The 131482-nt window shown below is 55.1% G+C and overlaps 50 protein-coding genes across 50 annotated transcripts in view; 24 read left to right on the plus strand and 26 right to left on the minus strand.

Annotated features, from left to right (window-relative positions):
- Window positions 1-3901: 3901 nt before the first annotated feature.
- Window positions 3902-5094, plus strand: HMPREF1541_02385 (uncharacterized protein; the record flags this gene model as incomplete). The annotated part of the gene is made up of 2 exons (XM_008716740.1): window positions 3902-4533; window positions 4614-5094. 2 exons carry the CDS (start codon window positions 3902-3904, stop codon window positions 5092-5094), a joined length of 1113 nt encoding a protein of 370 aa, XP_008714962.1.
- Window positions 5095-6058: 964 nt separating this feature from the next.
- HMPREF1541_02386 (uncharacterized protein) lies at window positions 6059-7646 on the plus strand (the record flags this gene model as incomplete). The annotated part of the gene is made up of 2 exons (XM_008716741.1): window positions 6059-6064; window positions 6114-7646. 2 exons carry the CDS (start codon window positions 6059-6061, stop codon window positions 7644-7646), a joined length of 1539 nt encoding a protein of 512 aa, XP_008714963.1.
- A 1002-nt stretch (window positions 7647-8648) lies between these two features.
- Window positions 8649-9194, minus strand: HMPREF1541_02387 (uncharacterized protein; the record flags this gene model as incomplete). Its single annotated transcript, XM_008716742.1, has 1 exon — window positions 8649-9194. The coding sequence occupies one exon, from the start codon at window positions 9192-9194 to the stop codon at window positions 8649-8651; it is 546 nt and encodes a 181-aa protein (XP_008714964.1).
- Window positions 9195-10683: 1489 nt separating this feature from the next.
- Window positions 10684-11512, plus strand: HMPREF1541_02388 (uncharacterized protein; the record flags this gene model as incomplete). Its single annotated transcript, XM_008716743.1, has 2 exons — window positions 10684-10824; window positions 10898-11512. 2 exons carry the CDS (start codon window positions 10684-10686, stop codon window positions 11510-11512), a joined length of 756 nt encoding a protein of 251 aa, XP_008714965.1.
- Window positions 11513-12886: 1374 nt separating this feature from the next.
- HMPREF1541_02389 (uncharacterized protein) lies at window positions 12887-13585 on the plus strand (the record flags this gene model as incomplete). Its single annotated transcript, XM_008716744.1, has 1 exon — window positions 12887-13585. One exon carries the CDS (start codon window positions 12887-12889, stop codon window positions 13583-13585), a length of 699 nt encoding a protein of 232 aa, XP_008714966.1.
- Window positions 13586-13990: 405 nt separating this feature from the next.
- On the plus strand, window positions 13991-15055 carry HMPREF1541_02390 (uncharacterized protein; the record flags this gene model as incomplete). Its single annotated transcript, XM_008716745.1, has 1 exon — window positions 13991-15055. One exon carries the CDS (start codon window positions 13991-13993, stop codon window positions 15053-15055), a length of 1065 nt encoding a protein of 354 aa, XP_008714967.1.
- Window positions 15056-16222: 1167 nt separating this feature from the next.
- HMPREF1541_02391 (uncharacterized protein) lies at window positions 16223-16891 on the plus strand (the record flags this gene model as incomplete). The annotated part of the gene is made up of 1 exon (XM_008716746.1): window positions 16223-16891. One exon carries the CDS (start codon window positions 16223-16225, stop codon window positions 16889-16891), a length of 669 nt encoding a protein of 222 aa, XP_008714968.1.
- Window positions 16892-17382: 491 nt separating this feature from the next.
- Window positions 17383-18556, minus strand: HMPREF1541_02392 (uncharacterized protein; the record flags this gene model as incomplete). The annotated part of the gene is made up of 3 exons (XM_008716747.1): window positions 17383-18198; window positions 18308-18348; window positions 18403-18556. 3 exons carry the CDS (start codon window positions 18554-18556, stop codon window positions 17383-17385), a joined length of 1011 nt encoding a protein of 336 aa, XP_008714969.1.
- A 1371-nt stretch (window positions 18557-19927) lies between these two features.
- HMPREF1541_02393 (uncharacterized protein) lies at window positions 19928-21670 on the minus strand (the record flags this gene model as incomplete). The annotated part of the gene is made up of 1 exon (XM_008716748.1): window positions 19928-21670. One exon carries the CDS (start codon window positions 21668-21670, stop codon window positions 19928-19930), a length of 1743 nt encoding a protein of 580 aa, XP_008714970.1.
- Window positions 21671-22839: 1169 nt separating this feature from the next.
- Window positions 22840-24690, plus strand: HMPREF1541_02394 (uncharacterized protein; the record flags this gene model as incomplete). The annotated part of the gene is made up of 6 exons (XM_008716749.1): window positions 22840-23088; window positions 23133-23419; window positions 23469-23500; window positions 23627-24217; window positions 24277-24399; window positions 24455-24690. 6 exons carry the CDS (start codon window positions 22840-22842, stop codon window positions 24688-24690), a joined length of 1518 nt encoding a protein of 505 aa, XP_008714971.1.
- Window positions 24691-25853: 1163 nt separating this feature from the next.
- HMPREF1541_02395 (uncharacterized protein) lies at window positions 25854-27122 on the plus strand (the record flags this gene model as incomplete). Its single annotated transcript, XM_008716750.1, has 3 exons — window positions 25854-26130; window positions 26274-26657; window positions 26773-27122. The coding sequence occupies 3 exons, from the start codon at window positions 25854-25856 to the stop codon at window positions 27120-27122; spliced, it is 1011 nt and encodes a 336-aa protein (XP_008714972.1).
- Window positions 27123-27606: 484 nt separating this feature from the next.
- HMPREF1541_02396 (uncharacterized protein) lies at window positions 27607-29594 on the plus strand (the record flags this gene model as incomplete). The annotated part of the gene is made up of 7 exons (XM_008716751.1): window positions 27607-27982; window positions 28030-28134; window positions 28195-28431; window positions 28481-28627; window positions 28677-28918; window positions 28979-29200; window positions 29328-29594. The coding sequence occupies 7 exons, from the start codon at window positions 27607-27609 to the stop codon at window positions 29592-29594; spliced, it is 1596 nt and encodes a 531-aa protein (XP_008714973.1).
- Window positions 29595-30148: 554 nt separating this feature from the next.
- HMPREF1541_02397 (uncharacterized protein) lies at window positions 30149-31374 on the minus strand (the record flags this gene model as incomplete). Its single annotated transcript, XM_008716752.1, has 2 exons — window positions 30149-30828; window positions 30879-31374. 2 exons carry the CDS (start codon window positions 31372-31374, stop codon window positions 30149-30151), a joined length of 1176 nt encoding a protein of 391 aa, XP_008714974.1.
- Window positions 31375-32518: 1144 nt separating this feature from the next.
- HMPREF1541_02398 (uncharacterized protein) lies at window positions 32519-33659 on the plus strand (the record flags this gene model as incomplete). Its single annotated transcript, XM_008716753.1, has 2 exons — window positions 32519-33246; window positions 33308-33659. The coding sequence occupies 2 exons, from the start codon at window positions 32519-32521 to the stop codon at window positions 33657-33659; spliced, it is 1080 nt and encodes a 359-aa protein (XP_008714975.1).
- A 163-nt stretch (window positions 33660-33822) lies between these two features.
- On the minus strand, window positions 33823-35652 carry HMPREF1541_02399 (uncharacterized protein; the record flags this gene model as incomplete). Its single annotated transcript, XM_008716754.1, has 1 exon — window positions 33823-35652. The coding sequence occupies one exon, from the start codon at window positions 35650-35652 to the stop codon at window positions 33823-33825; it is 1830 nt and encodes a 609-aa protein (XP_008714976.1).
- Window positions 35653-37315: 1663 nt separating this feature from the next.
- Window positions 37316-39168, minus strand: HMPREF1541_02400 (uncharacterized protein; the record flags this gene model as incomplete). Its single annotated transcript, XM_008716755.1, has 2 exons — window positions 37316-37712; window positions 37853-39168. The coding sequence occupies 2 exons, from the start codon at window positions 39166-39168 to the stop codon at window positions 37316-37318; spliced, it is 1713 nt and encodes a 570-aa protein (XP_008714977.1).
- Window positions 39169-40250: 1082 nt separating this feature from the next.
- On the minus strand, window positions 40251-42459 carry HMPREF1541_02401 (uncharacterized protein; the record flags this gene model as incomplete). Its single annotated transcript, XM_008716756.1, has 2 exons — window positions 40251-41307; window positions 41354-42459. 2 exons carry the CDS (start codon window positions 42457-42459, stop codon window positions 40251-40253), a joined length of 2163 nt encoding a protein of 720 aa, XP_008714978.1.
- Window positions 42460-43051: 592 nt separating this feature from the next.
- Window positions 43052-45556, minus strand: HMPREF1541_02402 (uncharacterized protein; the record flags this gene model as incomplete). Its single annotated transcript, XM_008716757.1, has 1 exon — window positions 43052-45556. The coding sequence occupies one exon, from the start codon at window positions 45554-45556 to the stop codon at window positions 43052-43054; it is 2505 nt and encodes an 834-aa protein (XP_008714979.1).
- Window positions 45557-45990: 434 nt separating this feature from the next.
- On the minus strand, window positions 45991-48753 carry HMPREF1541_02403 (uncharacterized protein; the record flags this gene model as incomplete). Its single annotated transcript, XM_008716758.1, has 1 exon — window positions 45991-48753. One exon carries the CDS (start codon window positions 48751-48753, stop codon window positions 45991-45993), a length of 2763 nt encoding a protein of 920 aa, XP_008714980.1.
- A 1264-nt stretch (window positions 48754-50017) lies between these two features.
- HMPREF1541_02404 (uncharacterized protein) lies at window positions 50018-52945 on the minus strand (the record flags this gene model as incomplete). The annotated part of the gene is made up of 1 exon (XM_008716759.1): window positions 50018-52945. The coding sequence occupies one exon, from the start codon at window positions 52943-52945 to the stop codon at window positions 50018-50020; it is 2928 nt and encodes a 975-aa protein (XP_008714981.1).
- Window positions 52946-53525: 580 nt separating this feature from the next.
- Window positions 53526-55811, minus strand: HMPREF1541_02405 (uncharacterized protein; the record flags this gene model as incomplete). The annotated part of the gene is made up of 1 exon (XM_008716760.1): window positions 53526-55811. The coding sequence occupies one exon, from the start codon at window positions 55809-55811 to the stop codon at window positions 53526-53528; it is 2286 nt and encodes a 761-aa protein (XP_008714982.1).
- A 555-nt stretch (window positions 55812-56366) lies between these two features.
- Window positions 56367-57818, minus strand: HMPREF1541_02406 (uncharacterized protein; the record flags this gene model as incomplete). The annotated part of the gene is made up of 1 exon (XM_008716761.1): window positions 56367-57818. The coding sequence occupies one exon, from the start codon at window positions 57816-57818 to the stop codon at window positions 56367-56369; it is 1452 nt and encodes a 483-aa protein (XP_008714983.1).
- Window positions 57819-59171: 1353 nt separating this feature from the next.
- On the minus strand, window positions 59172-60122 carry HMPREF1541_02407 (uncharacterized protein; the record flags this gene model as incomplete). Its single annotated transcript, XM_008716762.1, has 1 exon — window positions 59172-60122. The coding sequence occupies one exon, from the start codon at window positions 60120-60122 to the stop codon at window positions 59172-59174; it is 951 nt and encodes a 316-aa protein (XP_008714984.1).
- A 281-nt stretch (window positions 60123-60403) lies between these two features.
- Window positions 60404-61369, plus strand: HMPREF1541_02408 (uncharacterized protein; the record flags this gene model as incomplete). The annotated part of the gene is made up of 3 exons (XM_008716763.1): window positions 60404-60561; window positions 60610-61150; window positions 61196-61369. The coding sequence occupies 3 exons, from the start codon at window positions 60404-60406 to the stop codon at window positions 61367-61369; spliced, it is 873 nt and encodes a 290-aa protein (XP_008714985.1).
- A 26-nt stretch (window positions 61370-61395) lies between these two features.
- On the minus strand, window positions 61396-62257 carry HMPREF1541_02409 (uncharacterized protein; the record flags this gene model as incomplete). The annotated part of the gene is made up of 3 exons (XM_008716764.1): window positions 61396-61453; window positions 61510-62090; window positions 62141-62257. 3 exons carry the CDS (start codon window positions 62255-62257, stop codon window positions 61396-61398), a joined length of 756 nt encoding a protein of 251 aa, XP_008714986.1.
- A 1254-nt stretch (window positions 62258-63511) lies between these two features.
- On the plus strand, window positions 63512-65687 carry HMPREF1541_02410 (uncharacterized protein; the record flags this gene model as incomplete). Its single annotated transcript, XM_008716765.1, has 4 exons — window positions 63512-63964; window positions 64015-64177; window positions 64235-64644; window positions 64731-65687. The coding sequence occupies 4 exons, from the start codon at window positions 63512-63514 to the stop codon at window positions 65685-65687; spliced, it is 1983 nt and encodes a 660-aa protein (XP_008714987.1).
- A 755-nt stretch (window positions 65688-66442) lies between these two features.
- On the minus strand, window positions 66443-67825 carry HMPREF1541_02411 (uncharacterized protein; the record flags this gene model as incomplete). Its single annotated transcript, XM_008716766.1, has 1 exon — window positions 66443-67825. One exon carries the CDS (start codon window positions 67823-67825, stop codon window positions 66443-66445), a length of 1383 nt encoding a protein of 460 aa, XP_008714988.1.
- A 1825-nt stretch (window positions 67826-69650) lies between these two features.
- HMPREF1541_02412 (uncharacterized protein) lies at window positions 69651-71425 on the minus strand (the record flags this gene model as incomplete). The annotated part of the gene is made up of 3 exons (XM_008716767.1): window positions 69651-70385; window positions 70436-71177; window positions 71235-71425. 3 exons carry the CDS (start codon window positions 71423-71425, stop codon window positions 69651-69653), a joined length of 1668 nt encoding a protein of 555 aa, XP_008714989.1.
- A 2044-nt stretch (window positions 71426-73469) lies between these two features.
- HMPREF1541_02413 (uncharacterized protein) lies at window positions 73470-74132 on the plus strand (the record flags this gene model as incomplete). Its single annotated transcript, XM_008716768.1, has 2 exons — window positions 73470-73775; window positions 73935-74132. The coding sequence occupies 2 exons, from the start codon at window positions 73470-73472 to the stop codon at window positions 74130-74132; spliced, it is 504 nt and encodes a 167-aa protein (XP_008714990.1).
- A 633-nt stretch (window positions 74133-74765) lies between these two features.
- HMPREF1541_02414 (uncharacterized protein) lies at window positions 74766-76133 on the minus strand (the record flags this gene model as incomplete). The annotated part of the gene is made up of 2 exons (XM_008716769.1): window positions 74766-75577; window positions 75626-76133. 2 exons carry the CDS (start codon window positions 76131-76133, stop codon window positions 74766-74768), a joined length of 1320 nt encoding a protein of 439 aa, XP_008714991.1.
- Window positions 76134-76594: 461 nt separating this feature from the next.
- On the minus strand, window positions 76595-78205 carry HMPREF1541_02415 (uncharacterized protein; the record flags this gene model as incomplete). Its single annotated transcript, XM_008716770.1, has 1 exon — window positions 76595-78205. The coding sequence occupies one exon, from the start codon at window positions 78203-78205 to the stop codon at window positions 76595-76597; it is 1611 nt and encodes a 536-aa protein (XP_008714992.1).
- A 746-nt stretch (window positions 78206-78951) lies between these two features.
- HMPREF1541_02416 (uncharacterized protein) lies at window positions 78952-80717 on the minus strand (the record flags this gene model as incomplete). Its single annotated transcript, XM_008716771.1, has 3 exons — window positions 78952-79160; window positions 79217-79994; window positions 80046-80717. The coding sequence occupies 3 exons, from the start codon at window positions 80715-80717 to the stop codon at window positions 78952-78954; spliced, it is 1659 nt and encodes a 552-aa protein (XP_008714993.1).
- A 1229-nt stretch (window positions 80718-81946) lies between these two features.
- HMPREF1541_02417 (uncharacterized protein) lies at window positions 81947-84445 on the plus strand (the record flags this gene model as incomplete). Its single annotated transcript, XM_008716772.1, has 1 exon — window positions 81947-84445. The coding sequence occupies one exon, from the start codon at window positions 81947-81949 to the stop codon at window positions 84443-84445; it is 2499 nt and encodes an 832-aa protein (XP_008714994.1).
- A 454-nt stretch (window positions 84446-84899) lies between these two features.
- Window positions 84900-85526, plus strand: HMPREF1541_02418 (uncharacterized protein; the record flags this gene model as incomplete). Its single annotated transcript, XM_008716773.1, has 1 exon — window positions 84900-85526. The coding sequence occupies one exon, from the start codon at window positions 84900-84902 to the stop codon at window positions 85524-85526; it is 627 nt and encodes a 208-aa protein (XP_008714995.1).
- A 497-nt stretch (window positions 85527-86023) lies between these two features.
- Window positions 86024-87082, minus strand: HMPREF1541_02419 (uncharacterized protein; the record flags this gene model as incomplete). Its single annotated transcript, XM_008716774.1, has 1 exon — window positions 86024-87082. The coding sequence occupies one exon, from the start codon at window positions 87080-87082 to the stop codon at window positions 86024-86026; it is 1059 nt and encodes a 352-aa protein (XP_008714996.1).
- Window positions 87083-87611: 529 nt separating this feature from the next.
- On the minus strand, window positions 87612-88781 carry HMPREF1541_02420 (uncharacterized protein; the record flags this gene model as incomplete). Its single annotated transcript, XM_008716775.1, has 1 exon — window positions 87612-88781. The coding sequence occupies one exon, from the start codon at window positions 88779-88781 to the stop codon at window positions 87612-87614; it is 1170 nt and encodes a 389-aa protein (XP_008714997.1).
- Window positions 88782-89348: 567 nt separating this feature from the next.
- On the minus strand, window positions 89349-94013 carry HMPREF1541_02421 (uncharacterized protein; the record flags this gene model as incomplete). Its single annotated transcript, XM_008716776.1, has 1 exon — window positions 89349-94013. One exon carries the CDS (start codon window positions 94011-94013, stop codon window positions 89349-89351), a length of 4665 nt encoding a protein of 1554 aa, XP_008714998.1.
- Window positions 94014-94519: 506 nt separating this feature from the next.
- Window positions 94520-96606, plus strand: HMPREF1541_02422 (uncharacterized protein; the record flags this gene model as incomplete). Its single annotated transcript, XM_008716777.1, has 2 exons — window positions 94520-95824; window positions 95878-96606. The coding sequence occupies 2 exons, from the start codon at window positions 94520-94522 to the stop codon at window positions 96604-96606; spliced, it is 2034 nt and encodes a 677-aa protein (XP_008714999.1).
- A 529-nt stretch (window positions 96607-97135) lies between these two features.
- Window positions 97136-100645, minus strand: HMPREF1541_02423 (uncharacterized protein; the record flags this gene model as incomplete). Its single annotated transcript, XM_008716778.1, has 1 exon — window positions 97136-100645. The coding sequence occupies one exon, from the start codon at window positions 100643-100645 to the stop codon at window positions 97136-97138; it is 3510 nt and encodes a 1169-aa protein (XP_008715000.1).
- Window positions 100646-101407: 762 nt separating this feature from the next.
- HMPREF1541_02424 (uncharacterized protein) lies at window positions 101408-103231 on the plus strand (the record flags this gene model as incomplete). The annotated part of the gene is made up of 1 exon (XM_008716779.1): window positions 101408-103231. The coding sequence occupies one exon, from the start codon at window positions 101408-101410 to the stop codon at window positions 103229-103231; it is 1824 nt and encodes a 607-aa protein (XP_008715001.1).
- Window positions 103232-104201: 970 nt separating this feature from the next.
- HMPREF1541_02425 (copper-translocating P-type ATPase) lies at window positions 104202-107401 on the plus strand (the record flags this gene model as incomplete). The annotated part of the gene is made up of 2 exons (XM_008716780.1): window positions 104202-104355; window positions 104409-107401. 2 exons carry the CDS (start codon window positions 104202-104204, stop codon window positions 107399-107401), a joined length of 3147 nt encoding a protein of 1048 aa, XP_008715002.1.
- Window positions 107402-108008: 607 nt separating this feature from the next.
- On the plus strand, window positions 108009-108462 carry HMPREF1541_02426 (uncharacterized protein; the record flags this gene model as incomplete). The annotated part of the gene is made up of 2 exons (XM_008716781.1): window positions 108009-108083; window positions 108148-108462. 2 exons carry the CDS (start codon window positions 108009-108011, stop codon window positions 108460-108462), a joined length of 390 nt encoding a protein of 129 aa, XP_008715003.1.
- A 1132-nt stretch (window positions 108463-109594) lies between these two features.
- On the plus strand, window positions 109595-110170 carry HMPREF1541_02427 (uncharacterized protein; the record flags this gene model as incomplete). The annotated part of the gene is made up of 1 exon (XM_008716782.1): window positions 109595-110170. One exon carries the CDS (start codon window positions 109595-109597, stop codon window positions 110168-110170), a length of 576 nt encoding a protein of 191 aa, XP_008715004.1.
- An 883-nt stretch (window positions 110171-111053) lies between these two features.
- Window positions 111054-113792, minus strand: HMPREF1541_02428 (uncharacterized protein; the record flags this gene model as incomplete). The annotated part of the gene is made up of 1 exon (XM_008716783.1): window positions 111054-113792. One exon carries the CDS (start codon window positions 113790-113792, stop codon window positions 111054-111056), a length of 2739 nt encoding a protein of 912 aa, XP_008715005.1.
- Window positions 113793-114262: 470 nt separating this feature from the next.
- On the plus strand, window positions 114263-116341 carry HMPREF1541_02429 (hsp7-like protein; the record flags this gene model as incomplete). The annotated part of the gene is made up of 2 exons (XM_008716784.1): window positions 114263-114289; window positions 114347-116341. The coding sequence occupies 2 exons, from the start codon at window positions 114263-114265 to the stop codon at window positions 116339-116341; spliced, it is 2022 nt and encodes a 673-aa protein (XP_008715006.1).
- A 2722-nt stretch (window positions 116342-119063) lies between these two features.
- HMPREF1541_02430 (uncharacterized protein) lies at window positions 119064-121997 on the plus strand (the record flags this gene model as incomplete). The annotated part of the gene is made up of 1 exon (XM_008716785.1): window positions 119064-121997. One exon carries the CDS (start codon window positions 119064-119066, stop codon window positions 121995-121997), a length of 2934 nt encoding a protein of 977 aa, XP_008715007.1.
- Window positions 121998-122513: 516 nt separating this feature from the next.
- HMPREF1541_02431 (ribosome biogenesis protein nsa2) lies at window positions 122514-123299 on the plus strand (the record flags this gene model as incomplete). Its single annotated transcript, XM_008716786.1, has 1 exon — window positions 122514-123299. One exon carries the CDS (start codon window positions 122514-122516, stop codon window positions 123297-123299), a length of 786 nt encoding a protein of 261 aa, XP_008715008.1.
- A 100-nt stretch (window positions 123300-123399) lies between these two features.
- Window positions 123400-124587, minus strand: HMPREF1541_02432 (uncharacterized protein; the record flags this gene model as incomplete). The annotated part of the gene is made up of 4 exons (XM_008716787.1): window positions 123400-123937; window positions 123996-124147; window positions 124228-124359; window positions 124453-124587. 4 exons carry the CDS (start codon window positions 124585-124587, stop codon window positions 123400-123402), a joined length of 957 nt encoding a protein of 318 aa, XP_008715009.1.
- Window positions 124588-125942: 1355 nt separating this feature from the next.
- HMPREF1541_02433 (uncharacterized protein) lies at window positions 125943-129956 on the minus strand (the record flags this gene model as incomplete). The annotated part of the gene is made up of 3 exons (XM_008716788.1): window positions 125943-126632; window positions 126755-126976; window positions 127083-129956. The coding sequence occupies 3 exons, from the start codon at window positions 129954-129956 to the stop codon at window positions 125943-125945; spliced, it is 3786 nt and encodes a 1261-aa protein (XP_008715010.1).
- A 459-nt stretch (window positions 129957-130415) lies between these two features.
- The window catches only part of HMPREF1541_02434 (uncharacterized protein), a gene marked incomplete at both ends in the record, with an annotated part of 1857 nt that continues 790 nt past the window's right edge, over window positions 130416-131482 (plus strand). The window contains one exon of the mRNA XM_008716789.1: window positions 130416-131482. This exon is cut by the window's right edge and continues 790 nt beyond it. Within this exon, the coding sequence (XP_008715011.1) occupies window positions 130416-131482 (1067 nt within the window).

A 131482-nucleotide genomic window follows, 5' to 3' on the forward strand; every position in this document is an offset into this window, starting at 1 on the left:
TGATTGAGAGGAACCAATACATTTTGAGTATCGCCGTGTGGTTCATAGTTTCGGTGCAGTATATGGGCTTGACCAGCGGATGGTAGTTTAGGGCTCGCCGAAAAACGCTGATCGAGGACCATCGGATCAGATGGGAAGGCAGCCTCGGAAGACAGTGGTCTATACACACTGCACTGCCCAGTCGTTTGAGTTTGGTGGATGTTAGAGCCGAGTCTGATGCTGCAGTCCTGGTCTCGTAGACCCGAGTCATAGGAGGGGCTTTTGCCCAAGGCAAGGGCTTGTACTTTCTTTTCATGTCGAACTGGCCGGCAATCTATGGCTCGATTGCGGTGAGAGTTTGTCTTTGATACTCGCCTCCTCCCAATAATGTTTTGCATATCCGACGCCGACTGGAAGGTCATCTGAAGCGGTCGAGCCGTCGATAGGCCTGTCCAGTCTGTAGTATTGAGTAGCCGGCGCTTGACACGGTCTAGAGGGTCTGAAGATGGTGCAACTGGATTACCTCTGCCTTTCTGGGAGGTCGAATGAGCCACGAGCCTGCTCGGCTTATCTTCCCTTTCGTCAGAGAGGTGATGGGAGTGGGGTACGTCGAGGCGAGGGGACGGTAAAGGTTCATTCGAGACTGTGTTCTGGTAATGAGCGAGAGAAGGAGGTGATAACCGGACGGTTCCCGACGAAGGACGTTGGCGAGCCCTTGCAAAGTACCGCTTCTGGGCTTTCTTTTGTGCGTCAGGCCTAGCCTTCGCATGGCGTTGAAGTTTCCCACCATTCCAATTCATCCTCGAGTTGGGCCAAGTTCAGAGCACCACACCGGTCATATGCAGACAGGCTGCGGAAGGTAGCATGATGGCATGGTCGGCAGTGTAACGATAAGGCAACGATGGATTCAATTTGCGCCGGTCAAAGGCGTTGAGCTTGAGAACACGACTTACTTGACTGGGTTCTGTGGTTGGCAGCTGCACGTGTCCTAGAGAAGAGGAAGGTCCAAAACCGCTGTGTAACCCGGCAGACAGGCATAGCCTGCCGCCCTGCTTCGAACGAGACCTCCTACTACATTTGCTAAGATGTGCGCCATTGAGATGCACTGGCTGAGAGATGTTGCAAATGCACCTAGCTCACCGACAGTCTTGTCATGTCGGATTGCCCATCGGTCGGGGTCGAAGGCTCGCGGCCACTGCCAACAGTCCTATCGGCGGTCTCCCACATGCCCGGTGAGCGAGCGACACCACTATCAAGGTAAATGTCGGCCTCGATACTCTCTAATGCAATGTTCAGCAAACATAGCAACGCCCGAATCTGACTGTGAGTTGGAATGAACAGGCGCCAAGACTCGGCATGGCATACCTACCGGAGTCTGTTGCCAAAATAAAATTTGAGCCCATCAAATCATCGAGCTTCACCTTTCTACAGCACACCTTGCACCTTGCACCTTGCAAACAAAATAGGCGTCGATTCGCCCTGAATCGTATCATCTACCTCTCTTGTCGGTGCTGAGTACGATGCATAGTAAGTCAGCCTCGGATACGCCCTGTTTTTATCCTCTTCGCCCTGCTTCATGATGAACAACCCATTCCAAGCATAGTTCACCTGAGACTCAGCGTCCTTGAACGACAACAATACCCATCATCAACCTATCTGATAAGCAGCGAACGAGACCTTGCATACACCCCTCAGTCCACTGTCCACGCTTTCGATCGAGCCTGCAACGCTGACTTGGTCTTTACAGAAAACTGTGGCTAGTCCCCTGATTGGCCGGACGAGCTTGGATGATGCCCAACTCGTTTACATCTCTCTTCCCAAACAGGGACCACCCTGTCTCCCTCCAGATCAATCCTGTCCTCAGCCAAAGCTCTGACTGCAATTGTACTCTGTTCAAAGGACCGACGCTTGCTGATCAGCCCTTCTTGAGTAGTGATCAGTAGCGGAAGAATTGCAGTGTTGCTGCAACCGAGCTGTGGCCGGTCCTTCGGATCGCTACGAGAATAGTCTCGGATAGCCCCAATGCTTCACTTACCGCTGACCACCAGGCAGAAGCGGCAAAGAGTCACCAAAGGCCAGCTGGCATCGTGATCGAGTGGTTGCTATCCGTCCCGTGAGCACCACAAGGCAAACCTCGACCACGCCTTCGAGCGCTCACAGTCGGCCACGTCAACTCTGCAGCACCAAACACCCCACGAGTCAGCGTAACTTGATGCAGTCGCACACGTTTCGTCACTGGCTCGTCACGCCGATAGACGAATTGCAGCGCCCCTGCTGATCACCCGGGCTGGTCAGCATCTCACCATTCGGCCTTTGGTCGCGGGCGGAGACCCCTTAGCGGCATGAAGCTAGTTGGCGACTGGCCTTCCGGGGGCCACATCCTGCATCTCGGCGGGTCACCATGCCCAGAAGCTGCTTCCAACTTTCCCACTCTCCCTCACCGCTCACCCGACACCTGCCCCGTCCCCTCGCTCCTTTAAATTCTTCTTCCCCTTAAGCCTGATAGGTTTTTACTCTCTTCCTCTTGTAGTTCGCCTTTACTGACTTTGACGACACCCTCACCTCCATCATATCTGCTTATGACTCTGTGAACAACTCGCCAAATCTTCCACCGGAACAATCAACATTCAGGCCATACAATTCCAGCCCAAGGATTTGAATCCCAGGATTGCCCAGGACATTCCACAGGATTTTATTGCTATTATCACTCCCAAGGATAATCAACCCCAAGGATTGCTTTTGCTTCAGCAACAACCTCAACCTCAACAATCTAACAGGTATATTAATTTTTCTGCTCTTCCCTCTCCCCACTCCTCATTGCTCCCTCCAACTCGATATCCGACTTTCGGCCACAAATTGGATCGCCTATCCGGATGGACAGCCTGGCTTTGTGCCTCAGCTCTTCTGAGCCCGTATCGACGGCTTCGGCCTCGGTCGTTCTATCATAATGATGTGTGCTTCGGCACTTCCTCGACACCAAAATTTATTCCCCGAAGGATTCCATATGGAGATGCCGTGGACATGCCCTTGGAATGGATGCCGTGGATTCGCTGAATTAGCCTGGATTTCTTGAAAGTCGCTGCCTGAGTAGCTCAACGAGCCGACATTATCGCCACCAACACCACCTCTGAAATATCAAGCAGTCGATGTTCTCTGAAGAGTGTTGCCGGGATCTACAGGTACATGGACGTCGCACCATCGTCTGGAATCAACGCCCGGGCTTTTCAATTTCCACCACCACACCCAGAGACGCCAATCTATTCTCTCGACTTGACTGGAGTGCTATTCTGCATAGACTTAGGACTAGGATCATCGTCTGTGGATATTTTCCCTGTGACTGCACCAGCGAGTGTTGAACCCATCCCGGCTGGATATACACTCCATTTCGCTCATGTTTGTCTTTGAACAACCTCTACCCGTCCCGGATTCGACTCGCTTGTACATCTTTCCCGACGAACACTGGCCGCCTTGATACCCCAGTAACCGCTCCTCCGGCCCGGCAAGGACTTGGCCCAGATGACTGGCCGACTGCTCCCTGATTGTGGACGACATGAATACGAATACTATCTCGCCGGTCTTGCACATGCCCTTTCAACCATTTATGCCACTTCATGCTTCATGCTCACGTACTAACTTATCGTGTCACTTCGCAGACCTTTAATCTCTGGTCTGGATCACACACATAATGATGTCTCAAAGACAAAGAAGCTCGCCCGTATCAGGCCCTTCTTCCACATTCAGGAGCTCTATTCCCCGGACAGCGGACATGCCATTGGACTTTGATGCTTCATACTCATCCCAAATCACTCAACCAGGGATGCAGCACTTTTCTTTGAGTTCTTCTCAGCCTCGCCCACAATTTTTCTCGGACTACCTAGCTGGTGATCACGACTATTCCTTCGGCTTCGACGATTCCATGGCAATGCCCGTCTCTGGTGCCTTGATGGTCAACACCTCAGCCACAGTAGGCAACCCCTCTCCGCCTGAATCCCTATACGACATCACCGAAGGGTCCATCCGCGGATCTTATGGCAGGCCCAGTCCCGTATACAGCGGCGCCGAGTTGTCCGCTGGGGGCGTGTACCCCACTGAATCTGACTACGCCTTCAACAATTTCGACACAAGCTCTCTGGACTGGTCTACAAACCCACCACTGTCACCACCCCCGGAGCCATTTGTCAAGGATATGTTTGAAGTTCCGGACGAGGCTTATAGATCATCGGGAGAAACCGTCTGCGAATATGTTGGCGTTTCCAAGATCCAAGCGTACAGGTTAGGACCACATTTCAGAACGAGGGACCCAGATACTAACCCAGTCAGCAAGTCTGGCCGCTCCCAACCCAGGCCTATTCGACCCTCCAATGAACGCACCAGTTCCCAGGACAGTACCGAGGACGCATCCAGTCCAGGATCCAAGGACGATGGCGACAAAGTCAAGGCCCGTAGCGACCCCCTGTACGACATGAAGCCCGACAAGGACGGGCTCTACCACTGCCCCAAGAAGAACGAATTGAACTGCACCCACAAACCCACCAAGCAAAAGTGCATCTTTGCGTAGGTAATAGACTCCCCTTCCCCAAGCACTAGCTAACCACTCTCCCCTACAATAGCAAATATTTGGATTCACATCTCAGGCCCTACACTTGCCGGTTCGCTAGCTCCAAGCAGGACTGCGAGGATCTCCGCTTCTCATCCAATGCCTGCTTGTTCCGACACGAGCGTGAGGCGCACGGCATGCACAACCATGGGCACAACCCTTACCTATGCAACTTCGCGGACTGTGACCGAGCCAAGCCTGGCAATGGATTCCCAAGGAGATGGAACCAGCGTGATCATATGAAACGTGTACACGGCTTTGACGACAATCAGTCCGCTGCCGATCGCCGACGGCGCAACGGACCCTCCTCGGTGCCCATGAGGCGATCTGGCTCCGGTGGCCGGCCACGTGGGCCTCAGCCGTACTCGAAGGAAGGTCGCCCTGCTGTGACACCTCGCCATGCCCAGATGCTGTATGCTCCTGTGCCGGACTACGCTTTGCCCGTGACCAACGCTGCTCTGGATCAGTTCCAGTATGCACCCAGTCCTCATACTCTGTACTACCACCCGGTGTACTGAACGTTGAGACCTAACATGATGTTTTGAACTCGCCATGGCCATTGCCTGGACTACAGACCAGCCTCTCTGCCGGGTACAGAGACTTTACACGGGCGATCACCCCGCTTTCAAAGTGGACGCAGTCACTTTGTCCTGGACTTTTCCTTTCAAGGCACACCTTCGATCAGAAGAACACCTTGCCCTATGGATCCTGCAAGTCTTGCACAACCCAGTTCAAGGATTATGCCACTCAAGGAACATTCCACAAGGATAACCTGTTCACTGGATTACCCAAGCCGGGGATCAGGAGGCTCAGCTCCAAGCTGAAGAGGAAGACCAGCTCCATGCTGGAGAGGACGAACAGCTCCAAGCTGTAGGAGGAATTCCAGCGTCGGGGCAGATATGGATTGATCAGAGTCAATGTTGTCTCCATAGCATGTATCGGAAGGGATTAGCAGCATGAGAAGGATTCAATGTACTGAGGTGTGTATCGACCAAACTTGTATCATGGAGGAGAAGTATACAAGTCTCGTCCCCGCGGACCATTTTGGAAGTCCTAGCTCGATGGCAGGACAGATGTACCCTGGACTCAAAAGCAACCTGGCCGGCTGTCTCAACTACACTGGATTATTTAGCTAGTTGCTACTGACATTGTGCAAATATCCGTAAAGAACTTGAACCTGTGATTTGGTTCTCGAGGCAGATGTTGCGTCCCGGTACTGAGACACATGTGTGTATCGAGTGTGACAAAGATCTGGAGATATCAAGCGGGAGTTCGTAGATGACGAAAAGCCGTGTGACTCGAAACCATCTCGCTGATACTTGACAGGCCTTCGGAGGTAACCTGAAAGGCCGCGCAACCTGTACTAATAGGCCGTGCAGTCGTGTAGATGCCCCACACCCCACCTATACTTTTTTTTCTGTGCATAGTGAACAATTTCTATTCCCCGGGTTTGACTACACGCTGCTTCAACGTCTTCAATCGATGCCGGTAAGTCTACCTAGACGTCTCGGGCGACCTCACTGACTGACGACCAGAGCTTATCATCATCACCGGCCTTCCAAGCTCTGGCAAGACATATCGTGCACAGCAGATAGCGAATTACGTCTCCCAGCGTATCCACGATGATGCGGCGTCGAAGCGCACCGTCCAAGTCGTAGACTCCCATCATGCCCGGAATGACACATCTTGTGACCCTTCCAACGTCGAAGCCAACCGCCGCCGGGACGAAGTTTTCAACTCTGCCGCTCGAGAAAAGACAGCACGCGCTGAAGAGTTCTCTGCTATTAAACGCGGAGTGTCGCGAGACACAGTTGTGATCGCGGATTGCCCAAACTACATCAAGGGCTACCGGTATCAGCTATGGTGCGAAGCCAAGGCGGCGGGTACGCGCTGTTGTGTTGTACACGTTGCAGCGCAAGAAGATGAGTGCCGGCAGTGGAACGAGGCCCGGTTGCGCTCTTGGGGCAGAGGAGACGAGATTGGGCAGGAGTCTCATACCGAGAAAGGAGACATGACGCAGCACGGCAAAGATGTGATGGGAAATCTACAGCCTGAAGGCCACACGGCCGTTTATGGCGATCGTGTTCTACACCAGATACCGCACAGCCGCAGCTCCTCCACGGACGGGGCCAGCAACGACCATGACCGTCCGCAGCTGCAAGACGATACCATGACCCTCAAGTCCCTCTATATAACATCGCCAAAAGCCCCTCTCAACGCCCCCTCGAACGCTGCCGCCATTCCGCCGTCGAATACTACTACAGTCGTCGCCTCCGACACGAAGGCTTATCTCCCATCAATACCGATCCCTCGACCAGAAGCCACGCCGCCCTATTCTCCCCCCACCCACCTCTCCCTGAGCATGCGCTACGAGCCGCCCTCCCCCTTCTCCCGCTGGGATACCCCCCTCTTCACCGTTCCCACATCGGACACGCACCCCCCCTACCCCGCCATCTGGGACGCCGTCTTCCCCCCTCCCTCCAAACCCACCTCGAGGAAAGCCCTGTCCCAACTCAGCGCTTCTTCCCGCGATGTTGTGAGCAGCACCAATAACAGCACCGGAACTGGCATCGATCCCTCCTCCTTCTCCTCCTCAACCACCAAGCAAGACCACAACAGCGCAGCCGCCGACGACGACACCGTGAAACCCCACGCCGCAACTATCCTCCCACAAGCCACCGCCGCCTCCGCGCTGCAGACCCTCGAAGCCACCACGCTCCAGGTCGTGCGCGCGCTGCTGGCCGCGGCGCGGACGCAGGGTGCCGCGGACGGAGACGGCGGCTCCGTCACCTTCTCCGTCGAGTTTGGGCCGCCAGCGCCAGCGTCAACGTCCCCTGCTCAGGTCTCCCTTTCCACTGTTTCTGCCTCTGAAGAGATGTCAGTCACAATCCCGCCGGGCACGGTGCTGAGCCAGCCGCTCCTGCAGCGGCTGCGGCGGAAGTACACGCAGCTGCAGCGGGGGCGGATCGCGCACGGGCAGGGGTATGTGGGGCAGAGGGGCGGGAGGGCGGAGGTGGTAGATGGGTTTGTGCGGTTTTTGGGTGCAGAGTTTGTAGATGGTGAGGAATGAGTACTCGGGTGAATAGGCGGATGCAGGGATGGATGGATGGATGATGGGGGAACTGTGCATTGGGGAACGGGGGCTAGGGCTGAGGCACTAGTTTGGAAGGTTGAGGATAATGCAGGGAGGAGCTGGCGAAGCTGGCGACAAGACGGCGGCAGAGCCAGAGGAAACCGCACGGGGGGCTCGTGCCTGGTCATACGGCTTGCTGGTAATTGAGAGCGGAGGGAAGTACGAGAAGTTGAATGACCAGACGGGTCTGGTCAACCTGTCTGCATTGTATTCAATCATCTGCTCGTCTACGAACCCGAATGCTATGCTGTCTGCTCAAGTTTCCATGAACTCCTCTCCACACTGGTCTTGACTATAAAAATCAACGCTCTTCAAGCAGAGTCAGGCTCTCGCCATGCAATCTCTAGAGATCTAGCCAATCTCAAAGTGCCTGTAATGCCATCTCCCTTCGTTTGTGCTGCTGTAAACCCAAAATATTAAATATGCCATCAGCGTCGCAAGCATTGATCCAGAGTTGCCACCCTCCCTCCGGTCTTTGTTCGCCGGACGAATGGCCACCAAAACGCCGTTATTGATCAGAGCTGTGGGTGAGTGGATATCGAAAATTCAAAGAATCATCGCTGTCATCAGAATAGGTGTGCGTGTGTGAGTGAGGAATAGCCAGAGAACAGCCGCCGAAATAATCGGCATATTTTCTGGTGCTGTGCCGTCGAAAGATGCCTTTCTGCGATGAAGGCGAGCAACATCATGTCTTCGTCACTGGTTTCTAGGCCATAGCTGCCACCTGCCTGCCTAGCAGGCCGAGAAGGCGAGTGTTGAAGTTGCTGGAGGGCCGTGGGGCAGAAAATAAGGTTTGAGGGCCTCTGGGGTAGCACATGTTAGGCTCCAGTGGACGCCTAGACATCCTCGGCATGTCGCCAAAGGTTGCCTACCGATGTCGCTGATAGTGCGTGCACTGTGGCAAAAGGAAGAGTTGATTGCGAAAATACTCGTTGCCGGTCACAGAGAGACATCGCCCATGTCACGCATCAGACAGGCAATTTGCGCTCGCTTGGCTGCCTCAGCAAGGAAATCTGCTGGCATCTGTGGAGTCATGCTGTTGATTGCTGGCCGAGCTTGAGACATTGAGTTGGAGTGAGGGTGAAATTGTGAGGACTGCTCTTGATTCTGCCCGTAGGCCTGCTGCTCGAAAGGCGACGCAGTCTGGACGGATTGCTGCGAGGTAAATGAGGTGGGCTGGGAATTCGCGTTCGAGCGGCCGAAGAAGGGACTCATGTCGCTAGCGGATGGCGACGGCAAGGGGGCGTTGAAGGCTTGCTGCTGGGACATAGCGTAGTTATTTTGCAGCTGGTGTCGCAGATTTGGTTGTTGAGGCGTGGACGGAGGCGGAGGAGGGTTGAGAGCGTCGTTCGTCGGGCTAGGATGCGCGGTAGAAGACAGACTCGACGATTGAGAGTATGTAAAAGAAGGAGTCGATTGAGATGTAAGCGAGCGTGCTTGATCTTGAGCAAGGCGGGCACTTCGTCTAGGAGAGAAGGCACTCATTGTTGGGCAGGCGGCTAGAGGAGTGTATGTGTGGAAAGAGGAAGGCGAATGCGTTTCGAAAAAAGCGTTTGACCGCTTTGAGTTCGAGAAAGGCCGAAAGCAGGCGGGTAGAGGGATGAGGCGCCGGCTGGCGGAATGTGCTGAAAGAAAGAAGACGTAAAGTTGGCGAAGATCAGCTTTGATGAGCGAATCGGTAGACGAATAGTAGCGTCACAAAACTCGGAACAGAAGACCTGGCTGCTATGACCGAGCCTCGATCAACGATGACACGAGGGCACAAGAACAATACTCCGTAATGTTGTACCGGCTCTTGATGCAAGGTGCCAAACTCGGTGGGGGGTGATGGCTGCCCTTTTCCTGGGGCTCTTTCTGGGGGGGCGTCGGGGGGAACACAGCAGGTGGTCAAGGTTCGAAATCGCTGGGGTTTGGGTGATTCGATGGGGAAAGGGAGGCCGTATGGTTGGAGAAGGATCCGGAGAGGATTGGAGGTCCCCGCGTCAGAGGTCGATCGGTTTCGTGAGGGAACACAGGCCAGTCGCGCCGCAAACGCAAAGGCTGTCGTTGTGATCTAGATCTCAAGAACGGCAAAAGAGCAGGATACGAAGAGTGCGCCAGCGAGGTACAAAGAAAGATCAGAGAAGTGACCTTGATTCTTTTTCGTGTACCATAATTTCGATGGAAAGAATCGGGGACAGACGCGGGTGCAGCGGACGGCAAGTCGAGGCTGAAGATGGTCCACTTCGATCACCCACCGGAGCAAAGCCCGATTACTCTGCCAGCCATCACGCACCTTGATGAGGCGACTGTAACGCTTACGAAAGAACTGCTATCTGGACTGCTGTACACTGTGCTACTGTAGAAGTCACTCGATGGTTGCGTTAGCTTATGGTCATACCACAGCCACATGTTGCTTATGCCACCACCCCAATCTCGTGAGAGTCTGTGTGGAGAAGGCCATAGATGTCTCTGTTGTGGTACGAGATCTTCCCTAGATCGAATGACAACGCCGAGGTAAGGTGTCTAGAATCGTCATTCGATTCTACTCGAGTACCTCTGTACCTGCGCCGTAGTTCCGCGCTTGAACGGGTTATGCCACGCCTAGGCAATCTGCAGGTCCCCAACATGCGCTGCAGATGCGTGCCCCCACGCCATAAGCGAGGCGATGCCGACTCCAAGAATCTGATCCAGCCTAAGATCCTGATCCTGATGCTCTACTGTGCGGACTCTCTGGCATCCTTTGCCCCGTCTGGAGAGTTGGCCAAAGACTCGACTGTCAGCAAACGGATGTGCCAGATTAGGCTACCGGCTGACGCCCCAGGGCCTGGTCGGGATCCCTCGGCCACCAAGACCGAGGCTAGCTCGCCAAGTCTGCCGCAAAAGCCGCGAAATTTCCTACCAAGGTACTCCATTCTTTCCTTCGGACCGATGCCACAAGATTTCCTCTTGTTGAACAGACTCGAATGCGTCTGACGGCATCGACACTGAAAGCATGCCCGACACGCCTGGTGATGGAGGCGACAATGATGCTGTAGACCTCTTTCAAGAACCAGAGGGGTACTATCAACCCGACAAAGCACCCACCTTTACTCAATACACCCTCAAGAATGGCCAGTCTCTCTCGCTGCGTCTCGTAGGCCATAGTCCGCTCTGGGTGCGCATCAGGTTGATCGAAAACAGGTGAGTGCGATGCTGACCTGGCCCAGGGACATCTGCTGTGGAATGCTGCTCAGGTCATAACTTCGTTTCTCGAGGACCACGCCGAGAAGTACATCACAAACAAGGTAGTGCTGGAGCTGGGCGCTGGTGCCGGCCTTCCCAGTCTGGCATGTGCCGCTCGAGGGGCCAGCACCGTGGTCGTGACAGACTATCCTGACCCAGACCTTGTTGCTAATTTGCAGTACAATGTTGACCACTGCGGCCTGGCGTTCAGCAACACACGAGTTGTGATTCATGGTTATTTGTGGGGATCTCCTACCGATGAGATCAAGTCGGCACTGCCTACTGGAGCAAGCGACTTCGATGTCCTGATTCTGGCGGACATCTTGTTCAACCACTCGGAGCATGAGAAGCTGATCAAGACGCTGTCAGAGTGCTTGAGCAAAAAGCCAGAATCAGCCGCCCTCGTCTTCTTCACGCCCTACCGCCCCTGGCTGTTGCAGAAAGACCTGGCCTTCTTTGATCTGGCCCGCGCCAATGGCTTCACCGTTACCAAAATGCTTGAGCATACCATGGACAAGGTCATGTTCGATGAGGATCCCGGAGATGAACTCTTGCGCCGCACTGTCTTTGGGTATGAAGTTACGTGGAGCTCCTCCTGAGCTTGAGCTAGAGTGCTAAGTACTGGATTGTGTACTTGCGGACCTCGTGCCAGTGGAACGGCAAATCAGGCTGTTATAGTACTCTCAGCCTGGATGAAAGGAAAGGGAGAATACCCGCAGTACTCCCGTACCGCAATCACCAGCTGCACGACGAAATCAGACCGGGGAGGTTTCACCAATGCATGCAGGATGCCGTCATTTACGTGTGGAGCTTGGTTATGACCGGCAGCTGCAGTCTGGGCAGAAGCTGGAGTAAGACCAACGTGCACTCTGGGGAAGCTGGTGTTGGCCAGGTGCACAAATCCTTCCCTCTCGCACGTTTGAACTCAAACGGTTACCTCGAGAATGTACGGAGCAAAAGGGAGAAGGCCAGAAGCACCTGTACCCTGTCGGCCACGAGGACTGGTGAACTCAGCTGGCGAGATTTATGCAAGTGCCGAGTTCGGGGCTTTTGAGACCTCGTGGGTGGCCTCCCTGTCTCGACACGAGGGCATTGCAGCTGCTATCTTGCTAGAGAGCCATGTCAGGTTGGGGAAAGCACATTGCAGCAAAAGGAATCTTGTCTTGCCCCACACGCTGCTTATCCGTGCAGCCATCTCCAATTATGTAAAGCGTCCACAGTCGCCTCCTGGTAGAACCGTATTTTCGGGTAGATCTTCGATTGCTGTTGTTGCCGGTGATACATTACTCACTCTGGGGAAGAGTCGCCCGGAGATGCCAGCCTCCGTGTGTGGAGAGACGCACAAAGCTGAGACGAGGTGCAATGTGGAAGAAATGGCAGGGTGACAATCATTAATGGGGCTCAGGCTCGCCGGTTGGCCACCCGTCTAAGATGCGCGAATTTTTACTTTGGGCCTGTCGCCGGACAGCGACAACCTTGACGGTCGGCTCCTATCGTTCTCACGGACCAGGCGGACAGACACGGGACGGTGCAAACTGGCTTTCACACCACGCAAGGTGATTCTCACCCCCGGCCAGCATATGTACGCGTACTTTGCTTTTTCGATCGCGGTACTGTGACATCTCCCGGCTAATTGAGTACCTCCTCGTCTGCACTCTTCGCCTACCTCATCAACCCCTCCACGCACGCGTCCTGGGAATCGTTCTGCCCAGCCTTCACTTCACTTCGCCCTAGCCCTGATCCGTTGACCCGTCACTCATGGCACGAGCGCGACAAGCAATGGGCGGCTCCGTACAACGCGCATTTTAGTCACCAGCGCTACCACGACGACACTTTTGCATCACTGCCAAACTACCTGTCAAACAGTCATGGCCCACGCCTGAATACGCCACTGAGGTTAGCCATTTGAATCTCCACTCGCCAGAATGTGCCTTGCCTACATCCTACGCTTCTGCTGTGGCCACGGCCTCATCATGAGCATCGAGACCTGCAAGCTTGGCCCATGTCCCGTCATCAAGACCAGCGGCACCAAACTACCTCAACAACCCTTCAGATGCTTCAAGTGCCAACAAAGACGCACTTCGGCTACAGCAGCACGACCAGTATCCCGACTATCCTCATGCACATCATCAGTCAGTAGCACAGAGTCTGGATTGAGCAGATCGAGTACCGGATCTGTCGAGCCTCCCACGAGTCCTTTGTTCCGCACAGCTACAGCTCCGTTGCCAGGTGTCGCTCTGCAGCCTGCTGGTACCGTTCAGTATTGCCAGAACATCGTCCGACCACGGTCACAGCCCTCCAAGTCCTTCTCGTTCACCTGCTCGTCCAACACACACGGTGCGCCCGACTTCTATGGCAGTCTACCAGGATTTCTTCCACATCAAGATCATCCATGCCCACCCTGCCAGCTGGAGAATTTGAGAATGGTAGGAGACACCGAAGCGATCACTCTGGCCAAGTCTGAATTTCCTCGCCTCCGAGGTGAAATGTTAGTGCGCAATGGCCGGGTACGAGAAAATTGGGAGAGCAACCTGACATTGGCCAAATATATCGCAGAGAAACGTACAGATGAGAAGCAAATGTGGCACTGGGTCATACGTAAATGGACTCAGGATCTGAAAAAGGTCAAGATATTGATCGCCGAGGAAGACGGACTGGGCTTGTTGGCTTGAGGTAGCAGTTGACGGTGCACTGTTTGAGTACGATCACGATACCCATCATACGGAGCGAAGGCGTACAAAAGGGGACGGACGGCCTATTGATCAAGGCTACTTCGCTTCGAATTTGGGCCTACGAGCTTTAGCGACAGTTTTTCATAATGGTCTGTGACCAAATAATGAAGCAATTTTTCTGACACCACGAGTATCAACGTTCACTGCCTGTGGCGCATATAGCCCAGGGATCGATTGGGCCGCCAAGACCGAACCCCAGCCCCTCGCCAGAGTGCTTACGCTTGGATTGCCATCAGCGATTCAGGCACCACTCTTTCTCTTCGTGTTCCACCATTTGTACTATATCCAGCGCTGCGCGCAGGCCCCGGCCATTCTTGACAAGTCGTTAGAATCACTACCTCCACCATGTATACCAGTACCATCGTGACCGCCGCCCTCCTGGCTCCAGCCCTGTCCTTCGTTATCCTTCCCGATGCCCACGTCTTCTCTCATTTGCCCGAACGCATACCAAGTCCGATTCGTGTCAGCGAGCCTGCCGGGCACGACTCGCGCGTAGGCGACGACAGTGACGATACCCCTCTGCCTGTGGTCATCTGGCATGGCCTCGGCGACTCCGCGGATGCAGACGGGATCAAAGACGTGGCGGCTCTACTGGACGAGATACATCCTGGTACCTACGTTCAAGCTATTTCCTTAGGCAAGTCGACGGGGTCGGCCGATCGCTCTGCATCCTTCTTCGGCAATGTGACAGAGCAGATCGAGCAGGTGTGTGAACAATTGGCTAAAGACAATATCCTCCGCACTGCGCCGGCCATCGATGCTGTAGGTTTCAGTCAAGGTGGGCAATTCCTCCGAGGCTACATTGAGCGCTGCGGGCATTGGGCGCCCAGAGTGCGAAGCCTGGTCACATTCGGCAGCCAGCACAATGGCATTTCCGAGTTCCAGGACTGCAAGCTGAGCGATTGGGTGTGTCACAGCGCCAACGCCCTGCTGAAGAGCAGCACCGTGTGGAGCAACTTCATCCAGTCGCGCCTCGTCCCTGCGCAGTACTACAGAAACATCGACGACTTCGAAAACTATCTGGAGCACTCCAACTTCCTCGCCGACATCAACAACGAGCGCCCGCACAAGAATGCCACGTACAAGAAGAATCTTGCCGAGCTGGAGAACTTCGTCATGGTGCTCTTCAAGGATGACCAGACCGTTGTGCCCAAGGAGTCCGGCTGGTTTGCTGAGGTCAACCGTACCGAGACTGACGAGGCTAAGCGTGTCACCAAGCTACGGGACCGCACCATCTACGAGGAAGACTGGATTGGTCTGAAGCAATTGGACCAGAAGGGGGCTCTTGTTTTCGAGCAAGTCAAAGGCGAGCACATGCAGCTGGACGACAAGGATCTGCGCCGCATCTTTGGCAAGTACTTTGGGCCTGCCAAAGCGAGCAAGAGCGATGAGTGGAGGTTCGAGCTGTAGACAGCTAGCCATGCCTGTCGATTGATTCATGGTAGTTTCAACCACTCTCTTCAAGATCCTGGGCACTCACGTCCACCTTCCTGTCTTTTGCAGAGGTACTGCTTTCGCCTTCCTCGCCATCAGGCTGCTGGGCGCTTTGCACGTCCCACGTTGCCCTGACGAGCCTGCCTCGTCCACTGCTCGTACACAAACAAAGTCGACCCTTCGTATACTTGGAATTCTCCCTCGGCGACACTTGATCCAAGAAAGTTATTATGGCGACTCTCGGAACAAGTCCTGGTCAATCTGAGCGAAAACCAGCGCGCGGCAACCATCTCAAAACCGCTAAAGAATGGCGGTATGCGCTCGACTCGCGCCCTCGTTGTATGAGCGCATCCTCCGGGGCTTTGCAGTTGCAGTCCGGCCTTAAGATGAAGACTTGTCCCAGCTCCTGGTCTTTGTCAAAGACTTGTTGACGCCTGTCGGGTCAACTGCGAGGCTCTCTTCTGCGTATGGTGCATTCGAGAGTCCCGTAGTGAACAAAACGTTGACCAACGAGGGGTATCCACGAAAGGCCGAAATCCCAGCGAAAGAGAGCAAACTTTGACAGCTCATTTGGGAGAAATCGGTTTCGGGTACAGCACAGTTGGATTGTAGACTGTGGATATGAAGGCTCTCGCAATATCCTGATACGACGCATATAGGATGGACCTTCAATTACATGTCTCCTCGTCAGCTTGCCTTTAGTATACTTTGCAGAATATAACACCACTGCACTACTATGTCTGATTCAACCTTCACGTGTTTCGACCGTATCCAACAACTCATGAGACTGTGTTTGCGCCTTGGGTCACATTCCTGCAGAGTCTGAGACGAGTATAGCACCATTGTAGACAACCAGAATTATTAGACATGGTCAGCTCTCTCTGGCTTGTGACTTACGATCATCACCGACGCTCATCTCCGAGATTCCGAAGAGCCTGCTAACGTCAATGAAGATCACTGAGCATGCCCCCATAAGTGAGACAGCGCAAAAAGTGGAATTTGAGTCATCTTATAGATTCAGAAGGCTCACACGCCGCCAATCGCCAATTGCCCGCAATCGTTGTGTCCTCGACGCTCAAACCTGCCGAACCTCATCCCCACGACAGCAGCCTCCCTCGTCAACAGCAGCCTGGCCCCCAAATCATGCTTCCACCCAGCGGCAGCCACCGAACCTGGACCCGCGACGGCTTCCTCATCTCCACCGACACGTCTCTCATCCCACTCGCCGCCGTCAACGCCGCCTTCGCCTCCGACGCCCTCTACTGGGCAAAAGCGCTCCCGGAGCCAGCCCTGCGCGCCGCCCTTGACGCTTCCCTCTGCTTCGGCCTCTACTCGCCCACCGGCGAAACTTTACCGCCGCCGCCTGAATCTGATGTGACTGCGGAGGCAGTTGCTCAGGGCCCGGCGGATGTCGTGCATGAGATCGCGACGCACGTCGAAGGCGCAAAGGGCGGCGGCACGTCGGCCGCGTCCACGGAAAGCAAGCACGGAGTGGCTGCTCAGGAGTCTACCGGGGGCGGGGCGCCGCTCATCGGCTTCGCGCGCGTGATCACGGATGGCGTGACGTTTGCGTACCTGACGGATGTGTACGTGCTGGAGGAGTGGCGGGGCAGGAAACTGGGCGAGTGGTTGGTCGGATGTGTGAATGAGGTGATGGATGAGATGCCGCATTTGAGGCGTATCATGGGTATTTTGGGGGATAAGGGCATGGCGACGTTCTATCAGCGGGTCATGGGACTGGAGATCATGAAGGGGGACGAGGGGCCGGCTTGGGTGGTGCAGCGGAGGGGTGGGGGAAGTAACTTTGCTTGATGTGGATGTTGGAGGGCTGGAGACGCATGATATGGAAGCGACGATGAGAGGGGTATACATCATAGTATCCGATAGCCTCGGGGGGAGATGTACTTCGGAGAGCCCCTGAGACGGCCTTGCAGGCTTCCAAGGTGGGTCTGGGTGCCTGAAAAAGGCTGCCCACCCTTGGTTGAGCTCAATCACTCTGTGCTCACCAGGCAGGGGTCGACAAAACTGACGGGAGGGCTCCTGAAACTCACAACAGACTACCAGCTCAAAGCTCCTGTTATGGGTTCGGGGAGGGCCCCAGTCAATTTCTATCGACTAGCAGAAGCGATCTGCTATAAGTCCCAGGAGCCCGCTCGTAGATTTGGCTGACCCTCCATTGTGTGAGCGAATTCTCGGGGCGGTTTGGCATAGCACGAAAGCACAACCACGGCAAGTCAAGCAGCTTCGATCATTAGATCAATCGCTTATTCACATTCACCGCCCTCTACTTGTCCTTTTTAATTTCAGATTCCCAACCGCTCACTCAACGTCCCAAACCCGTCCACGACCTCGAGTTCCTCGCGATCATGTTCTGACAGCGGCGCGTTCCCCTCTCGCTCCACCACCACGCTCTTCATGGCCGCCTCGAGCGCCGCGCGCACCTCCTGCACATTGTCGCTCAGGAACAGTATCTCCTGAGGCTGGCGTTTCAGGTCGGTCGCGATCTTGCTGTAGCTGGCGGGCGAGTGCTTGGGGCCGGCGTTGCTTATGTCGTACCAGGCGGTTATGAGGGGCCGTTTATCGAGGATTGTGGGGTTGGGTGTGTTGGTCGTGGAGGAAGTGGAGGTGGAGGGGTCCCGGATGTGCTCGAACAGCAGTTTCTGTGCGAAGATGGAGCCGGACGAGTAGATGGCGACTTGCCGTTGCCGAGTTTGCTCTGTGGCTTGGGCTTGGTCAGTGGGGGTGGTAGTGTCCGGCGACGGCTGCTCGAGGGACGCGTTCGCTCCATTCGTGTCTGCAGCGGCAGAGAAGGTGGCAGGGGTAGGGACTGGCGGCGGTGGTGATGGCGATGTTGGCCACCGATCTAGGAAGTCCAGCACGTCCGCGTACATGGGCGTGGAGTACGCGTGCGACTTGTAGCCGTCTTCCCACAGGTAGCCCTGCAGGTTCTTGAGGTAGGCGGCTTTCACGTCGCGGGCGGTGAGGTCGGCGACGTGGGCGGAGAAGGCGTCCGGGTTGGCGCGCGCTTCGGCGGGGAAGGCGTCGCGGTAGGGGGCAAAAGTGGGAGAAGTCCAGGAGGTGGCAAGGACTTTGGGGAGGGCAGAGAGGGCGTATGGGAACTGTGGGGCAGGTTGGAGGGGTTAGTGAATATGATGTTGAGGGGAAAGGTTTGGATAGGGAACTGAGCGAGGGGGTTTGATTGGCAGCTGGCGAGACGCGTAGCCGTACCAGTGTATCTTTGACAAATGTTATGGGGCAGATGGTGCCCTCTGTAGCGGATTAGTCGTTGAGCCGGTCACGGTCAGAGCTGGGTCTTGGCGTACCTATGTCCAGCAGGACGAGTTGCACGCCTTCAAAAGATTGCTTCGGAACGGGCGCCGACTTTTTCACTACCTTTGGGCTCTTAGTCGGGCGCTCCACTTCCACGGTCGCCGGCGGGCTTCGCGAGCGCCTTTTGGTGGACCGGGTGGAAACCATTGCAACAGTTCCGAGCCACGGAGCGGAAGGTGAGCTTAGGATGTGTTTCTTCCTGAGCACGAAGATTGCGAGACAAGACCAAACGTGCGGGTACCTGGCAGTGGTATAGCCAAAGGATTATTGTTGACCTCTATGTCCCCTCCACGGCAAACTTGAAAAAGCAAAGCTCATCATGGTCACCAACGTCGTCGTGATGGTCGGAGGTGGGGAAACTTGTCGCCGACAGGTCCACCTTCGGTGTCGACGCTCCATGCATTCCATCTTCTCAATCTGCATTTGCCTCTGCTGTGGAAGGAAAGGGCAGTCAGTCGTCTTGATGTCGGAATTGTTTTACAAGACTAGTCATCGAGCGCGCGTCGCGTTCAACGAAGCTGAAGTGAACACCTCTTTCTGAGGGTAGCCAACACTCTTGGACAACGCTAGCAGTTCACGGAATGTGATTCTAGATCTTGCCTGATTGTATTGAGTTATACTGTGTCTAGAGCGGCGATATATTCGTCCCCTACTGATCAGCTGCTATACCGCCATGTGATCCCAAAGCTGGACTGATGATCTGTGATCTGTCGTGGTACCCGCAAGGCTGTGTCGACAAGGCTGAGTGTTGCAGGGGTCGACTGCCCACAACACGGGTTTGTGATCATTGAATGAGAAGATTGCTCACGGTGGTGATGGCTCCCTGTTCTCTTTGTCCTGCTGTCTTTATCATCAGCCAACAACCAGGCCCGGCTACTTCAGCCACTACCGATGATTGTGTCAGTTGCTTCTTTGTTTGTCGAGCTCGTTCATGAGCTGAATTTAGGACTGCGCAGTCTCTCAGGTCGTCCGACCTCAGCCCAGAGTTTACACAACGCAGCCTTGACACACGCTCCTGCCATCCGACAACATGTTTCCTCTGACTCTGAGGGTAGTCCTTGCCTCACTTTTCCTCTTCTTCGCCAGCGTCAGCGCAGCAGCGACCCCGACGCATCCGATGGTTCCCACCCGCAGAGATGGTATAGATCCTGGGAACACGGGCTACACTTTCTGTACGCGTCCGAACTATACAGGCGTATGTACATGGTTTTCGCGATTCGATCCGGAATACGGCAAGCCCATCACGGTCAATACACCCGATTTTAGCATCCTGGTATACCCCGGAGCACGGTGCACTTTCTCGGAATCAGTGTACACTCCTGGTGTGTGGGTATCTCATTGGAGGATAACGGGGGCTCCACAGTCTGTGGCAGTGCCAGATATGTCGAAGGTGAAACTGCCGGACGGGAGTCGGAATTATAAGTTCTTATATTTTTGGTGCGAGGTGGTTTCGCTATAGGACTGCAGTCTGAATTTGACGGACAGTCCTCGCGAGGACGGTAAATGGGCCTTGAGATGTTAAGTAACGCCCCATACTCCAAGTACTTCCGATCTGGCACCGCCAGAATGATTATCAAGATGTTGGATTCTCTTGACCAAAGCACCGACCAGAAGAGGCCCAATGAAAGTGCAGAGCATGATCGCCCATGTGACGACCAGAAAGATGGGACCGTTGGGCTCGTCGCCGTAAATTCCGTTGCTTTCTGCAATCGCCGAAATAAGGAAGCCGATCTCGCCACGGGCGACCATAGCACATCCAAGTACACATCCGGGATAGAGTGATAGTGGTTTCACCGGAGATGCCTGGAGAGTTTTCTGCTTCTCATTAAGAACCTTGTTATCCTGCGACTTGGACGTGGGGCTGGCGTCGTTTTGTTGTGGGGACACGCCTTCCTTGGAGGCATCGTTTGGGTCAGGTACCGATTCAGACGTCTCAGCCGGCCCCGGTGGAGAAGCTTCATTGCGATTCGGCGCTGCAGACGAGACTGCGGCAGTACTGTGGGACAGAGGAGATCCTAGATATTTGGGCCGAGGCATTCGCAACGTGCCAGCCAGCCCAGAGAAGCGAACCAGCCAGAGTCCGCATACCAATTTCCCAACGAACATTAGCGTTGTGTATACTATACCTTTCCACACAGTATCTGCTGCAAACATCCGCGAGACGGGGATAGAGAAGCCGATCGATGCAAAGAAGAATGGGCTTAGGATTCTCCGCAACGGCTGGGCCAAGACTTGTTCGAAAACATCTGCGCCCGTGGATCTTGTCTTTTGTTGGCCTTGGATGGCACTTTGTGATGTGGCCATGGTGCCAGAAGACTCGTGAGCATGACCAGAGCCTCGTCCAGAAGACAGGATCTCGGCCGGGGGTGCGCTGACGACGGGCGGACATAGTGGATGCGGTACATGATCGTCCCACCAGGTGATTGTAGCACCGGCGAGGTATGCAGCAAATAGCCCTGACGTGCCGGCATAGATTGCAGCTGTCAGAGCCCCGATCAAAACGGCGATATGGACACCCAGAGGTAGTACCCTTGAACTAAGCAGGCGGCCTAGCTTTCCTTCAGGCTGGCTGGTCCGCAATTCATTGAACCAGATCGTGACTGGCATAGCAACAAAACGAGCTGCAAGTAGCATAACCAGTACCAAGCCTAGGGACACAAGGATAGGTCTTAGCACAGTCACAACGCTGAAATGACTCGTTGCGATCCCCAAGTTCGATATGACCTGAACCATGACGAGTCCTACGACATCATCCATCATTGCCGCAGAAGTCAGAACCACGCCCATTCGTGTAGTCGATAGACCACTGGCAGACAGAACCGAGAATGTTGTGCCAAGGCTGGTAGAGCATAAGGCTGCTCCTGCGGCGAAAGCCTGCAAGGCAGTTGCGCCAACGAGGGAAAGTAAAGCATAGCTGAGTGCTATTGGTACGCATATACCAGTAGTAGCGACTCCGATAGAAAGGAGTAAATTGTCCTTCAAGGCCTTGAAAGACGTGAGCAAGCCTCCTTCGTATACGATTAGGATGAGTCCAAGGTAGCCGAGGTCGACGATGGCTTGCTCAAGATCGTGGCCAAGCCATTTACCTCCTGGCGTGCCCCATGCAATTCCTAGTAAAATCTGGGCTAGAAGTCCGCAGTACAGGACATGGTTGACGAGGTGATTGACGAAATTGAGTAGAAGAACGAAAGAGACTAGAACGAGGATTGTGATGATGTCCGGCTCGTGATAGGGCAGCGCGGCCTCAGTAGAAGCTGGCATCGACTCCGTCCGTCTGCTGGAGACTGCCGCAAGATTGTCCGACGCGAGAGGGACTAACAAGCAGGAATTGCTGAAGGGAGGATACTGTGGTAAGATGATTCATTTGATATGGGTGGGGGTCCCGAGCAGACAAGCCTCACTGCCACTGCCAAGCCTCGGCGTCAGCCTCAGCTTCAATCTTTACTTCAACATCGCTCGTGCTTGAAGAGAGCAACTTGAGATGGTGTCAAGGTCATCATCTAAGGGTGCTGTTCATCATTGCTGAACATGATGCAAGCACATATGGTAGGTCCACGTGGCAAAATGTCAACGCCAATCCTAGGCCTCCGTTTTCTTCGATTACCATGACTCTAGCCGAGGCACCAAAGCACTCGATTACTATACTGTGAGTTAATAAGATCGCTATATAGAGCTCCAAAACTCGTCATTCCACGACAGCTCTCACGGTTGCAGAGGTTGACCTTTGCTTACCTTCGCCGACTGTCGACGCCATTGTGGACACGCTACCAACATGTTGCCACACTCATCCAGCCAGCCCCGAAACACCTAAGGGCCCGTTGTTGACAACACTTCATGAGAGCTACGCCGTGCCGTTGCTTGCTGCGTTCATATTCACCCGAGGTCAAAGAACCGTACGGGGCTGCGAGCGATCTGGCTGAGGAGCAAAGGCATGGCTGCAGCCATGCTGGTCGGCACAGAGTGACACGATGATAACCGAACTCCATGAGGAGCCTGAGAGGTCGACGTCAATCAGTTTTGTTGCACTCAGATTCATACAGCCCCTAAGAGTGACGAGCAGCAGAGCCCGGAAAGCCCGGCCTTGGCCATCCCTCCAGAGCCCCCAGATCCCCGCATTCTACTCCACGTTGTCCTCGCGTGCCGCCGTTGACACCAATTACACCCAGTGTTACCCCGGCTCCCTCCCTTGGCATCGCTTATCGATCTCCTCACCACTGAAATGGTCATTGATTCATACAGCCGGTTGGGCTCCCTAGCCGAGGCTTGTTTGCGCCGAGATGTCTCTCCGCAGTCGCTGCCGGCGGCTGTCTGGTATAAAGGGCGAACAAGACCGAACAAGCTCATGCTTAGCCGCCTTGCTTCTCTTGTACATACAGCTTTCGTCAACTGTGTTCACGTACGCTAGCATCCCAGACGAAAAGGTCGACACAATGCCGGAGCCGGAGATCCAAGCTGAGAAGCACTCTGAAGACAATGTTGAGAATCTTCAGAAAACGGCGACCATCGATACTCTCCACAATGATGAGGCTATGAAGGTGCTGGCCACCTACGACGGTGACCAGGAGTGGACCGAGAAGGAAGAGAAGAAGTTGGTCAGGAAAATCGACCGCCGACTGCTCAGCATCTTGTGTGCCACTTATGGCCTGCAGTACTATGACAAAGCTATGCTGTCACAAGCTGTACTATCGGTCCCCCTCTGTCTGTCCCTGACTAACCCACACAGGCTCTCTTCGGACTTCGAGAAGATTTGGACCTGAATGTCGGGATCCGCTACTCGATGTCGGCCTCAATATTCTACCTGGGCTTCATTGTGGGGGCATACCCAGCCATCCTACTTGCTCAGAGGTATCCCATCGAACGCGTCGTCTTTGGCATTGTCTTTCTGTGGGGAGCCTGCCTGATGTGCACGGCCGCTTGTTCAACCTGGCAAGGGCTGTATGCTCAGCGATTCTTCCTTGGTGCTCTTGAGTCAGGGGTGTCGCCGGGATGGATGCTCGTGGTTGGCGGATGGTAAGTCCATGTGTGTCTTGTCTGAGCTGAGCTGACTAAGTCGGTGAAGGTATAAGAAGCAGGAGCAGGCTCTCAGAATGGGTAAGTTGCTCAACGAATCAATGGCAGTCCTGCTTGAAGCACATTTCGTCCTAGGCTAGATGCACTCCAAGCATCGTTGATCTCCCTCCCAGTTTGAGCCAAGCGACTGATCTAGACGGTCTACAGGTGCATGGTATTCCATGACCGGCTACGTCTCGGTTGTCTCCCCCCTCATCAACTATGGACTAGGCCACATCAAGGGATCTCTATCTCCATGGCGTTACATGTACCTTGTAGCCGGAGCTATCACGATCGTTTGGTCTTTCCTCATTCTGTTCCTGATGCCGCCGGACCCTATCCGCGCAAAGCGGTTCTCCGACCGGGAGCGGTACATCGCCGTAGCGCGCCTACGAGAAAACAACTCTGGAGTCAGGAACACGCATTTCAAAATAGCGCAAGTGTGGGAGTTGCTCCTGGATGTAAAGTTCTGGATGGTGTTTGTCATGGCGTTCACCATGCTTGTGGCCAACGGACCAGTGTCGACCTTCACGCCAATCATCATCCACGATCTTGGCTTCAGCGGCCTCAATTCGCTGTTGCTGGTCATGCCGGCTGGAGCTATCATTGGCACGATCGAGCTGACGGCGCCATACATCGCCTACAAGTACAAAGGCTGGCGTGCATATCTGGTCGCGATCACCGTCTGTGGAACCATCACTGCCTCATTCATCCTCTGGCTTCTGCCGCAGGACAGGACTGGACCAAGACTCTTTGGCGGTACGTTAATGCACTATTCATATATTCATGCCGGGAAATGCTGACACTGTTGCTTGCAGTCTACATTCTGGCTTCGTACGGTGGTGGCTATGCTGTGCTCATGTCGATGCAGATCGCCAACACGGCAGGATACACAAAGCGCTCTGTGAGCTCATCGGGCATGTTTGTGGGCTATTGCCTCGGTACGTGTTCCACCCCCTGGCCCTACTAGCATAACAACTGAGACCCATGAATCAGGCAACTTCCTCGGACCATTGGTCTTCAAGACCGAAGAAGCCCCCAAGTACAACACTGGCTGGATCACCACGATCGTGACGTCTATCGTCTGCGTTCTGACAGCGCTCGCGTACCGCTTCTACTGCGCCTGGGAAAACAAGCGGCGTGACCGTGCCGGCGTCATGGAAGCTTACGAGCATGCTTATGAAGATGACTTGACCGACTTGAAGAATCCGCAGTTCAGGTACACGCTTTGATAGACGTTGGTAGTCAAACCGAAGGCTTCCTCCGAGAGGCCAAGCTGGATAGCCAGCTTGATTTCGATGGATCGTCCCGTTCGCAGAGAAAACAAGACGAGTTGAACATATGCTATGGTCCGCATCTTCTTTCTTTAGCTATTCTCGTTGCAATCGAAGACATGCGTCCGTATAGGCCACTTTCAGCGAAGCAGCTATCGTGATGGCAGTTACTTCAAGTGTTCTCGACTGCGCATTATTGTGAAGCGGTTCGGAATTATGAACGAGCCTTGGTACGTACCCGGTCGTCAATCTCTACAGATACACGTAAGCGAGATACCAGTATCTCAAAGAATGCGACCTGACCGAGTAATAAAGAGGCGACACTAGGCCTACTCAATCTTGTCGATTCTTTCATTGTGACCTTCTACTGAAGCTTGACGAGCTTGACTTTACCATTGCCAGTGGGCCGCTCCGCTCGCACTGGCGTTTCCGATTGGTTTCGTTCTTCGTATCACTTCACGACTCACGACCCGAAAGCAAAAAGTCACCGGCGACCAGCTCTGCTTCTTCAGCTGCGTATTCGATTGCGGCCGGCAGGGTCTCGCCTACTCTTTGCTTCCAGAAATGGCATACTCCCAGCCATGGAAGCGCGTGTCAGTGGCTTTCTCAAGCTGCACGATCGCCCCCAAGATCCGTCACGGTTTTGCTTGATTCCCAGCCGACCATGCGAGCAACCTGTCTCTAACCTGCTAACTACGGAGCCACGAATAGCCAGCATGCCGTCCTTGAATCAATCTCTGGTACGTCCTCGTACGCTGCATACGCTCCGCCTCGGTCTCTAACTTTCACCAAGTGGACCAGTCCACACGCGGGATTCCACACCCTCCATTTGGGGGGCGGGATCGCTCTATCAAAGTCTGTCTCCTTTTTCTCAGTATGTGCTCATCAGCATGATGTAGCTTCGGGCGCAGCACGTACCACTTGAATGGATCTGAGGCCTTATCTCGACGATTGTGGTTGGTGGGCGCTAAACCAGCGACTCCTTACTCACGTCCTCCAGCATTCAACCAGGCCACTGATGAACATATAAGGCCCAGCTGCATTTCTACGTGCCCCTTCTATTGTTTGACAGCTTCTACCCACCCTGATTCAACCGTCGTCCGATCCCACAACTCCCAACTATGGTCAACGACACCACAACTAAGCCCCCCAACTGTGCCGAGATACAGCAATGCATCGAGGCCTACGGCTATGTGAACTATCTGCCCATCATCTCTGTCAATGCTTTCTTCCTTGCCGTCTTCTCCGTGGGCTTCATCGCCCAGTTCCTCCTCGGCTTCCGCCATCGCACGTGGGGATACACCGCGGCCATGATGGTCGGAGCTCTCATCGAGGCCATCGGCTACGGCGGCCGTATTGGCATGCACTTTGACGTCTTCATTGATACCTGGTTCATCAGTATGTGTTGACCATCCTTGCCCAATACCAAAACCAAGTATCCCATCAGAGGAAGCCCACCGGCGCATTCCTCCCCCCGCCTCCCGATTGACCCTCTTTCGAGGACGATTGCCCTCTACCAGAACTGACCTCCAACCCACCAGTCTACCTCTGCTGCCTCACCATCGCTCCCGCATTCTTCTCCTGCGCCGTCTATCTCTCCCTCTCACGCATCCTCTCGCTCTACAACCCTCACCTCTCCCTCCTAAAACCCCGCGTCATCACTACCATCTTCATCTCCTGCGACCTCCTCTCCCTGGTCCTGCAGGCCGTCGGCGGCGCCCTCGCCTCCGTCGCCACCACGAATCACAGTCAGGATATCGGCGTCGACGTCATGGTCGCCGGGCTGAGTAGCCAGGTCGCCGCCACCACGGCTTTCGGAGTGCTGTGCTTGCATCTCATGTGGGCTGTGCGGAAGCATCGGGCGCGCGTGTATAAACATACTGAAGTGTTGAGACGTAATGGGAGGGTGCGGTTGTTCCTCTGGGGTGCGTTCTTCTATCCTTCTACCCCTAGAACCCCTTTCCCACCCCGCCTACCATCACATTTCATATTCCCCCCTTGTATTCTCTTCGACACAGCCCTAACATTATTAAACCACAGCAATCGCACTCGCGACCCTAACAATCCTAATCCGCTGCGCTTTCCGCGTCGCCGAGCTATCCGAGGGTTTCAAAGGCTCGCTCGCCAACAACGAAGTTCTTTTTCTCGTCTTTGACGCCGCCATGATGACGGTGTGTATCGGGGCGCTGACTGTGGCGCACCCGGCATGGACTCTGGGGGATGAGATGTGGGTTGCGGGGGGCTTTCGAAAGGGGGAAGCTGGGTCTGCAGGGAGTGGTGTTGGTGAAGAGGGGATGGTTATGGGGAGGAAGGAGAGGAGCGAAAATGCGAGTGCGAGTGCGAGTGGGCATGTCACGCCTGAGAATAGGGAGGGTGGTGGGAGCATGTAGAAGTTGTGGAGGAGGAGAAGGCAGCTGGCCGAGGTGGTGAGGCGGCGACGAGGCACGGGCTGGTGAACGGGTTCATCCGTTACTGCATAGGTCGCCATCGGAAAGCCATGAACTGCTGGCGGAATATAGTAAACATTGAAGCAAGTGAGGTGGTGACAAGGATCTCGCTTCTTCTACAGCGACACAGCGAGCAGCTTTTGCGTGATGCGTTGAACCCACCTTCTGATCCAGGTAAGCAAAAGGTCTACAAGGATCGTTCAAGGAAAGGCAACATCTGCCAGCTGCGGGAAGCGGAGATACGTCTCTCCGGTACTGGTCAGTGGCTCGATACAGTAATTTTACAATGCCGATACTCCATGCCTCGGCTCAATGTCGACCACTCACTGCCCCCTCCCAGACTGTCGACGCGTCTGAGGGTGATACTACAGAGCTTTCTGGTTCCAGCATGGCTCCCTGATCTTCGAATCATCGTTCGCAAACGGATATGGCTTCAGCAGTTCCAGTCATCATTGGCGTGGCCGATGTGGTCAATCGATCCACCAAGGTCGAAGATGCCCGAGAGCCGGTAGACCTGATGCACCAGGCTATCATTGATGCGATCAATGACACCGGTCTCATAGCACAGGCCACTACCCTCCAGTCAGCTATCGATAGCATTGACATCGTCAATACCTGGACTTGGCCGTATCCTGACCTCCCTGGCCTTCTGTCTAAAAAGCTGGGCGTTGATGCCAAACATCGGCTTCTCAGCCCTCATGGCGGCAATCAGCCTGGCTTGCTCTTCGATGAAGCTGCCAAACGAATTACACTCGGACAGACCAAGGTGGCCGTCGTTACTGGCGGCGAGGCCCTGGCTTCCTGTATGGTACCCAGTCCCGGCATGTCTCGTGAGTGTTGACAGTCTTAGTGACGGCCTGTGCTGCGGCCAAGAAGATCCCACCCCCTGGCTGGTCCCAGCCCAGTCAGGCAGTCTCCAGCGTCTTCTCGCCTACCACACGAGAACTCAAGGATAGTACGTCCTTCTCCGATGACGTGGTCAAAGGCATGCGCAGCAAAGTAACCAGGCCGGCAGATCTCGGCTCAATTCATGATATAGGAGCGCCCATTCATGTGTATCCGCTGTTCGAGAACGGCTTTCGAGCACACCGCAAGCAGTCCATCCGTGCAAACAACCATGAATCCGCCAAGCTGTATGGCCGGTTCGCCAAAATCGCGGAGAGCAATCCCTATGCCTGGAACTATGGCAAGGAGGTGACTGAGGAAACCATTGCCACAGTCAGCAAGAAGAACCGCATGATTTGCTTTCCTTGTCAGTCCAAAGAAGCCACCCCGGGCTCTTGCTGGCTAACATTTGTCAGATCCATTGCTAATGAATGCTTTTAACACTGTCAATCTTGCCGGAGCTGTCGTTCTGACATCCACGGATTTCGCAAAACAACTCGGCGTCGACCAAAGCCGGTGGATCTACCCCTTGGGTGCGGCAGGAACACAGGACAGTGGCGACTGTAAGCAGTCGACTCTCCCTCTCACTTATGCATTACTGACGATGGCAAGTCTGGCTTCGACCAAACTTCCATTCTAGCCCTAGCATATCACGCTCCATCGACGCCGCCCTGCAAGTCAGCAACCTCCAGAATTCCGACATCGATCTGCACGACATCTACAGCTGCTTCCCCATCGTGCCCAAATTCGCCGCAGACCATCTCGGCCTCTCCACAGATGGCTCACAAAAATCACTCACCCTTCTGGGCGGCCTCACCTCCTTCGGCGGCGCCGGCAACAACTACTCCATGCACGTAAGCGGACCGTCCTTGCGCTTCGCGCCAAATTTCGTAAATGCTGATCCTTTTTCACAGGCAATCACCGAAATGACACGTCAACTCCGCACCAATAAGGGCCGCAACGGCCTCATCCTCGCCAACGGCGGCGTCGCGACCTACCAGCACGTGCTCTGCCTCTCGAGCCAGCCACGGCCCACGGGCTCCCCATACCCCACCACCAACCCCCTACCAGACACCATCACCGACGTTCCCGTCCCATCCATCGCCGACATCGCCGAGGGCGAAGCCATCATCGAGGTAAATTACCTACCTTTCCGAATGTCACCCGTAGCCCTTCCTCCTCCCACCCCTTTCCTCCTTCCTCGTCCTTCCTCCCCCCATCCTCGCCCCATCCTCCCTCCAAGACTAACACTCCAAACACAAGACCTACACAGTCGAATTTACCCGCTCCGGCGCCCCCTCGCGCGGCCACGTCGTCGGCCGCCTAACCTCCAACGGCCACCGCTTCCTCGCCAACCACGCCGACGCCGCCACCCTGCAGCAGCTGTGCAGCACGGTGCGCGAGCCGATTGGGCGCGTGGGGCACGTCAGGCCGGATGGGGAGCGGAAGGGGAGGAATTTGTTTGCCTTTGCTGCGGCTGAGGAGGCGGAGGGGGGTGAGATGGAGAGGAAAGGGGTAAGTCGGCTTTGAGGTGAGTTGCTGTTCTTGGGGCGGGGGGTTGTGTTGAGTCGAGGCTGGCGGCTGAGGCCGGCGTGTACGAAAAGTTGGGTGGGAGGGGAGATGATTCCAAGAAAAGTGAGCTTATAGGTGGGCCAGTACGTGATTGAACGAGAGGGCTTCGATGGCGAGTATTGAGTGACGCTTTGCCCAACAACAAGCCAGCTGGGGCTATCCGCGGGTAACATCTTGTTATTACCTCTTAGCATACTTCGTTCAGCTGCGACTGATGTATATACTGTGTGCATCGCCCGCAGCTCACGACTCTGGAGCTAAAGTTCTGGCCCTTACTACATCATTGATGCCAGGTCTGCGGCGCTTCCTTGGTGATCATTTTATACATTACTTTGCTAAAGTCTTCGCAGGCTGCACAGACGGCCGCAGCCTAATTTATAACTCTCCCTTACAGTACGGCTGTATATGGCTGCAAAATGCATGTACTGGCCGAACGCTGTCCAGCTCTTAAGTTCCATCTGGCAGAGCGTGTTTGTTTGTGTATGTAGCCTAGACACGCGAGTGCTACTCATTCAATGATGCGCGAACAGCCTCTCCGGGCAGCAGCTTGCGTCGTGGCTGGAGCTGCCGCAGTGTAGGCAGCGACGGGGGTTGAAAAGCGAAGGCGATGGCGGTAATGGTGCAGTCCTGCTGCTGCGTGGCGGAAATCTGCGGTGGTGTGGAAGATCCAAGAGCGCGTCGAGCTCATCATCGTCAAGGCCCGGCCATGGAATAGAGGAAGTCGAGGCGCGCTTCTTGGTGGCTTGGTGGGGACGTGCTGGGGAGGAGGCGACGTCGACCTGTTGATCTTGATAACCATTGGTGTGCGCCAAGCTAGCTTTGATGCCCTGCTGAGCAAGTCGTGAGAGCAGCTGGTCCTTCTGTGACATTTCTGGAGGCTGATGGTATGATGGAGGATCGGTGGGAGGCGAAGCATGGGTCGCCAAGGTTTCCGCCTGCGTTTCGGTCCTTAGAGAGGACCGCACTATCTGAGTTGTGTCGGGTTCTTCGACGGCTATGGTTGTGCGATCTGACGCGTGAAGGACCCGTGGCGGACGCAACGCGATCTGCGCCATGGCAAAGTCGCCCCCAGCAGATTCAAGGAAAGCGCGGAATGGGATGATATAAGCAAGAGGCATCAGTTCCTGGCCAGCCACAACGTAGCCGATCACAGATTGCTCCCACACCACCCACGAGCCTGAGGTGCCGCGCGCTACGACGGTATTAGAATCTGACCACAGTTCGGAAAGTGTTTTGACTCACATAGCGGCTTCTGTAAGCATATCTGTGTTACGGACATTTCCAAGTCATGTAGGTGCAGCCGTATAAGACTCTGTCCAACTGTAGCCATTAAAGTGCCTTGCGAACCTGCTAGCACGTAGACTTCGGTGCCAGGTTCAGGCATGGTAGGTTGTATGTGTTCGATCATGACCAAGGATCCAGTTCGAGGATCAACATATCCATTCTGGAGTGCAGGGCTGGGAGTTGCTAGCTTCAGAAGGACCCAGTCGGCAAAACTTTGGTAAGGCATATCTCGCGTTGGAAAAGGACACGACACTTGACCACTAATGATTGAGCCCATCGGCAATGCTGTACCGGAATCGTCGCCGGGCTGTGTGTACCCTACAGGTAGGCGTCGCATAGGCGCGGAAGCAATCTGATCACTGAAGTCCCTGAACAAATCCTCCTCACCGGAATCTGATTCACTCCAGTCGGACTCAAGGGATAGCGAGGAGTTGAATTCTGGTGTCGACGCCATGGGAGCCCCCATCGCGGAGGCGATCTTATCCTGGTAAAAGGGGTGGGCCACGGTTATGGCAAATACCTCGTCGCCAACCCACAAAAGTCCACCCAGAGTACAGATCTGGACCCCCTGCAGTTTGATTGCAGCACCGGTCAGATCACTGCAGCCTTGCGGTCCTGATCTCGGTACAACGACGCAGTTGGCGGTCCAGCTTATAGGCCGTGTAGCTGCGAGACGATGTGTAAGCTCAGTCTTGCTAACAATCACCTTGCACGGAAAAGGACAGAGCTTCATAGATTCTTGATTTCGGAAACGTTTCTGTACTTGACGTCTGAGTCGTTCTTGATGCTGGTGGGTATCGCAGCGTGCGTCGTTCCAGCAGATGAGGACGAGGCACGGACGAGCCCGGGCAGCACCATCGTGTATCATCTGCAGAACTAAGCATCTTCTGTCGCAGTATTGTCTGATCCATGTCCAAAGCTCATGCTCGACACGCTCTTTGTGCGAATCTTCCCATAGGCGCAATTGCTCGAACGGGATCCGCATGGTAGGGACGACGAAGCAAGAAGTGGCAATTTTGAAGGCTGGGCAGCCTTCTACGTGATATTGGGTGTCATTGGTGGTGCTGGAGTCGAGAACAAGCGGGATGGATCGATCAGGAAGTTCTAGCTCATGCCCTGCCTTTGGAGTATGTACAGGGACCTGGAATGACTTCAACTGGAATATCCTGCTCAGCGGTGAGTGCTTGGTTTCGCGAGGCTGTGGCTGCTGCTGCTGCTGCGGCTGATCCGACAACGTGGTATCAGGGCGGGTCTGCTCCATCCCATATCCTTCGGAAGGGTCGCGGTCAACATAGAGATCCAGCGACGACAAAAGGTGGGTTGAGAGGAGCAACGCGGGAGTACATGTGCGTGACCAAATAAGGCGTGGCCAAGATTGATGCGTCGACACTGGCGGCTCGCCCACTTGGACGATCTCGTCACGCAGAGCACCAATGACGTTGTAGTACCTAGGCGAGGCGTACTTTGAGGCGGCCAGATGCCGACCATGGCGCAAGCTTAGGGCTGCGGCAGCATGCCTTGGCACCAGAAAGCCCTGGCCATATTAATGCGAACAGGGCTGGAGCGAGTTTACTGCTTGATTGTCTCGAAATCGCATTATGTCGACCAGTCTTCGCCTCTTGAGCGAGAAACCGTCAGACTATGATAAGGCTGAGCTGTTGCATCAGTGTCTTTTCAGTGCTGTTGCGCACAGTCCCCATTTATTGCCTGAAAAGTTCAACGGATACTTAGCGTACTACCAACGCGAGCTGGAGATCGCTCATCCTCACAAGTATGCCAGAGCTCTGCAGCATACGTGGGGGCCATCGGTTGGGCGCCATGCCGATCTTCTCGCGTGTCTCGTCCAAGTCCGGCGAGATCAGAACGCGACGCGAGAGGAGTTGGTCCGACGGTTGAAGATTCAATATGCGGCCACGGATGAGGACGAGCTGCAGCGCCTGCTCGAGCTGAGCATGCGAGTGGGCTTCTTCTTGAATGTCAGGCAGCACGATGGAGGAGGAGGAGGAATGCTCGACTCGCTCAAGAGCTTCCCAATCCAGTGGAGTCCAGACACGCCTCTCAAGGAGCTGATTGGTCGGCAGTTCCCGCGGTCCAAGTGGAGGCTCAACGCCAACGAAAGTCGACTTCATCCTCGCTTTACCGCTGCCTTCATGGTTCAGGTCTGCAGCCTGGTCATCGACTGGACCGACTCCCTGGCCGATCATCTCTATCTTGACCGGCAAAGCAACACTCTGTACCTTTTCCCGCACAAGTCATGCCTGGCAGCATTGCTGCACCATACAGATTGGACTGCGAGAAAGGCACGTCACCCATCTACACCTATTTCGTAAGCAAGCACATCACCGTTGTGTCGACCACTCCCTGGACAGGGAATTGACAATGAGTAGGGCGTCCCTTCCTAAAGCAGTGCTCCATGAGACCGTTCTCTCCCTCAATCTTCTTTTCCCGCACTGGGATCGTGCTTCCAACGAGCTGCTCAAGCAGCACAGGCAGGACTTCCACTGCCATCCACCCTACGAAGGACCTAGGACCTTGAACCTGATGGAGTTTGATATTTGGCGCGATCGTCTCCTTGAACTTAACGATGTTGTCTTTACTTCGCCTCCTGCCAGCATCAGGCAACTCTTCCTTGACCGTCGCAGCCCTCAGCAGTTCTGGACTTTTTGGATTGCTATTCTCATCCTTTTCCTCACCGTTGTCTCGACTGTGGCCTCAGTCTATCAGGCGGTGAGGTCGTGACGGGAACAGCGATTCGCGACATCGACAGCCCTGTTCCTAGACTGATGGGACAATGAAATGTTTCATTGCTATGGTTGAAGAGCTTGAACGCTAGGCCTCATAATCCGCCTTGAACCTATTGAAACCAAAATACGAGACGAACGAACAATATTTTGGCTCGAAACTATCTGGCCAGCCGTTTCATCGTCTCCGCTTGGCTCATCACCTCATCCGCGCTCTTGGGCTTCTTCAACCGTTTCTCACAGCTGTCACGCCACTCGCTTGCCAGAAACACACCGGCATCAGCATGTCGCCGCAGGTCCTTACGTGCCGAGTCCGACAATCCACCCAGACCCAGGCCCAACGTCGCATCATAGACATTCGACCACACATCCTTGGCCTCGAAAAAGCGATAGTGGCCCTTCTTCTCATCTCTCTGCTTCGTTAGCGCGCGGATCAGAGTGTCGGCGTGGTGCCATCTGAAGCCCGAGGAGACATTGTTGACGCCATGCTTGGTATAAAGCGCCCGAGAGTTCTTCTCAGCGCCGGCAATGTTGCCCAGGTTTAGTTGCGTGTATGCCAGCAGAGCCAGCACAGCGTCATCGCTTGGGTCTGATGTCGGAGACCCTGGCCTTCGTGGTGGGAACTCCATGATGAGATCGTGCACGTCGTTCCACCGACTCTGCTGTATGTGGATGATGGCCAGAGTCCACCCAATGGTGCGTTGGACAGACTCGTCAAGATTTCTTCGCTGCGACCAGGTTTGCTTGAGGAATGACGTGGCCTTCTCGTCGTTGCCGCCCTGGTTGTACAGCTCTACCCCCAGGCGTGCGGCCGTAGCAAGCGCGTTGCCGGACAGTGCGGCGACTCGATCCGGGTACACAACCTCAAAGGTTTTGGCTGCGGCTGCGGCTTCCCCTCGCTTTTCGAAAATACCGATGATGGTGAAAGCCTTGTCTTCCATGGTTTCTCGGAACGAGCGAGCCACCACGTGCCGCCACCGCCACGCATTGGACAGTTTACTGACCGCCAACCTGTTCCCTTTCTGCTCAGCGTAGAGCTGGGCCAAGGTCACGATGTTTGTGAGCGACCATTCCCGGTCAGCTTCGCTCATGGTATCCAACCCAACAAGCGGTTCGCTCCGAAGGTGCAGCCCCTCGGCCTCCCACATTTGGTCGTCTTTGCCGCTCTTCCTCAGAACCTCACAGAGAAACAACTGTGCCTCCCTGGTCTCTGCTTGCGTGACACCTTCGTCGACAAACAGCTCCTTCCTCCGTCGCAGCACATGCCTAAAACCGGCCTCTGCCTCCTTGTACTTCTCCTGGTTCAAGAGCGCCCTGCCCTTGGCCAACTCGAACTCGAGCTCTCTCGCCTCCGCTGCCCGGGCACCACTCCGATCATGCCAGCTTCGTCGCTGCTTGGCCTCTTGCTTCTGAAGGTCCTCTAGCTTGGCATACTGGTCCTCAGCGGCGCTGTTCTTTCCGACGGCAAGGTATTGCTCCGCGAGGCGTTGGCGCAGTGACTTGATGGTGCTGGTGTTGGTCGACAGCGTCGCCTCTTGCTCCTGGACGGTCTTGTTGCTCGCCGCGAGGGTGGCGCGCTGGGAAGCTACCTCGGACTGGGCGCTAGCCAGGAGCTTCTTGCACTGTGCAAGCTGGCGATTGACGTCGTCCAGCTTGACTTCGAGAGCATGGGCGGTGGCGGCGGCGGCGGCATCGACGGTGGGGGTGCGTGGCGGTGTGTACGGGGATGACGGGCGATAGGTGCCTGGGCTGAGGTGCGCATGGTGCGGGCGTGGTGACGTGGGCCGGTTCCAGGGTCTCAGTGGCCCCGAGATGCCACACTGCGACCTGAGGTACGCGTTGGCGCTGGACAGTTGATTGAGAGCGAGGCTGATCTGGTGCGAGGGTTCCCACTCTCGGAGGTTGTGAGCGAGATCGGAGTCGGAGAGGGCGTCGACACGCTTGCAGAAGTCGCTGAAGGGTGTCACGGGGACGCCCTGGTAGTGTGCCATGGTGATGGCGGAATGTTCAATGGATAGTGAGAATGTATGCAAACAGGGTGACAGCAGTCAATGAGGAACAAGGGAAAGAGAGAAGGCCTAAGGGGGGAGAAACAAGGCGGCGAGTCAGAAGCAGCAGTTATAGGGAGAAGGTGACTGAGGAAGGGAAGACAATCAGCACTGCCTAGCTGGTGAACGGATTGTTGTCAGACAAGACAAGGACGAGAGGCATCGGAACGAAAAGCAATCGGTGTTCGGCGTGGAAGTGCCACCTTTACTTTACAAGACAGAGTCCCGACGAAGTCATCGATCAAATGTGCGTTTTAGACTGTTTGTATGCTGTGGTCACGATGTCCATTCCAATCAGGGCCTGTTTGGGGGATTTTGGGGTATTACTGGGGGGGGCGGAGGGAAGAGGACGCAGTCAAACAGGCAGGCAGGCAGGCAGGCAGACATGGGGCCTAGCTGTAGCGGAAGCGGATATGGTAGGACAAGGCGTTTTAAGCCAATGCTATGAATCTGCCTGGCCTGGCCTGGGCCTACCTGGACGGGGATTGGTGTGTGGCAAGGGGGAGGTGGGGTGGTGCATGGCGCAAGGGGTGGGGTCGACCGGTGGGGTCGAACGGGCTGGCTGCCTGGCTGCCTGGCTGCCTTGTGTGCGAAAGTTCCCAACGACGGAAGAAACACTCTTGCCCCACACGTTCGCTGGGGCGGGGGAGGGGGTTTGGAAATGGATACATGGTTTGGATTTCTGTCTGTCTGTTTGTCTGTCTGCCATATCATATTGGAACTTATCTGTTGGCGGAGGCAAGCGGGCTTAGCCATGGCGGGACGGAGGTGGCCTGTTTACACTGTTTATACAAGTGTCTCGTTTCCAACAACGTAATTGAATGATGATCAAGAAGAGGAGGACCTTTGGTATTCGAGTCACCATCACACTGACTAAACAAGCAGCTCGAGTATGGAGTGGCAGGTGACTGGACTGCCAGGCGGAACTCGATCTTCCATTTAGGCCCCTGCAGGTAACCTGGCTTTGGGGCCCCCGGGAAGTAGGTAAAGAGCCAAGACTAGGCGGCCACCAAACACAGGCACTGCCGAGCCTAGCGCTCTGACCCCACGTAAGGCAGCCACCGCCGGACCTTGTGCTACGTGCCTAGTACTGTACTGTACTGTGTAAGCTAGCTGTCCACGACAACTGCCCAAGTCCACGGGGGATAATCCAGCTTTCTTATTCTTGTAGAATGTCTTTGAATGGGTAGTATCAGATGATGAATTCGCCTGACACAGCAACAGCAGTTCTTAGGTCTTTTTGCAACTGCCACCACTATCACCTCACCTTGGGCAGTGCTGTATGCAAGTACAGCTTGCTAGCCTGTCCCAGAGGCATGGCATGGTATGCCAAGAAGACCAGTCAGATATCATTCGGTCAAATTCTAGATCATGCCTTGATTCCGCCAAAGACTTGGGGGAACCCGGTCTCTTTGACTCAGGCAGTGACTCACCCCATACACCTCCTTCCTTGTCTCCCTCCCTGTCTCCCTCCCATTCCTCCTAGACTACCGAACGAAGGCCTTTGTCCAGCAGCCAGGCTTCTTCCGCTACGGACACGGTGTCGTTCCAACAAGCTGACCTCCCTCACAGATCGTCCGTTCCCCCTTCTGCAATACCTCACTACTCACCTCTTCCCCCCATCAAGCCCCCCAAACACCGTCCCGCTCACCCTCTCCGGCACCGCATACCACCACCTCCCCACCCACTCCGCCGCCCTCTCAAAGCACTCATATTTCCTCCTCCGACTCTCCTCGGTCTTGATCCACTGATCGGGAAACTGCGTCCAGCCATGCATCTCGCCCTTGACATGGACGACCTCCAAATCCTCCTCTCTGCCCGCGTCACGCACTTTCGACACCCACTGCTGACTCTGGTCGCTCAAGCTGTCGAGTTCGGGGAGAACCAGAAAGATCTTGGCCTGGGGGTGTAGGTGGTCTTTGATGGAGGCGAGCCCAGGGCTGGCGCGCACGTCGCCGCGGCGGGAGATGGGGAGGTATTTGGGCATGAGTTCGTCTTCAATCCTGAGGTAAAGGAGGAGCATATAATGTCAGTAAAGTTTGATCTCTCCCCCCTCTCATCTGCGCTCTCTCTGTCTCTCTCTGTGTGTGTATGGGGGTGGGTGGGGATGTGTGTGAAACAGCAAAAAAGGACAAGAACTTACTTCCACCTTGCAAAGAACCCCGTGGGCGGATCCAAGCCCTCCGGCCTCGGTCGCTCGTCGGGTAGCAGCCGCGCATCAAAACTCGGGTAGAACAACACGACCGGCAGCGGCCAGCGGAACCTACCACGCGGGAACACGGCGTCCCAATCCTTTCCGCCATGATTCGGGTCTTGCGGGCTGTCGACCACACAGTTGAGCGCCAGATTGCCGCCGGAGCTGAAGCCACTAACGGCGACGCGCGTGGTGTCGAGATCTAGCCACTCGGCGCCACCATTGGTGGTGATAGCAGGAGCAGCAACACTGGGACTCCTCCCCCGTTTCTCTTTGTCTTTTTCCTTGTCTTTGTCTTTTCGCTGCTTGCCGAAGCCCATGGCCGCGGCATGCTGGCGGATGTCCTCGCGCAGCACGCGACCCCCTGGGCTGTCGGCGTCCAGCACGGCACGCACTACGTCATCGGCATCCTCGTTGGCGGCTGGGAATGTTGCGTAGGGGCCTAGTCGGTAGTCGACGGATATGACGACGCAGCCGCGGCCGCGGTCGTTGATGGAGGTAGAGACCTGGCCATCTTTCGGGACAGGAGTCTCGCTGCCGTTGTTGCTGGAGGACGGGGCACTTGAGAGTGCCTGCGCCATGTACGCACAGAAGGGCGCTTGCTCGGATGGGGAGCCGAGGATGAAGGAGCCACCGTGAAAGTCGATCAGCACGGGCAGACTTAGAGTGGGTTTGCGATGGCGGCGCGAGGTTGGGTGTAGCTGGTTGGGTTTAGGTCCGGGCCGCGAGATGGAGCTGCTGGTGGTAGAGGGGGATGATAACGGTGTTGCCTCGAAACTGCGGCGGGCAGCGGCCGCGGCGGGAGAGAGTGTCGTTGACGACGTCGGTGTGTTCGCGCCGGTTGTGGTCGGGGTACCGTGTGAACTGCTGGGTCGAGGTTTCTCGATCTCATGGACGCTCCGTGCGCGGGCGGAGGTTGGCGTGGCAGTGCCTGAAATGCCTCCAGGTCGAGGGGAACTGCCCCCAGCGCTTCTGGCCCTGGAGGAAGAAGGCGTCGATTCCGGCGGCGTGTCCTCCGTAGGCGGCAATTGCAAGAAGATATGCACAGGAATGGAGTGGTCGTGCGGCGGACCAGAGGGCAGCTTCAGCACGAACGGCTTTGGCCCATCGTGGCCCATGTAGTGAGAGGTGACTGCCGACGGGACGATGCGCGGCAGGGACACGAGGGCTTTGCGCCACGTGGTAGAGAAGGAGTGAGAGAATACGGACGACTTCTCAGCGCGGTCCTGGCTGGAGCTGCGGGAGGTGGTCTCGTCGGTCGCCATGGTGTGCGTGTATGAGTAGGTTGCGGGACGGGCGCTGTTGGTGCTACTGCCGCTGCTCTCTATCAGGACCCCTTCCACCCAGCCCAGCTCCAGGGGAAGTTGCCGCGCCGCCCGTCGAAGACGCAAATCAAGATATACGTGCCCAGGGATGCGTATGGAGGCTTGCCCCAAATCCACTCCGATACAAATAAATGCACTTTTTAGGCCTTATCCGTCGTTGCTTCCCGAAAAAATCCTTTTTTTCGACCTGTCTATCAAGTCTCAAACGAGACACAGACACAGACACACACACACAAAGACACACGCCGCGCTGAAACCGTAAAGGAAGGGGGGACGAGGGCCACGACCAAGCTTTCAAAGCTTCTGACTAAATTTACCAATCATGCATTCGATCATTGCATTCCCACTCTTTTCTTCACATGTCCATCCCGACAGCAAAGACAGCAGCTTTTCTCCCAATTCCAAGATGAATCAAGGGGTCGAGACGGAGCACAGCAGTTTCTACACAACCGTGTCTCTCGCCCAGAAGCTGCGAATGCCCTGAGTAGGTACCGTCCGTGACGTTCCAACGCCCAGAGCGGGGTTGCCCGATACAGCTTAGCGGGGCGTTGGTTTTACTGCCTGATTCACGTACTGTAATGTGTAATTTCTGACGTCATTTTTCGAGAAAATGTGGCTCGTGAAGCAATTGTAACATATAACAAGTACAAGTAGCTGTGTGCTAAGTAGTAGGTAGGTAGGTAGGTAGGTGAATGTGACCAGGATGTCGATGTCGGTCTTGGTGCGGGTAATAATGCCCCCAGTGAAGACCGGGCCCAAGGTACATGGGGAAATGGTGCTCTAGACCTGGGCGGCTTGTCCGTGTAGAAACTGACAGTGGGTATACTATAGTCCAATGCAGGAGGAGGAGCCTTGAAGTCAGTCATTGGCCATTGTGAAGACGGCAACAGAGAGAAAAGCGAAGCAGATCTGTAGCTGATTAGGTAGGTAGGTCTTGAAACCAACCCCGCCTCACTTTGGAAGCAGAACAAACCTCCTCAACAGCATCGCTCCCGAGCGCTCGCCCATCACCATCATCCAGATCACCGCCCGCCTCCATTCCCATTCACCCGCCCACTCTTGGCGCCACCGCCGCCGCCATTACTCCCTCCCAGCCCAAGCGCCTTACACTCATCGCAATACCACTTGGCGCTCTTAGGCACGCTCTTCAAGCCGATACACTCGAGGTGAAACCACTCTCTGGGACACTGCTCATTGTCGCACGCCACCATCTCGCCGTAGCTGCCCGTCTGACAGTAGCAGTAGCGCTCCTCATCCGCGCCCTCCTCCTCGCCTTCTTCGCCTTCCTCCTCCCCACCCCCGACCTCCATCTCATCCGGCGTCGCCGACGTCGTCGTGCTCATCATCATCATCTGATTCTCCGCCTCCTCCTTCATCCGCGCCGCCATCTGCTGGCTGCTCTGCGGTGCCGCGATGCTGCCGCTCTTCTTGTGCATTCGTTTGGCTGGCAGACCTTTCGGGGACAACGAGTCGTGCAGTCCGTCGTACTGAGCCCGCGGCCGTACCAGCCGCTTGTTTTTGCTGTTGTGGTGGCTTGCTCCGTTCCCGTTGGCGCTGGATGAGTCGGCGTCGCCGAAGCTGCCCACCACTGGTGTCGACGTCTTGGATGCCCTGCCACGCCCAACGCGGTCCATATTCAGTGCCATCACACTCGGGCGAGGCGAGTTCGCACGGGTGGAAAGCTTGTCGAGATCCGGCTTGGTTTTGCTGGCACGCCGCTCCAACAGCGCCGACGCATCACCGTTGGATGCGGTTTCGTCTTCAAGTATGCGGTCCCGCCTGGCATTCGTGCTCTCCTTTGCGTTATTTTTCGCTTCACTGTTGCTCTTGCCCGGCGCCGCGGCCGTGCTCTTGACATCGGGCGCGCTCGAAGACGCGAGGCCGCTGGGAGCCCGCTGTGAGGACGAGGACGAGGGCGGCTTGGCTCGAGAGGTCTCAGCTTGTGACGAGTTCTGTCTGGCACGTGCCGATACAGGACGAACGGTGCCAAGGGCGGGGCTGCGCTTGTAGGCGTCCTTGCCAAAAGTGCCCGCAAGAGGGGACGAGGCAAGCTTCGGCGAGTCTTGTGCAGCATTTACTCTGCTTCGGGTCAGTGACAGCCTTCCTACTGGGGCAATAGACGTACCTTTTCCTCGCAACTGTCGCGCCACCCGCAGGCGCCTTTCGCTTCTTGGTGTTATCTTGCTGGCTCGGCTCGCGAGACATTGCTCGTCCGCCCAGCGCAGCGCTCATGCTCTTCTCCATAGCTCCGCCACCAACTGCTTTCGCTGCCTTCTTGCCCTTGGCAGTGATGCCGAGCCCGGCCACCTCACTGGCACTATCCAGATCCCTGCGCTGGGTCTCCTTGATCGCCTTTTTCTTTGTAGCTCTCACATCTTCGGAACCTTCCACAGCCTCGTTGCGGTGCAGTCGCTGCTTCGCCTTGGCCGCGACAGCCTCTCTACGGCTCTCGCTCCTCTGTGCGACCTCATTGTCGTGGATCAGAGCCAGACTCGCGGCCGCCTCTCGTCTCGTTGTGGGAGCCGTGGTCTTTTTGGTAGGGTTGATGTCGGTGTAAGCCCAGTGCTTGAGGCTACCGAGTCTGGCTTCCTCCGAAATTTCGTCCGCGATATGAGGCCAAACGGTATTCAAGCGGCGAACCTGTCGCGACAGCTCTTCGTTCGCGTTATTAATGACATGGTTCTTCTCGTCCATCGTGACCATGAGTTGTACCAGATTATGACGAAGCGCTGCAAACACCTGTCGCCGGTTGGGAGTCGTAGAGCTAGAGGACTGCTTCGACAATTGTGAAACGGCATCGGCCGGCACACCAGTGACACTGTTAGCAGCGCTTATATGTGGTTCGTCGGTCAGGTTGGTGGTCGAGGCGGCCGTGCTGGGTGGCATTATGGGCAGCGGCGCAGTAGGCTTGTCCGCCTTGCTGTGCTCGAGGAGTTTTTGCAAATTCTCTTCTGGCTGCCATGCTTTGGCGTCCACCTCTTTCAAAAGTGACGTGTGTCTTCTGTAGTCGCGTGGTAGGGCCGTGATCGCATCTGAGAAGTGCTGGATCGCCGGGTAGAAGCCGTGGGGTTCGCTACCACCCTGAACCGAGGGGGGTGGATTCGAGATGAGTGAGTTCTGGCGCAAGGTCGAGCCCTGCGTCTTGGACGTTCGAGTGGGATTGGTGCGGGTCGTGCGCGAGTTACCACGCAGGTTGGAGGTCCCGAGGACGGTGGTGTAGGTTGTCGCCATGGTGGCTGTGGGAGGGAGCTGTGTGCGATCGTCGACAGAGGCAGATCAGTCGTTGACGTGCCCTATATGGGCTGCTCAAAATTGACGAAACTCTGCCACAGCTTTGTCGCGGACAAGCACAGCACGGGCTCAAGTTTTGAAAGGTCAATGGCACCTGAATAGAGGAGACGAGTGGACGAAGTGGTGGTGCGCAGTCGAGACGCCTCTGCGCGAGCGATTCGGATGGAGAAATCGGCCACGGCGAAACATGGGGCCGACGCAACATTGCGCGCCGCTACGTCACCGCTCGGATAGGGGCACTAAGCCATGAATCTCAGGCAGTAAATTCGTTGCTGTTGTCAGCCACCAGCATAGCGTCTTCTTAGCAGAGACATCACAATGGAGGACAGACTACGTAGATCATAACTGTCATTGCATTCGGGGCACCAACAATGGCCCATCATAAGCTGTACTCAGTTCCCCAACGCCTATCAATACACACCCCATCCTCGCAAGCTTTCCACAAGGTTGATCAAGAACAGAATGTTCGTGAGTCGTGCGTCTTCATGACCCTCTCCAATACGCGTTGATAGCGGCACTACAAGCTCTGCCGTCACAACCACCCCTCGTCTCTCTTCGGCATGACATCGAAGCCGATCTTTGGAGCCGGCTCAGCGTTCTTGCTGGGACTTTTCTTCGGACTACTACTCTCGCGGGGCGGTCCAGCACGGACATCTTCCACCTCCCAACCATCTGCCTTTGCAGCAGCCACCCAAATCTTGAGACCATCATGCACACCGCCATAGAACTTCTCCTTGCAGGTTCGCAGACTACTGCCCATGGCCTTTTCCCATCCCGACTGCTTGAGATCGTTGCGCAACGAGTTGCGACTATCAGCATCATGCAGAGATGCAAGAATGCCATTGAGTAGGTCGAGGTGGATGGCAAGGTACTGGGTTGCCTCCCACTCGACACCGCCAACGTAAGGAGCCGCGGGGTGCGGCGGTCTCGGGGCTGGAAAGTGCTTCTGCATATAGCTCAATTCGGGATTGCTGTTCTCCAGAATCGGTACGACATTCAGATGGTGAAGGAAGATCCAAAAGACTTCTTTGGTCACATTGGTCACTTCCTTGCTCCACACGCGGTAAGGTCGGGACATGTGCATCTGCGAGACGAACTCGAGTGTCTGCTTGCCCTGCTCAGGAGCTGGATCTTGCAAAAGTCCCAAAATCTTTCTGGCACGAGCCTCGAGCTCATGTCCTGGTCGAGACTGCGCGGCGCATAGGTGAGCAAACAAAAGTGAAACGACCACTCCCCGAGTATTGTACTCGGACGGTCCTTTCCTCTCTGGGTCGAAAAGCATGGAGAGTAAGCAGGGAAAGAACTCGTCCTCAATCTGCGCAAATCTCTCCATGGCCAGCTCGGTCGTACACAGGGCTTTCAAGCAGAGCAGCGTCTCATGCAACAGATTATCCTCGTGCTCTTCCCGCCATTCGACCTTGGAGATCCGGTAGAAAAGTTGGACAAGTTCATTCATGCCGCCCTTGGTCACGAAAGTGTCGGTCCAGGTAACTGACTCGTTACGGAGTAGTATGCGAAGCTTGTGAAGCTTGCCGACTTCGACAAGCGATGGCTTCTGCACTTCACGCAGGTAGTGAATGAAGTCGCCGGGAGTGGTCGCACTGTCAGGTGCAGCAGCAAGCGAGGCTGCGGACCCCGACGAGCCTAGTGAGCGAGCAGAGCCTGGACGGCTAGAGCTCATGTCAACCGACTTTGGGCGCGTCTTGCTCCGCGAGCGCAAAGAACTGCCTTTCTTTTCTTTTTCAGCAGGCGACTCGGCCACATCGCGTTTGCTGAGGGTCAAGATTCGGCTTCGAGTACGGGAGCGCGACCGAGGTCGCTTGCCATCCTTACCATCACCGTCCTCACTCTTGGGCCGCTCGTCTTTCTTGGTGGGACTTCTGCTCGTTCTCGCCTCGGCAGGAGTGGAGGTACTTGAGGAATCACCGCTCCCACTGCGTTCGCCCCTCATCAATGCGGCCTTCAGCTCGGGCTTTAGATTCCGCATAGTGTTACGCATGTTGTGGGGGATGTTGCGTGCGTCGAGCACCTTTTCGAACTGGTCGTCTAACTCCTGCGGGCTCAGTGGCTGCTGTGTGACTGGTGTGGACGGTGCAGACTCCTTTGACCGCATGTTGAAGGTCGCAATTACGTCCAAGACCCTTGAGGAACGCTTGCTCTTCTCGGGGCTAGCCTTCTGCAGACTTGACTCCTTCTCCGGTACTGCAGGTGTCACTCTGGACGAGCTGGGCCGACTACTACTCTGATCGCGGCTCTTTGGTCGCTTCAGTTCCGGCACATCCTCATCCAAATGCTCGCTGAAGATTGAGCTCCGGCTCGATTTGTGCTCCAGGAAAGGTCTCTGTGGTGGTTTGTAGTCTACCGGGGAAGGCCCGTATCCATAAAAGTTCCTCTGCTCATGTGGCCGGAATTCAGAGTAGTCCCTGGGTGTGTACAGACTGATCTCCTCTTCAAGCGATCTACCCACGGCTTGCGGATACTGTATCGAACCATCGCTCTTCTCTTGCGGCTGGGTGGCGAATTGTCGCCAGATAGGAGTCGGCTCGGGAGCCGCCAATTTTGACGGCGAGACATTCTCTTGGTTGCGAGCTGGCTCTTTCAGATCCTTCCTGGACTTCTTCTTCAGCAAGCCTGCAAGGTTGGTCGATGACTTCTGCTTCTTCGGGCTCGAGGTTGCCGACCGATCAGCGCGGATGCCGTTGTCCTCGGCTTGCCGACCCATGATGAGGTCTCTCAGGGAGACAGAGCTGCTAGTCTTCTTATGCATGGGTGGACGGTTCCCATCCTCCTGTTTGGTCGGCACCTTGGTGGTGGATTGCGGAGGACTCAAGCTGTTGATGTGGCGTTCACCCAGCGGGGAAGGACTAGTGCAATCATTCTGAGGCGATCGTGAGGGCTTGGTTGGACTATTGTCCCGTCGTCGACCGCGTAGCACATCTCCAACCGAAGGTGCTCGGGTATGGTTCTTGCGTGGGGACGACGACAAGACATCGGGATCTTCGTAGATCTGGGCAGCTTGCAACACGCTGGTAGCCATGTTGACGAAAGAGATGCTGTGCTAAGATATGCTTGTACGCATTGCTGTCAATCGAGTCGAGAGCTAGCAGTGTGTCGCTGGGGAGAGTTAAGAGGTTCGTCAAGATGCAGGTCGTGGCGGGTCGCTGTTCCCGATCGAGTGACTCCCACGCGCCATCTGGTCGGCCCGGCAACCACCGTCCGCGACCCAAGCTCCTATAGCCTTGGCACGAACGAGGAATGCAAGATATCGCTTGGAAAGAAAAGAATGCGTTCATCACTCGATCTATTATCACATTGCTGCTGCTGCTAGGCTCTCATCGTAAATGCTTATCATCGCTACTCATTTACCATAGTATACAACATCAACCAACATGCTTTGCGCTTGCAAGACTTCCAGCCGCCCAGACACTAGACATCGAAAAACGTACAATGAGCATTTAGATGGTGTAAACCTCACATGATGCCCTGCCGCCATCTGTCGATGACAGCCCGCTGTTGCGAGTTCAGCGGAGGGCCCATCGGATCCGGCATCATCATCCCGTAAGCATTCCCAACCATCGGCGAAGCCATCTGCGGCATACCTCCGTACATCATCGGTTGTGAGCCATTCATACCCCGATTCATGTATGGCGAGTGATTGTAATATGGTAGGCTCGCCAGGTGCGCCGGCACTGAAGGCATAAAAGAACCTCGAGGTTGGGTAGTCGAAGGCCCAAAAGTACTCGTACGTGCCAGGTGCCCTGGTGGCCCGCCCTCTGTCGGCTGTCGCAAGCCAACAGGATTATGCTGCAGTAGATCGGCCATACTGTGACGCGGCTTCAGTTCCGGCCGGGCAATCTTCATGGCTTCTTCTTTGAGCCGTGCCCTTCGCTGGCCGAGCGTCTCCTCTATGTCGGGCGTCTTTGATGCAGGTATCTCCTTGACAGCAGCATCTAGGCCGAGATGGCTGGCAACGTCCGAGGCAAAGTTGCCGGCAGACACCTTCTCTTTCTCTTCTCTCATGCGCTGTCGTCTCTGTGCAAGGGTCTCCCCCTCCTGCTCCTCCACGTGCGCATCAGTCATGCCTGGCAAATCAAGCCTGAATTTCGACGCTTCATCGTCGTCAATGTTTGATCTCGGTGGCGTCATAGTTTGCGGAGGCTGATAAGGCTCTCCCCGTAGCCGCGCTCGTCTGTGGCTAAGAGGCTCGTTGTCCTCCATCTCCCTGCGTTCCATAAGACCGATCGGGCGATTAGCGTTGACATGCTGAGCTCTGTCCTTTTCGGGGAATAGCACGCCCAGAGGGACATCTTCGTCATCAAAGTTCTCTTTCTCAGCAGCATCAATATCCTCCCAGGCCAAGGTGACATGTTTCTGCTTCCGGGACTTCTGCTGCAACTGTGTCACAGCATCAAGCTCAAGTAGCGTGGAATGCATACCATTGGGAAACGCATCCGCTGCGGTGCGAGTCCGCTGTTTTTGCTGTGCCTTGCGCAGCTGCAGCTCGGCGAGTAGTGTCGTGGGGGCTCCGGAAAATCCAGGCTCATGGTCAGACTCGGAACCCTCACTCGGCCGATCTTCATCTCCCGGAACTTCTCGTGGGGTGGGAAGTTCATCCGCACCTGGAGCAATCGACCGCTCAGTGGCAGCCTCAAGTTCATCTCCACTTAATGCGCCATTGTGATCGAGAGGCGCCGACTCTCTCGAGGTGACGCGACCGTGCGAGAGCTTGTCGCTGGATTTCCGAGACTTCAAGATATTGCTCAGTGAGCTGCGTCTCTTCTTGGTAGTCTCGACGTCAATCTGAGTGCTTTTACGCGAAGTCTTCTCGCGTCCGTACACCTCTCTCCCCAGCTTGCCAACTATAGGATGATCTGTAAAAGCAGAGACAGGTGCATGGGCAGCTGCATCAAGGATGCTGTCTAGCGTTTGCACAGCAGAGCCATTTTTGAGCTGTAGGTTGGGCGAGGTGCTTTGTTGATCAAAGAAAGCGCTAGCCCTGAGCTGAGGCGGCAGCTTCAAGGTGGCGCGAGGGTCAGACGTTGGAGGCTCCTCGCCATCCAGCCACATCGCTGATTTCCTCATCTCATTGGGGATCAAGCTCATAGCTTGTTGCCGCCGCTGCTGTTGCTGTTGAAAATTGGTCTTGGACAGCTTGGCAGGCAGATTCAGCATTACTGGAACAGGCGCAGGGTAGTAGATCATAGATTCGCCAGGTTGCGCTTCCCGGAATGCTTTCGAATCTCTTGCTCGGGGCGGATGGCGCAGCGGTATCTGATGCCGCAACGAGTCATCCCGGTTCAAGGAGCCGTAATGCGTGCCATCGAAGTCAGCAAACGCGGCATCGGCTTGTTGGAACGTGTCGCCCGACGCGGCTGAAGCAGGCCGATCTTCGGGAATGCTGTCTGCAGGGACGGCGAGGTGGTCCGAGTACTCTCCGCTCGCGCGATGTGGCGAGAGTGGACTGGGCTCTAGAACCATATCTAGGGGTCTTCCCTCAAAATCTGGCTCGGGCAGCTGCTGTCCCAGTTTGCTGCTGCGGGACGTTTGACGTTCTACAACACGAGGACCAGAGCGAATGGAGCCTGTAGGAGATGTGATGTATGCTGAAGGAGAATAGCCACCTGAGCGGGCAGTATGGTTGACGCCGACGATAGAGTTCGAGAGGGATATTGTGGACATGACACGATTTCCGTTGCCATTGCGAGACGAGTTGCCGCTGGCCGCAGACGAACGGCGCTCTACCCGTCTCTGGTCCGATTTGACTCTTCGGATCTCATCGTCGAGACTTGAAGTCATGCTGAGACGCTCAGCGCTCTCTTCAAGCCGTTCCACATTCTTCAAGTATGCCCCTTGCAGAGACTGCAGGTCCGGGGTAGGGTGTTTGAGCGGCAGGTGCCGACTGACAGATGCAGTCCTTACAGGAGGCTGGTCCGACGCTAGGGGGTCGTCATGGTTTGTGCCAGACTTTTCTTTTCTAGGAGTTCGCGAGTAGTCTTCGTATTCATCGTCTTCGACCATTTCGTAAGAGGGCGCAGACGACGTGATTGACTTCAGGAGGCCACCCACGCCGGGGGCATCATTGGTTGCAGGACCGACGAGGGCCACTTCTCCAGACAACGACTCGAATTCCAGGGAGAGAGGACGGTTGTTGGATACTCTGGGGAGGGTCGGCGAGGGAGTATCCGCGAGTGCGGGCTGGTCGTGTTCAGTCTGGGCTACAGAAGCATACGCCATGATGTGAGCCGTGCTGATCGCAATCGGTAATCTATAAGTGCCACAAGAGATCGGGCAAGTAGCGCGTGCGGCACGCGCAGTACATGCTGCGACGATCAAACAAGGATGGCAATAATAACACGAGGGAAAACACACAGAAATCCTGGTTAACAACTGCACCAACTTTCCTGGCACACGAGAAGGAGTGGAAAGATCGGGGTGGTCGAAGTTGGGGTCGATCAATCATTTGATCAATCACGATGCCCGTTGCCCACCAGCGCAGCCTGGGCCGGTAGCCGTTGGGGGGCTCCCCGTTGTAGGACCGCATGAGAGACGCTAGCCCGCAGCTAAAATCCTTCTAAGGTGTGGCTGCCACCGCGGGAGCTATCGCCAGGAACTCCAATGGATTCTGCAGCCGGGCACTTTAGCAACTCGTTTAAGCATGGCCCGTGACACCTGGGCCCGTAAGGTCTCGGTCGGGTCCCATCACAATACCTTGAATCCGAAAATAACCCATCTACAATATTTTCCCATATTTTCCCTGCACCGTATATGCACGACTGTCTCTGATATAGGAGTTGGCAACGTAGCGATCACTACACCTGCCAGACTAAAGTAAGACAGGATGGCGACACCCTCCCCAAACTCTGTCGCCGTGCTACCCGTTTGAGGCGTTCGCAGCTGAAGCACTGACACTTTGCTTGGCTCTCAGCATAAGGCGAATGTAGCGCTTCCGCTGATATTCAGCCCTAAACTACTCCTACTCTGTACTTGTGCACACCTTTGCGCAACCACACCCTCGTCTTATCTTTGTGTAGCTCCGGGCTATCGGTCGGCAGTCGTTATCTCATTGTCATGCGCCAGCATCGGGCGCAATAGACGGTGGGCATAATCTCCTCAGCCGAAATTCGTGGCACCTTTCTCGATGCAGCTCGCCAACGAAAGCGTAGGTCGTGAGCCTGATACCTTATCCATAACCCGGTCGGATTAAGCCCACCAGGAGCTTGGCGCACGGGGTAGAGCTATAGTGCGCAATCCAGGGCCATTTACTATCGCTGACGCGGAAGATCGTGAGGCACGGGCAATCTCTGTTATCTCACAGCGCAAACTAGCACAAACTGGTGGTTTCAAGCCAAGAAAAAAGAAGATGTAAACGCTGTTGATTCAAGGTCATGACTGGTCTGCTGTACAAGGGTCTGATACTGTGCTATCATTTTCATGTCTGATACACGATATCAACACTGGTGGCAATCGCTGTGTGCGAATGTTGATCTTTGGCCCCCCTTCAGGGCCCGACAAAGAAACGGGAGCTCTCCATGATCTCCGGGTCGCCATTAGCAAAGTCCCAGCCGATGATTTTGCTGTCCTGGCTACAGCACACGAGTCGGCGGGCATCAAATTGCAGCTTGAAAACACGAGAGACTGATGCGTTATTCGCTTGGCCGTTCGCTGGAGGTGGTGGGATTGGCTGATTCGGCCCACCAGCCTGCGCTGCCGCCACTGGGGGAGGTGCAGCCGGCTGTGCTTGCTGTTGAGCCTGTGGCCCAGCAGCAGCCGCAGCAGCCGCAGCAGGACCGGGAGGTTGGGGAGCGGTCATGGGCTGTTGTGTCGATTGGGACGCTGGTGTCTGTGGACCGAGATTGATCGTGTGTTGGCCACTAAGGTTGCGAAGTTGTTGCCCGTTGTGACTGATAGCCATGTTGTAGGATGTTGTTAGTGACCCGCTGGGTCGATTGGCGTTCCTGGGACTGTTACTGCTCTCAGCTGAAGCGCTTGCCGAGCTAGAGCCCGCGCCACTGCTTGATCGCGGTGGTACACTCAATGACTGCCGATTCAAGTTGCGAGCGATCCCCATGACGTTAGACAGCCCTGCTCCCAATGACGAAAAGGAGCTATTGACCACCTGGCCCATGATGCTAGACGGATTTATCGCCCCTGGGCCATTCGTAGTTGAAGGCGGGAACAGTGCCTGTCCAGCCTGAACGTTAAAGGGGGGCGCTTGGGCTGGACCTGGTGCTGGAAGAGCAGGTGTCGGCGCAGGAGCAGGCGGCACTGGAGCAGGTGGAGCCTGTGCTGCCGGAGGCACTTGTCCCGCAATTTGTTGAGGATGATTTCTTCGGGCTGGCCGTTGTGAAGTCTCTTGTCGTAGAGTCTGCCCGATAACCCAATCGCCTTGAGGATTCTTCCTCCAGATTATAATGGATTCATCATAGGACCCAGACACAATCTTGGCCCATTTGCTTCCACCACCACCAGGAGGCAGCTTGGAACCAAACGACACTCGTGAGCTGCCGAATTCTCCGGCTCGTAGTCGCCGACTGTAGCCACGATCGTCAATCACACGCCCAGATTCAACATCACGTTGGAACTTGACCTCTGCTTCTCGCGCCTGGGCGGCATAATCCGTCTCGCAACCTGGCAAATCAACGAAGCCGGCTTGCACGGTTCTGACGAGGTTGGAGTGACCCTTGAGCTCGGCGACTTCGGTCCCAGCTTCAAGGTCAAAGATGCGCACAGTGTTGTCACTACTCCCACTGACAATTCGCTTGCTGTCGAACTGTACACAGGCAATGCCCTTGAGATGTCCAGGAATAGACTTCACCATTTTGCCGTTGAGCACATTCCAGACCTTGATCATCCGATCGCCTGACGCTGATACTATCAAATCGCCGCTGATCTGTATAGCATTGACGGCAGCTCCATGGCCAACAAACGTCAGCATGTGCGACCATGCCTTGATGGGCTTTATGGAGCCATTAGCAAGCCGGGCCTCGAGCAAAGACGGCTCCATGCTCGCCAGGTCAATCATGTGAGTTGGCGCCCGGACAGTCTCTGTGCCCGGCGCAATTCGAGGGAAATCGGGCTCGTTGGGTGCAAGATTATGTCGATTCCAAACTTTGATCTTCTTATCCTTGGAGCATGTGACAAGGAACCGCTTGTCGAAGCGGAGATTGAGAACAGATTCGTCGTGGGCGGATGGGATCTCATGGAGCTTCTGACCCGTGGAAAACTTCCAGATAATGACGCTAGAATCGCTGCTTCCAGAGACAATGATATCTTCACCCTCGGACGGATCAAACTGGAGGCATAGCACGGACTGCGAGTGCCCGATCAGGGGCCTGCCACGAAGACGGCGCGTTTCCAGATCCCAGATTCGTAAACTTTTATCTCGACTTCCACTGACGAGCCACTTCCCGAAAAATTGGATGCAGTACACGCACTCCGTGTGTGCTTCCATGGGATAGGCAGGATCCGGCAGCTGAAACGTGGAATATCTCCCTTGCAGCCAGTTGTTTTCGAGGCGGTGTCTCTGTTTGTAAAGATACGCCCAGTTCAGGCGTTCTTCGCCCTTCTCATCGGCGACAGTGAGGCGCGATCTCGAGCGCGAATCGCTGTCGTTCCGACCAGTTCCAAGCTGAGCCAACGTTGAGTTGCTTGGTGCTGGATAATACTCCATTTCGTCGCTGGAATCGTGGCTGTGTCGCTTATTGCGACGTTGAGGGGACGCCTGCACGCTGGTCGGGGCATCCACCATTTCCTGGTCGCTGAAATCCTGCTGAACATCGCTGTCGATCTCAATGGCGCCGTGTTGCTCGCCCCAATTGGGAAGGTCCACAGGCGGCTGTCGGCGGTTCGTCTCAAGGAGATCAGATGTAGCTCGCTTCTTAAGTTGAGGCTGCTCGGCCGTGTCACCCGAGACCACTCTGCTCTTTCCTCTCCGGTTTCTGCTTTTCTCGCGGGTTATTGAATCCTCAAACGACTTCAGCTCCTTAGGCTCGACAAGCCAGCCTTGACTTTCAAACTGCTGTTGCCAGAGACGGGTGTCCTGAATCCTGTCTTGCCAATTGTGCGAGGCCAATGAAGCAGTCAACAAGTCAGAAGCACCCAGATATGCAAAGATCTCGCTCGTGATCTCAGGTGGTAACTTTTCAAGCGGGTCCATATGTAGATGCGGCGTCAATCGATCCACCACGGCTGCTATGTTTGAGGTTCGCAGTGTTCGCAAGATCTCGTATGCTATATCCATGCGGTTTTCCTCCGATTGGGACATGATCCATTCTTGTAATCTGTCCAACGCAATTCGGTTGTTTTCATCTTGGCTTGGGGTATCCTCTGAGAAGCCCTCATCAAGGCGGAAGGAGGCAGCAGAGGCCGAGGAGGGAAAGTGCGCTCGGGATGGGTCATCGTAGGGCATCAACGGGTCAGGCTCCATGCTGACTGATGGTGGGTTTCGCACTTGATAGCGTAATCGTGTGATAGCGGACGCTCCAGCTCGGATGCTGTGTTTGGTATAAGAAGACAGGTCTCAATGCCCCCTTGTATTATTTCTGCAGAATGCTCGAGAAGAGGAGGCAAAACAGAAGGTCGTCAATCCGATCGCGAGGAGTCGGCCTCAATGAACGAGCGCTTGGGCGTGGTACGGAATGATCGATGTCGTACCACAGATTCACACCCTCCAACCCGGAAGGTACAAGCAATGGCCTTCGAAGTAGATACTAGATATGACGGTGTACATGATATGCGTGGATGGCGGCGGAAGTCTGGAGTGGCAGACCAGGCGCAAGCGAGAGTTGTTGTTGCCCGAAAGGCTTGGCAGCGACAACTCCAGTTCCCCAGTTCCTCCCGCAGCCAATGACGCAATGGCCCGCGGTCGCTGCCTGCTTTTGTATAGCCCGATCACGAGAACTTGATTGCTAAACCACACCACGTTGAATTGGGTATCTTAGTCTAGTACTGCTTGCAACGCTCAAAACACGAATCGCATGCTGCAACGTCATACTCCGATCCCTTCTTCACCTATCTTTCTTTGGTTCTTCGCTATCCTCCGTTTTGGGTGTCACTGCACCGTCGGGATCCGAGACATTGTCCCAGCTACCCTCTGTTCCAGCGTTACTTTCCCTCTTCTTACCACGCTCACGCATGGCACCCCTTATACGCTGGCTCAGGTCTTGCGAGTCGAGGCTGCTGAATGGTTTCAATCCTTGGCCAAGACCTGCACCAGTGGAGCTGCTCCGACTTCTGCTCTTCGGGGTATGTGGTCTGGATGAGAAGAATCCGAAACTGCCAATATTCATAAAGGTTTCGTTGCTGGGAAGTAGATTGAGAGATCTTCCAAACAATGTATCGTCTTGCTCCGTAGCAGTAGGTGTCTCTGGTTCCGAAGCGCCCTCCAGTCTCGTTTCCGGGATCTGGCGATACTGAGATTGATATGCACCTTCTCTGAACGGATCTGCCACGATGCGGTTGGCGTCAAAGTCGGGAAAAACTTCGGGTCCTAGAGTGTTGATGACATCCGTAACCTTGGCAGAGAGCTCCTTTCTGTGTTTTTGCAACCTGGCCAGCGTGCTTGAAGAGCGAGGGTTCAAAGCAGCAAAGAGTGGCGGAAGTGACTTCACAACATCCATGCCGATCTCACCGATCCTGAGTGCCGCAAAGGTGATGGATACACATAACACCAGGAAAGCAATGGCAAATAGCCAGATAGGTACCCAGTCAGGAACATAGGTTCGTGCCACCATCCACCAGGGGACACGGTAGGTATAGACGCCCTCCCGACGGTTGTAAACGAGCCAGACCGACACAATGATGGTGTAGTACGCGTACAGTGCCGGTGCCGCCGCTATCGCAACCAGCAGCTTCCACGTTGTGATGACATCTCGGCCCTTAATCTTGACGGTCGACGCGGCAAGCGCCTCCCGGGACTTTTTCATGGAGATCAGCTTTGTGACGACGAAGAGCGGCCAGAACATGGCCAGTCCAGGCAAAGTCCCCACGGCAAGCACCACGATTTCACCAAGCCGGTAGATCAAAGTCCCAAGTACAAGCCACCATGGGCGTTTGATAGTGTTTCCCCATTCGACTTGGTGATCCCGGATACCGAGTGCGTGAATTTCTCGGTTGTAGTTAAGCACATCTCGTCGGAGAGCGACCACGCGCGGGTCATCTTTGTAAACCGTATAGCCTTTGACAAGTCTTCGATTGAGCTCGACAACAAGTGATAGCGGAAGCTTCTTTCCTGCGGGATTGTAGAGGCGTCTGGCGGCCTGGGCCAACATGAGTGTCTCGTAGTCCGGACTAGACTGAGTCACTGCTGTGAGGCCATCTTGGACAGTTGCCATCAGGGATCCGACGGCATTTCGGCGATCACCAGCTTTGTAGGCCTCGACCTGGTCTGGATGAACTTCAATGGCGTGGCCGAACTCGATGACTGCTCGCGAGCGAAACTTGTGCGCGTGGAAGTAATTCATTCCGATGGGGATGATCTTAAGTCCACAGTCGGGATTCCGCGCTAGAGCCTCCAGAGCCATGATGGCGACACCTGCCTTGAGCGGCAGGAGATCAGTACGATCATGACTACCACCTTCAGGAAAGATTCCAATGACACCTCCGGCTTCGAGTTCGTCGGACACCGCACTGTAGACTTTACCTTGATCAACGAAGGGAGCGACCTTGAAAGAACAGCCTCCTTCGGCGCCCAGCGAGTCAAGGGCTGCTTGCGAGTTGAATGGTTTCTTCAGCCTGAGTTGGGTGGGGGAGATGATCTGGGCAATTTCGCTGCTAGGAGTCTGGTTACCAGACTTTGGTAGAACTATCAGGCCACCGACTTCGAATTGACCGTTTTCAAAATTGGTACCGCGCCCTTCAATCAGCTCAGGTTTGTTTTCGCGATCCGGCAGATATATCTTGCCCTCGGCAGGCTTCACTTTGTCGAGAGCTCTTCCGACCGAGATAGAACCCACCGCAGACGACATAGCTCCAATGAAGCGTCGTTTGGTGGATTTCTCTGCGATCAACCAAGATATTCTGCGTTTTGCTTCCGTCTTAAAGATGCGCATAAGGATGACAGAGTCGACGAACTGGTTGGCGTGCGGGGCGGCGACGAAGATGACCGGGCCTACTCGAGGAATCTTCCATGCGCCTCTCGGGTGCACCTCGCGGAAGTACAGTTCAATCAGGACACTAAGACTCCAGACGACAAGGTCATACACCCATGGTATGAGCCGACGTGACTTTTGCGTGCCATGTGGACCACGTGCGTTGCGACGTCCAGATCGCTGGACATTGCTCTGATTTGGCATCTTTGAGGTTGTTGATAGACACACGACAGGCCTATGCTATCGTCGACCGTGGCATTTGATCTGAGCAGCTGTCTAATCCCTTGGTATGTCAGGCAGCAGGGCGCAGATATCGGTGGGGTGCAGCGAGCTTGCGGAAGGTGGGGTGGTTTGACGGGTTGCAAGTTGGTTATCAAAGCAGTGGAACCTGGCTAAGGGAAGGTCATATAGCAGCAACAGGGCAGAAGGCAAGTGAGATTAATTGTCGAAAGGAGGAAAAGAATGCAGAAGATGAATACAGAGTTGTTGGGCAGTTAAGCCAGGGTGGGTTGTTGGATGGGTGGAACAAGATGAATTGAGGAGCATCTCCAAGCACGAGCAATTTTGGTGGGGTTTGGCCACTGGCGTTCAAGTTTCTGGGGAAAGAGAACCCGGCACCGTTCTTGACACCTCGCTTTGCTTCTGCCAGCGCGCATCGCTGCTGCGCCAATGGTAAGGCTTCTCTTCTGTATTCGTCAAGCTACTTGTCATCTTCGCATTATTACATCCACAGGTATGTGAGCTGAGGCCTGCCTCAGGTCAGGATACGTGGTCTTCATCCTGGTCAGCCTCATCCAACGGGCGCCTTCGCTCAGCAAGGAGTCTCTCGATCGACTTTTGGGACTCCTCCTCAATGCGCCTCATCCGCTCCCGGAGATGCATCACCTGATCTGCCCAGCGAGTCTCCCACAGATCCTCCACCGAGTTCCTCGCTTTCTCGATGCGGGTCTCGGTCTGTTCCTCCACGCTTTGTAACCGTACTCTTAAGTCATCAATGATAAAGTCTCTGGCCCGCAGCTCCTGTCTGTATACTGTATCCATTTCAACCAACCGTTGTCTTAGGTGGGTCACTTCTCGCTCTTTGAAGAGCATTTCTCTGCGATGATCTTGGTCCAGCCTCCTCATCATGCCAGCATAGTGAAGCGATATGTCGTTTTCATTGTCCATCGGTAGAGGCTTTGGACTCTCGTGCATCTCGCCCTGCTCAGCATTCTCCGCTGCCCGTGTGACAACTGTCAGCTCCCGCGTTCGCGGGAACCGTGGAAAAATGCCTGCGGCACCCGAGCCAATGAAATCGGGCGAACCAGGGTCGTTGTTTTCGTGTGATTCGTAAAGAACAGGTCCTGCAGACTGGCTTTTGCCTTTGGACACAGCACCGCCCGGGTTTCTAGAGGGTCCTGGCCCGGCAGATTGTTGCAATTGAGTGTCCAGTGAAGGTAGGCGCACTCCATTCCTCCTGCGTAGGGGCAATGGCATCCGTAGGGCTTGCGTGCTGTCGTAGGACGCGACTTGGGACTCTGTCGAACGCAACTTCCTCAGGTCGTGGGCTACCGAAAGAATCTCAGGCCCTTGCTTGTAGGACAGGTTCCGGACAGGCGCGTCACCATCATCGACTGCCAGCGCCGTGGTTGGCCTTGAATGATCTGTATCCACTGGCGACGGCATATCGAGCTGAGCAGGATCAAGTATGTCCGCTCGGAGCGTGGTGCTGGGTGTTCGGATTGGAGATGGCTGTCGTGGGGTCATGGTCCCTTCCTCCGCCGTCTCATCCTCGTCGTCGTTGGAGGAAATGTAGTATCGCGCATTGTGTAGTCTGCGAGGTGTCGAGACTGTTTGATCAGAAAATTCGCTGATGCTTGGGGAGACCTCTCTGAAAGTTGGTGAGAGCACACTGCCACTTTCGGCGTCAAGGTAGCCTTCATACGGAGGCGGAGCTGTATCGGTGATCCGTGATCCGTCTCTAGCAATGCGGAAGTATTGACCACCCACCATCAGATCTATACTTCGAGCGTCATCCCCAAAGGTGTTGGTTGAGAGTTTTGTTGCGGTCGACACCACACTGGACGCTCTAGAGTGCCTATTCACACGCGACGCAGCCAGTTCGCGCATATAACTAGGTATCGCAGAAGACGACGGCTCGTCCTGTTGTTGATCATCCACATAGCCGCTCATTCTGTGACCAACCTCGACCGACCTGGAGCGGTCGGGCATCGCTGATCTGTAGAACTGCATCATCCTTGGCGTATCATCGTCGCTTCCACACTGGGGCCTGCGGAACCCTTAGGAGTCGACGTCGCGGGGTAGCGAGCAGCGAGCGTGCTGTTAGCTATAGGGAGGACAAGTCTCAGGCATCAGAATTTCTCCCGCTCCAAAAAGGCGAGCGGAAAGATGAAACCAGTGAGGCTGTGAGAGGGGGTGCTGGAACAAGGAAGGGCCTGGTCTCAGGCCCCGACATTAACCAGGTCCCTTAGCTACCGAGCCCCGGCAATGGCATTGGGTGGGCCTCAAAGGCACCTTTGCGCGATCATGATTTATACGAGTATGCTGTTGTTACACAAGGTGTAGAGACTTGCCTTGACGTACTCGTCATTATGTTCAAGACACAACAAATCTTAGGGTCAACCTCCGAGAAGATCAGGTAAGGCACAACAGGGTGTAGCTCTGGCACCAACGGCGCGCTGACTTCACCCAAAACCCCCCCAACTTTCTTGGCAGTTGTGTGCGATCACAAGGCTTTCGGCTAGACCTCCTTCGTATCGACAGATCATGCCCAATGTTCTGACAGCATCGCCAGTCATTTCCCGTATACATCTGCAACGCCTAACTGAGGCTGCTTATGCTACTGCTTCGACGTGATCTGACGGCAGCAGCCAGCCATCGCCATTGGCGTCCCATGCTTTACGCGACCTCGCTCAGAAGACCTGTTACTACCGCGAGGTGGTTTGGCCTGCTCCTAGTATAGATCTGCCCGGGGTATAAAAGACAAGTTGAGAGCTTGAAAGTTTGAAGCCAGAGTCCGTCGTTTGGAACCTTGCCTTTGGTGTGGGAGTCTGCCTCGTGTACGTTGCCAGCGTAGAGATACCGATCGAGTAGATTGAATATTACTTGGTCATTCTCTTTGAGATGGATGTGAAAGTCGCCCGACCTTCCGAACCCGCCGTGCAGAGCTTTCGAGAAGTGGTCCGAGGCTTTTGACAACGATTCATGGGTGTGGAAGTCCTTTGCCTGGTCCGATCGGCTGACGGTGACTATTGCCATCTCAGCTCCATACAAGCCGGTAGGTAGAGGGAAGACCTCGTCAGCGGTCTTGCTAGCTGGTCTCATGGCTCGTGTATACCCGGCCGACGGCTCTATGGACTGTGGCCACAAGATCGATGTAAAATGGAGATGCAAGCACCCTGCCTCCATGAAACAGAAGAGCAGCTCTGCCCTGTGCATATTTCCAATTCCGATGCTGATGATATACTGTCACGGTACCAGCTCGTCGCCGATGGGGATTATAGGGCCCGGGCAACTCTGATGCTTCTCACGGATACGGGACGGCGCGATAACGGGTTGTCATAGTTAAGACGCCGATTCTCGACCCCCTCCAATGGCCCTGGGAAGCATGAGGTCAACGAGCCACGGGTTATGAGACGGCCGATAGAGCAGGTCCATGATACTCGCGTTGATAAAGAGCGACTCACTCCCATGTTTGAGGTCGGTCGCATCGTAGTATGCACTCATCCGATCGACAACTTCTTGGTGACCAGGAGATTCTATAATCTTCTCACCGTTGTTTGACACGAACCAGTGCTTTCTCATAGCTCCAGCGGCTTCATGGATGTGACCGAAGACATGCAGCCGCGGCTTGCAGCGCTCTACGGCCCGCCTCAGATGCACACAACCGACATCCTCACCAGAGTACGTCTTGTCCAGAATGTGAGCTGGCGGCCCATGAGTGATCAGGATGTCGACGCCAGCATCGGGAACAGGGTTCTCGGCATTCGTGAGGGTGACAGTATCTTCCAAAGTCTTGTTGAAGCGATCTTGCTCCCGGGAATATCCAAAGGCCCAGTTGCAAAATTCTGGCTGATACGCTGAGGCGTAGACCGTAAATCTGGCACCACTCCGAAGAGTAAATATGCGGACCCCTTCAACCATGTACACAATGCCGGCCTCCTGAGCAGTCTCTCCAGTGTACATGGCCTCGAACTCATTCAGTGTCTCGTCTGAGTAATTCTCGCCACGGCAGTGAAGACTACCAAATTCATGATAGTATGGCTTATCGAGAGTCAGATCATGATTGCCGGGAATAACTATTTTGAGCTCCGCGTCACAGCCCTTGATGAGTTCTAGGGCTCGCTGGTGCTGATCACCCTTCCCATTCATGGTGAGGTCGCCCGCGTGTAAGAGGACATCGGCCTTGGGCAGAGGCCATCGAAACACCTCCCTGCTGTGCGCAGCTCCTGGCAAAGCGCAGTGAGTATCTGAGAGTATCAACACCCGTGTCTTGACGCCCGCCTCGTCTGTCATTGTGGAGTTGTTTTCTTGGAACGCAGACTGCACGCGTCGCCGCGGTGTATGTAGATAGAGTCCAGGAGGTTGCCTGGACGCCCAGGACAAGCTAATGCAAGGCTACAATGACCTCGACAATGCGGAGAAGAGCGAATGTGCATATCGCGATGCAGTGGCGGAGTTGGCCCTCCGAGTGTTGGCAGTTTCGTCCGAGGTTTTGAGAAAGGCGAGAAAGCATCTACCTCACGAGGCACGACGCTCTTTCATCGCACTCTGGCATTTCAATTGAAGCAGTGAACATGGCGAATGGTCTAGCACTCCGAAAAGCCGCGCGAGAAGGGCAGTTGAGTGGTACAACAACAGGCCAAGCGCCAGGACATATCCAGGCAAATCTTATCGTTCTACCTGCCGTCGTCGCTCGTGACTTTGAGCTCCTCGCTGCGAGAAACCCTGTACCGTAAGTTATTGTCACTACGAGACATAGCCCTCTTGCTAACCGCGCCAGATGTCCTGTCCTAGCAAAGACAAAGATTCCCGGCGATCCCCATTCGTTCGCTCCAGCCAACCTATTTCTGCATTCCAAAGACCTCAGCACCGTCATTGACATCAGGACTGACCATCCAGCATACAACGTATATGAAAACGGCAAGCTGCTAGCAACCAAATCCGACATCAAGGACGAGTGGACCGATTCATCGGTTGCCTTCTTGATAGGGTGCAGCTTCAGCTTTGAGTCGGCGCTGTGCAAGGCTGGCCTGACTCCTCGGAACATCGATCTAGGTCGCAACCCTCCAATGTTCACCACTAGCAGCAGACTTAACCCGGCCGGCATCTTTACCGGGGCCACGATGGTTGTGAGCATGCGCCCTTACCGACCAGAGGACATCGAGCGAGTCCGGGAGATTACACGCCCATATGTCAAGACTCACGGCGAGCCTGTGGCGTGGGGCTGGAATGCTCTCGATGAGCTAGGCATTCGGGATGTGAACAAACCCGACTTTGGACCAGTGACTGAGTTTCGTGATGGCGAAGTGCCAGTCTTCTGGGTAAGTCGATATTCTTCACCATGCTGGAGATACTAATCAGAACAGGGCTGCGGCGTAACTCCTCAGGTGGCGGTAATGGCCGCTGCCGAGAAGATCCCAGGCAAAGTCATGTCGCACAAGCCTGGTAGCATGCTCGTCCTGGATATTACCGAAGACCAGCTGTTTGCTGCCGAGAATACGAGCATCCAGCCGCTGGGACTGGTGATCAACGGCCACTGAAGGACTCGGGTGATTCGAACTTTTGCTTACGCTCCTGGCGAGCCGGATTCAGGAACCTTTTTAGTGGGCGCATCTCTAGCGCCTCTTTTGGGTCATAGAACGCTTTAGTTTTTCGCAAACTTTTCCCAAACACTGTATACAAGCTGCGCGAACGAGGAGTCTTGGCTCTTACCTTGCCGGTGGCGCTGTAGGCTGACTCCACGGTATCTCGACAATGCTTGGCCTGCTCTGGTGCAATGCTTTCAAGGACCTCAAGCGCGTTGTCTGCTAGTTGAAGATGCTGCTCTCGAATTGCGAGCGTGAGCGTGCGAATACAGCAATCTGCATCTGGCATAATGTACATCGGCTCCACGTGCTTCTGCCAGATCCAATCCGTGGTTGGAAGATGACCTGCCGCCAGAGTTTCGTGGAGAATGTACAGCCAAGTAGGGCGTGGTAGCTCAATGTGTCTATCGTGATAATCGTAGAAGATGTGCAGTAGCAACTCGAACTCCTTTTCCTGACACATGGCGTGGCAGAGGACCGTCCGCAGCCAAAGAGGGATCTCGATGCTGTCGCTTTCGAGTTGAGCCAGTTCTCCCTGACCAGCCTCAAGTTGGCCCTCGCGGATTAGTGCTGCGACATTGTTCTGGCGGGCGAGTGGAGACATCGGTGCCCACTCTCTTCTCATTTTCTGTATTGTGCTCTGGCGCAATAGCGGATCTGGATGAACGGCTAGGACCTGCATAGCTGTCAGCTCGTTTCAAGGAGGAAAGAAAAGACACGATATACCTCGAGCACTGCGTTATCTACGAGGCCACTGGTCGGAAGAAGTGAGCTCTCCATCTCGGAGAGGATTCCCTTCACATTGTCGACTGATCCTTGCGGATCGCAATTACCCAGTATCATGGCCTCGTAGTGCGCGGTGGTAGGTCGTATGTGCCTCACACCGACAATATATTCCAACAATGTTTCGACGGCTTTCAAGGATGCCTTGTTGCGAGCAGTCCAAGTCAACTCCCGCTCGAGGTCCGCAATGGAAGCGTTATCCAGTCGGTCTTGGGATAGCTCGATCTCGCCATGAGAGTTCTCGGTCCACGAGTGCAACGGAGGTTGTGCATTGCTTCGACCAGCATGCGACGGGGCCTTGTACACCGCGAATGGCAATCGGTGTGTGCTCAAGTGGGCACATCGCGGTTTGAAGTGGCTTGCGGCCGCTGCGCCATGATGTCCAAGCCTGGGAGTCGTTGGGAGTGTGCGGGCGAAAGCCGGAGGGCCTATAGTAGCGCAACGAGAGGCCCAAGATGACCGTAGACAAGTACTCGCAATGTGCATGTGCCCGTCATTGCTGGCAAAGCAGTTCGAGCGGTGGAAAAAGACTCAGAAGTTGGGCGCAAGCGACCGCGGTTCACGACAGCCTTGGCGCGTCGGTGCTGCTCAACGTCAACGTTGCTCGTCCTCTACATCTACCTGCCGCCACCCAGCCTAGGAACAGCCTGCGGCTACACAATGCTCATTAAAGTAGCCGGGTAAGCAATGAGCTGTTGTACAGTGGCGTGTCAGTTGTCTCCTGATGAAGCAGTACCTTTCTTCAGAATACCAGGTCGAACCTCATACATCACCAACTCGATCTCTGTGCTGAGTGTAGTGACCCAAGAAAGCGAAGGAGTTATGAATGGTATGCGACAGAGCTGTCCAGGTTGATGACTTGGTTCGAGATGAAGCACCCACTGGTGAGTGTAGCACGTCTTGCTTCTTGAGAGCCCCCGTTGGCCCAGTCATGATGCTGTGAGCAAGCATTGTGTACCCCAGACGGGCATGCATGTTTGCTGTCAGATCGACGAAGATGTTGCTCGAGGCTGGCTTCCAGCACAGTAAGGTCGAAGTGAATGTTTCCCGTTGTACTAGGCAATGCCAAGTCGACTTTAAGGGCAGCCATTTGTTCCTTGCCAACGCAGCCACCGGTTTGCACCTCCATGGCCGTGGGGACGTCGATCTCGTGCAATGATACTACACATTCCCACAGGAGCGCAGTACTTCCAGATACCACGGTGTGCCCCCATCAAAAAACAGCTTGAAAGCTTCTCGTGGCCTTTTCGATGAACCAAGACCACTCCCATCTTTAAAAGTACTCTATCTTCAATAACACCTCATACTTCCAGCATGAGGCTGCTTCCACTCACACTAAGTCTCATATTATCTGATGCGACATCTGCTGCATCGAAGCCCCGCGCGAAGTCTATCACTAGCCGAGAAGAATCGTACCCAAAGTATGCGGTCAAGACGCCACCTCTCGACACGCCATGGACATATGACCTTGGCACCGATCCCTGGCCAGAATATCCTCGTCCACTGATGCGACGATCCGACTGGAAGAGCCTGAACGGCATCTGGAGATACCAAAATGCATCTGCATCTGATCAAGAGCCGCCTATCGGGGCGATTTTAGACCATGAAGTCCTTGTTCCATCCTGCTTGGAAAGTGCCATCTCCGGGTTACAAGGCACTTATACCATCTACTCATGGTTCTCCCATGACTTCCTCGTCCCATCGAGCTGGCAGTCCCGCAAGGTGCTTCTCAACTTTGGAGCGGTTGATTATGAAGCGACAGTCTACGTAGGTGGATCCTTTTCGGGGACGTTCACTTATGACTGAGACCTTTTGAGATCAACGGCAACTATGTGACTTTCAAGCGCGGCGGCTACGCCAGCTTCTCGACAGATATCACAGACCACGTCCACTTCAATAGTTCCAACGCGTTGCTAGTGTTCGTCCATGATCCAACCGACAGCGACGACATCGTGATCCCGATCGGAAAGCAGACCCTGCGTAAGTGCACATACACAAAATGAAGTACTTCCTTTGGCTATACTAATACTGGTGCAGGCCCTAGCCATATCTTCTACACCCCCTGCAGCGGAATTTGGCAGAGTGTATGGATCGAAGCTGTACCCACCTCAAACTACATCTCCCAACTCGATCTCGATGGAGATATGCATGGGAAAGTCTCGCTTCTTGCGCATTCCGCGACCCGTGGCCGGGACAAGGTCAACATTACCATTCGCGAAGGAGGTCAGACAGATACGGCTGCGGCCACAGCTTCATTCGACGCCGATTTCCCTACTGAAATCACCATGCCCTTCACCCCAAAACTCTGGTCTCCAGACTCACCTGTATTGTACGATGTTACCATACAGCTTGGCAGCGACACCATTGAGAGCTATGTCGGATTCCGCTCCATCGCTTCCCAAGAGGTCAATGGAGTTGTTCGACCCATGCTTAACGGCGAGTTCATCGTACGTTCATACCCCACAGCATCAGCTTCGACATATGCCTCCTCTCTAAACGTTCTCATCGGTTCTTCCAGCTAACAGGCCCCCAGTTCACAGTCGGCACACTCGACCAGGGCTACTGGCCTGACGGTATCTACGTCCCACCCAACCACTCCGCAATGGTATACGACCTCCACATTCTCAAAATCATCGGCTTCAACCTCGTCCGCAAGCACATCAAAATCGAATCCGACCTCTTCTACGCCGCTTGCGACAGACTCGGCCTGCTCATCATCCAAGACATGCCCTCCCCACGCCCCCTGCAGACCAAACACTACCCCAACTGCACCTCCCACCCCTACCTCCCCAACGCCACCGAACAAGCCGACTTCGTCCGCCAACTCCAGACCATGATCCACCAGCTCAAATCCCACCCCAGCATCTTCGCCTGGACGATCTACAATGAAGGCTGGGGCCAGCCCCTCTCCCCCACCCCCAACGGCACCTACGCGGAACACGGCCTCACAACGCTGGTCCGCACCCTGGACCCCACGCGCCTCATCACCGCCACCTCAGGCTGGACGGACCACGGCGCCGGCGACTTCTCGGACACGCACACCTACGCCTCCCCCAAATGCGGCACCCCCTTCTACAAAACTCCTTCACCTCCCTACGACCCCACCCGCATCGCCCTGCAAGGCGAATTCGGCGGCATCGGCCACAACGTCAGCGCCTCGCACCTGTGGCCCCTCCCCGCCGCGGTCGCCACCATCAACCAAACGTACGAGCTCGCCGACGACCTGGACACGTACAACTACCGCGCGCACCAGCTGTGGCGGGAGCTGCGCGAGCAGGTCGACCTCTTCGCCTGCTCCGGCGCCGTCTGGACGCAGACCACCGACGTCGAGGGCGAGCTGAACGGCCTGTTGACCTATGACCGGCGCGTGCTGCGCGTCGATCTGGAGCTGTGGCGTAGGGATATTCAGGAGCTGTATGATGCCGCCGAGAGGAGGGGCGCGAGGCCGTATCAGGTTCCGCAGCCCGTGAGGTTTGATATGCGCCCTTGAGGAGAATGGGAGGTTAGGGCGCGGGAGGAGTGGAGTCGTGGGTGATGCTAGGAAGTTAACTTTGTCATTTGGGTCGCGGAGAAACTGGGGAGGGGAGGAGCATTCGTTCTGAGGCTCCTGACAAGGTGCGGGGGTAGTTGACTGGTATGCGATAAAACCCTTTACGGCTTCGGAGGGCGATTCGCGGATTTTGCTAAAAACTTCAAACTGGTTTCTATCCTGGGGGGGGGTAGGCAATCCAGAGAGGGCTTGAGCACACACACCCAGGCGTTGAGGCAGCTGAGGGCGAGCAAGCTCCTCTTCAACGTATGGGCTCTTATTACATGTCAGCCTGGGACAGACACGACACGGCTTCCATAGTCCACGACACACGAGACATACGCCATCCCGAAGGAGAATGCCAATTGCTATGAAACGTATTGCTATACATGGCCCTGAATTAATATATTGCAAGAAAATATCCCTGTGGCATTTCCCTTTGCCCTTTTGGCCGGGCTTTCAAGAGGCCGACTAGATGCCTACTGTGCCGAGCCGCATGGTGCCCTATCGTATCCTGCTGTTTCCCCGGTAGTATATCCTGCGTACCGCCGTCTTCTGCGGTGACACAACCCCGCCAAAACGCCGTCACCGTACCTAACCCTGCGTGTATAGATCTTCCATTTTCCTTCGGTCAAGAAATCGATGCACACCCAAGGACAGCTCATCCGTAATGCAAACAAGCAGGCAATCGATGTCGAGATGCTGCGTCTTCCAGTTCACTCGCGACTCCGCGTTGTCTCTGTCCGCTGGGTGTCAAAGCTGAGCCGTGGGCTACAGTCCACGACACTGCTCTGGGTGGTGTCGTCCGGGGTGCCGTCCGTGACACTTGGCGTGTAGCCTGTGAAGCCGTCGACAACGCTGAAGTCGCTGCCTAGATCATTTGCGTAACTTGGCGGCGGAAGCGAATAAGCAGGAAGAGTTTCGGACCGGATACTGGCACGCTCTGCCGCCTCAAGCTCCGCTGGAGCTCGCCCCTCAGTCCGCTGGTGCTGGAAGCTCGACGAGCCCTCCTCGGCACGCATCATTTCACGTACCAGCAGGTGCGTGTTACGGAGGCCGTTGATTTGCGGTCGGACCACGTCGGCCGACTCGCTTTCCTGGTTGAGGATGAGCTCGCGCTTCTCTTCGTAGTCCGAGGATGCGAACGGCCGTCGGAAGCGTTGGAAGAAGGTTCGCACGCGGTACTTGCATGCCGCTTTGCGATAGAGAGCACGCGTTCTGCGTTCTTCACGGCGAGCTGCGCAGTCGGCTTTGCGACGCGGGTCGCGCAGGAAGATACACTTGCGGCGGATGCAGATACAACAGCCGAAGGTTAGAGCCCCCACGCCAATAATGAGAGCGGCAGCAATGAAGAAGGCAATTTTGAACTGATCTTGGGGCGTTAGCGCAAAAGGCTGGAAATGACTCTGTGAGTGTGGGTGCGCGCTGTCGGAAGGCGGGCTTGCTGCGGGAGTGTGATTCTCTTCGGTTGCCCATGGAGGTCTGCCACCTGCCCACGGGCGTCTGCTGTTTGGCCGTGCCCATGGAGGTCTGCCACCTGCCCATGGGGGTCTGCCACCTGGACGAGCCCATGGAGGTCGCCTTCCGTTGCCGGGAGGGCCATGGTGCCACTGAGGGCGACCATTGCCGCCTTGTTCTTCCTGTTGATCTTCCTTGTCTTTGACTTCAGAAGCTTCTTCGGTGGTCTCCACTTCGGTGGTCTCCACTTCGGTCTCGACCTCTACAGCCTGCACTGCATCGTCATCAGCCTCTTCCGTAGTTTCAGCATCCTCACTGAAGTCGACAAGGAGGGCTTGGTTCTCGTGCTGCTCAACCACCTTTTTTACCTCAGCAGTGCAATTCATGTGAGTCTCGTTTTTGAAGAAGTCGGAATTGATGTGAGTATGATGAGAAACATGAGTGGCGAGCAGGTGCGCAAGCGTGGGGGCCTTTTTCCATGCAGTCTTGACGTAGCACCGGATGGTATCACAAGTAGAAAACTGGGCCTTCCAGATCGACATAATGGAAGCTTGCACAGCCTTGATCTCCTTTTCGATATCGGCAGCGTGGGCTTTCAGGAGGTCCAGTTTCAGAAGCTCGGCCTCGAGGCCGGGGGGCATGTCATGAGATAGGTTGTCATAATCACCGGGTACGACAGTGAGCTTGAGTTCGTCGGACGGTGACCGCCATGAATCTAGGACAGCCTGCGACGTAGAAGTATAAGCATCTAGAGCAGGACCATGAGACAGTCTGAGTATGGACGGCTGGCCCGTTTGGCGGTATGAAAATGCAAGTTCAGTCAGCGCAGCGGAATCAATGTCGGGATTTGAGATAGTAAGGACGACCAAAGACACATCGCCTTCGAGACATGTGAGGCTGCCGGAAGCCTCGAGCCAAGCGAAAGATCCATCTCCACGGGGCGAGGAGAACTGGGTAGGTTGTTGAGATGGGGACGCCAAAGTTAACTTCGCATTGTTAATCCCAAGGTTTATATCGAGACATTCACGGTCTGCAGAGCCAACATCGAGCTTGATGACCTAGGACAAAGCTTAGTGGCTTTCGCAGTAGTGGTAACATTAATGGATTTACCAGCGGTTCGGTGTCGTGCTCGTAGGCAATGGGAACCACCACAGAGACATGGTCGGAATCTATGCCGATCAGCGTGTATGTACACCGAGCCAGAAAGCAACTAACCTATTGTACCAGCAACAGAAGTAACATTGACAACATCAGAAGGAGACGAGGATTTGTGAACCGCGGAAACAACGCCAACCAGAACCGACGAGTAGAGGAGAAGTGGGTGCATAGTAATCAGGTGATCCTCGGACCAACTCTAAAGACAACAATCTGAAACAATTCACCACAGTGGCGACTCAGAAACACACCGTGACACGGTGTTCACGAGCACATACTGGTGCCTTGATGGAGACTCAAGGTAAAAGGGAAGAAACGAAGACACTCGGAGGTCACCAAAGAGAAGGGTGGAAATCTGGGTGCCTGGAGAGGTTCGGCGATAGCGTCTTCTCGGCGGAGGCTGTGCTTATTTTCGGGTCCGAATACGCGTCAACTTGGCATAACGAAGAGTCCGTAAGGCAGCCCCTGACGGAGCATGTTGTAGTGATGTTAGAGGGACGACGTCAAGACATGGAACCATTTGGTGACTGTGGGATCTCGATAGCATGTTTTCAAGACGGGCAGCAGCTGTGGAAGGTGCAAATGCAAGACCCGGTTGCCGGTTGATATGATCACGTGACTTCTAGTAGAGCTGTTTTGCTACATTCTGTATGCGAGCCCAATCGGGCAGTTGCACTTCTTCCTACTCGAGACACAGCAACTCGTGGAATCTCTGACGACGGTGCTACAGACTCAGCAAGGCCAGGGTGCAGTGGCTCTTCGTTCATGTCACTGTGCCAATCTTCGCTGCACATGTGTCAGATCGGCTAAGAGCGCACACTATACCGCTCAGTAGAGTGCAAAGAGCGGTGTTCGCCAGGCCAACGCAGGGAGTGGTGCAGTTGGAGAGCCTCGTCGGCCCCTTGAATACTCCTGTATAATGATCTATATATCCGGAGAATAGAAAACCTCGGTGTGTGCCGCTCGCTCCTCAACGGTGTAACCTTTACGCCGTGGGTCCCACATCCCTCCCCATGGCCCAGCAATCAACCTCATGCGAATGACTAAGCCGGATCGCTCGGAAGGCCCGCACCTTCAAACACTGTCGATGACTGGCAGATGCACCCCTGGACGCCGAACTGCACGTGGCGCCTAGTCCTATCCATCATACTCCTCTTATAGGAACAGGCTTGTTTGCGGGGTCCCAAATAGGATAGTGCCCAAAAGATTAACTAGACCTCAACACTGTCTTCAGACTGTCCTAGCCTGGCGTCTCAGGAACATGTTGTCTGTTTACCAGCAGTGAGATACTCGCACCGTCTATCTTTTCGCCTAGACCTTGTTGAGAGACATATCTCTTTGGCATAGAGCTAATATCTCCAACTGCTTGGAGATCTCTCCTAGACGTCCAAGGACTACCTCATTGCCCTCCACAAAATTGAAGATCGTGTACTTGACTCCTACACGCTTACAAAAGTCTCTCACCAGAGACTGAGCCTCGCGCAGATTGTGGCGGGGCAGGCGAGGGAACAGGTGATGTACTGCTTGAAATTGCAATCCGCCATGGATAAAGTCCAGCCAAGCCGGACAGTTGACATCCATGGTCGTCCGTAATTGTTTCTGCGCAAAGGATTCCGCAGACCCAAGGTCGGTCGTTGACATACCCCAATGAGATAGAGTAATCTGAACATGTAAAGGCATGGTTGCAATGTGGCTGATGAGGACAAAGCCTATGCGGAGAGGCCAGGAAGGGATCGATAGCCAAACCAAGCGATAGCCGAACAGATACCAGTAGCAGAGCATGCAGAAGCCTTCCAAGGGTCGCGTCCACGTACTGCTGGGAAGTCGGGTGGCTTTGTCGGAGATGAGGTAGCCCCACGACAGGAAATAGAGATTGAATCGGGCAAGACCCATGACCGGGTAGTATGTGTATTCTTGGATGCGTACCATGATATCGGCGGCTTTATCCCAAGGAAAGATACTGCCATAGTAGGTTGAGCGGAGAGATTTGCAGAACGTAGACGACGTGGAGAAGAGGGGAACATTCTGAATGTCTGGGTCGTGCTCCTATGCTATGTTAGTAGATAATCATGCAGGAGAATGATGAAGGCACGTACAGGGTGGTTTGGAACTAGATGATGCACATTGTGGCTACTCTTCCACCAGCCCATCGAAAGGCCACAACAAAAGTCTGCGATGAAGATGCCGATCGCAGTATCAATCTTGAAGTTGTGCGTGATGGATAGATGACCAGCGTCGTGGGCGGAGAACATGATCTGATGCCAGAACAGCCCAAGGAAGACTGCCGATGTGAGAGTCCAGCCATATCGGAAGGCCACGAGGAAGAGGGAAAAGAGCGTGGAATATCGCACTAGTTCTTTGGCATAATTCGACAATCGACATGTGTACAAGCCTCGCTCTCGCACCGTTTGATGTAGATCCCGGAACTCGAGTGAGATTGCTCGTTGAGTGGCCGCATCGGCTGCGGGATACTCGCTCTGGTCTAGGTCGATCTCTAGCTGGCGCAGATGGTCGAGAGCAGATGAGTAGGTGTGGTCGTCGCTGTCTTCTCTCATCTGCTTCGTGACGTTGGACCGGAGCTCAAGCCATTCGGGTTGGGGAGTAGTAGAGGTGTCTGGGACATGACTGATGTCTGTTACAACACTCTGCACGTGCTTGTCTTTGGGGCTCGTCTTCGCTGCGACTTGCCCTAGCACCGGTACAAAGGGACGACTTCCGTCGGTTGTTTCTAGGTTGAAGGATGTTCGGGAAATAGGAGGCTCGAGATCGATCCAGGGCTCGTTGATGACACCGATGCGGTACCGACACATCTGCTGTAGGATGTCGACGCTATGGTAGCTGCGCGGAAGAGCATCAGCATATATTCGCACATTCTTCATCCACCGGAGTCCTTACACGGCCAAAGGATCGGTGGCGTCCTTGCCCACCATGTGCAAGATGGGTAGGCGTCCTCCTGGGTGCCGGTCGGCCCATTTGTCTAACCGGAGTACCTGATCATTCGAGATGACGATGAGTTGGCCCTTGTTGATCAAGTCCTCTACCTGCGAACGAGTGAAGACGTCCAGCTTTTGCTGTTTGCGGGACATGATAGAGTGGTACCGGTAGGGAAAACGAACGTCAAGCAAAATACGAGAAGGGCCTGGGGGGTCGTACAAGATAGATCAGTTAGAAGCAAGCCATGGCTGTCAAAGGGGCGTTGGGGCCATCGAGCCCAGACACTCGTGGAGTCGTGGAGCATTATTGCAGCGGGCGACAGCGTGATGGCCGCACATCACTCGCCGCCATGGCGATTCCGACGACGTAGTACTCGGCGCAGCACGCTACGCTGTCCACTTGTGTCGCGGCTTTCTTGCACGCAGCGCAGAATTCCACACCTCGCTAGCAGGGTTTCTCCCGAGCAATGCCCAGGTTCGCACCATCTAGCGGGACATGGCGGTCGCTGATCGGCTCCGTGCGCCAAACATGACGGATGTGAGGAAATGCGGCAGAGTCAAGATGGAAACGTGGAAACTGTAATACAAAAACGTGTCCTACCACCCTGGACGTACCAAGTTTCGATTGCCTGTGTCGGCCTTGGCGGGCCAAGGTGCCGGTTGGCCAGTTCTTCCTTCTGAGGGGCCCATGACTCCATGCTCCTAAATTTTATACGATTCGCGATAGGTCGCCCCTGAGTGCCTGGATCTTGCCCCCCCACGGGATTTTCACAAAGGGGCAGCAGGGTCGTGCAAGTCAACGGACCTCGAGCGCTCACACGACATCAGTTCAGAACTTATGTTTCTTACATCGTACCAGGCTGATGCTGAGATATGGATGCCTTGATTCCAGAAATATTGCGACGGTATTCAATGACGCCTGATCTCGCTTACACTAGGCTAGATCAACAGGGGCACCATCGATCCCCATCTTCTCCGTCTATCTGCGTCTGGACTTCTGGAGCGGCTTGGGTTGACGTCGCCGTGCAGCTGGACCAACCATCACCAGAAACCTCCGTGGAAATTCTCGGCGCAGATTACACGTGCTCCCACCATGGCCGTCAATCTGTGCAGCTGCCTTTAACCAAGTCAAGGGACCGAGGCATCTCCACTCAATGCGCCAGTCACAATTGCAACGGCGCAGTAGTGGCACTGTACACAGCCTCAACAGTCAAGCCTTAGCATGCATCTGTAACGTCTTCGGGCTAGTGCCACCGGTTTGGTGCTTTCCCGACCTTGGTTTGAGTCTTGCGACAGGTACGCAGTACGAGGATTTCATATGATTCTCGTGTCGACTTTCCCTTTCTTGTTGTAGTTTCAGCCTTACGGCAGCGACTTCGACATACTTGCACTGTTTGCACACCACAAATAGTACGATTTCGCGCAGCTGGAGTTCTTGCAGGATTCAAGTCAAACCCCTGAAGCTCGACTCCCACCGAATTGGGCAAAGAATATGATCTCAGACTACACGATATCCTCTTGAGAAAGCCGCATGAAACAGGGCGGGGCCGGAAGACCGAGACATTGCTCCATCTCGGGCCTCTGAGGTACACCAGCCGTACGGAGTCTTTCTAGGCGCCAGCTAAACCCAGGGACGTGAAGCCGACTCTCGCATCTAACACACCACCTGAGAACAGCCCCTCGGGTGACGTGCGCCAGCGGTTTCGGAAGAGCTCTCAGTAAACAGCTCTGTTTGATCGTCCTCAAGCGAGAGAAGCTTGTTCGGTGCGATTTGCGCTTGATTTCAATGTTCTGCTGCAGCACCATATACGTAGACTCCCACGTCTTCTCGCGCCTCGGACGAGTGCTTCGCGTCAGTCAATGACGGAGCAACGCGTTGATGAGTACTTCCAAGAATCCTTATGCATGAAATCGCAAGCCGAGAGTGGTACTGCTATCGAGGCCTCTGAGCGGCAGCTTTCCCCGTTCAAGGTGCTGCGACATGCTCGTCACTTTCAATAGACCGCTTCCGCCCAGATTCTATCCGCCGCAATTCTTGGCGAACCTCGCAATCACGTGCCGCCAAGCCCAAGGCGACAAGGCACGCTAGTCCCCATCTCAGACTCTCTCTCTCGTCATCTAGCAAACCAATCGAAGCCACCCCCATTTCTTCAACAACCAAACACATCTCTCCCCCCAACAGCGTCGCCTGCCCACGATGGTAAGTCCAGCGCCCCCCGCCTTATCACACCCACAACCCAAACCCTCAAGCGGACCGAAAGAAACAAAAGTGAACGTGAACCCTAACAAATCTTCCCCCCTCGACCTACAGTTGCCGCTCGGCCTCCTCAACGCCGCCCAAGGCAGCCCCATGCTCGTGGAGCTCAAGAACGGCGAGACGCTCAACGGCCACCTGGTCAACTGCGACACCTGGATGAACCTGACGCTCAAGGAAGTCGTGCAGACGAGCCCCGAGGGGGACCGCTTCACCAAGCTGGCCGAGGTGTATGTGAGGGGCAACAACGTAAGGGTTTTCTTCTCCTTCTTTTTGTTTGTTTTCCTCTATCTATCTCTCCCTCCCTCTTATCCCTGGAGCTAGACTCCCCCTCTATCATTGGGGGGAAATTTGCGAGCGTCGAAAGGAAGAGAAAAATTAATCTTTGTGCTCACATCAACAAAACAGATCAAATACCTACGGGTGCCAGACGAGATCATCGAGCAAGCCAAGGAGCAGCAACAGCAGCAGCAGAACCAGCAGGGAGGCGGGCAGCGGGGCCGCGGACAGGGCCATCGTGGCGATGGCGGGAGGGGTGATCGTGGTGGGAGGGGCCAGGGTCGCGGCGGACGGGGGAGGGGGAGGGGTGGGCGAGATCGAGGCTGAGAAACTGATGATGTATCTGAGACTTTCGAAACGAAAAAGTTCTCCTTCTACAACGCACGACGCGACGCGACTCGGCGAGGTTTGCTTTGCTTACTGCTACGATCGAGGTGGGTGGGTGGTCGGGGGGACGGGCACAGAGATCTCTGCCTCCGCTGCCGCCAACCAGGCCAAGCAAGCTAACAGACAGACGAAAAGGGGGTTGGTTCAGGAAGGGAGAATGAAACGGCAGGAACCCCAAGTCATTATCGTCGTCGTCATCATCATCATCATCAAGGAATTTTTATTATGTGCGGCCAGCAATCCCTTCCTGGCTGTCCGCTCGCTGGCGTGCGATGGAAACATTGATCGACTGGCCTCGCAAGGCGGCTGCTAGACTTTGCCAAAAGAAACAAAATCCAGCGTCCGCGCACAGAACTCCAACGCTATGCCAGCCAGCTTGCCTGCCATGCACTTAAGCAAGAAAACGCTGACGCCGAAGGGGGATTTGGGCGAAAGATCAGATTCCAAAAATTACAACGTTTCAACAAACCCCTATCTTTCATCTCCGGGTCAATTGATCGACTATGCATGAAAGTGCCTGCTTGGTCGTTAGAAACCAGGTGTCAAAAGAAGAAAAAGTGTCAAGGGTATCGTTCAACAATGCACACTCACTTTTTCAGAGACAATGCCTTGGTTGTACAAGTGCTTGCCCAGACCTCTGATGACCTCCATCTGCTCCTCGGGCGTCAATCCCCACATTGCAGATTCGATAATGCTGCCCGGCGTTGTCTTATAGACAGCGATGAAGCTTTGGTAGTACATGTAGGCGAGGGTTCCCATGATGAATTGGCAGTCCATGCGGTCGGTCATGCCGCCGTGGCCGGGGATGCTGTCGCCGAAATCTTTGATGTTGAAGGACCGCTTCAGCCCGGAGGCGAAGAAACCACCAAAGGGCGCGATCAGGGACGCAAAGGTCGCCAGGACAAAAATGTGGAATTGGATGGGCTCGATCCAGAATGTATGGTCGATGTGGGACCACTCTGGGAGCTGGTATGGCCGCGCAATGAACACTGGATTCGGCTCGCAGGTCAAGCCGCTGAAGGCATTTGCGCCCAGGTCGCTGACAGGACAAGTGAAGTAGGGATACTTGATGAGGAAGTTGGTCAGGCCGTAGCCTATGATGACGGTGCAGATCCATGCTCCCACAAAACCTTCAACTGTCTTCTTGGGAGACAGCTGAATGAGGGGTGTGCGGCCGAAGGTAATGCCACAGATGTAGGCAAAGATGTCATTCGTAATGACTAGTGAGACGGGAAGGAAGAGCCAGATCAGTCCTTCAAAGACGTTATTCATCATGAAATGTGCCTGGAAGACAATGAGGAACAACGCCATGTGCGTCCATGCAAACTGGCGGAATTGGAACTTGTAAGAGCCCTTCTTGAGAGAGCCCACGAAGAAGACGAATCCTACTCGATGTCAGTGTCTCGGTCCGGTGGAAGGGCAAGTCTACTCACCCATGAGGTAGACCATGAAGCTAATGAAGCGATGGTGAGTTGCAAACGGCAGCAGAACCTTGTCCACCAGCAGGATGTGCTTGAAGTAGTACAGCACGCTCTCGCCATAGAGATAGTACATGGTCACAGCGAAAAAGTACCAGTTCAGCGATCTTGTAAGCGGGAGTGCTTTCTTCTTCTGAGGCACTTGCGCGATGGCGATGACCTCTTTGAACGAGATGATCTGGACCACCGTGATGACGCCCAAAATCGCGACATGGCCAGCGGCCAGCAATCCAAAAAAGCCCGCGATCATGATCAGGGTCCATATCGTACGCGTGATAAACGTCTGCTTCTTCTTCTCGTATTCTGACGCTGCAGGTTTCTTCTCGTCTGTCAAGGCATCGCGGATCTCCCGGCGCGGGCTTGCGGGTTCGGAGGATGCATCGGTTGAAGAGCTCGGTCGCCTGGCATCGGCACCGCCGCCGTTGGCGCGGTGTTGGAACTTGACGCTTTTTGGTTTCGCCATGTTTCCTATGGCTATGAACCGGGTGCGAGGTTCAGCGCGAACGACGATTGCGCGATCGGGCCGCGGAGCAGGTGTCTAGGCTGCTGAGGTGCGGAGAGCGCCGGCAGATGAAATGTCCGCAAGGTGATGTTACGTCGTCAAGAATGACCACCCTACGTTTGACGACGTGGTCGCTGCTGGCTGCTAAATGAAAGACAGAGAGCCTTAGCCTGCAACTTTTGCAGACACGTCGTGGGATGAAGTCGGGTTTCCAAGCGGACCGGTGCAGATGAAATTGGCCTCCAGGCAGTCTCCAGTCAGTTCTGCCAGCAGGCAATCAAGCAATCCACGGGTCAGCGTCATCATGCAGCAGCGGCCAAGACCGGCGCCTCTTTGGCCCGGCTAAGGCGGAGGGCCGGCGCCTGTGCCCCTGAGCAACTACATACAATTTCTATTTATTGCTGCCTGGCCTTCCAGCACCATCATACATTCCTGACGGGTATCACGGGCTCCAGGTAGCCGTACCAGTTCGGTAGAGTCCTCTTCATCTCATTGCCCGCTGTCGTCAATTGCAAGTGCTCAATAGCACTACCATATTTGATCAGCTCATCCTCCTTCCACGCTGTCTGCATGATGGCGATTCCAAACGGCATGCCTGTCTCCGAGTGCGTTCCAGCCGGGAGCGTTATCATTGGATAACCGGCTTGGGCTGCGATCTGATATGTTTGTCCCACGTCAGGGGGCACAAGCAGACCGTTCAGCTTTGGACTTGCAGAGTCCAACAGACCGAGGGCTGAATCAATTCCCGCCCTGGTCTTGCTCTGAGTAAAGGACAGAGCCTGGAAATACTCCTCATCGTGCTCGCCCATGGTGTCCAGAGACGCCAGGAAGCCATCTTGCCCTGAGTAAAACGCCGGAATGCCACTTGGCCAGGGATGTCCGCCTTCGCTGCCATCGTTTGCATACTGGAAATCGACAATGTCTTCGAGAGTCCGAATGTTTGTGTTCTCGAGCTCCGAGAGGTACGTTTTGATGTTGTTGTAGAAGTCAGTCGCCACAACGGTATACTCACTCTCATTGGGATATCCTCGCGTGGAGCCATAGTCCCAGTCCCACCCGTCCGGACTGACAAGGGTCTCAAAGTCGAGGATCTCGGTGCCATTGATGACTGTAGCCCCAGCCAATTGCACAAGCTGCATTAACGACAGCAAAGTCTCTTGCTGCTCTTCGTCGGCGTAAATCCAAAACGACTCCCAGGGAAGCCCAAAAGTTGCTCCACTGAGGGCTTCCGTCCCAGACAGCAACTGCACGTACCCTCCATCAGGTGACTGCTGTGCCGATGTATAGTTATCCCGGTCGTCTGGTCCGTAGATCGCGTCCAGAGCATATACCGCGTCTCGCACTGTCTTACCAAAGGTACCGACGGAATCCTGGTGCTCGCTCTCCGGCACTACACCGGCCCTCGACGTCAGCCCCACCGTCGGTTTGATGCCAACAACAGCGTTCCGCTCGGCGGGATTGATCACACTGCCATCTGTCTCAGTCCCAAGCGAGAAAGCAATTGCGTTGGCGGCAACGCCTGCCGCACTTCCCGAACTGCTTCCGCCGGGGTTCGTGGTCAGGTTGTACGGCGACCGCACTTGTCCACCTCTTGGTGAATACCCTTCCGAATAATTGTTCGAACGCATATCAGCCCACTCCGAACATCCAGCTTTGCCGAGCAGAACAGCGCCAGCTGCGCGAAGCTTCGCCACGACGTGAGCATCTCGCGGCACGATACTGCCCAGGAGCGCCAGGCTCCCCGCCGTGGTCTCCATATTGTCCTTGGAGGCGATGTTATCTTTGACGGTAAAGGGGATGCCATGCAGGGGGCCTCTCACGGTACCGTTAGCTCTCTCCGCGTCCATGGCAGATGCAATGGCGAGAACGTCTGGATTGAATTGAATGACGCTTCTGAGATAGTCCTGCGTCTGATAGGTCCGCTGGAGATAGCAAAGAGTAAGCTGGACTGAGCTGAGACTACCGTTGCCCATGGCCGCCTGCATATCGTCTATGGAGGCCTCCTCGAGTCCGAATGATCCACATGGTGCCATGGGAAAGAGGCTTGAGGATTCCGCATTCTCAAGCAACGGAAACAACGAGGCTGTAGTACCAGGCAGGAGGAGCTGTGCGAGGGATAGACGAGCTTGCCATAATATGGCCATCAGAGCACTGAGCCCGGTTCGGCACAACATGATGTGGGCTCTGATCAGATCAATTTGACCGTGGTAGCTCTTCAAGAATATCACGTAGCCTGGCTCGAGAGGTTGTGCACACTTTCCGAGGGTCTAAAGGGTCAGTACCCAGCTGTAAAGAGGTAGAGTCACGTTGGACATCTGTGGCTGGAGCTCCCAGCTTGACTTGCAATGGCTAGCTGCATAGTCTGAAGTCGCATCTGACCTCATGGTTGTTGAAAACTGCAGCACTTGTCACTATCTTGATAAGCCAGTCCGATGCGGCAGGTGCTTGCGGTCCATCGACCCCCCGCCGCTTGGCAGAACAGTACAGAGGTAGATTTCCCCGTCACAAACGTCGCAGAACCATCTACAGGGATACGTGCTTGTAAGTCAGCGAGTAGGATTTGTATATGCAAAGCGAGACTGGAAATCCTAGACAATGATGGACAGCTTGTACGCTCTTGAGATAGCCAAATGGTGGTTTGTCGATATGCCTCACACAAGAAATACCAATAGCTATCCTGGCTTCAGATGTACAATACGGGCGCCCACTCGTACGAAGCTGAAGCTTAGCTATGCGCACCTAGCTACAGTAAAGGGGCTAAGACCTCCATCTCCGCTTCTCATTGCTCAATGATAGAGCTACGCCGCCGCAGAATGTCGTCATCCTGAGTAGGAGGGCCTCTGTAGTGCTTCCGGCCCCAAACGAGATACCAGATGATGGAAGCCAAGGTACCACCCACAAACACGACCGACGCATAGTTCATGGTCTCTGCGGTCACGGGATTGAAGAAGGGGAAGCTAAACAGTGGGGTAATAAGGATGGACCATGCTGAAGAAACATTAGCAAAAGCTTAGGGATTGGGACCGGCGTAGGAGTGGACGTACCGACGGCAACAACGTTGCAAATCAGACCGATGATGCCAAAATTCCAGGCGCCAGCCTTTAGATGCTTGCGGCCAGTGAACAGGTTCACTGCTATAGGCATAACGTACGCGATCGTCAAGAAGATCACACCAGAGCCAGAAAAGGCATTGAAAGCCGCGGTAGACCCGAAGTAGATAAGGCCTAGCAAGACTTCGACGGTCGTGCAGAGAAGCATGGCATTCAAGGGCATATCGAGCTTGGTGTTGACCTTCTTCCAGATACCAGATCCGGGCATCGCACCGTCGCGCGAGAAAGCCCAGATGCAGCGGGATGAGGCAGTCGTACAGGCGGTGCCGCAAAGGATGCTGAGTACGAGGATGGGTACTGTAAGTGCGAACGCGCCGCCCTCGTTACCAATGGCATCTCGGAGAATGAAAGGCAGAGGCTGTGCATTGGGATCATTGATAACATCCTCGAGGGCCGGCAGGACGAACATTAGAGGCACCAGGAAGAGGAAGCCGCAGAGCCAGTTGAGGAACAAAGCGCCACACATGGCCTTGGGAACCTGGGTGGCCGGGTGCTGGGTCTCTTCACACATGCTGAGGATCATGCCGGTCGCAGACGTGGCGTACGCAGCGTGAAGAAGCCCGATCATGAACGACCAGCCATCGACCCACCCAGTTGAGGCTGTAAAGTTGCCGAAGGCGAAGCTAGCGCTGTTGCGGCCATTGTTGGCGATGGCAAGTGTACAGATGAGGATCGCGAAGACGCCGGCGAAAGTCATGTAGATGGCCATGGTCTAGACGAGGTCTTAGTGGCAGGGGACTTTACTTTTGTGACGCAGACTTACATCAAGCAGAGGCAGGAATCTGTTGCCAAGGGCAGTGATCAAGTTGCAGGTGATAGTGATGGCAAGGAACAGGAGGTAGTATTGATACGTCTCCGGAGCCCAGATACCATTACCTTCAGAATCCTGGAAGATGTTGATGCAGCCAATGAAGAAGAGCGTGGTGCCAAAGTTGACGGACAAGGTGATGATGATGTTACCAAGCGCATAAGCCCAGCCACAGATCCAGGCAGTGATTCTGCGAATACTGGGCGGTGAGAGCATAAATGTTTGATAGTAGACACCACCTGCTGTAGGGTATACGGAGGTAATCTCACCAAGCGAGACAGCGAGACATCCGATGATGGCGCAAACACCGCACCAACCCCAAATGACCGCAACGGGTCCACCGCCTGCAATGGGGTAGATGAGGGTGGTAGCCAAACCGTACGGTACCGAGGCCAGGACGAAGGACATGAAAGCTACCTGGAAGGTCGACCGTGAGCGAACGAGCTCGGACTGATAGCCCAGGACATTGAGCAGCTCGTCGGCATTGGCAACTTCGCCGCCGTGGGTGATGCTCGCTCGACCATCCCTGTTCTTCTTAGATTCATACATGGCGCCCTCATTAAAAACACCGCCATTGCTATGGTGTGGATTCTGTGGCGACGCGTAGTCGAATTGAGCGTGCGACATTATGAATGCATGCACTGGGAGCGGGGAAGTCGTGGATGGGGAGGTCGCCTTGGCTAAAGGGTCGCAAAGGGTCGCTTGGGGTGGGTGCAACGACGTTGGGCAGACTCAATGCTTCTCAAGAACTGTCGCCTTGGGTGGTGGTGCTTTGGGGTATACAGACGAAGGTGTACGACACGGGTGAAGAGCGCGTGAAGAACCCAGGAGCGATGGCAGGCGAGGGTAAGCGCGATATTAATTGGATTACCGGGGCTCGACTCGACAGCTTCTCTCAGCCTTCCAGAGGGCGTGGTGACCGAGGAAAGTTTGATCCAGGGCCCGCAAGAAAGAAGCTTGGTAGCTCCACTCCGCCCGCGGCAGCAAAGCAGCATCGCTAAGGCGTGGCGGTTGTGGGCTGGCATGGGTTAGGGCCGCAAGGACTAGCCCTCCAGGCTCTAGTCACAGGCTTAGTGTTGTTACCTTGAGGCCCAGGTGGCTCAGGTTTTGCAGGCTCTCACGTGGGAGAGGGCTGCAGGATTCAGACTTTGTCTCATGACGGCTGCCAAGCTTTCCGGAAAGTGCAGCTCTCGTGTCTGGCACCCACTGGCATTCCGGGGGTTACCCTAGCTGAACAAAGCCCATATCGTCTTTGCCTAGCGCCTGCTGCAGCGTGAACAGGTCCATCTGGCAACGAAGATGTGCATGAAAAGACTCCGCAGGGCCCGCAGCGGCATGTGTTACAGTTCATCTGTCATGGAAATAACGCGCGACACGGTCCTCTAATTTCAATATTTTTTCCTCCTAGAAGTCGAGTGAGTCGTGACAGTGGGCAGTAGAGACCGGTAGAACTGCTTATCAGCCGCGCAATTTTCGAGGGACCCCAGCCAATGGATTATGGGCTCCAGGGCGTGGTAATACGACAGGACATGGACGATAAGAGGCGTACTGGGTAAGCGAACAGATAGCTCCAACCATCACGTATCTTGGGCAGGCGTGCGGGCATTTGACCTGAGGTCACACGAGCTTCCGGGATCCCAAAGAGCGAACTGGTGCTGGCGTCGATACGGCGTAGCTGCGGTAAGCGACGGTCGTTCTTACCCTAACCCTGGGGCGGGGCTCTTGCCAAGAGATCCGCTCGCGATCCTCGACGCGTGGGCTGCGATCTGAAATTCCCAGGGCATGACTTCCTGCCGGTCGTCCACAGTAGGCGAGCCACATTCGCAAGCCGATTCTGTCTCCCATGGCTCCTGAATATGAATGGCATGGACGACGGCGGAGACGTGCACAACTTCTCGGACGCAGACGATGACTTTGACTTTGGAAATCTCCCAGACGACGCGCTTCGGGAACTCGAACACAATGCCATACTCTCGACACAGCAACAGGCTGCAACTGGCCGACTCCCCCACAAGACCAAATTCGAGTCCAACCCTCGTCAATCCAATGCTAATCGCCCGAACGTGCTGCCTCACCTGCAGAAAGCACTGAATGAAAGTTATGAGATTGACAGTTTCGAGACGATTGGAGAGGAAAGAGTGCCGACTCCGATCGAGGAGGTCCGCTCTTTCATACCACAGAACCACAAGCCTCCCAGTGAGGTGACCCAGAGAGAGCAATGGCGGCAGAACAGATTTGGAAAATCTCATCCCAATCCCCAGTTTCGGCCACATGCTCCTACGAGACATCAGTATGGTCAGGGTCAACAGCCCGTGGCGCCTCTGCCTTCGCAGCGAGGCGCCAACAGTCTCAGTCGCACTTTTGGCGCCACCCAAGGTACACAAGGCACCGCCCATCCTGACCTCGATCTGTCGACAACGATGCCAAATGCCGATCGCGATGCACTCTCAGCACGCATCGCTGAACTGCTCAAGGAGCGCGACAGCCTCTTCACGGAGCTCAAACAAGCAAAGGATGATATTATGACCCACAAGGGCGAGATTTTCATCATCAGAGAGAACAAAGACAAGGAAACCAAGGTCTACGATAGGCAGTTGGCAGCTATCAAGAAGTCGATGCAGGATGAGTCCGCAAAGCACAAAGCAGCGTTGGACGCACTGTCTTCGAAACATTCCGCCTTGATGACCGAGTTCGATATGACCAAGGACGACCTGAAAGAGGAGACCCGCAGAACGAAGGCGCTCGAGACGCGATTGAAGGATAAAACTGGCCAGAAAGCGAATAATACTGATATCACACCTCAGAAACACCGTCCAGCTAATTCCCTCCGTGACGGATTTGATGACGATGAGATCATGGTTGTTTCGCCTGCCAAATCTGCCACAAGACGATCCAAGCCTTCGACTCCGACCGCAGCGAACAAACGGAAACGAAAAGTGGATGCCAGCCCTATCAAGCCTCTCGCATTGCGGCAGTCGAATGAAGGCGAACAGCCACCGACCCTCAAAGGTGAGCCCTTGGGAAAAGCGGATCGTGTTGTCCCCGTTTTCCGCAAAGACAAGCAGGCTGAGCGACATCTGAAACTTGTTCAACGGATCTTCAATTACCAGCTCAAAGCCCGTAAGGAAAGGCTGGTGGAGGCCTTGATCCATTACGCTCTCCCGAGTGAGCCTCAGAAAACATTCTCTACGACGATGCTCGACTCGGCTGCACGCTTGAGTGGCCCAACGTTGCCAGTAGATCTTCTCCAGATCTTCATCCAGTTATGGTCCCAGTCCTTGAAAGAGAAATACTATGAATGCGTGCCGATCTTGATCGAGGTGGTCGACTACATGCTCGACATTCACACGGCCGCGATTGAGAAATCCACCATAACGAATCTACTGGCGGTGCTTCAGGACTCGGCGACTATCAATGGCTCCGCTCGCTTCAAGCACTCGCCTGTGTACCGCGGCAATTTTGGCCAATTTCGCCAGACGCCCGTGTCTGCTCTCAATCCTCTTGTTGATAGTACAGCTTGTCTTGGTCTACTATACAAAGTCGCCTGTCTCGCCATAGACTCGAAGCCCCTAATTGACCACTTCTGGCGGTCCATGTCAACCGACTTTGTGTTGATGATGCTGAACTCGTGGCAGCCCATATCGGACATCACTCTTATGCTCCACCTGCTAGCCACGTCTATCTTTGAGGGGACCTTTGGCAACATCTGTCCCGATCCATCTACGCAGAACACTATGGAGACGCACATCATCAATCGTGTGTCCTATCTCTTGTGGGAGACGCCCAAGGTCGATGAGGGCTTTCCCAATCCATCTCGCTCCGATCTCTGTCGATTTCGCCTCGAGTCTCTCGGGTTGTTGAGCACGCTGGCAATCGACTCGTCTATGCCACCCCACGACGATCCACACCACCATGGGTCTGTGCTTCTTGCCTCTCACCCTTCGGCGATCGCGCGCATTGTCCGCTCGCTGTACGATGCGACAGCCAGCCTCTATCTTCTCACCAGCACTGCTTCGTTATATGCTCAGATCATCAATCGCGGTGTCCGGTTGCTGTATCATTTGATGACACAACATGGCGAGGAGATTAATCTGCAAGAGAAGCTGTCTACCGTCAATGGTGGAGTGCACAAACATCGAGTTGTGCTGACCAGGCTCGCTTTCAGTGAAGGATGGCTCATCGACGCCGAAGTGACGGATGAGACCTGTGCCATGGCCACAGCGCTACTTGAGGACAGTGTGACGCCAGATGAGGCGGAGATGATGATCCAGGCTTTCCCAGGGTTCAGTGGCAGAAAACGCGAGAAATCGGGCATATCAAGTCGCGATGAGGACGCTATGGATATCGAAGCCTGACTTGGGGTCTAGGAAGTGTTGGATGGTTGAGGATATCTGCGAAGCGTGGCGTGGTACAGGCTATGTATGATGATTGGAATGTCAATGACTACGAAGTTGATGAACCTTCTGTTGCGGTCCCCCGCGGAATCATCTGTTCTCCCGTGCCAACACCGGCTTACTCACCTTTAAGCTCAACCTCATATCGCCAGTTAATGGTCAAGGACTCTACGATAGCGCCAAGCATGCATCAGCCTCGGCTCCACCCACCTGCATCCAAGTTACATCATTTGCTGGCGACTGGCGACTGGCGATCAAAGCTTTCTACAAGTCGCGACTCACCTCTTGCATTCTTCCAGTCCGGGGTCCGCCTCGCGCCTGCTCTAACGACACTGTCGCATACGCATGCGACTTGATCACCAGGCAAGTCATCACAACTCGCGACGCTCCACCCCATTCTCTGCGCTCTCACACCATGTCTGAACCAACCACCGACGCGATCCCCACGTCCTCCGACCCGCGCAGCAAGCGCCCCCTCAAGAAAGCCCGGCAGCTCCCGCCCTCGGCCTCGGCCTCGGCCACCGCCGCAGTCGCAATCGAGAACCTCATGGCCGACCCGGACATCCCCCTCGCGCTCCCAGACGCCTCCAAGCCCAAGACGGCCGGCGGTCTTGCGCCGCCGCCGGAGATCGTGACCAACGTGCAGGGCAGCAGTGCGGGCGCCGGGTCCGGCGAGTTTCACGTCTACAAGGCCAGTCGGCGGAGGGAGTATGAGCGCTTGAGGCTGATGGATGAGGAGGCCAAGAAGGAGGATGAGGATGCGAGGTGGGAACGGGAGGAGAGGGAGAGGAGATTGAGAGATGAGGAGGCGACGAGGAGGAAGAGGGAGAAGAGGAATAAGCGGAAGAAGGGGAAGGGCGGGAAGGAGGACGGGAAGGGGAAGGATGGTGATGGAGATGTGCAGGTCAGAGACGCGGGTGAGAGCAAGAAGAGCCCCACCGTGCGGGAGGTTGAGCGATCAAAGAATGACGAGGAGGAGAACGAGGTTGGTGGCGCGGTGCAGGAGCACGAGAACGGCATCACGATTCACGATGACGATTGAGAGAAGCGAGCGAGTGTCAGCACACACGACTATCTCTCAAAGCCCTCAGGCCCTTCCTCCTGCCGAGCAAGTTGATATGACCTGGGCAATGCGCTTTGCCTCAGCAGCTTCAACGAGAACAGCCTTCCTCGCCCAAAGAAACCGCCAAGGTGGTCGAAATGATCTAGGCAACGGGTTTTGTCTCACTAGTCTCGAACAACTACCAGATCATCATCCCACTGTCCATGGCGAGCACTGTGGGTACTTGGGGAATCAACGAATTGAAAGTTCGACCAACGGAACCCGAAGACACAGAAGGGTTCTTTGGCACTGTATCTTTATGGCGCTAGGCGCTGAGTCTAGCGCCCTCGAACGCCAGTCTTCACAGGCACGACAGTCCTCAATAGCCGTTCTACAACTAATGAACATCCCGCAATGCAAAATACGCTTCCAACGAATGGTCCCAAATGTACGCCATATACCCAGTCATGCTCAACCTCATCCTATGAGTAAGGCTTTCAAGTCAACGCACTCCCCCTCGAACCCAAGCGACGCCTCTCACACGCCCGTAGCGCGCGCCACGCCAACTCCCGCTCCCGCTCGCGCTCCTCCGTCAAAGTCAAGTCATGCCTCCCATTCATAAGGTACCTGACACGACGCTCCGACTCCTCACGCTCCTGGTCTCGGTCCCACCCCCTCTCCTCCTCATTATCATCACGACCCCGTCCAATATCCCCATGATGCCCCAGCGGCGTCCCCTCGCTTTCCCTCACAACCCTCCTTTCCCGCGGCCCCAAGCCCACACCCAAGCCCACGCCACCCACCGGGCCTCGTTGCCTTCTCGATCTCGCAAGCGGCTGCTCCGCCCTCTCCCTCTCCGCAGTGCCGATGTTCGCACCCCCACCAGCAGCACTCGTTTCAACACCCTCACCGTAACTGCCTCCCTGCGCCGTCTGCGCCGCCGCCCTCTTCATAGCCCTCCAAGCCTCATCACCATAAGGCCTCTGCGCTCCCGCTCCCGCTCCCGCACCCGCACCCGCGACCGCCTCCAACTCCCGCGGCGGCACACTCGGCGTCGACCGCCGCGGCACGGGCAGCACGTCGGCAAAGACTGCGCCACGGGCACGCACCTCGTACCTGCACCGCGGCGACTGTCCGTTGTGGGCGGCGCCGCTGGCGTTGGTGTTGGCGGGGACGTCGAAACGACTCCCGACCCCCCGCAGCGTTCCCTGGCGACGCGGCAAGCCGAGCTGGTGACGCAAATTGAGAGTCATTTGCGCGAGGCTGGCGTGGAGGTCTTGGGTGGTGGCGGTGGGGAGGCGGGGTGAGTTGGTGAACTGCCGGAGGGGCGCGGCCGGGGGCTCGGTTCTTGTTGTGGTGGTTTGGGCCGGGGGAGTGGTGGGGTGGCACGGTGTTGATGGGCGTCGCGGTGTCCTTGGTGCGACGGGCTCGGGTCCGATGGCTTCGGACCGGTCGATTACCTCGATGTCTTCGTCGGGGGCGTCGGAGATTTCGGAGGAGGTGATCTCCTCCCAGTCGTCTGGGGTGGAGGGGCAGGTTGCGGTGGAGGGAGGCATGGTGAAGGTGAATTTGTGTAGTGGAGGGTGTCTGGACAGTGAAGGCTGAGGTTGTGGAAACCCAACAGTGAGATATATATGTATATATACACACTTGGAAGACAGACAGAGAGACGAAGACGGGGATCTCCAACGGCACTTCGCGTTTCTTAAGTAGATACTGATCGATATTGATGTTGATGTTGATATTGATGCCTACCGTGAAAACTAATGTTGTCGCTTTCTTTCAGCCCGGCTGGCCTTCTATCAGGCATCCATCACGATATTCATGGTACACTATGTCAGCTCCTCGTCCACTTACCAAACGACGAGGGAAAATTCTGCTCTTTTGTCCCTGCTCGTTGGCTCCGGGTGACTCACTGCTATTCAGACACACGCTCTTCTTCTGGTTGTTCATGCTAGCTAACGAGAAAGCCAGCGACCAACTGCCTCCACCGCAGAGGGTAAAGTCAGTGAGAGTACCTGCAAACAGACTCCACATATGTTTACCGCCTGTTTGAGTACCTCTTCCTTCGCCCCCCTCCCCCTCTCATCCCCTCCTCACAGCCCGATCAACACCACTAGCCCACCTCAGACACCTCTCCAGCGCCCCCGGCACAACGGCCCACCACGCGCCGACACACCTTGCATAGAACGGCAGCCTCAACACGCCGCCCTCCCCCCTCTCCACGTACCACGTAATCCACCGGGCGACATCCTTCCCCTCCACCACCGCACCCATGAAGCGCGCCCACCAAGGCAGTCTCGTCATGCTAAACAGCGCCGTGTCCATCTGGCCCACCTCAACGAGCAGCGTCTTGACGTGCCGCCGCACGCGCGAGTCCGAGTGCGCTTGGATCTCGTGGAAGAGGGAGTTGTGTAGGGCCGACACGGCGGCTTTGCTGGCGGCGTAGTCGGAGAGGTGCGAGGGGCTGAGGTGGGAGAGGATGGAGGAGAGGGTCACGATGTGGCCGCCGGTTGGGGAGGCGAGGATGTGGGGGAGCACGGCGTGCAGGAGGTTGAAGTGCGAGGCGACGTTGGTGGTGAGGGTGTTGAGGGCTTGTTCGGGCGCGAGAGTCGTTGTCGTTGTCGTTGTCGCTGTCTTCGTGGTGCCATTCGACGATGACGAGGGAAGCAGCGGCAGCGCGTGGATGGGCAGCGCGGCGTTGTTGACGAGGATGGTGGGTGGGCCGAGTTTCTTGACGATGTTGGCGATGGACGTCTGTACCTGCGCCTGACTCCCTACGTCGCACTGCTCCCAGAGAAGGTCGCCCGCGCCTTCCATAAGTTCCTCGGCTTCGCTGTCGGCGGACTTGATGTCCAGCACGGCTACTTTGACGCCGCGCATGACAAGGGATTCCATGAGTACGCGGCCGAGACCGCTGCCACCGCCGGTGATGACGACGACATCACGCTCCCAGTCGACGTCGCGGGGTGCGCCGAAGGTAATGCGCTGGTTGAGGTACAGCAGGATTTCCACGACGCAGAGGAATGCTGTCCAGTAGAGGGTGTAGAAGGCGATGGGTTCCTTATGCTTGTGCACGGCGGCGATGCAGAGGTAGCCGATGAGACATATTGCTGGGTGGAATACCGAGCGGCCGAGGATGTAGATGATGAGGTCGAGGTTGATGTATGAGAGGAATGGTTTGACGGGTTGCTGGCTTGCGGCCGGGAGGGTGGTGTAGACCGTCTTCTCGGGCTCCGTGCCCGGGATGCCCATTGTGCTTTTGGAAGTCCTCGAAAGTCTCACGAGCTAGACGGAAGCTGTCCTTGCACTGCTGTCTGTACTGCTTTCTTGCCTTTGCCGTGAGTGAGCTGACGCTGTGCTTCCTGCTGATTATATACTAAATCCCTGTACACCAATGCAGCGAGTATGCAAGTGCCAGTAACGCTTCCGCCTGAGGTCGATGTTACAAGCAAGCGGCGACATGGTCAGAAAGTTGAAAGCTCTTTCAAACACATCGTGTGGCAGATGGTAGGGGTAGGGAGTTGGGAGATTCTGCCAATCACGTCGCACGAGGCTGGACTGAGCTAGGAGTTCTGAAACTCGACTTGTTCGCATGAGTCGCAGTGTCTTCTTGTCTTATACCCAGGAGCCAGGAGTCAGAAGTCACGAGTCAAGAGATTTGCATTGTGATGAGTGGCCCTTCGTATCTAATACACTTTTACTGAAGTAGTCAGGTTGAATGCCCGCCGGGCCTTTGCCTCCCGGGTATCGCTATGAAGTCGCATGTCGACCCCTTAATATTCGTTGTAATCATACAGTCGTGTAGCTTGCTGGACTTGTTTAGATGCCCATGCCGGGCAGCTCATCCAGATAACCTTCCTCATCACCTCTTCCATATTCATAAGGCTTCTCCATCGAAACCTTCGACTCTTCGTATGCGAAATCGCTTTGCACCCAGTCTACTGCTCCGCTCCCGGTCCACTCATGTTCTCCCTCAATCTCGAATTCGCAGCCTTGAACAGCGCATCCATTACCTCCTTCCTTGATGACGGCAAGATCTCGCAGCTGTCTGACATCAAATTTAAATCCTTGATCGCGTGGTATTGGCATGATTCTTGGATCCTCATCTCTGGGTCTGTCGTTGGCGGAAATATCGGGATAGAGCGTCAGTGGGACTTTCGACGTCTCTTCCGCGTTCACTGACGGATACTTGGGCATGCCTTCAGCCTCGCAAGCGGGATCAAATGACGTCGAGAAGGAATTCTGTTCTGCCGTAGTCATTGAACCCACGCCCGACCCTGGCTGTTCAGAATAGGGCTTGTAATTCGCCATGGATGTAGGATCAATCCGCCGATGCATTGATCCATCGCTGATTCCATTCCCAGAACCTATTCCCGCCTGTTGCATGAACATCATGATGTTTCTGATCGTCTCCTCGTCTTCGGCCTCATCGTCACCATTTTCGCGTTGCTCTTTGTCGGCAAAGTACGCAAGTCGACGACTTCGAATGAAAGCCGAGTCTGGCATTTCCTCGGCTTCGTCAGAGACTACTGAATCAGCCTCTCGAGGTTTGTGTGCGAGGTCCTCAGGGCTGAACATGGAGACAAAATCTGCAGCTTTGGAATGAGGCGGTGGACGCTGAAGCAGTGAATATTGGGGCCATTCTTCACTGTCCGTTACGATCGTAGTTTGCGTGGAAACTTTCGGTTGTATGATATTCATCTCAGGTGCAGATGAACCGCCTCTCTGTCCACGACTGGCCGAAGATATGGGAGGCCGGAGACCTTGTGGCCACAAAGAGTAGCGGTAAAAGGCTTGCAGCTGAGCATTGTGTGTTGCTAGCTTCCATCGCGGCATTCGTGAATCGTAAGGGAACAGCTTATGCAAAGCCTGCAGATGGGGACCTCTTGGGTACTGGAATGTTCCCAATCGAATGTACGTATCTCGCTTCCTCAGCCACGTTCCACCTGCCGTAGAGATGTCCCAAGCAATCGGCAGGCCAACTGGTTGCCACCAGTCTTGTGGGTCCAGCCTTGCATCACCAGTGAGCAAAGTATTCGAGAGGTGTGGTCCAGACAGTGCTCGTGCGCGTTGTGCGCGCGTTATCATGTCAGAGTCAACTGATGTGTGCCGGGTACCTCTCCAGTGTCGCTGTGGCGGTGTCGAGCCCTTAAAGGTGCTACGAAACTCTTTGGACGTATGGGTATTATCGTTCGGACAGTAGGGCCCTTCGTTAGGATAGGGATTTGTGCAAATTGAAGCCGTTTCGACATCCATCGTTGTTGATTTCCATGAGGGAGGAGTACCCCAGCCATCGCCCTTTGAGTCACGCGGATCCGTTTCGGTGTGACTCTCCTCGAAGCCAACAGAGTCCCATGCCTCAGGATGCGGCTGTGCAGGCTGGGCAATCTCTGCCCACGCCTCGGTCGCTGCCTCATCGGGCTTGACAGGACCCTGAGACGATGCCGTATCTCTATCAGTGTCCTGATGCCATGCTTCAGCCCGCTTCGCCCAATCATCACTCTCGTTGATGGCAGCGGGTGCGTCGGTCTTGACATCGTGCTGCTCCGGGATTTCGCTTGCAACAGCAGGAGCTTGACCAGACGATTGCTCATGACCCGTGGCCGTAGGAGAGGACGACTTGCGCTTCACGACTCTCCTGCGACCCTTCTGGCGGGTTCTGATAATGACACCAGGCTTCGGAATGGCGGCCACGATTGCTGTCTCTGTAGAGGTAATGTCGGGATTCCTGTTCAAGGGGTAAGGAGCTCGATTAACCCAGAAGAGCTCATTTGCAAGTCGATACTCATCACAGTCTTCCGGAGCTGGTCTTCTGGGATCGAAAGGATATCTTTTGTCATGGGCTGCAAGGCTCGGATTGTTCACGACGCCTCTCCACCTCCCTTGACGGATCTTGTTATCACGCCACTGTAACCAGCGCCCATCTTGCGTTGATATGTCCCAAGCGATAGGATTTCCATTGGAGTCGAAGCCTTGACGCAAGCAAGTCTCAGAAGGAGAGCAGATTGGCCCACTATCACTGTCAGAGCCCTCTGCCTTCAGCTCGCCAACATCGCCCGACCTTTGCCATGTTTTCGCTTCGATCCGAGCCACCGATTCACTTCTGTCCTCATCATGATCCTCGTTATCACTTTCTGCCTTGACTTTCCGTGTTCTACCACGCTTGAGATGACGAGGTTTGACCTGAGTACCTCCATCATCTTGAGTCAGCTGGGGATTCGGGCTTCGGCGACGATGTGAGGGCTTCGAGGGTGGTGATGGATGCGACCATGGTGTTTGATCTAACGTACCGGTTTCTATCTTCTCACTCTGGCCAGGAGGCTGTTGTTGGATCTGTTCCTGATTCTCACCCTCATGCTGGTCGTTCTGCATGGAGACTCCCTTCAGCGCCTCCTTTTCCTTGGCCTCGAGATCTTGCTTCATTCTCCGGATCTTCTCCCGGTGATGCTCTTGGTCTTTACGCAGCAGATCGCCACGCTCCTCAACGACATCCAATAGGTCTTCCGTTGACGCGTTGGGACCGCCGACGCTAGAGATGATACTCCAAGCTCGACGGAACTCGTCTCGAATCGCTACGATACCGTTGTGACCCACAACGCGAGCAACATTGTGATCTACCTCGAACGGGTCCTCAATCGCAAGGAGATAACGTTGTCGAACATTCTTTTTCTGATCCGCCCACTTCGCCTCGGTCCAACCTTTGTGATATTTCTTCAGAATGCCGCCTCGTGAACGAATAGATATGACATCGTTCTTGAAGTTGAAGCCTTCACGTGCTGAATAGTACCAGAAGAAGCCTCGAAGGAGGTGACCCGTTGATTCTCGATTGCGGGGTTGCTGAGCTTTATATGCTTCAATAGTGGCCTGATCTTGCCAGAACCGAATATCGAACTTTCCTTCGAACTTTGGCACAGGCTCGGGGTTCCATGAATCTTGGGTGATAGCCAGGTCCTGCAGATTGGGAATGACAGGGGGCTGAGCAACGTTCATGAGGTAATGTAAGACCATGAGGATGTAACCGTAGGACGACAGCGTGCCCCAGTAAGGGGTATTGATATCTCGAATTTTAGCCCAAGCTTTTACGAAAGTGCCGATCTGGGCAACGCGTGAGTCGTAGAGGCAGTACTCACGCAACAAACGTGTGTTGTGGATGGCCACAAAGTTGGTAAAGTTGATGTCACATTGGATCCCGCAGTCGCCAGTAAACTCCAAGCTGGGTTGCTTGTTCTTTGATGGGGATGCTGGCAAGATCACTTGTGCTGCTGCTTCTTCAGAGGAGAGCTCTTGCAACGCAGAGGCGATGTCTGACATACTGAGGTCAGGTGGCGTGTCTGCATGTTGGTTGACAGTCTTTTCTTTCAATGCCTCGGCAGCTTCCAACGTCTCTTTGCGGTAGGCGCGTAGGTTTTCGAGCAGTTCTTCGTTAGGTCGCTCGCAAACGCGCAAGATCGGGACCCGGGTCTTGGTGAGCAACCTGGCACCAATGCCAAGATCGAGCAGGGCGCCTTCGAGCCGAAGTGCGACTTCGAACTTGTCGTCATCCGTTTCGGGATCAATGACAGCTTCTAGTGCGGCACTTGCGGCGCCCTGTTGCTGCGACGAGTCGACCGAAGGATTGGCATTGTCGTTTGGTGCATCTGGCGCATCCTTGTTGATGAGGTCGATCTCCTCTGGGAGTGCTAGCAAAAGGTCCATATCGCACTGCGCCAAGCCGAAGCCATTATTCAAGCTGCCATAGCATCTCAGGCGGATTTCACCGACGGCAATGGATGGATATTTCTCGGCGAGTGATTGCTGGAAAATAGACTCTAGGTGGCGACGAAAATCCTCCTTCAGGATCTGCTCATCTTGCTTGAGCTGATATTTTTGGCGAGTTGCAACTTGAGCCTTGTTCAGGTAGTCAGACTGCGCCATAACCTGCTCGCGAAATGCTCGTTCCTTGTCATCGTAGCTTGGAAATGGACCTAAGAAGCTGGCAGGTGGTGCTGTTGGTGAGTAGAGGTTTCCTCCAGGGGCTGGAGGTCGCCGAAAGTTGTCATACGATTGCTGGTGCGCAGAACGAGAGTTATGGTTAAAGTGTGGACCACGACCGTGGTGCCCATAACCGTGCGGACTTGAAGGCCCTCTGTGGTAGAAGTCTCTGGGGGGTGCGCGGTGGTAGGTGCTGCCACGAGAGGGAGGCTGATTGAAAGCCTGAGGAGATACCGGTGACATTGGCTTTGCGGTGGCGGCAGGCTGAGCTTGGGAACCAAGAGGTGGGAAGGAGTCCATAGAAGGTGGGGGTGACTGGAAAGGCGGAGACATAGGTGCAGCATACGGGTTCATGGAAGGGGGTTGCGTGCCATAACCAGGTCCTTGTCTGGATCCCAGAGAAGGGCCACGGCCACGACCACCACGCGGACGCTGATTAGTTTGGCTTGCAGCATCATTCAACTGGCCCCAAACATGAGGGTTGAAGCCCGCGCCTGGCGGTTGATCAGCCATCACCGGTCGCGATGATGTGGGGTGGATTTGAAGATTGAGAGGCCAGACATGGGAGTTGTGAACTGTGTTACAGTGTGTGTAGTGCTGCTGCAATACGGTGCGGTTGGTCTGGAGTTGGGGGGAACGAGGTTGGAAAGATTTTACAAAGTCGAGAAGGTCGAGGGACGATCAAAAGTAATTTGTAAATGGTTAGAAGGTACTCAACTTGATGGATGTGGATGGAGAGCATCGAACCTGAAGTTGACGACTGATGCACCCATGCGGATTGAATGCTCATTGGCTGTCGGCAGAGCTGCCTGATTGAGCGCCCCGCAGCTGTGACGCTCACTGCCAGCGCCTCGCTCCCTCGCTCCCTCGCGCGGGTTCATGGAATGTAAACCTCACCCTTGACAGTGCCAGCATTCGTCCTTTGTCCTTCGCAACGTCTGCTGCTTCTCCCCGGGGAATGGACTCATACCCTGATAAGCATTCCATTCGCCCTTCAACCTAGTGCGCGATCTGTAGCTATGAACCAGCCGCCGCCCGCGACCGCGGTCAACGGCGCACCTCCTGCGGCTCGACCATTGCCGCGCAAGAAGCCTGCCGGCGCTGACGGTCTCTTCAAGCCCACCAACAACCAGAAGAAGCGCTATCCTCTCGGTGCTCCTCCAAAAGCCCTTGTCCGACCTCCATCCGGCCGTGGTGCCAACTTGCAGCCAGACCTCAACGCAATCAATGCCTTTTCTAACGCGAGAACGGAAAACACCAAACCTACTCAGAACTCCCTGCCGCAGAACGTGCCGGTCAGAGAATTCAAGCTTGTCACCTCTAAACGAGAGCTTCTCGATGGTTTGCGCTATCACCTGCTCCAAGTCGATGACAAGTTGCCGCTAGACATTCGCAATGAAAACGATTTCACTAAGCCTGCGCGTCTGCACCGCCGAAACCCTGATTGGAAGACTCAAGTGAAGGAAGGTGACGAGCCCAAGGAAGCCGATGCAGAAACCGAGGCCCTCAACAAGCGCAGAGATGCGCGCCAAAAAGAACGAGAAGCCAATCTTGCCCAAATCGCTCCTTCAGCGAACTCGAACCGCAGAAAGCTCTTCACCAAAAAGACCGCTCAAGTCTATCACAACGACTACACCGAGGAAGAGAAGCGTCGCATTCAGATGAATTACGAGGAGAAGTTGCCATGGGTTCTCGAGGACTTTGACAATAGACACATTTTGATTGGAAAACATAATCAAGGGTCAATGGGCGTGTACGCCGCATTTGCTCACGAAGCATCGGCCGACGGCGCAAGCTCTAGATTCAGATTACTTCCTATCGAAAAGTCCTACCGATTCGAGAAGCCCAGCAACGTTCAGGCAAATGTTGATTTTAACGACGTCTTCAACGCTTGGAGCAAGAAGAAGAACGTCGAGCCCGAGTTTCTTATGCGCAAAAGGGAGGCCCGGAGACAAGAGATTGAGCGAGAGCGAGAGGCTAAGATCAATAGCAAGCTCTTCCTGGCCGACCAGAGTCTTGCTATGACACGTGAGGGTGAGGATGCAGATCTTGATTTCGAAGATGATTTTGCCGACGATGAAGAGGGGGACATGTTCGGCGACAAGGACGAAGACGAGAAGGCTGCAGAGAAGAAGGTCAAGGAAGACCATCTAAAGGCAAATATTGGGTGGCAGGAGAAGGACGAACGCGAAGTCGAGGCTAGCGAGCACAAGGAAGACGAGTCAGAGCGGCTGAAAGGTATCTGGAGTGGCGCTATGCGCTCTAAACTGGAGAAGCGGGAGCGTAATTACAACCTAGGAAGCGATTCCGACGATAACTCCTCGGTGAGTGTCATGAAAGACTGCTCCTTTGCCCTGACAAAGCTAACCTTGTACAGTCTGATTCCGAAGAAGAGCGCCAACGCCTCGAGGCAGAGAAGCAGGCCAATCTGAAGAAGGAAGAGGAAGGCGGCAAATCTGCTCTCTCGTCTGGTGCCAACACGCCCTCTGGGCGCAAAGAAAAGCATCCTGCCTCGGATCGTGAGGGTGCCATGAAGAAATCCAGCTCTTCCAAGAGCTTGAAGCGCCCGGGCTCACCCAACCTCTCCGATGCATCCGGCACCGATGCTTCTACTGTACGCAAGAAGAAGAAAAAGTCCCACCACTCCTCGTCACAGGGCCCGACGTCCGGCGGCTCTCGGCCCATGTCCCCAGACGGCTTGCGACCTCGTGGTGCCGGCTCTGATACCGACGGCGGCGCCATGTCAGACGGCACTCGGATTAAGATCAAAGTCAAAAAGCCTGGTAGCCCAAGCAGCCCCAACTCGCCTCCTACCTCGCGAGCTGGCTCACCGGCGCCAGGCGCTCGCCGCAATCTCGAGACAGGTCCGCTGCCAACAACAGAAGAGATCCGCGCGCGGATTCCACCCGAGGGCATGGTGGCCAAGGACTTCATCGGCCTATATAAGACACCGACAGATCCTGAGCGTAAAGCCCAGTGGACGGCTTTTATTAGAAAGCTCATCCTTACTAAAAACGGCCGAGTGTATCTCAAAGATGCTGCGCCACCTCCTGTCCCGCCTGGAGAGGCTGCCATCAAGTCGGAGAACGCCAATCCTGCAGGCTAGAACGTTGTGGGGAGCCACTCGTGGATTGTCGCTCGCGGCCACGCCTATTCAGCGGACTTCAAGCCATACGGCCAGTTCTGTGAGAATGGTAACCAGAGGGCTTGATGCCAGGTCTTTTGGGGAGACGATGACCCGCATCGAGATCACTCACACCTCGCACGAACAAGCCAGTGATGCTGCCACTGGAAGAGTAGTCACCTCCTGCAAAGGAAGCTACGAAAATAGCTAGAAATACGCTGGTATCTTTGGGGGAAAAGCACTTCATGGGGATATCGACGTGATGATCAGCGCATGAGAGATGGTTCATGCTGAAAGAATGGCTGGCTAGCTTACTCCTGGGCACGAGTGCGAGAAACACTATCAATTAAAATTCGTATTCAGGGGTATCACAGGTTTACATGCTGGCTCGTAAATCTACAGTACTTGTAGTCGATGGGCCTTGGCTGTCGGCCGACCACTCGAGCGCCAGGGTACTGCAGCATAGCAAGCTCCAGCGCTTGCTCATTCATTCATCCATTCATGCATTCATTCATTCCACCACGAGATAACGCTCCGTCACCCTTCTGGCCGCCTCCACATCTCCGCTCAGCGCATATGTCGTTGCTACCGCATACGCGGCCTGCATGTCCAAGCCATCAGCCCCGTTGTCTCCCCGACCATCGATCTCCATGTCATCTCCCACCTTCTCCTTCCCCTTCACCTCCCTATCCTCATCCTCCAACACCCTCTTAAAGCCCTCCACAGCCAACCCCCCCAGGCCCAACATGCCCCAGCACCTCGCGCGATTAAACGCTATCTCCCTTCTACAATCCGCCTCCGCCCCACTCCACCCCAGCACTTGCTCCATCTCCCGACCCCACTCCATCCTCGCGCGAGCGTACTCCTCAAACAGCGCCATCCCCTGCAAGACCCAGCTGTGCTTATTGTCGGCCTTGAAGCCCACTTTGAGCGGCTGCTGCAGGTAGCACAGCGCCATGGTCAGCAGCACGAGCGGCTCGCGGGGTCGCAGCGCGTTCGCGCGGTGCAGGTAGCCCAGCGCGGAGGTGAAGGCGCCTTTGGCGTACACGAGCTGCCCGTACAGGACCAGGAGCACGACGTCCATTTCGTGCGTGCGCCGCGGGCGTGGGGCCCCTGTCGTGGGGTCGGGCGTGGGGTCCCAGACCGTGAGGAGATCGTCGCGTGGGCGACGCATGAAGTCCGGGACCGGCCCGTCGACTGGGTCAGCGTAGTCGTCGTGCAGCTGGTGGTCGAGGGAGCTGAGGTGGCGGAAGAGCAGGCGGGAGGGTTTGTGGGATTTGGCGACGTAGGCGTTGCGCATTACGCCGGCTTTGCCGTCCGGGTCGGAGGAGTAGGGGAAGAGGCTGTGCATAGCGTTGAAGAGGCGGTAGGCGTCGGTGGCGAAGGGAAACTGTTGCAGGAACCAGGGGAGTACGGTGCCGAAGAGGACGATCTGATCGCGGAAAGCGACGGCGCAGGCGAGGTAGCAGGCATGGATCTGGAAGAGGGCGGCCGGGGTGTGGGACCAGACTGCTGACAGCGTCGCAGCTTGCATGATGTTGTAACTGTCACGTTTGGCGTTGGGGAATTCGGCGATAGGAAGGGTAGTGCATAGAATGGAGTATTGCAGAAAGATATCGAGCCATTCCGTCATGGAGATTTCGCGGTAGGTCGTGGGTGGTATGAAGGTGTTGGCTTGGGGCTCAATGGAGGGAAGTGGCTGGTCTGCTTCGTTGCCGTCTGCTTGAGGGGTGCCCGAATCTGAGCGACGTCGAGAAGCCCTGGCAGCGGCCTGCGCATGCCTTTCCTTTGGACACAAAACTTCGTTAGCCCTGAAGTCGTTGATCAAGCTTTTGGCACAGCTCATCCATATCCGTGTGGCAACGCCATCGCCGCGTTTCATCATGTCATAGTTGTTGAGCATGTTATTGTAAAGCGGCCGGATCTCGTCCAGCTTCTGTGGTTTGTCTTCAGTTGGAGTCGGCTCCCGGGGCGGACGCTTAGACTGGCCTCCCTTCCGTTTGTGAAGTCGTCCTCGTGGTTTGAGGAGCTCAAACGCATTCAATATTGTGCCGTCCTGGCGTACCTTGCCCTGACGCTTCTTCGATGGGTTGGGTCCCGGCAGCTTCAAAGCTGTCTTCAGAGCGTTTTCTGCAGCTTCACGATTCGCACGATCTTCAAATCGCTCGTATTTGCGGACCCCGGCAGTAGTCGGAGGCGCCCGGTCAGCAGCCTCTTCAACAGCCTCGCAAGCATATCTGACGGCGTGGAGCTTTTGGCCTCGTTCAGTTAAGATCCTGGAGACATAAGTCTTGGCCACGATTGAGTCAGCATCACAAGCCAGCGCAGACTGGAAGTGTTCCATTGCACGGTCTTTCTGTCCCAGAATGTACGTGCTCGTGCCAATTCCAATCCAAAAGTCCGCTTTTTTGACAACGTCAACACGGAGCAGTGCATCGAAGTAGCGAAGAGCCTCCCTGTGCTCCATGGCTTCGTTGAGGGCACGAGCAACTTCCAAGAACTCTGAGCCGAAGTGAACGATGTTTGCATCTTCGCTCACATCATCTGGTTCAAGCCACTCGAAGTGCGCCAGCGCCTCCTCACGCAAGTCGCCCTGGCGGAGTCGCAGTATACCCAGCTGGGTCCGAAGCTGCATTGGGAGTCCGAGGCCGTACTGCTCGACCGTGTAGCGACCTGGGGTGAAGGATCTGATTTCCTGTCGTCTGGGGTAGTCCTCGGCATCGAACTCTCTGTCGTCGCCATCCACGTTATCCCAGAAAGTCTCAGCCGCTCTGCCCAGCAGCCACCGGGAGAGCTTCTTCAGAACTTTGATCGAAGAGGACAAGACTTCATCCCTATCTCCTTCTCGCAATGAGAGCAGCTTGACGTACATACTTACGTCGGCCCATTCGAAAGCGTCCGACTCATCTAGACCGACAGATCGATAGTACTGAATTGCTTCCTTGTATCTGTTGATGGCCACATCGTTCTTCTGCATTCCGATGCAAATATCAGCGTAGAGACCCAGGGCATCTGTATTATGTGGCATGGCTTGCAAAATCTTGTCGACAAGGCCAAGGGCCTTCTTAGGCTTGCCTGCTTCCCTTTCCACGACGGCTAGCTGAAAACGAGCATCTTGATCGTTATTGTCGAGCTTGAGTAGCATTTTCAGAGCATACTTGGCCTGGTTCAGGGCGATTTGTCGAGCATAAGTGGCTCTTTCGAGGCAGGCCTCGATAACCATGTGCCAGACAAAAGGATCTCTCCAGAAGCAGTGTGCTCCCGCCCACAAGGCGGAAACCGCATTGAGGGTATGGTCTCGGGCAAACCAGATGTCAGCGAGCAAAATATGAGCATTGAAAACCTCTGGATTAATCGCAAGTGCCTGCAGGACAAGCTCGTGTGCAGTGTCGAGGTCGCTCCTGAAGCTGAAGGCGTGCATGGCCTGCTGGAATAAGACTGTGAACTCTTGCGACGGCTCAAGAGGGGCGTGTGGGCCAAGTTTCTGACCCTTACTCCAGCCTCCACGCTCACCTGTGCGTTTTTTGATTGTAGGGCGTCCTCGTCGTCGACGGGGTTGCGGTGGGTGGATACTCGGCACATCAGATGCCGGTGCGGTGATTCCATCACTCTGCTCGTTGACTGGAGTATCAGCATCATCGGCAGACGAGTCGTCGGATGACCCAGGTGTAGAGGGATCCTCTTCGCTGCCGGGGGGTGAGGAGGGGTAGCTGGGCAGCTCGATGGTGGATGAAGCATTGACACCTAGCCCGCGACGGGGCTGTCTCATTTTATTACGGCTGCCATTGCCATCGTAGTTTTCGTCATTCTCGCCGTCTTCGTCACCGTCGTCGACACCATTGTCCTCGTTGGGACCTCCCCTGTTGAAATCAACGCCGAAGGGATCAGGAGCTGGGATGAAGCCTTCGTATATCCTTGGCATAGCCGTTGGTTCAAAGGTGCGCAGGTGACTGACCCAGCCCATGGCAGTCCATTGACCGCCATCAGCCACCTCATTTTGATTCGGAGGGACCGTATTCATGGTCATGACCTGGGCCACCTAAGTGTTGTCTCAGCTGGTTGAATTCCAGTCGCTTTGGATATCATGTTCCTCGGGTTGGCAAGCCATATGTCAGGGGGTGATGCTGACTTCAGTAAACAGTCAACGTCATGAGAGAGGTTTTGCCACTATTCGTGCAGACAAGAATTGACGGTTAAATGAAAGGGGTCAATAGGCTTGATGGATTCTAGAATCTATACTGAAGACGCCTCGCGGGTCACTCGGCTACACGCCAATCACATTGCAGACTTTGGACTTGGCCTCGTCTGCCTTTGAAACACTCGTAAGATTTCTGCCAGGCCTGTCTGCGTCCTCAGCTGCAACTACTTCCCTCTCCCTCCACCGCGTCCCCACCGTCCTGTCTCATCTTCAGCTTGTCGCTCCCTTTCATCTCTTGCGTGTTCTGCCTGCACCTTTGCCCGATCCTCGCTTCAAGCATTTGTACTGGCTGCAACTGTTTCGACCTTGCTACCTCAGCGTTCGGCAAGGCTCCCCTCCGTACCCTCAACAGGCGACCGACGATAGGGCACACCTCTCGCACCTTCGCCTCCTCGCCTCTCGCCTTTGGACCGGTTCCTATTGGCTTACTGATCCACCACACCTCGTTTTGCCTGCCCCAAATCACTTCATGAATTGGCAAATCTGATTGAGTTACTTGTTCATACTTTTTGTTCGGTTTGCCGGTCATTCGATCCACTTGGCTACGACAAGCTGTCGGACGCGGGCTGCGCAACTGTCTGAACAATGGCGAGCAATATCATAGGGAATCGCAATAGCACTCCCGAGGCCTCGAAGCCGACCCTTCGCCCTCCCGCTTCTCGAGCTGTGGCCGCCTCAGGCTCCCGCGACATCCGCTCTTCAGCAGATATGACCAGCTTCCCCTCTCCTCTGTCTGCAAGAAATATCCGACCAGCCTCAGAAGTCCTGTATAATCAGCAAAATCAAGGCTCGGTGGACGACTCCAACAAGGCAGGCGAGCAGTGGATTCAAGATATCGAGCAGTACGAAACCATGCTGGAAGAGATGGCTGCAGCTACCCTGGACCAAGACTTCAAGGATGAACTGAGCGCAATTGAGCAATGGTTCAAGGTTCTCAGCGAGGCTGAGCGAACCGCTGCAACCTATGCGCTCATCCAGCAAACCACACAGATGCAGCAGCGCTTCTTCGCCCAAGTGCTCAATCAGATGTCCAAGAGCCATCCCATTTCCGGAGTGCTGTCCCCAGCCAACTTTGGCGAGAAGGATCCCATGTCGAGCAGGCTCAGTGATGCCATGTCGAAACTCAACGTTGAAGGCTCGAGACATTCAATGGGCCGTCCACCTGTCTCTCCGGCTGGCAACAAGCGCAACTCCGGCCTCGACCAATCTACGATTCATGCCATGTTTCCCGACGCCGCAGCTGCCATTGCCCAGCAGAAAGAAGCGTACGCGCAGCAAACTGGGAATGCACCACCCTCCAACCGCAACAGCACTGTTGATCGAAGCTCCCTTGCGGCCCCAACGATTCAGGCTCCTCGAGAGTCCAAGACGGATAGCATGAACTGGAGACAGCCTCTGAACCAGAATCAAACACAGACCGAGAATCGGCCCAAGTCATCTTCGGGACAGCAGCCTCAGCAGCAGCCACCGATGGGTCAGTTCTCTCAGCCGCCTCTATCTGCTAGCCTTCGGTCACCACGCCCACAAGGTGGTAGCATCCAGCAGACTACCCTGACGGCTCCTGATCATCACGAGATGCCTATGCTATCGCCTTATAATGCAGGTAGTTGGGCGTCCATGACCAATACGCCTATGGTGCCCAATTTCACTCAGGCTGGCAACCAGAATGACATGATTGCCAACGCCACTGCGATGAAGCTTGCAGCCCTCTCCACCGTCAATAACCGAATTGCGCTGGACGATGTGAAGAAGTACCGGCGTGCGCGGTCCAATGAACCACATCCACCGCTTTCTGCAGGACTACAGGCATCTGGCATCCCAGGCATCAACACCATCATGGTCAATGATCAAGGCCAAGTGCTCAACCCGCAGCAGGTGGCCGCTCTGCAGGCTCAGCAAATCGCTGCTGCGCAGGGAAGACGCTCACGGCCAAACTCGCCAGGCTTACCGAACCATACCAGTCCTCTTCCACCTAATTTCTCTTCCCCTCAGCATAATGGCTATCTAGCTGCATTTGATGGCAGCAATCCGATGATGAGTCCCGGCATGGCTGGATTGGTCGCGCCACCCTTGGGTCAGTTCGGCGTCGCTGGTGACGGCTACCTATCTGATCATTCGGAGATCGCTCGTGGGCGTTCTCCACGAGGTCGTCGCGGCAGCTCGAAGCCACCAGAGGATCCTACTGATCCTGGTCTGCTCGAGGACATTCCATCTTGGCTGCGCACCTTGAGACTGCATAAATACACGGACAATCTCAAAGATTTGAAGTGGCAAGAGCTCATTGAGCTCGACGACAAGGGCTTAGAGGCTCGTGGCGTCAACGCTCTTGGCGCTCGCAACAAGATGCTCAAGGTATGTGTCTCGCTACCGGCGGTGTCGCAGGCGTTGCTAACCACCGCAGGTGTTTGAACAAGTCAAGTCCGCCAAAACGGATGGTAAACTGTCCATGTGATCTGTGGAACAGCCAACGGGTTGGCATTCCTCCATGCATGTTGTGCGGATTGTTTATGCGTCGATGGCGTGAAGGAGCGAGCGAGATAATTGGACTTTTTCCGAACGAGTTCAGCAAATACCCGAGTGTTCTGCTAGTTGGGACCTTTGTGCAAGCTATCTTGCCATCCTGGCCCAAACCGGCCTTTGTGGCAGGATGGTTAGATCTTGCTCCATCAATGCCTACTTAATTGAGATGACATGAGACATGATCCAATGTGTCATGCTCCTTCGTTAAGCGTGAGATTGACGAAATGAGAATAGTCCTCTCACGAATTCTGCTATCGGACCATATGATATGCTATTACGATACTGCCCGCTCTTCGTTGTGTTTGCCTTGTTAGGCAAAATAGTTTCTCCAGGCAGTAAATGTGAGTTTGCCAAGGAACGGGATCTTTATTGGCAGCCACCGCCGCAGATGTGGCTGGCAGGTGTGATCGTACGTCAACATTGCTTTGTACATACACAGAGTTATTCCATTGTGCGCCAGTAAGCCTCAAACTTGTCGATTGCCGCAAGGCATTCGTACTGGAGCCAGGATCCAGAGTCTTGAGCTGCTAAATGCAGCTGGCTGCAGGGCTGGCGTCGACCGGTGGGAGCCACCGAGCTATCTCGGTCAGATATGCCAATAATGCACAGACCCAGACAATGCCACGACGTTGGTACCACATGTCCAGAGCTTGAATGTCTGACGACGCCCTATCCCGCGACACGGAATCTTCCACGTGCTCTGTGCCAAACCTGCCAAGCTGCCCCACGACCCTTGGGGCTGGTCAATCTACCTCCGCCCTTTTCTGCAGTCCTGGTTTCCACATATGTATAAGTTCACCCTCGAACCACAATACATGCAAGCAACACCCCTACCCGCACCGTTCTATCAACGCCCAGAATGGCACCCGAAAAGCCCGATCAAGCTATGAAGAGCACCGGCAACCCGCCCTGTGGTACAGGCTGCTGTGGGCCTACAGCTTCCCTTCATTCGAACAACTCTGCCTCGACCACCGACAGTACAGCTTACTGTGACGAGGCCGAGAAGTGTGATGGTCAGTCTTTATGGCAATGAATATTGCCCTCGAACTGATAGTATTGGTTACAGAGGTCTGTATCAAGGCTGCTGCTGCTCTTGAGTGCAAGCTCGCTTGCGATGCAGAATTCGAAGAATGCTCTGGCAGTGACGGCCAAGATAAGGACAACCACGATGGCCACGATCACCTGGAGAAGCATGGTCACAAGCATGATGAAGGCGGCCACCATCCTGATGAGCCATGTGTCAGCCACATCCAGGCGGCTATGGACAGGTATGCCGCCTACCTCGAGTCTGCGCGTTGCATCTGCCGCAGTGCTATCGAGTCCTCTGCCAAAGCTAGCCAGTCCTGTGCTACCGTTGCTCCCTCGCCGCACTTCATCCTTCCTCACGGCCAGTCTTCCGCTCATTCTTATGGCAAAGGTTCTGGCACTCTGGCGAAGCGCACCAGGACGAAGCCAAAGGCCGATCGCTGTTATTCTTCCGCTATCGGCAGTATCAATGGAGGTCATGATCACCACGTTTCTCCTGACGCCGCTGAATGCCACGACCATGGGCATCATCACGACTCTGACAAACCGACTAAAGTCCCGCCCGCAACTTCTGGTTCTGTTGGCGACATTGAGAAGATGGCCGCCGTGCGAGAGCATGTCCTCTTCAACGTGACCGGCATGGACTGCTCTGGCTGCGCCAACAACTTGACCCGAGCCCTTGCAGCCGTGCCTGGCACTGATAACGTCAAGGTTACTTTTATTACCAACACGGCTGAGCTCGATCTGGATTCTACTATCACCGCGATTCCCACAGTGGTCCGCCTGGCAGAACGGGCCACTGGCTATAAGCTAGTCACGTTCGACAGTGACAATCAGGTACTGGACCTCACGATGGACAGTAACAGTGCGAAAGCCTTCCAAAGCAATCTACCAGCTGGAGCCGAGTCCTGCACCAGGATTACCGGGAATGTCTACGAAGTCAATTATGATCCATGTATGATCCGCGCCAGAGACGTTCTCGAATACTCTGGTGGCAAGCTTGCCCCTCCTCGTGCAGACAAGTCGATTGATGCTGGTCATCGCAGACTCCTCTGGGTCTTCTACCTCACCGCCGCAGCATTCATTCTCACCATGCCTGTTGTTGTCATGGAATGGGGCGATTTCGACACGATCCCCCATACAACCGTGCTGATTATCTCGGTTGTGCTTGGAACACTCGTCCAATGTATCGCCTATCCGGAATTTTACAAGCCAGCCATCTCTTCTTTGATCTACAACCGAGTCCTTGAGATGGATATGCTCGTTGTGATCAGCATCACGGCCGCTTACGGTTATTCTATTGTAGCCAGTGGACTCATCTTCGACGGCCGACAGCTTGAAACAAGCCCGTTCTTTGAGACCAGCACGCTACTCATTACCTTGGTTCTCATGGGCCGGCTCCTTGCCGCGTGGGCGCGCAAAAGGGCGGTGTCCAAGGTCTCCCTGCGATCGCTACAGGCCTCTACTGCTGTGCTAGTAGATCCCGCTACTGGCAGTACCACTGATATCGACGCCCGCCTGTTGCACTTCGGAGATACCATCCAAGTGCTCCCACATTCGCAGGTTGTCACGGATGCTGATGTCGTCAGCGGTATCAGCGAAGTCGACGAGTCTATGCTGACAGGTGAAAGTTTGCCCATTCATAAGGCACCGGGCAGCAGCATCATCTCAGGCACTGTCAACGGCTCTGGCACCTTGACAGCACGTGTAGTGCGATTGCCGGGTAAGAATACCATCACCGATATTGCAAACCTGGTCGAGCAGGCTCAGAGCTCGAAGCCAAGGATCCAGGATCTGGCAGATAAGGTTGCAGGGTACTTCATCCCCGTTGTCTGTACAGCAGCGGTCATTGTTTTTGCTATTTGGCTTGCGGTGTCTCTGAGAGTACGTAACCAAGCAGCCGGCCAGGCGATTGGCACCGCGATCTCATACTGTATCGCAGTTTTGGCCGTTTCATGTCCTTGTGCTCTCGGATTGGCAGTACCTATGGTCCTTGTGGTCGCTGGAGGGATCGCTGCTCAAGGAGGCATTATCATCAAGACCGCGGATGTGACTGAGCGCGGCCACAAAGTCACGGATGTGATTTTCGACAAGACAGGCACACTCACGGAAGGCAATCTTGACGTGGTTGAGGAGACTGTGTTTGACACGGATAACGGCACTGATGTCCTCTCGGTCGTCAAAGCTCTTGTGAAAGACAACAAGCATCCTGTCTCGGTAGCCGTTGCTGCTAGTGTTCAGAAACGCACCGGCAATACTGTCCCCCTTGAAGACCTCACTTCCATTCCAGGCTGCGGCATGTACGCGATGCTGAACGGGACGTCCGTTCGAGCTGGTAATTCTCGATGGCTCGGTCTTGATGGCCATCCGACAGCCATCGAATACAAATCTCGTGGCCTGACTCTCCTGTGCGTCACTTCTGGCGAGGATAAGCAGCCTCTGGCGATATTCGGTCTCAAATCGGCCCTGCGCCCTGAAGCACACAACGTTGTCGCGGAGCTTCACAGGCGCGGTCTCTCAGTCCATATCTTAAGCGGTGACAGCACGCCTGTGGTTGCAGGCGTTGCAACAACCCTTGGCATCCCGCTCTCGAATGTCGCTGGCGAGCGCTCACCAGCTGAGAAGCAAGCATACGTGTCAGCCCTCATGTCCGACAACAAGACAACACTGTTCTGTGGCGACGGTACCAACGATGCCGTGGCGGTCGCTCAAGCCAGTGTCGGAGTCCAGATCGAGTCGACCTCCGACGTGACCCGTAGCACTGCCGATGTTGTGCTCCTCGGTGGTCTCGACGGCGTGGTATCCTTGTTGGATGTCAGTAAAGCAGCCTACCGACGCATCCTGTTCAACTTTGCTTGGTCAGCAGTCTACAATGTCCTCGCGGTGCTGCTGGCAGGCGGTGCATTCGTGCGCATTCGCATCCCTCCTGCTTTTGCTGGGCTTGGCGAAGTTGTCAGCGTGATGCCAGTTGTGGTTGCTGCGCTCACGATGCCTAAGGTCAAGAAGTCCTCGATCTCTGCTGCGACCTCTTGAGCACGCTTTGGATGCATGTCTGGAGCTGTCTCCTTGCGCGTCGACGTCCTCGCGTCGGCTTTGTCCGTCCTGTCTGTATCTCAACGAGCAGACAGCGCCGCTCTTTTCTTTTGGTGTCCGGTTGACCACCACTGCTGGTCCTGGGCATGCATCCCCCGGCTGTAATCGTCGTACCCCATTCCACCGGCTTCTGCAGCCTATATATTGCAACTCCTATCTGGGAACGCCTGAAATCTGTCAGTCTCCCATCTTCGGATCGTGATAAAAATAGACCAATGATCTATACATGCGGTTTTTGTAGAACTATTCACGTGGTGAGGTGCAGAGTCCCTTGACCTAAGGTAAGCGAGTGCAGGCTTACGCCGTAAATTACGTGTAAATCAATGGAAAACGCAGCCAATGTATTTCGTAAGTAAAACAGATCTCGGAGACAGCGGAATTACGAAGTACCCATTTCGGAGTGCTTCGCTGCGACTTTCAAGTAGCCACAACTCCATCTCTTCTGCGCGGACAGAGATCGCAGTGTTCGGACGACTACGAGCATAGGCCCTCCCAACCCCTACCAGAATCCCCGTTGAAATCGCCTCTCATAAGGCCGATCCCAGCAATGCCACCCACCGCCCAAGAAAAGTCCAACCTCCTGCACCCTCTCGTGCCTGAGTCCGTCCAGCACAACACCCGCGTACGTGCCCCTCGAACACCCACGTCGTGGCGTCGCTCCCCACTAACAACTAATGGCGACACAGACACTATCACAGATCCGATCCCTGACCTCCCTCGTCCTGGGCGTCGCCGCCGGCATCCTGGGCCTCGAGTCGCAATGGGGGTTCCTCTTCTACTTTGTCTCCAACATCTTCATCTCCGGACTGATACACTACTTGCTGGCGCACGGGCAGCCTGGTGAGTACTTTGCCGGTTCCGGGGTGAGCGAAGATGGGAGAAGAGATGGCAAGATAGCGAGGGTGGGTGCGTGGCGGGACATCTGGCTGGGGAGCGGGCTGTTTGAGGGGTTGAGTGGGTTTGTGCTTGGTTGGGCTGGGGTGGGAGGTGTTGTGCGATGAGGTGTGGTCTGGAGTGGTGAAAGATTGCAGAGAACAGATCCCGCGGGATGTGCTGGTTCGATGGGGGCCGGTCGAACCGAACTGAACGGCAGCCAAATGACGCCCCGTCTTTCTCACACGCGCAACTACTCATAGAGCTCATGCAAAGCATGGGGCTGCTTTGTCCTCCGACGGAAGCATGGCACGACAGATTCTGCGGGGAGCTTGCACCCGGACATCACTCGCGAGCTCCTTCCCACGAATAGGTCAAGGCCAACGACTGACTTCCACTGAGCATATGCTGGGAGAACGTCGTTGCATCTACCAAAGATAGATGCTCCTGTGGCTGCTGTCCAACGGTAAATACTCGTGGCACAAGGCAGACCCTGGGGTACGTGCACATATGCACCAGTCACTTGTGCTGGGTCATAGTCCATAGCAAGCTCGTATTGGCACACTCCCCACGACCGGGATGTAACCGCAATTATCAAGTGACAGGATGATTCACATATCTTCGTACAGTTATCCTAGCAATACATATTGCACGAGGTACTAGTGTGCTGATAGCACATTACAACCTGGTATTCGCGAGGTTGAAACGGTGCTATATAACACGCCCGAAGTTTTGCCGGTGCCGACACGATTCCAATCCTCGCCAATCTTTCTTGCGGTTCCAGTCAGAACTGTCACTTCACCTCCAGCTGTACTGGCAATCGCTCACCAGTCTATGCGCCTGTGCTCTGCTGGGACCTCGCTATTTTTGCCACCCAGCTAATTCTACGGGGCGGTCCCCGCTTCCAGCGACACCTGCCAAAATGTGTCGAGTCTGTGGGCGCATGATCAAGTGCATCTTTGATTCCATGCCATCGCGAGCATCGCCATCCGCGAGCAGGTGAGCTAAATGCCTTATTTAGATGGCTATCGACATGCTGACATCTCCAGATCGTTCAGCACAGCAGTCCGCTCAGTGCGGCCGACGAGACCGCAGCATGCTTCCTCGAAACAGCTAAATCGATCGACGTTCAAGACGAACTCGTCTTCTGCTCACCTTCCACCAACATACCTCCTCCCCCTCCGCTCCCAACTGCATCAAGTAACGGCCATCCACCAAGCCGCCTCATCCACCTCTGATCTCCAGAGTAACCACCCACTCATGCCACCCACCAGCCTCAAATCACAGGCCCCCTCAGAAATCGCAACTACGCCATCAGACTCAACAACCTTGCGTTCCCCTATCTCGGCCACCAAGCCCCTCGTCCTCTCAAAATCCATACAGGCTCTTCTGCCGGCACTGCACGCCCAACGCCCACACTACCTTACCGTGCACGTCCACCGCTTCCCCTACCTCCTCACGGCCGGCGACCTCGTGCGCCTCCCCTTCCACATGCACGGCGTCTCCCCCGGCGACATTCTCCGCCTGAACCGCGCCTCTCTGCTCGGCTCGCGGGACTTCACACTCAAGGCCGGGCTGCACCACACCGAGAGCTACGACGCGAAGCGGACCGGCGAGCCGAATTATCTGGACGAGAGGCTGTTTGAATGCCGGGCGCGCGTCATGGGCGTCGAGAGCCAGCCGATGGAGATCAAGGAGAAGAAAAAGAGGCGGAATCGCCGTGTGAGGACCGTGAAGAGCAAGCATAAGTATACGGTGCTAAGGGTCATGGATGTGCGGGTGAGAAGCCTGGAGGAGTTGAAGGGGGAGGTGGGCACGCAGTTGGTCCTTGAATAGATTGGTGCGAGAGAGAGGGACAGTGATAGAGACTCAGAACCAGTCAGTCCCCGGCGCGAGCTGTATGTAGTCCAGGGTCGTGTATCACAATGTACATCTTTCCAACAATTTCTCCTCTAAAAAGTCTGAGCCGAGCAACAGCATCCAGTGAACAGTGAACAGTGAAGAGTGGAAAACTCTCCTTTCATCCATTCATTCATTCATCGCAAACAGGTACCGAGTCACACCAATCGTAGCTATTTCCCACATCATATCTCTTTGCGTCGGGATCTGAAATCTGAAATCCCACAGCGTTCCTTTCATAAGCTCAAATCCGAAAACCCCACGCCGTCCTTGCCTACATATTCCATATCGACATATTCGCGAGTCCAAAACTCACAAAGTGCGAAACAAAACCTTCCACAATAAACCCCAACATGTCATTTGACACATTCATCAAAACCCTGCAGGTCCCTTTTGCACAAAAGGCCCTGGAAGTCAATTATCCTTCTCTTCGTTACCATACTTAGGTAACGACCCCGTGGTCATGGATGTTGCGCTCACATTCAGCAAACCGTCCCAAGTAAACGCCGGCGCAGTCCCGAGAGATGGTTCGTTCCAGCACAAAGGCAGTTGTGACACGAATAGGACACGAGGAATATGTCTCTCCCTTATCTCTTTTCCCTTATTTTCCACCATACCACCATGAGATGGAGAGAGACGGAGAGTAAACTCATTCACCTGAATCCCACGGCCGGGAATGTCATGCGATCACGCAAGTTGACCTTGAACTCGAAGATGCCTTCTTCCGAGCCGGCAAATCTGTGTTTGCCATCGTCGTCAGCAAAATGCGCGGGAACTCAAAAGGAGAACAGAACCTGGATTGAGCAGGGGCAAAAACAACTTACAAGCTTCTCCCATCACCGCTCCAGCCGATCCCCGCGGTGCCCACGCCCATCTCCCTGACCACCTCCGCCACGGACGCGCTTGGGCCCGCCCGACTACTGCTGGCACCTGCGCTTGCCTGCGCCAGCATCCGCTGTAAGCCTCCGCCCGCAACCCAGTTGCCGTTGGCGTCCATGTTCCGTTGTCCGCCGCTCAAGAACATCATGCGAGCCAGCCGCATTTCGGTTTCTGATGCACGTCCCGCCAACTCTCCGACCGTGCGCGTTGTGCGAGGGCCTATGGTAGGGGAGTCTCTTTCGATCGGCCGTGCACCGACTACACGTGTGCGCGGCTGGTCGCTGGGGTTGGAACTGCCGCTGGCGGACATGCTGGCGGCACGCACTCTGGCCTCGTGTTGGCGGACAAGGCGTTCGGAGCTGGCGCTGCGCTGGATCGCGTTCTCAAGCGCTTGAATGTCCGAACTGGCGGATGCAACGCGGGTTTCGGCACGCCGGACCTGGCGTTCGAGACTCTCGATGTGCGCGGCGCGTTCCCGGCGGAATGCCTCGTGACGCTGGAGCGTTGCGGAGAGAGAGTCAGACGATGGCAGAGGCGATGCCTCGGTCTCCTCAGCTAGCTGGGCCGAGGTGCTGAATGTGGGCAGAGCAGATGTTTGTGCGGAAGAAGCTGAAGAATCCGGGTTCTGCGACACGTTGCTCAGCAATCTCGCGCGGACGGACTCTAGTCTTCGAGCACGGCTGGTGCCGGAGAGAATCTCGTTCTCTAGGTCTCGTGACCGCTGCTCGCCGAATTGTTGTTCGTTGGCCAGCTCTCGCTGGAGCAGTCGGTCGATTGAAGGCTCCAGACGATCGTCGGCTTCGGTGGCAGCTTCTAGTTCCCGCTGCTGCGACTGTAATAGACGGTCTTGGGTTTCGAGCTGACGTCGGAGGAGATTCGACAGTTGTCGCTCATCGGCTAGCTGCCGTTCCAATTGACTGCCTAACCTACGCTCAGCATCTAGGGCTGACTCAATCTGTGCCAATGTTGGGCGGTCTCCGCTGCCAGATGTGGTCTCATCCGTCCGGCGTGCTGTTTCCAGCGCAGACTGGATGACATGCCACGGGTCCGATGTTGGAATGTCAGACGTCCTTGGCTGAGATGTTGAAGCACCACCGGAGGGCGTGAGATCATTTGTAGACATGGAAGGTGTATCCTCATCATCCGTCATCCGGCCCGGTGAAGCTGAAATTCGCGCACGGGGACTATCTTGAGGAGCGAGATGGCGGTTTACGGTGGATTCAGAAAGAACGATAGAAGTCCTCCTCCGCGGCTGGTACGACCGATAGCCAGTTCGTGGATCCGGTGAAGGCATGAGACGGACGTCCAGATCCCCGCTACTGTTTGGGTCTGCGAGATGACTGGGCCTGAAACGAGGTGGAGATGTATAGTTGACGCTATATGGCGAGTGATGTTCAACGTCGTCCATGGTAGTTTCTAGAGCATCGAGGACCGATCGTTCCCGTGCGTCAAGATCGAGGCCACGATGGTATGACATCAGATCTTGCCGCCGTTGACGGCGGAGCATGAATCCTGCGCGAGTTTCTTCGAGCAGATTCCCTGTGCGTAACGTCTCATCCGGTATACCTCGCATTGATCTTAGACGCGCCAAATGCTGCTGTTTCAGCCTATCCTTGATCGGAAGATCGCGATACATTTTCGGCGTTGTGTCTTCGACAGTGATTATGGTAGATCTCGCTTTGTCGAGCTGCACGACTTGGCGTCGCATAAACATCTGCCTGATGTCTGCAATTCCTATTCGACCATGGTCTTCAGCCCAAGCGAGCATATCCCATGGCTGAGGGGAGAAGGCCATAGAGCGGACACAGCCCCAAAGAGTCGGTCTCGATGACCTGAATGTGCACAGAATTGATTCTTCCGGGGCGTAGCTTTCATCGAGGAGTAGGCTTGTATCAAGAACTGTGATAGCTCCTCCTTGAGATGATGCTGCACAGAGATGTCCGGAAGGAGAGAAGGTTACCGCAAAGCCATAATCATCGTGGACGTCGTCTCCTGTCGGTACGCATGGGATAGCGAACGGCCGCCAGTCGAAATTCGGGAATCGCGACGCTGGCTCTTTTGACTCAATAGGCTCGATCTTGCGCCTCCTATAGAAGTAAACCTTGTCGGAGTCACCGACCGCAGCAAGCAAAGTCCCGTCAGGAGATAAGGTGGCATAGTTCATAGGCACGTCATGATCCAGAGTAGCCAGCACCTCTCGACGTGCCAGAGAGAATATCTTGACAGATTTGTCATTGTTGCTGATGAGAACGATGGGCTCCGGCTCGGACGCTGGCTGCTCCCGCACGAGGTGAATGCTCATCGAGTTAACGATTTCACCCCCCAATACATCAACTTTTAGGTCGTGTTGGAAGCATTTCGGGAATCCGTCCTCCGAGACCAGCTTAATGAAGGCGCAGTCGCCATTCTGTTCCCCGCCAACGCAGACCCATCCATAATCAGCTGCCAGACATCGCGCTTCGAAAGGTATCGTTGCTAGGAGAGTAGAGCGGTCGGTCTCGAGATCAACGGCGTAGACGTCGAAGTCATTTACATAGAAGATGCGATTCCCGTCGGTCACGCTCACAAGATGACGCAGCTGATGGTGGTGCACCGAGATCTTGATCGGATAGAACCTGTTGTGACTGACGAGACTCTCCGTGCTTGACTGGCACAGTTCTTCCCCGACCGAGATGGTCATGTTGGCCGGCACCAGCCAACACTCACGTGCGAACCAGGGCTCTGGCTCCGAGGGGCTGCGCAGCAGCTAGAAGGCACATGAGAACAGAATTCGCGAGGGGTAACGGAGTTTTATGTCACATGAAGAAGAAAGAAGCCACACGAAGAGGGTGTGTCCTTCAATCCATAATGCCTCTTCAGTCGGATGTGGTATGTGGTGTTGTGATGTCAAGCGAAGCGTTTGGAGGCCCTCATCTGCACCTGCAATGCCCGCCCGGAACTCTAGTAGCGACCATCGGGATCGGCGCGGCTTAATGATTGTCCGGGCTGCGAATTTTCGACCCGATTTTGCCATAATTCTATGAGCTTCGAATCATTGACGTCCTTTACAATCTCTCCATCACAACTCGCATCCATCTCTCTTGTCTTTGTATCCCTACGTCTAATCTTTTGCATCGCTCCTTCTTTTGCCCTTCTAGAAACAGCGTCAATATGATCGCCTCCCGTCTGAGTCGAGCTGTAAGTATTCACGTGCCTCCTGATGTTTGCGCGACTTGTCGACTAACTCATCTGTAGCTGCCTCGCGCATCACAAGCCTCCCGCCTTTCATCCATCAAAGCTCCCAGATCTTCAGTCTTCTCCAGATATGCCTCGACCGAAGCCCCTGAAGGCACCGAGAAGGTCAAGGGCCAGGTGATCGGTATCGATCTCGGTACCACCAACTCTGCGGTGGCCATTATGGAAGGAAAGCAGCCTCGCATAATAGAAAACGCCGAAGGCACAAGAACTACACCTTCGGTGGTCGCGTTCGCTGCCGATGGTGAGCGTCTGGTTGGTGTCGCTGCGAAGCGTCAGGCTGTCGTCAACCCTGAGAACACGCTCTTTGCGACCAAGCGTCTTATCGGTCGCAAGTACTCCGATCCCGAGTGCCAGCGTGATATCAAAGAGGTGCCATACAAGATTGTCCAGCACACCAACGGTGATGCCTGGCTCGAAGCTCGTGGCGAGAAATACTCGCCATCCCAGATTGGTGGCATGGTCCTGCAGAAGATGAAGGAAACTGCTGAATCGTACCTCGGCAAGACCGTGAAGAACGGTGTTGTCACTGTCCCGGCCTACTTCAACGATATGCAGCGTCAAGCCACCAAGGATGCTGGCCAGATCGCTGGTCTCAACGTCCTCCGTGTTGTTAACGAGCCTACTGCTGCTGCCCTTGCCTACGGTCTGGAGAAGGAGGATGATAGCATTATCGCCGTCTACGATCTCGGTGGTGGTACTTTCGATATCTCTATCCTGGAGATCCAGAAGGGCGTGTTCGAGGTGAAATCGACCAACGGTGACACCCACTTGGGTGGCGAGGATTTCGATATCACGCTTGTTCGCCACCTCGTCCAAGCATTCAAGAAAGAGTCTGGTATTGACCTGTCCAACGACCGCATGGCTATCCAGCGTATCCGTGAGGCTGCTGAGAAGGCCAAGATTGAGCTGTCGTCTTCCCTCCAGACTGACATCAATCTGCCCTTCATCACTGCCGACGCCTCCGGTCCCAAGCATATCAACATGAAGATGAGCCGTGCCCAGCTGGAACAGATGGTCGACCCCTTGATCAGCAAGACCATTGAGCCCGTCCGCAAGGCCTTGAAGGATGCCAATCTCCAGGCTAAGGAGATCCAGGAGGTCATCCTGGTCGGTGGTATGACTCGTATGCCCAAGGTCACTGAATCTGTCAAGAGCATCTTCGGCCGTGATCCTGCCAAGGCTGTCAACCCGGATGAGGCTGTTGCCATCGGTGCTGCCATTCAGGGTGCTGTCCTTGCTGGTGAGGTCACTGATGTCTTGCTCCTCGACGTTACTCCTCTGTCCCTTGGTATCGAGACTCTTGGCGGTGTCTTCACCCGCTTGATCAACCGCAACACCACCATCCCCACGAAGAAGTCCCAGGTCTTCTCCACAGCTGCCGACTTCCAGACTGCTGTTGAGATCAAGGTCTTCCAGGGTGAGCGTGAACTCGTGCGCGACAACAAGCTCCTGGGCAACTTCCAATTGGTTGGCATTCCTCCTGCTCACCGTGGTGTTCCCCAGATTGAAGTCACCTTCGACATTGACGCCGACTCGATTGTCCACGTTCACGCCAAGGACAAGTCCACCAACAAGGATCAGTCCATCACCATTGCTTCGGGCTCCGGTCTGTCTGACTCCGAGATCCAGAACATGGTTGATGATGCCGAGAAATACGGGGCTGAGGATAAGGAGCGCAAGGCTGCCATCGAGGCTGCCAACCGTGCTGACAGTGTCTTGAACGACACTGAGAAGGCCCTCACCGAGTTTGAGGACAAGCTCGACAAGACCGAGGCCGAGGCCATCAAGGAAAAGATCAGTGCTCTGCGCGAGATTGTGGCCAAGAACCAGAGCGGCGAGGGCAACCTCTCCGCCGAGGATATGAAGGCCAAGATTGATGAGCTCCAGACCACTGCGCTCACTCTGTTTGACAAGATGCACAAGGCCCGGTCAGAGGAGTCCGGCCAGCAGCAACAGACACCCCCCGAGGGTGAGGGCGAGAAGAAGCCCTGAAGACGGGGACTGTACTAAAAGCGATTGATTTGGATTTGTGATATCCCCTTGTTTAATACATCAGCCACATGCAGCCCGGACGAGAAAGCTGTAGCACGGCCTATGGTCATTTGACGATTCTGCTCACTGTCTTGCTACCATGGGCGGAGCCTGGGAATGGCGTGCATTAAAAGCGGAAGGAGCTTTGGACGAGGCTGTCCACGGGGCCGCGACGGGAACCACTTGATGACTCTGGCATTCGTGGTTGAGGTTTCATGAGCGATGTCTCCGCGAGAGGATTGTGTGTAATTAGTACCATTAGCTCATGGTGTTACAATAGAAATCTCTGCTCCATGTCATTTTTGTGGCTCTTGTGAAGACGACTATAACATCTATCTACGCACGCTGTCCATTTTGGGTCAGGGATGCGAGGTATGGTGAGCAGTACGTACGCAGGATGACTGAGGGTAGCACAGCGCAAGGGGTTTGAAATTGCAAAGAACGCAGTGTATGCGCACTACATCCTTGTGCGTAAAGTGAGATACAGGACGGCTAATAGGCGAGCGAACGAAGCGGTGGCCGCATCTATCCCAGGCAGGATGTGGCGCTGAGTGAGATAGGGTCGGATGGCAGAACGAGGGGCCGCCAGCACGTTATTTTATTAGGGATGCTCGAAGAGGATAGAGGCGCCTATTCTTGGATATAGAGCGGAGATTTTGTACGGAGGTATGGGATACTGCCACAGGCTAGGCGAATAAGCGACATTCGCCGGTCCCCTGGCTTTCGTTCAGCAGTTACAGTCGCGGTCGCGGGAATGTTCTTTCTACAACTTAGGGCAACTACACAAGAGTTGCGAGCGGGAGAACCAGTGCCCGTTGGACAGAGCTGGCTGGGTTCGTTCGACAGAGTATGATCTGGGGATTGGTATGCGGCATCCGCCATAGTGGCACCTACTCGTTAAGACTAACGGAATGCTACTGGTGATAGGGTGGGCCCCCCGGGAACCTAACCGAGCGGCAGCAAACGAGAGCGGTATTTGACGAAGACGAGACGGAAAGTCTGCCACTCAAAGGGTACAGAGTACGTACTCACTCTGTAGAGGGGCGGGTCATGATCTCGTCGTACTTACTCCGTATAGCCAGCAGACAGCCTGATAAGCGGACCTGGGGCTCCGGTCAGATAAGGACGAATTGGCAGAGAGCAAAGAATGGCCGGTCAAGGCGTATGATCCGGAGGGGGCTTTGAATACGGAGTGATGGGGCGACTTTGCCAGCAGCCATCCAGGTGACTCGCTGATGAACTGGGTAGGCATGGTACCGACTGCCTACGATAGGTAGAGCGTGACAGACTCTGGGAAGGATTATTGACTTTTACCCCCGTCTTGATTGTTTTACTGCGCTGGAACTAGGCTGCATCGAGGTTGACAGGTATTCCGGTATCATGAATTGCTCGTGTTGGAGACGGCTGGGCCAATAGACCGATGCTCACAACAGTAAGCTATCGGTGCCCCGAGAGTGGCTGATTGGGCTTGGTCACGTACACGGGCTTGGGAGGGCGTTGGATGGCCCATGGCGCAGGCTGTTTGGGCTCATCCGCAGGGCCCAGTTCCAGTTCCTCGAGGGGGTTCGGGGTACGCAACAGCCTGGCGCTGGCCTCTAGAACTACTCTGGGTATTTCCTTTGACTCAACCTTTTTAATTTGTCCAACCCTGACTATTTCCAAGGTCCAATGACATAGCGCCCTCGCAATCCATCACAGACTCCCGAGTCGCAGCTAAGGGATCATAATACTCGCTAATTCTCCTTTCCCGTTCGTCGCACACAAGCCACTTGACCTCACTGCACAGCTGCCTCATCGCTCGCTCCTGTTGCTATCGCGCCTCCATCTCTCGACCTTCTTCTTTCTCTTTTTCCATGTCTGTTTCCATCAAAGCTCGACGAGAGACTTTCGCGATCCGCCACGGTTTTCATCAGTAATCACCGTCCGAAATCGATCATCTCCATCGCCATTTCTCCACGAAAGCAGTACTCCTTCATCACCTGACTGGGTCACTCCCAGTATGGCGTATCCTCCATCGCATATGGACCGTCGCGGCCCACCAGAGTCATCGAGCGTATATAACAATGAGGTACGTCTGCCATTCACTCTCCTCTAGCCCGAACTGCGATCGCAATCTCCCACCGAGGCGCCACGTACTGTGTCCGGATCTGCGCTCGTGGTTTGATGCCACCGAATCCAAAGCTACCGTGGTCTATCGGCGCAGATTTCACCCGCAAACACTCGGGCTTCCTTCATTGGCGTCACCACAGTGGTGCTCAGCCCAGCTTGCTTGTTTCATCCTTCATGTGACACTCCACGCACGGTATCATCTCTGCATCTCCCCATGTCCCCTACTATTCCTATCTGGGAATATACACCCTGGTCAGCCCAACTTGGCGGGAAATGGTGCCATGGACTAGTCCTCAGCATGACCAAGAGCAACCAAAAGTCCGGAGGCCGTATCACACTTGGCTTAGAATATTCTCCCATCACTTTTCGTTTGTTGTTCTTGTTGTCCTCTTTCATCCAGCTTATCTTAATACAATTGATGCTGATAATGGTACCGCAGAGACCAATATGGGGTACTTCATACGTGCCACCACATCAGCGGCCATACGGGCAATCACCGCTGCAACATCTCCAGTCACCGCTACAGCACTCTCAAGCTCACGCCAACCACACTCACCACTCAGCTACTGATGAAATGGAACCTGAAGGCTATGACAGTGATGTCTCTGCCACGGCGTCTGACAGGTATCGGGCCGCCAGCCCGCCCGCCATTCCCGCCAAATTTCCCGTGGCTATGGGCCGACTCGAATCATCAGAGGCTGTTGACGCCCGATTAAGGGACTTGAACCACGTCGAAAACCAGAATAACGCCAAGCTCGAGCGCCTACGCGCCAAAAGAAAACGGATGGATGAAAGAATCGCCCAAAAGCGCGATGTTCAGGACCGTAAAATCAAGGCCATCATGGATGCTCGTCAGCGCCGTGATAGCGCCATTGCTGCTCGGCGTGCCCGAGAGGATGCCGAATTCAGACGCGTTATGGAACAGGTTGATGAGGAGGAGGATCATTTGCGCCGGCGTCTGAAGGCCTTGAAGAGAGGTTTCCCAGACGAGTCGCCAGTCCCAGCTGGGCGCAGCATTTCTACTGCTTCGACTTCACCTCCAGGTCCGACCTACTCGACTATTCCACCACCAGCAAAGCGACACCAGTCAAATCCTCCCGGCCAAACTCAATCACCGTTGCTGACTCAAGGTGGAGCTCCTCCCTCTCAACCTACCGCTCAAGCCCCTTCCTACTCGTTCTACCAAGGTGGTACAAAGCCGTATTCTGTACCATACCACAGCAGTTCCGCCTATAGCACTGTCCCGCCTCCGCCTGCGACGCACGCTATTCCTCCGCAAGTCCCTTCTCAGCCATCGAATGATCGATCCCCTTTTGGCATTAATGGCCGTCCAGCATCGCCCCTTAGCAGACCACCTCTCACCACACCGGTGCCACCCACGTCTGCGCTCTCGACGGCCCCACCACCAAGACAGACCTCATCGACGTATGATACGCGCCCCCCACCACCGACAGCAGCCAGCTCCGGCTTCGCCACCATCAACGCTCCGCCGCCAAGTTCTGGTTTTGCGACTATCAATGCCCGCTCTGCTGCTACACCACCCAGCAGCAACAGTCCCCTCGCGCGGTCTGAACTCGACCATTCTAAGTCTGCACTTACTCCTTCGGCTCACCCCGAGAATGCCACAGGTGCCAAATCTTCGTCCGCCAATTCTACACCCGCCGCAACCGGCAAGAGAACGCCCTCCACAACGCATCCATACCAGATGTCAGAAGCCTTTGCCAATCGGCATCACCATTGCGAACGGGTGGATGATCTCAACCGTGGTATTTGGACATCTCACGGCCCCGGTGGCACACAAGAGCACCCCACAGGCCCTCCTGTCGAGATGTACTTGCGCTGCAATCACGACAACTGCCGGCGCATCGACTGGCGTACTGTTCACGGCTTACAATGCCACATTGTCAAATCGCACGAGCAGCCAAAGGGCACGATTGGGAGTCTCGAAAAAGCTTTGGACAGATATGGTGTACCGGTCAAGGAGGTGGAGGAATATGAGAAGGAGCATGGAGAAGGGATGGGTGGGACGATGGCTGACCCGAAAAACATGAAGATTAAGAACAAGACGAGGGAGGTCGGAGGAGGGCGCAAGAGCACGCCAGGGGGCTCCGGAGTGGATCCAAATGTTCGGCCCGCTGGGTATAAGCCCTCGCCAACCGCAAGCCCAACGGCCATGCACTCCGTGCCCAGATTTTCAGGCCCAGGTCATTCGCCTGTGAGCGCTTATGGAGCGCAGACCACGCCGGGAGACCACGGAAGGCCCTATGCACCAACTACAGGACCAGCATGGAACAGCGTCAACAGCGCGTATGGACCGCCCAGAGCCACACCAGTGGTGGACACCAATAAGCAGCTACAGGGAGATGCAGTAATGAAGGAAGCACCGGCTGCGCCGCCTTCGAAAGCGCCCGGCTCTGCGTCAGGGCCGCAGCCGGCGACTGGCCAGTCTCGACCAGAGCAAAAGGCGTACGAATTTGTGCCCAAGCCATTTGAATACCCACCTCGACCGCACCCGCCAACGCAGCCAGCTGGCGACAGAATGAGTCAAGCAAGCAGCACACCCACGCCCACATCTAAATGGGGGAGTGCAGGCAGGGAAGTTCGGCCGACGCCGACGCCGACGCCTTCGCAGCCCCTACGCTGGGGTGCACCTCGGAATGGTGAGACACAGGCGCGGCCTATAGGCCACACGTGGGAACCTCGCCCATTGGGTCCTGCTGAACAGAAGCACGAATCTAAGAAGGATGCAGCAGCTTTCGGGGACGATAAGAAAGTCCCGGATGCCGATACTGTGATGGGTGGAATGCCCAGCCCTAGGCCCGACGCTGTGGCCCCTGCCAAAAGAGAAGATATAGCCCGAGAAGAAGCCCCTAAGGAGCCCGAGAAGGCAGCTGAAACCGCAACTCCGTCTGCAATAAGTTCAGTGCCGGCGCCGGCGCCGACTGCAGCCGACGATGCAATGGAAATCGATGGCGTTGAAGATAAAAAAGAAGCACCCGCCGAATCTGCGCTTGTACCATCCGCAGCTACTGAACCAGCACCTACATCTACGCTGGACAAGCCTGAAATTACCGAAGCGAAGGAAGCTACTCCTGCTGCTAGTGGTCCTGCAAGCGGCACACGCTCCGCGCAATCACCACTGATCTCCAACAAGCCTCTCAGTGCGCCGACCAGTGCAAAGCGTGTGAGTCGGCGCTCGAGCATGGCGAGGAAATTGTCTGGAGACAGCGGTGATGGACAAGCTAATGCTGCAGCTGTGCAAGCCGAAGCGACGACTGACGGCGCTGATGGTGAGGTGGCTGATGAGAAGAAATCTCTTGGTGAGCCGGTGGAGAAGGCAGAGGCAGGCGTAGAGGAGGACGGGGACGACGAAAGCATCACGGTTGCGTCAAAGGATAGGGACAGGAAGGACGACAAAGAGAGCTTGAAGGAGAAGGAGAAGATGGAGCCCCGAACGCCGCCGAGACGGGCAGCAAGCGGGAGATTCACGAGAAAGAGTAATCGGTGAGGACGGTGCTTGCTAGGGTAAGGTACAACAGGCGGGAGCTGCCCGGTCATTATCGGTCGAGCGTTGGTTGCAAGCAATGGAGTTGGGTTCTTCAGGGTAGGGTCATACTGGAACCCTCAACTGCGGGACCAGCGCATGGGCGTCCTTATGTTTGTTCGAGTGGTGTGGTTGTGCCGGACACAGCGATTTTAATTACAACGGGCCCCAGACCGAACCGTCAATAGCATAGTCAGAGTGTACAGTAATTGTGCGACTCCCCTGGGTCGTGCGGCAGGCGACGGGAAAAGAGCACATAACCATTTGATATAATCCGCTAATGAAACAAAACTGGCAGAAACAGCACAGTACATCCTCGACTTGACCTTGTATGTCGGCAGCGCTGGAGCGGAGGAAGTCCAAGGGCCACTCTTGGCACCCGGGCAGGTGGCGGGGAGAATTCTGGGCATCTGGAAAAAAAGCTGACTTTGGCCATCCACCACTGACTGACTCTATTGTCACCACACATCGACATCCACAATGCCTCAAAACGAGTATATCGAACGCTGGCAGAAGCAGCACGGCAAGCGTCTTGACCATGATGAAAAAGTGCGGAAACGTGAGGCCCGCGAAGGCCATGCACAATCCGAGGCGGCGCAGAATTTGAGAGGCCTCCGTGCCAAACTCTACCAAAAGAAGCGCCATGCAGAGAAGATCCAAATGAAGAAAGCCATCAAGGCCCAGGAAGAGCGCAACGTCAAGTCGGCGGCCCCCAGCGAGCCCTCGTCTCAGCCTCTGCCCAACTACCTGCTTGACCGATCGCAGGCGAACAATGCAAAAGCCCTCTCCAGCGCCATCAAGAACAAACGAGCTGAGAAGGCGGCCAAATTCTCCGTGCCTCTGCCCAAGGTCAAGGGTATCAGTGAGGAGGAGATGTTCAAGGTGGTCAAGACGGGAAAGAAGACGGCAAAGAAAGGCTGGAAGCGCATGATCACCCAACCCACCTTTGTCGGACCCGACTTCACCAGAAGACCTGTCAAATACGAGCGTTTCATTCGACCCATGGGTTTGAGATACAAGAAGGCCAATGTCACCCACCCCGAGCTCGGTGTCACCGTGCAACTACCCATCATCAGCGTCAAGAAGAACCCCCAGAACCCGCTCTCGACGCAGCTTGGCGTCCTCAGCAAAGGAACTGTCATCGAAGTCAATGTCAGCGAACTTGGTCTGACCACGGCTGGTGGTAAGGTGGTCTGGGGCAAGTACGCGCAAGTCACCAACGACCCTAGCCGTGATGGCTGCCTCAATGCAGTTCTCTTGGTGTGAGAAGTCGGTTGGAGTGGACAAACTACTTTTACGACATCTCTCGGTCATTCGTCTATCAATACCCAGTCTCGATGAGCAAATCCGTGGCAGCAAGATCTCTTCAGACGGTCTCCTGGAATATCTCGTGCTCGGCATAGCCCATCGCCCGAACCGCCATCTTGGCGCTATCCAACAGCCTCTCTTTCAAGGGCTTGAGATCAGTGTCTTTCTCGAAGACATTGCTCCACTTGGCCATCACGCCATACGTGGCTTTGAAGTCCCATACTTTGAGCACCCGCCAGATCCTCAGAATCTCATCAGGCTTCAAGGGGATCATGTTTGGGATGCTCCAGAGGAACATGTATGTGATCTGGCCCGGTTTGGCAGAAGTGGGGTTGTGGGCTGATGGAGCCGGAAAGATCGCATCGGCTGCGAACAGGGTGGGAATCACGGTGTTGGGCGGCGCAGTATGCATTACCTGCGAACCGGGGAAATGGCCGCCACAGATGATGGAATGAACGCCCGGCTGCAGCTCAGTGACGGGTTCAGAGAGCATGCGGAGTGTGGCGGTGGGATGCGATTGTCGGTTCAGCCAGACTGAGTCTGCAGCGGTGGTGTAGACTGGAACCTTGAAGGTGGAGGACCAGTCCGCCCATGTCCTGACAGTGTGTTAGCTCAGCTGCAGAAGCACAGCAAGGAGCAGGAGGATGTGCCTACGTGTAGAAGTGCGGATGAGAAATGACAATCATCTTGATGCCTCCCAGCTCCTGAATCCGCTCGATCGTCTCTTCATCCAGATATGCAACCAGATCCCACAAGATATTTCCATGGGGTGTCTGGATTAGTCGAGCGCTCTGCCCGATACCGAACTGCATACACGGTCAGCCCACGCCTGCCCCAGAGACGGTCAGCGGGGTCTTGCCTTTGGCTCCGTCCAGATCTCCCACACGTTCTCATCCAGCTTGACCTGCTCGAAGACGTTCTTGTACTTGTTCCCCGCCCCATCTTCCTCCCTGGCTGCTTTCATCTTTCCCAGAGTTGTCCATACCTGGCCCGTGAAAGGCACGAACTGCCGCGGATCCTATTGCCAGAAGTTACAGTCAGCCTGGATAATCGAACACACGCACGCACGAGACTTGAATACCTCGCAAATCCTGCACGATTCCATGCCTACGTCCTCCGTCACCTCGTACTGCGCGCCACAAGCTGCACATATCACAAGGTCATCACTCGTACTCAGCTGCGGAATCGGAAGGTCCATCTTCCTGCGTTTAGCTTGAGGTGAAGTATCGGAACCAGCGGACCCCATGCTGCTGGAGATGTCTTCCCAGCCCTTTTCTAGATCCGCAAAGCGCTCCGCATCCGGGGATTCCCCTTTGCACGATCAAGGAGACGCCGATATTGGACCTCCGTCAACGAACCCCGAGAGCTCAAGAGTCCCAAGAGGCAGAAAATTATCTCACGAACAAACGGACAAGACGAGCGAAGACAAACCAGAATTACGTAGCTCACTACTGTCCTGGGACAAGTGCCCAACGCCGACACCCGGTCGATTTAGGCGGGAGGCGATCGTGCCGCCACGCGCGGGCAAATCCATGTGTCCGCCCGTGTCATGCTACTGTATTCACTTGGCTTCGCTTCGCCTCGTATCGGTCTGGGGAAAGCAATCCAATGCCAGGCATGCATGAGCTGCAGCGCGTTCGAGGGCACTCGGAGGCGGACAAAGACCATCCGTTTTTGAATTGTAAGCCGTGGCCTCCTTTGGATACGGGACTCTCGAGCTCAATCGGCTACTTACCCTCGCTACCTGGCATGTATATTTTGGTCCCCAGTCCCCGCCACGCTCTCGCTACGGTCAATGGTTGACCGCCCCCATCTGCGAGACACCGTCAACATTTTTGTTGATACGGTCGCAACTGTGTCTAGCAAGATGACAGAGCACGCAGATACTTGAAGCTCGTTGAACCAGCTTTGACAACCGAAGATGCTCCTTCTCATCCATTCGGTCTTGTACGATCTCTCAATTATGTAGGATATACAACGACCCGCCTCGAGATCGAGCCTCTTGCGCGAGTACCCGTCGGTCCTTGCACGTCTCTGCAGCCTGCAGCCAAGATCCTGTGGGAGCGCAAGAGCCTTCCGAACTGGGTTCTTCAAGCTACGGCCGAAGCCATAAATATACCAGGTGTTCTCTCAACCGGCTACTCCACGGGGAACATACAACATTAGTCAACCATGGTAAACTCTTCTGTAGCTGTTCACACGGCGATAAGTCCAACGCCCACCGGAACATTGCCTCCCTGCGCCTGGAGTCCCAGATGAACCCTACGGTCTGATCGAATGGATACTCTATACTGTGACGATCCGGCTGCTGAACCGGAGACACCATCTATTTATCTATTATTCCTTCCTATTTGTGTCTTCGGAACTTTCACCTCCGAAGCTTTCCATCGCAGAAGCCGAGTAAGTGGCTTCCAGGAAAGAACTCTATCCTTTAGCAGACGTGCAGGCCAAGTACGGAGCCAGGACATACTGCATCTCCGTTGACATCATGGACTCTCGCCTGCCACGGCACGCCGGCAATCACCAGAACAGATTCACTCCTGAACATCCCTGCTCTACACCAATGCTCTTGTTGTCTTACTCCAGATCAAATTCTGGCACTCACATGTACAGCGAAGCCGTAAAAACGACGTCCCGTCGAATCATCTCCCTCGCACGCTCCATCTTCTGATACAGCGTGGGATCCCCCACCAGCCGCGCCGCACTCATGACCTCCCTGCACGTCTCATCCAGCCGCGTCACCACGCGCACAATCGTGCCCTCCATGATGCGGTGCTCCTGCACCATCTCGGCAATCTCCTTGAAGCTGACGCCGTCGGCCCAGTTATACACGACCTCGACGAGTCCGAACCTCGGCCGGCTCACAAAGTCGTTGGCGTCGTCGGAACTCAGAATCACCTGGTGCAGGATCTGATAGTGGTTGACCTTCTCGGAGATGGCGACGATGGCGTCGACGCCGCGCTTCAGCTTTTCGGTGAGTTGGGGCTCGACGTCCGTCTTCTCCTGAAACACAAAGGCCGAGAGCAGGGCGACGATTTCCTGCGGCGTGAAGTCCGCCAGCACGTTCTCGAGGATCAGTTCCGTCAGCACCAGCTCGTCGGCCGAGTGGATCTCGCAGGCGACTTTGCCCTTGAGCTGCACGCGCGATTGAGCGTCGATGAAGCCCAGGTCGGAGAGGACGTGCACGCGTTGGTTGTAGTCTGGGAGCAGGGAGAGGTTTTGGTCCGACATGAGTTGTCGGAGGGAGGCGATGGTGGTCTTGATGAGATGGGCGTCGTGCTCCAGTGCGTACTGGACGACGGGGTACGGATCAGTTCTTGCGGCCTCGTGATTTTGAGAGAGAGAGAGAGAGAGAGAGGGAGAGAGACAGAAGCAGAAGGGAAGATTCCGGGGGGTAGGGGCAGCAAACTTACGTGCTTGAGGAAGTCGGGACACTCGAGGCACTTTGCATTCTGTGCCATGTCCGCCACCCGTGCCCGCTCGGCGAGTAGTTCCCGGACCGACAGTTCGTTGACTTTGGTCCACTCTTGTTCGTCGTATGCTTTACTCGTCCAGTCCGCGTAGTCCTTGAGGAGCTCACCTTGGATGAACCGCTCTTGTTCCACGCTGGAATTGAGTATCGCTTGCGCATCGGCCTAGATTTGGGAACAGAAATTGGTAAGCATGACGGTACCTTCTTTTGTAAATGCAAAACACAACACAGTACGAGGAAGCGGGATGAGGAAGGGGGTGTTTATTTACCTTCACACGGGTCTGTGTGACAACTTCAACGTCCGCCAGGGGCACGTGCATCGCCGTGGCTTTGATCTTGAGTGGGTCCTGGGGGAGCGTGGCGAAAAGGGGGCGGAAGGCTGGGAGGTAAGGGAGGAGGACGTCGGGAGTGCGTTGGGCGTCGAGGTTCTCGAGTGCGAGGACGCGGACGCGCGGGACGGGCGTGCCTCTGATGACGCCGTCTTCGAGGAGGATGCCGACGGTGCGGATCTGGTCCTTCTTGAAGACGATCAGGCGCAGTGTGGTCCAGAGGCGGCGGCCGACGGGAGAGGCGAGGATTTTCTCGTACGCTTCCTTGGTGAGGCGCTCGTATTCGACGGCTGAGGCGTGGCAGGATTCGAGGTCGATGTCGCAGATCGGGCAAGGCTCGCGCTTGATCTTGTCCAGGTTGGCTTGTGAGAGGGAGATTTGCTTCTCGTGCTGAGGGAGCAGGGCCTGGGTGGCGTTCTCGCTGAAGCTGCGTTTAATCATCTCCTCGATCTTGAGGGCTTCGACGCGCATCAGATTGAGAATCATGTTGTAGTGTAGACGGAACTGCGAGCGGAGCTTGGTGGGCTGGCCGAGGATCATGGCGCGAAGCTCAGCGGCTGGAGGAGCCTCGCTTCTGCCGCTCGAGACAATGATCACCGTTCCCACTGTGTCGAGCCCGCGGCGGCCGGCACGTCCGGCCATCTGGGTGTACTCGCCTGGAAGGAGGTTGCGAAACTCGCGCCCGTCGTGCTTGCGATAGCCAGAAAACACAACGGTGCGGGTCGGCAAGTTCAAGCCCATGGCGAAAGTCTCGGTGGCGAAGAGAACCTTGACCAGCGTCTGTGCGAAGAGGATCTCGACGATTTCTTTCAGAATAGGCAGCAGACCTCCATGGTGGACGGCAATACCACGCTCCAGCTTTTCGCGCAGTTTTCCGATCTGCGGCAGTGCACGATCCTCGGGTTTCAATCTTGCGACGGACCTCTCTATCGTCATGTGGATGGCACTCTTCTCGGCAGCTGTGCAAAAGTCTTTGCTTCCCAAGGCGCTGGCGTTATCTTCGCAGCGCTGCTTCGAGAAAACGAAGATACAGGCAGGCAGGAGGTTGTCTTTCTTCAAAAAGTCCACGATGTTGACAAAGACATTCCGATCTTGACTTGCGGTGGTGCGGCCCGCGCCTTGGCCCCCTCTACTGATGTTTCCTTGACCACGATTCGAAGACTGACCGCCTCTGGCGCGCTGCTGCGGTCCTCCGCGTTGATTGTTTCCTCCACGCTGCGGTGGGCCACCTCTTCCTCTCTGCGCAGTAGAACCTCTCGAAGGGGCCTGAGAAGCAATTGCCTTCTGCTCCTTGATCTTGTCTGCGCCGGTGAGAATATCATTGGCAGACTTCCAACCTCGTTCGATGAATTTGCGCTCGGAGTCGACAATCTTGTGCATGCCTTTGTCGGCCCAAAGATAGTGCTCAAGAGGAACGGGACGCTTGGATGTTGAAATGACATAGATGTTCTTCTTCTTGGTGCGACCGACCCACGAGGCAAATTCGAAGGTATTGGGAATAGTTGCAGATAGGAGAATGAGGTTGATGTGGTCAGGCAGCATGATGATGACCTCTTCCCAAACAACACCCCGCTCTGCGTCGTTGAGATAGTGAACTTCATCGAATACCACGAACTCGACATCGCGGATGAGGTCTGCACCACGATAGAGCATGCTTCTTAGAATCTCGGTGGTCATGATGAGGCAGCTAGCTTCAGGATTTATCTGGACATCTCCAGTCAGAATACCAACATCATCGAACTGCTGCTTGAAGTCTCGGAACTTCTGGTTACTAAGGGCTTTGATGGGTGAGGTGTAAATCGTCTTAGTCATGTGCTTCGCTGACAAGGCAATGGCGTACTCGGCGACGACAGTCTTTCCTGCTGAGGTATGGGCAGCAACGAAAACAGAATCCCCGCTTTCCAGATGGTATACTGCCTCTTTTTGGAAGGTATCGAGTTCGAAGGGCCATGTTCGTGCAATATCAGGAACGAGCTCGTTGAAGTTGGGAATGTCCTTATTGACATCGACAACGTGAGCCCATTCTCGCCCTCTTTCACGAGCTGATGATGCTTTGAGCTGACCGTGTGGTGCGAGGGAAGGGAACTCGACTGGCAACAGCTGGTCGATATCCAGATCATCGTCGACATCTGATAATTCTTCGACTGGGGATGCCGACTGAGCGTCAATTGCGCCGTTGATATCACCATTCGCAGTGGGTTGACTTATTGGTTCATTCTCTTCCAGGGTCTTTTCCACGTCTTCGGTTTCGGTGTCCTTTTTGTCCAAGACTAAACCTCTTGTGAACCCTGGTGGAATCTTCAGAAGACCGTCGTTACTACCAAAATCGATGATGCGATTCAAACCGCTTGGCTTCTTGCCCTCACCTTCTTCTGCCTCGGCCTGCTCTTTGTCCTCAAAAGCTTGGATTGCATCAACGCCGTCCAGACCTCCGGGCGCGAACGGAAAATAGCCAGCGGCACCTCGAACAAAATCAGCTCTGTTGGCGGGCTGTCGGAGCATCGAGGTCGAGTTCTTGGCGGTGGCACTGGTTGCAGGCACTGTGACTTCCTTGTAACCAGTGACCCGGCCCTCCAGACCTTCTCTAGTGAAGCGGGTCACAGTTCGACTCTGAGTCGGGGCTATTTGGCAAATTTCGGTGTAGTCGACCTGACTGTCCCATCGTTGCTGTAGCTTGTTGAGCCATGCTGCACTGAAAGACGTAGGAGGGGTAAGGAACTGTAACTCTAGATTCGCCCTGAGTTCTTCGGCAGTGGGGCGTTTGCTTTGATAGGTTCGGATTGGTAGCACTTCGTCGGTCGAGGTGTCGGCCATGCTTGCTGTCATAATTGAGTTGAGCCAGCCCGAGAATAGGCTTCTAGTCTGATAAATTTGAGAAGCTGGACATCAGGGCAGCGCTGTAGAGACACAAAAGACCAGACGGTGGTGACGCATTGACGCCTTGAATTTATGTCTAGCGCCAAGACAAGGCATCGAGCGTGGGTCTCGCTCTCCACATTCGTCATGGCACCTTGATCACTTCGTTTTCCCTCGCGTCGCGTCTGCTGGGCTTGAGAGGCCTCTCAGTGCATCAACGGTCGAATCGAGACCACAGTCTTGTTCACTGCGCTGTCTAATTAAGGGGAACAGTACGAACCAAATCAAGACGCGTTCCCCAGGGGCTCATCTACGCGTTGCACTCCAAACTGGGACGAGCCATGCAGTGTTCTTCGGACAATCTAGAGCAGGCTGTGGCATTTAAAGCGTTGTGGCAGCACTAGCAGCACTTTCACCATGAGTATTCCCAGTGTTGATGCACAGTCATTTGTCTATCCTCAAGTCCGAGGGGTTTTGAAAACGAACAAAACCCAGAAAGATGGCCAATTCAATGTTTGCTGGAGCGCCAGATTCTGGCCATATGATGAGGCAGACGATGCGCCGATTTTTTGTCTCTCCAACAAGTCAGATATGACTGTATGTCGGATCTCGCAATCAAGCGAAGGCTCCAATATCGAGGTCCTTCGACAATTCGAGGCCACAGGCCCTGACCAGGAAGTCGCAGACTATGATCCAAACGGTGATGATCAGTACTGCTCATGCGCCTGGGCCTACATCTCAAAGGACGAGCCGCTGCTACTTGGAGCCGGCAATTCTGGTTTTATCAGAGTTTTCGACATTGTCAAAGGCAGTCTGAAGACGACGCTGGTTGGGCATGGGAACGGTGTCATCAATGAGCTCGCCACTCATCCCAAATATCCTTGGATCTTCGCAAGCGCCTCTCTCGATAAGAGCATACGGATTTGGGACTTGCGACGATGGAACTCCAAGCATGAGTCGCCGACAATCATAATCTGTGGTGCTGGCAACGGCCATAAGGAAAGTGTCCTTAGCGTCGGCTGGCACGATTCAGGGCGCTATCTCATCTCCGGTGGCTTCGACAACCGTGTCTGCGTATGGACCATTCCCGACTTGTCACCCGAGTCAGCGTTCTGGGAAGAGATATCGCCCGCGCGAACACAACGCCATTCGGACCAAGTACGAATCATCCATTTTCCACACTTCGTTACTCTGGCTATCCACCGCAACTACATCGACTGCGTAAGATTCTGGGGCGACAACATCCTCTCCAAGGCGACGGAAGAGCATAAGATTGTCCTCTGGAGAATGACTGGCTTCAACTCCCGCCTGGAACCCCCCGACGACGTCCTAGCACCGAAAGCGGAGGAACACCTTGACACCCGCAACGGTTTCATTAGACAGCTCAAATCCGGAGGAAACGGTGTCACCAAAATCATCACCGATCCATTCTACCGCACCAGTCTCCCCTACCAGCGCCTCCTAGAGTTCCAGGCGCCGCACAC

Source organism: Cyphellophora europaea, assembly GCF_000365145.1.
Source record: "Cyphellophora europaea CBS 101466 unplaced genomic scaffold supercont1.2, whole genome shotgun sequence".
Taxonomy (NCBI): domain Eukaryota; kingdom Fungi; phylum Ascomycota; class Eurotiomycetes; order Chaetothyriales; family Cyphellophoraceae; genus Cyphellophora; species Cyphellophora europaea.